Source organism: Cololabis saira, chromosome 2, assembly GCF_033807715.1.
Source record: "Cololabis saira isolate AMF1-May2022 chromosome 2, fColSai1.1, whole genome shotgun sequence".
NCBI classification, from domain to species: domain Eukaryota; kingdom Metazoa; phylum Chordata; class Actinopteri; order Beloniformes; family Belonidae; genus Cololabis; species Cololabis saira.
In genome coordinates, this window is record NC_084588.1 from 40,193,072 (window position 1) to 40,337,250 (window position 144,179).

Here is a 144,179-nt window from a genome sequence, read left to right on the forward strand (position 1 = left end):
TCTGTAGACATTTGCTCAAAGCTTTTCTTCCTTTGTTATATTTGAAACATTACATTATTGCATACCTATATTGGTATAAATAGTTATTTACTTAAAAAGTACATGTTTATGGATAATATAGAATATTTTAATGGTAAGACATTCAACGTAACAAATGCACACATATAGTGCATGAATTAACAGTTAAAATGACTTTTATTCATTTAGCTTATCAGTCTTTCTTGATACACCAGATTTGCTGCCCTAACAACCACTCATTAACCCTCCTTCTGAGCTTTATCTTTTTATAATTACCCTAAATGCTGGATTAAGTTGACACATACAGTATGTTTGATGTTTCTTTTCAGCTTTTGCTGCAAAGCACAGACTGATCATGTCCTACAAGAGAAATATGACGGTAAACTATAGTCCTCCAGCGTGGAAACATACTGTAGCTTTAGCCCTCCAAACTACAGTTAGACTGACCACACTGGATAACTATATAATTGATGTAGTGTCATTCAAATAAGTCATAGACCAATGTGACAAAGATCAACTGTTCAAAAATAAATCTCATTGCTTGATACTTTCACAAAGCTTATTTCATAAGACAGAAGCTACCGGTACCTAAAGTGCTGCTTTGATGTGTTTTGTTCTGTGCTATGAGCAGCAACAGCTGTGGTTGCTGGAAGTGATGGGACAAAGCTGTGAAACACTGTCCACACTTTATCCTTGTATGGATGTTGGCTGTATGGGTTTTCCTAACTTGCTTGTTGTATTGCCAGCTACAGAGAAGCTATCGCACCCTAGATGCTAAGCTACTGTCTAATTAAAGACCGGCAGAAAAGTGGATGCAAGATGCGAGGCGTTGCCTGCAATACGAGAGGATGCTGACGCAGCTCATCCAGACTGCTGCTGGAAATGTGTAACACTGCTCATACACACACACACACATGTTCACACAGCCCAGATCTTGATACTGAACATATGACCCCCCCCCCCTCCTTACTCCCTCAGTATCTAATTAGTAGCTGTGGTTATGACATTGCCTTTGTCCCTGCGTGTCCACTTCAGCTCGCCAGCTGGCCAGCTGCTCCTCTTCAGCCAACCTCTCATTAGAGTCAGCATCGATTTTGAAGCTGGGCTTGTTTGTCAGTAAAAGCAGTCCCTCTTTCAGCCTCCATTGAATCTCTCATGGCTACTGTTCAACCATGATGCAGTATTGTGCTGTGGCTACCTGCTGGCTAGTTGTTCTGCTGGATGTCTGTGCATTTTAGGTAGCATTTCAAGCAAGCGTGCTGCTGCAGAGGATCCCTGCATTAGCGCAGCACACTCTCCACTCACCGCCCCTCCCTGTTCTCCTTATGCTCTCTCTCTCACTCTCTCTCTCTCTCTGTGTTGCCCCTCCTTCCCATGTGCAGACAAGGCAGCGGGCTGCGTTTGTGTGTGTGTGTGTGTGTGTGTGTGTGTGCATGCGCAGGGTAGATGGGGATGCTGAATGCTGAAGCAGAGAGCTGCAAGGTGACTGAGGGAATGGAGAGGGATACAGAGCTGTGACGATGCACTTCCCTCTTCCTGAGCATCTTCCTGCCTTTTCCATCCATCTTTCGGTCTTCTCTCTCCTTTTTTGTCTTTCCAGACTGAGGTGGACCGCTTGCCTTGCTTGCAGCGCTTCTTTCTCAGCTGCAACAACATCATCAGGTAAGAGCCTGTGCTGCTTAACTCCCTCCTTCCCACTGGGCAGGGGCAGGGATGGTGGCCGGACAGAGCCACGTCTCCTGGCCTAGTTCTTGGCAGCTCCTGACACAATAGGAGGTGGTCAACACATGCAAACACTCACATCAACACAGACGGGTTTGCTGTTTTCTGCAGTTTCTGTAACCTAGAAACCACTGGACTGTGTCTTTATTTTCCAAATGTAAGGTGCTGTTATCTATGATGTGGGAGTGATCATTGTTGAAAGTTATTTCAGGCAGTGGTGCTGTTTTTGAAAAAAATATATTAATCTTAACTTAAAACATTTAATTCATGGGCTGCACAGCATGGTAAGTGTGTGCTCATTTTCTGTACAAGTATCAGATTACTTTACACACTCTTTTCCTTAATCTGTTATTTATTTTTCAGTGTTGTTTTATTCAGTCAGTGTAGCAGTCTTAGACTTAACTTATTAAAGAAACAGAGCAAAGATTCGTGTAGGATTTAGGGTGGGCCTTTCCCCTCGCCCATGATCACCTTGTACTGTGATAGATGTGACCTGACATGTCATGCCAGCCCTGCTGCTCAAGTGTCTGTTTGTTTCAGCATCTGATGCACCAACACGCAGAGCATAGTGACAAAATAAAAGGCCAGAAATAATTAATGTATGTTTTTAAATTCATAACTTCAGAGTATAATGTTTATTTAATTTATTGTCATGTATTTATAAATGTGTCAGTCAGTGTTAACTTTTTTCCTGTGTTTATTTTCCTTAAAACTGATCAACTCAATGTTTTCATATAACAGGAGTTCAGAACCTTTAAGCAGGTTTTTAAAAGTGCTGATAGGATATCAGTTGTGCTCTGTTGCTGGGTAGAGAGTCAGGGCATGCTTGTCTGTGGCCACCTTACCCAGTAGAGAGACTTGGAACTAATGGCTGAATAAATGGCTGAAAATAGTAGTTTATCAAATTAGTGTTTAGATAGTCATAACTCACACATAATAAGAAAATAGAATGGATGGATGAACAATGTTAGACACTGGTTCTTCGGTATTTCCTAAAAGATAAGTATGCTTTGCGAGAGTCTGAAAACATACAATTCCTCAGTAATCTCAAATAAAAATTTGCTAAAATATTATTTTTTTCCCAATTAACTGTGTTCATTCTTGGTTGTATTTGCTTTATAAACTCATATAGGGTTACCATTTGACCCTCCGTAACATTCGAACACATCACAGACTGGGAGCAGACACAATGCTTTTAGGCTAATTATCCATCAAAGTTGTAATTGCAAGTTATCAGTCATGGCATCTTTACTGCCTTTCATACCACGACTCTGTTTTTTAATTTATGGTATTGTCTCAGAATGATAACAATGGAGCAGTGTTTTCTCAGGATGCCACACAGCCTGTTAAATTACCAGTTTTTCCTGTCTTCATCAAGCATAGCTTGGTTCTCTAATACATTTCTCTAACGCAGTGGTTCTCAAATGGGGGTACGTGTACCCCTGGGGGTACATGAAGGCACTCCAGGGGGTACGGGAGATTTTAAAATATACATATATTTAAAAAGTAGCATCCATGTAAAAAATCCTTTAAAAATAAATATTTCATAAATAATTGAGGAAAATATAATTCTAAATTCATAAAATTAATTTTATCTTCAGGAGTAGGCTATTCAACTTATTATCCTAAAACCCCAGAGTTTCCCCCACACCAGGATGGTTCCACCTAACCTAATCACCTGGCTTCACCTGTCAATCACTTGGACCAACGATGGAGTCGTGGTTGAAGCATAGCAGCAATATTTTTATGTTTAATAAATCAGTTACTGATGGCACAGTGCTCTGTTTTAGGTCTTTTTTTTTTTTACAACCAAAAGTGCTTTGCGCTGGTTAGGGGGTACTACTCACTGAAAAAAGGTTGAGGACCACTATTAGATATCTCTCTAATATGTTTTTCTAAGACAAAAACATAATCTTTGCTCATCTTTGCTCATCTTCTTTGAATTGCACAGCTTTAAGTCAAAAGTTCATTCAAAATGTTCTTTTCAATGTTTTCTAGATTTGATCAGCTAGCCTGCCTTGGAGAGTCGCCGTCCCTTTCTGAGCTAACCCTGGATGGGAATCCTGTAGCCCTGGAGACATGGTACAAGCAGGCCGTCCTGCGCTGTGTGCTTCACCTGAAACAGCTGGACATGAAGCGCATCACAGTAAGACTCACCCGCTTCTGCTTTTTAAAATAAATCTGTGATTACAAGACATAAACAGGTAAACTGGTAAATACAGTGAAAATTGGTTGCAGCAGGTATATTTTGAAATATGAGTTATGTCTTTATCAAGATAAGGCATTCTTGCTATATATGAATCATATACTTCTTGCAAACAATGTTCCATAACCTTTAAACTACATTATGAAAATATATTCCTGAGGCTGTTTTATGTTGCTGATGTTCTTTGGCCTATAGTCCAGAAACATACTTTACCTTGATATCACAGTTTACAACAAACCTTTTGTTAACCTCCAGTCTTCATAGTTATGAGTTTTTGCTGTCTCACATCGACGCAGGACTCATCGTGTTCACTTTATAGTCACCAAATCACTAAATTCTGACAGTATAATAGACATCTGGAGTATATACTATCTATGGATCTACAGTGATCGCATTCATAACACATGAAGTAATTGGATTAATACAGTGTGCCAGAAATGTGGTACATTGAAATAACTGAATGCTTTTAATAGCTGTCAAGCAGGGAGCATCCAGGTCTGAGCTTGTACTTTAGAGGAATCTGAGTACCACACACCTTGCCCTCAAAACATAGTTCTGATATAATAAAAAAAGAAGTAAAAAAAAAACTATAACTCCACTTTCAACAATTTTCATGTTTTCACTAGATATTTAAGGCACATATGATCAGGTTTCTTTTTTAGCAAGTTTCAGGGGTCTCCAGGGTCCATGTAACCTCAAGTATTCAACCCTGGAAACAAGAGTGCTGATTTCTGTGTCGTCTGCCTGTTAGACATCATCCGAATGTCCCGAACCCCTGCTGATTTGGAATAACATGCCCTCACTGCACTGTGCTGTCACTAAGCTGTTAAAACCTCAGATTTACTGTTGGAAGATTAGCTTTTACTTTGGGGAAGCAAAAATGTAGAAAAAAAACCCAAAAACATACAGACAGACTGAAATGTCTATTATTTAAAATACCCTCAGTTGTTGTTATTAGCTAGTCAAATATGTAACAATAATGCACTGTATGTAATTGATTTTCTACCTACAGTACAAATACAGTACAACTAGTGTGGCTTACAGAGCTTCTTCCTTAAAAGCAACTTCTCATCTTTTCACAAAAATTTAAATATGTTTGAATTCACAGTTCCACGTTTTACTAAATAATACAAGACTGGATCGTTGCAGAAAAAAGATCACCCTTTTGAACGAGCAACATGTTTATCAGTTTGAGAGAGCAGCATTTGCATGTTTTTACATTTTTTTCTTTATATACTGTAGCATCATTTATTTTTATTTTTAATTACAAATTCTGTCTTCATCGTTCAGGATGTGGCATCATTGACACCAGTTACTCCATTTTGCTTCTATTGTTCTGACAGAAGCATCGTCTCTGCTAGCTTGTCTCAAGCAGCTTAATATCCCCCTGCTCTCAGCCAGCACTCAGATTGTGTTGGCAGCATTGCATTCTGGGAGTTTTGTTTCCCCAACAGCTGGGCTCAGTTGATCTGAGACTGAAAATCAGATAGATAATCCAGTGATGCAGCTGGCTGGTGTTGAGAGTTTCTGTCAGGCTCATAGTAGACAGATTCTGCTGTAGTTAGGCGTCTTCCAGACAGCATCTTTTGTGGTTCCCCCTCTCTTTTGAATAATTCAGAACTCATGAATGGAGCGACAGTCTGATTGCACCAGCTATCCTTTTCAGGACGAGGATCGGCGCATGGCAGGTGTACAGACTCGAAAAGAGGAGGAGAAGAAGAAGGAGAGTCACAAACAGGCCATTCATAAGGTAAAACTATGCTCTGCTTTGCTTTTTTTGTCTTTATCGGACAGATTTTAGTGCATAGGACACATGACAAATGGCAACCACACATCACATCGCTGCTTACAGGTCAAATAAAAGAGGAACGAAGTGTTCACAGAAAGTGCCAGCTTCTTCTGACTGGAACTAAAACTTGTGTGGATTGCTGACTTTTTAATTTATTTTGAAAGATTCAAACTGGATGGAGCTTTGTTAACAGTAAACACTAACACGCATTTAAAACCTCAAAAAAGGAAATAACCTTTTTGTGCTGATTTTTTTAGGGGTATTGTTTTATTTTATTTTTCTATACTTTTGTTCAACATGCCCATCAAAACATATTTTAATGAAAAAGCTATAAAACATTATCTTGGGATTTTTTTCCAATGACCCCCTCACTTTGTCCCTTTTTTCTGTCTTCAAAGTTATGTGTCTTGACAGTGATGAGGCTGTGTTTTATTGGGTATTTACATGTTTGAATGTCTCATAGACTGAAGTTTTCTATGAGCTTATCATTTCTACAACACACAGCAGCTCTTCGGGGGTTGGTTGTTGGAGGGGGGTGGGGGTTCTCCACAGGGGCATTGTCCATGTAAATGTACCCATAGATTATTTTATTTTGTGATTGGTGATGTCTCGCATGTGCATCTGCTTTGCAATATGTTGAATCATCTCTGCTCCACAGCATCTGCTGTGTTTTTTTCTGAGAGATTAATTTTGTGCAGAGCTGACTGTTACTCTGTAACCTAACAACTGTTAATCTGTGGCTCTGCGCTGAAAAATTTTATATTGAATGACAGGGTCCTGAATTCACAAGGGAAAAGACTCACAATGCACTCATGCTGACTCACCACTGCTTCCATGAGCAAAACCACAGCTCGGCTTTGACAGAATTATTCAAATACACCAAATAAGAGAAACTGGTCTCTCCTGTAGACTGCTGTGGAAATGTCTGTTGCCTAAAGGGTGAACTACAATTAAATCAAGATTTCCTAACGTGATTACTCTCTCTTTTTCTCTCTCTCTCTCTCTGTATATGTGTGTTCTGTTTACCAAGGAGAAGCGGCGTCTAGCAATCCGTAATGCAGCACAGCAGTGGGAGGGTGTAATAGCCTGCTTGGAGCTCCCTGCAACAACTGGCTGTAAGGAGGATGTTAGTCCAGAGAACAGCCCGGCTCACAGTCCTGCACAGACCAATGGCCTTGCACAGGAGCCTTCTCCAGATGAACCAAGGTGCATGACATGTGACGTTAAAATCAGTGGTAGTTCTTCTAGTCTTTCCAGGTCTGATGTCATTGAGGGCTATATCATGTCTATTTTTTATGTCTTGTTTTCGAGGATCTGCTGGAGCTTATCACAGCTCTCTTTAGCTGAAATGCAGGAGTACACCCTTGTTACGGCCCCTAACAGGCTCAATAAAGAGGTCGAACATAATTACCAAAAGTCAAGTAGTTGCGTTATAAAAAAAATGAGTTTATTCATAAACAAACAAAAATGAACTCCAAACCACAAAACAACAATTCCTAACAAATGATGATGAGCCAGCAAAAGAAACAAAGGAAGGGAAAGAGACACAGACCAACCCACAAAGGGCCGTCAGATCTGGGCTCTTCCCTCTACCCTAACCAAGTAAACAACCAACTAAACCTATCAGAAACAAAAAGCCGGAAAAACATGACAACTGGACCCATCAGAATTAAAGTAGAAATTATAACAAACAACACAGGCTGCTGCTGCTGACGGATGGTGGAAGAGAGAGTGAACCAGGCTCCAACCTCCTCATTTTAAAGCCTCCCCCAATCAGCCTAACTGAGTTCACCTGTGGGGAAAAGAAACACACAGATTGTTAACATCACTTATGACCAGCAGGGGGGGGAGGATGTAACAACCCTCAACAGATCTCAAGGCCATCACAGCACCACATACAGCACAGACACTCACATTCACTCCTATGGGCAATTTAAAATCACAAATGATCCTGCAAAACATGTTTTTGGGCTGTGGGAGGAAGACGCAGTACCTAGAGAAAACCACTCAAGCACAGGGGTAACATCCAACACTAACATTTGTGCATGCAGGGGGATTACTTGGATCACTGTACTTGTCATTATGGCAACACTGCTATACCACCAGTTAGTTGATGGGTTGAGCATCAGTCTTCAGTTATCAGTCATGATAAGAATGTTTTAATTATAGCAGCTGATTCTGATCGACTGCATTATGATCAATGAGACGACCTGACAGACTGGAGAGTGGTGGAATGTGGTCTGTTCATTTATTGTACATCTGATTGAAAATCTCTGATCGTTATATGGAGAGAGACAAGCATGTGTGACTGTCGCGTCTTCATTTCTTTAATTATTTATTCAGTTGTTTTCAATTGTATAAATTAATCTATTTCGTTTTTCACCATCTGCAGCGGTTCTGAATATAATATTTATTATGTTTGTGACAGACGGATAAGCCCGGGTTCAGGACCTGAACGACCGCCAGGGGGGACAGAAAGCAGGCTACGAACCAACAGCCGACCGAACAGCCCTCGGGATCCCAAGTAAGACTAAACTCCTCCAACTCTGATAGATAAGAAGTTCTCCCTGAACCTGATAGAAGGTGCATGGTTCCACTGCCTCATGTTTGAAGTACCTTTGAGTGCTTTTTCTTAACAGCTCTGCTCATTCTTGTTTCTACAATATTTCCAGCATCTCCCATAACCCTCTACAAACTTCAATCAGAAAACATCTAATTTTTTCATGCAAAATGAAAAATAAAATAAAACAGATCCTGATTCTGACTGACTTTTATTTTTTCAACTTCATCAATTTGTTTTTTGTTTTATTTACTTAATTTTTTTATAGAGTAAAACCTTTCCTGCTGTGTTTTTGTCATTTCTTTTCACACCATTGAGGCTATCAAGCAACTATCTATTTCATGGTTATTTTTTCCCATTCTTCATGCAAGGATGTGGTTCATGCTACATTTTACATTTCAAAATTCTACATTTTCTGTAGGGAGGGGTCACATCAGGACTGCAAGTAGGCTGGTCCACTGTCTGTGCCGCATCTTCTTCCTCAGTCATGTAATGTTTGGTATTTAGGTTTGCAGTGTCTTGTTGAAACATACATGGACATTTATAACAAGTCAATGCAAGTTTAACACGGACTCTAGAAAAGATATCTTTCATTATGCCAAATAATAAATACAGTCATCTGTTGAGATAATTTGCAAGGTAAAGCAAGGGAAGGCAAGTTTATTTTTTTAGCACATTTCAGCAACAAGGCAATTCAAGGTGCTTTACATAATAAAGATATGAAGAGTGGGGAGGAGAAAAGGTGCAGTGGCAGAATAAATACAAGTTAGACTTAAACTAGAATTAACATTGTTCAAAGTTAAATCTAGAACAGTTTAGATAATTCAGTCAACGGCAGCTGTAAACAGCATTTGTTCCAGATCTGTGGAGCATAGAAGCTGAATGCTGCCTCCCATGCTTGGTTCTGATTCTGGGGACACAGAGCAGACCTGAACCAGGAGACCTGGGAGGGTTCATATGGCAGCAACAAGTCCCTCGTGTATTTTGGTCCTAAACAATTCAGTGATTTATGAACTGACAGAAGTGTTTTAAAGTATATTCTCTGAGATACAGGGAGCCAGTGTAAGGACCTCAGAACTGGAGTGATGTGGTCCACTTTCTTAGTTCTGGTGAGAACGCAGGTAGCAGCGTTCTGGATCAGCTGTCTGATGGACTTTCTAGAGGCAGATCTGTGAAGACACCGTTGCAGTAATCAACTCGACTGAAGATAAATGCATGGATGAGTTTTTCAAGGTCCTGTTGAGGCATTAGTCCTTTGATCCTGGAGATGTTCTTCAGGTGATAGAAGGCTGACTCTGTAATTGTATTAATGTGTCTCTGAAAGTTTGGCGCTGAAAGTCCATGACTACACCGATATTTCAGGGCTTATCAGTTGTTTGTAGGAAATAATATAATAATTATTTGATTATTTCTTATATTTCACCCTCTTTGAAGGAGTTCTATTAGGAACATCTAGGTTTGATAAGTCTCTACTACACAGCTGTGATACCGGTTTTGGTGAGTTATGAGAGGGTAGGCTGGGATGAAAATGAGGGCTGTGTCAAAGACTATTATTACATGTTTCAAAGACGGTCGTTCCTTCCTGCACCAGGATATGACCCTGAAGCCAAAATCCCTCAATGGAAAAAGCTTTGCGGGCTTTATTGTAACTTCAGCAATGTTGCTTAACAGGTTAAGGTGAAAATGAGCACTCACGCGATTGAGTCCAGTACGCTCTAATGATTTGCGAGTTGTATTACTTTGGCTTGTATTGTATAGGAAAATCCCCTGGGGAATAGTATCCAAACGTTGGCAGGTGAGCGAGTAGAAGCAAGATATTTGATTAAAATCAAAATGTCAAAGAGCAAAATTCTGAGAATGAAAAGTTGGTGAGAAATTTAAATATCGGTTTGTTGAGTTCAGTGTGGGTTTGTGGGGGAACTACATGTACAGTGTAGTCATTTCAGATGGTTGTTCAGGTATCTTCCTCCACGGAGAGCATGAAAGGCCAGATGATACACGAGTCTCTCACTGGAGTTTTGTGAATCATAATGCTCACATCACCTTTCCCTGGTAGAAAGAAAGTACATCATTTATTTAAGATCGTCTGTAACCTTGTCACCCTGAATTTCTTTTGGGGGGTTGTAGTAGCAGATTCTGTGTGTATGTGGTCCCCAGGGAACACTAGATCTTCTTGACTTGACTCTCAACTCCTGACTGCACTCCTCATTTCCTTCACAAAAAAAGTTAAACAGCTTAACAGTAGAATACAACAGTAAATGTTTGCATTTGTAGAGTTTAGACTCTGCTTCATAGAAATACTTAATTTGCAAATGACACACAGAGTCCTACTGCAATGATCAATTTTTATTTCATCTCTTTTCTTCATGTTAGCCTCTAGATTTGTGAAGTGCATGTTTGCTTTGCTTGACTTCCATCGTCGAAGATGTAGTGCTCAAAGATGGAGATGCAAATACTGATAATTATACTCTATATTTTTCAATGATATGCACATTTGCTACAATAAAGTAAAAACACTTTGTTACATGAGGATTAAAAAGTTGTTAGAGCAAAGTGTAGTTAACAACTTTGTACACAATACCCTGTGTGTTGCTTCAGAGCAAAGATGATGAAGAAAGGGGAAAAAGAGTTGATGTTCAACTAATTTAATCATATAACTGAATCCTGTTGCTATGTGGATCATAGGTCGTCGTAGCTTCAGCTTCTCCTCTTGAATGATCACTGATTATGAATATACTGAAAGGGAGTGACCATTTGTCTTAACTGAAAGAAACAGCTGTTAGTATTTTTTGTTCTTAAAATGTATGGATCCACAACTTGTGTCATTGGCAAAGTGCGATTCAAATGCTGACATTTCTTGAATCAATTTCCCTCGCAACCATTTGAAGATTTCACTTTTGAAGATCTCACTCCTAAAAATGGAAGAGGAAATGTACTGCAAAAGAAAATATGTGTATGTATATACAGTATATATGTATATATACTCAGAAATCATTGTGATGCAGTCGGCTTTGTAGTCTTTGTACTTTTATTTTGTAAAACTAATATCAAAAAGCCACAATCCCACATAGGTGACACCTACATACTGAAGAATGGCAGTAAAAGAAGGGTAGCATGATTCATTATTAAACTGTAAAATCCTAAAACCACACATGGTGAGTAATACTTCATATAAAATGTCTGCAGGACACTTTCTCTTTTTTAATGTGTAGTAAAGACAGCTTAGACAGTGTGGCTGCTCACATCATGTAGGGAATTATAGACGTGCAAAGCGTATGTTTTTGTGGGGATTAAGCTGTTGAGAGATGACAGCTGTACTTTCTAATTGTTCTGTGGGATTAAGTGAGGTAGCCTTAGTTGAGATAGATTCATAATCTGCTGTTGCCTGATCAAGATCCATGTAATTGTGATGGATTCCTCACCTCATCTTCCTTGCCCTCTTCTTTTCTTCTCTCAATAATTACTGGTAGGCTTGTAAAGGAGTTCAGGGCCATATACCTGGCAGCCTCTCAGCTCTGATTATGGAGGATTTGTCTGTGTGCAGACATTGATGATAGCAACACTTCTAGAAACGTAGAAGTTAGTCTTTGTGACTTTTCTGACTTCTCACCTCCTTCTCCTTTGACTTTGTCATCTTGGAGCCATAACACCTCCTAATGTTTAATCTGCCTCTCAGTCTCTGACAGGTTTCATATTTATGTCCATTTGTGTTTGAATGAGACACACTTGGACTTTGGACTTTAGAACTTAAAAGACTGTTTACTACCAGTTTCAGCTTAAATACATTAAATAAACTAGTAAATTAGTAGGCCATGCTTCTCTTTCAATGCATTTTGACATTTTACCTGTTTTACACACAAATCAGGCACCCCATTTCTGCAATATCCTGTTGTTGATCTTAAGAAACAATGCTTATCAACAGTTGTGTACTTCACAAAATAAAGAAAAAATATACAGAATGTCCATCTTTTATGGGATTAATATAGTCTGCAAGATTGAGGTAAATTACCTACTTGGAAAAGTGGCTAATCTTATTCAAAAAAAGAAAAAAAGGTAAATTCCTAAGTTGAGATTGGTTATAGTTCTCAGTGACCATCATAGGCTGGCAGAGTGGACCCCACCCTAACTCTAACCCAACCCAACCCCTTAACTAATTGCGTGAACTCACGTTGGTGATTTACAGCCGTTTATGTCAGTGGGTCGGCCAATATTTTCAACATAGCCACTTATTTTGAGAAGCACTCACAGGTGTTCCCCATATCAGTGACTACTTCACCGAAGGAGGCTCAGGCTGGTAACATAAATCTTTTGTCTGTTGTGCTTACTATCAAAGGTAAATGTGTTTTTTTGGCGCTATCGACCTTTATTTGACAGTTGGGTGATGCAGGAAAGTCAGGGGAGAAAGGGGTATGACTTACAGCAAAGACCACAGGTCAGGATTCAGACCTGAACCGGGTCAGCTGCTTCTGTAGATGGGCCGGATCATGGGCCGATTGAGTTAAAAGGCGTGCCAGTAAGTATAATGTGTAACTGAAGTTTTGCCTAACTTAAAGGGGACCTATTATGAAAAACACGTTTTCTCTAGCTTTATCATATATAAAGTGGTCTCCCCTCAGCCTGCCAACTCAGAGAAGGAGGAAAGCATCCAAATTCTGAAGTGTCTGTACAGCCGCCCGGATGAGCCGTCCAGTGTGATGTGGCTTCTACGAGCCGCAGATTATGCTCCGGTCGTTACGTAACAACGGGAGCGATTTACATCGGTTGGCCTACGATGAGTGAAACCACGCCCACAACTAACTCCACCGGCCGGAGCTTCTGCCATTTTTTTCGTAGCGGTGTATCGCGTCATTCAGGCAGCCAATCAGCACTGTGCCTAATTATCATAGCCCCGCCCACTCAGAATCCCGCATAGATAATGAGGTTAGAGAATGGGATGATAAAGACATGGCTCAGAGGCTGAATTTCTCATTTATTTAGCAAAAACAATCAAAAGCTTGTTTTTAAGACATTCAAGGCCTGTTTAAAATAGGTATTAGATGCCATAATAGGTCCCCTTTAACTATTACACTTCTACTTGTTACTATGTGACTGAACAAAATGGGGCAGACTAACATCTTAAAAGAGAAATTGACTTTTGTCTAGAAGAGAACACACAGGGATCCGCTTAAAGTAAACGAAGTTTCCCAAGAATCTAACTGTTTATGGTCTAACGGTGTCTGCGTTTTATCATCTCTTGAGGCACCTTGACCATTCACTGATCCTTTAGACAAAAATGAATGAGTTGGAGAAACTCTCAGGGTCATACCAGCACCCGTCTCCACATCACATGTAACTTGACCTGGTGTAATCTTCCGTTACTGGTAAGTGATTAAAACAGTCAATTGAATTCAATGTAGATTTCACATAGCTACTAGGATCAATTAGCTTTCTGTTTGAGAGGAAATTTCTCTACAGCACAGTGAGGTGTCATGTCTGGATATATGCCTGATCCAAACTCTGCTGTCCCCTGAATAGATGCTTTCAGCCAGGGAGATTATGTCTCCCTGGGCCTTGCCCAGATTCACTACTCTCACGACTCTCTTATCAGGAAAGGGCACTTCACCCATCTTGTAGGAGAATAGAGAGCATCAATTAAACGAGACAGGGGGAGTCTTCTCTACTGTTTTCCTTCTCCAGGCTCAATTCCCTGTATGCTCGGTTGATTTGGCTAAAAAACAGTCTTCAGGTTTCACGAGGTAACAAATTGTGTGCCTTCAGCACTGGCTTACAAGGTGTGTGTGTGTGTGTGTGTGTGCGTGTGTGTCTACTCTGCAGGCTTGTGGAGGCAGGGAGTGGCAGCGTTCAGAGTCTGTCCTTGTCTGACAGTCACCTGGCAGAGCTGGATGGAGATACCCTGCGTTTATTTGGACTCGGAGCCCTGGAGGCCCTGGAGAGGGGATGGGGTGTGCAGACTGCTGGTGCCGTCACTGTTATAACCTTTCGCTACATCAACTTTGATGCCATTGTACCTACACTGCCGAGAATAAGGGTCAAGTTCCCAAATCTGTCGGTGAGACTGCTTGGTATATGGACTGTGGTATATGGAGCGGGTATAGAGTTTATACAGACTTTAAACACCATATGTACAGCATAATATATAGGGAGTGGTCCAAATTAATAAAAAATACATCTTTTATTTAAACTACTTATGCTGCTCCAACTTGGACAGAGAGTTTCCCTTTATTAACTTTACTATTTTTTGTAGTAAGCAAAGAGTTATTAAATCAACACATTAACATTTGTGCATTTTTCCATAGTAATCTGGTTTCATTTGACCTTTTTAGATAGTTAAGGTGTAAAAGCGATCACTTACAGTGTCACTGTGTTTTTCTATAGCCACAGTTATGCTTTAATCTGTCTCTCTAAAGTAATGATCTCTTTCAATCGATGTTCCTCCGCCATTTACGGTTGGACTTTCACTTAGACTACATTTTTTTCTCCGTAGCACCTGATCTTCATGGAAACCAACATCAACCGTTTGCCGCAGCTAGCGGCCCTGGCTCAGGTGAGGCGTCTGGACCAGCTGACCGTCCTTCCAGAGGGGAACCCCGTGGTCAGTCTGGCTCTGTGGCGCTCGTTTGTCATCTACCGCCTCAACCATTTCAACCTTCAGAGGATCAACGGCCAGGAGGTGAGGACCAGCTGAGTTTCTAATTCAGTCACATGTAGTCATGAGTGGTAAGTTTGCAGGTCTGCAGTGTGGATGCTAATATTGTTGCTTGCATGTGTCCGATCAGTGTATGGATAGCTTCGTTCTGACTTCCTGACGGCTGCAGGTTATCTTACCTCGGCGTTATGACAAAAAAAGAAGCAAAAGTAACAAGGTCCTATAAGAATCACAGTATTCTTTACATTTAGTTTATTTAACCTATACGATACAGAAATGCGAAGAGGGCTGAGCTCTAGGAAATGACAACTGGTTTATTGCCATATATGCGCTAGGGCTGGGCGATTTTGGACAAAAATAAAATCCAGATTTTTTTCTCTGAAAACCCGATTTTCAATTTCGATTTCGATTTTTTTGGTAAAACTACAAAAGACAATGGAATAAATTGTTTCAAATATTTTATCTTTATTTTTAAAGAAAAATAGCAAACACATTTCCCTATTGGGAATGAAGTGCAATTGAAAGATACTGTAAATCCTCCTTGAGTTTAGTAAAGTGACAACATTTACAATTTTCTTGACCAAACAAAGATGACTAGACGGGCTCTGTCTGTAATGCAGCCAGCTGCAAAAAAGGAAAATCGATTTTGCGATTTTCCTTTTTTTTAAATCGATTGTGATTAATAAATCCGATTTAGATTTAAAATCGATTAATCGCACAGCCCTAATATGCGCTCTAGTTTCCCATCTAACTAGCCTTGAGAATGTGAAAAAGTGTAGTTCTGACTATGTCAAGCACTTCCTGTTCTGTTGCCAGCCTTGTATTATACCTCTGAGCCTCCTGGAATGTCCTCTCTGGGAATATTACCTTGACATTAGGGCATGAAAACTCAGCTTTAAATGAGTTTACACCTGCCACCTGCTCTTAGTGTCATGTCTTGTTTCTACTTGCGTCTGTTAAATCTCCTGGTACAGAAGTCCCAGTGAGACGTATTTGCAGCAAGTGTAACTCGTCCCGAGGCACAGTTGAAAAAGCCATTCATGGAGAAATATGTTGTGTTGGGCTGTGTGTACATGCGTTTCTGTGTGTGTTCATTGACCTCAGGTGACCATGAATGATGTGATCGCTGCAGAGCGAGTATTCGGGACCCTGGGTCATATAGCAGCCACTGAAACTCCACGTTGCCGGCTCCTCCTACTACTAGAGGAGTCCAGGTGAGACACTGACCTCAGATGCTTCACCACAACATTACTTTTAACTATAGACCAACTATTCAAATCTACAGTATCAAGAATGTGAATACCTAATTTTCTCCAGCTTGTGAATACATAAGCTTCTGTACATGTGTTTGCATGCCTGTGTGTGGATTTGTCTGTGTATAGATTAGTGTGTATGTGTGTGTAACCGTGAGACAGAGCCTGGCACCGAGGAGCCAGGGGAATTAGACTATGTGTCTCAGGCTACGGGTGGATACTTGGCACTTGGACACAAACATTCCTCTTTCTCCCCAGCCAGAAATCTCTGGAGATCTGTCACTCTGAGTTGATAGAAGAAAAACATCCTCCCAGAGCACAAAATCTGCTGAACCTGTCACACACAAGACAGGTTTTTGATGGTTCTGAGGAACCTGTGAATAAAAATCTAAGACACTGTATAATAAAAAGCAAAATCTGTTGACAAAGCTGTATACATGGTTCACAGATTTTTCCAGAAGCAAAAACTGTGTAACTTTCATTTAAAAATGTTTTTTGAAAAATATTTTTTTTATTTATTGATTTATTCAGATATTCAGATCTGCTGAGGGTGTAGAGACCATACACTGTTTACCGGTATAAAGGTAAACATTTGGGAAATAAAGTGCAATATGTGTTAAATAAATGTCTTTAAAGACTTAAAGAATTAGCATATTTAAGAAAGTGTTCAGAATGACCATGAAAATCAGCTGCAGTTGTAAAAAAAAACATCTTGTTTCAATAATATACAGTTCTGGTGATCATTTTCACATGATCACACAAGACCAAACTACTGTGATCTGCATCAAGAATCTCCTGTTCCACAATTTATTCACAAGATGTTAGCTTTGAGATCTTATTTCAGAAGGCCTTGCTACCGTCAGCCGGCTTTCACACGCAATAAATTGTATTCTGACCTGCATTGTTCAGTGGGTTGAAGCGCTGCTCAGGTGTCACGTTCCCTGCAGATGTCAGTGAGTCTGGGGGGGAGAAACATTCCCAGGATCACAGGATCCTTCCCCACTAGGAAACTACTTCTGCAGGGTGTCTTGGATGTTGTTTGATCTGCGCTTACAAATAAATTAGCATTACAGACATCCCTTTAGACAACACTACCAAATTAATTATGTACAAATTGAGTGTAAACAGAGTTCATTGTGGATTTTAGAGTTAAGAATAACTGACTCACTTTCTGTGAGACTGCACACCGCCCAGATGTGGGACAGCAGTTAGGCTCCGATTAATCAGGAACTTGCAGCTAATGGAATTGGTGCTAAATTTAGCTGATTTATATACTTAACCCCACTGGTGATAGTGCTGCTAAACTATCACGATAACTTCTGGCTCATAGCCAGAATATTGTCACATGTTTTCATCTGACATTACAGTTTTATACGAGTTAATTGCCCGAGCGAGACCTTGTTTGTCATAATTACTTTACACTTGGTTACATTCAATAAATCCAATTTTTTTTAATTCATTCTATCCGACAGTTGCAAACATGCAGAAAACACACACACACAAATCTTGGTCTTGTCTTGTTTAAAGATCTGGGACAATCTGCTATCGAGATTTACTTGCAACAGGAGAAAAACCAAGGATACATTTTCAGACTAGCATTTCCACATTTAAAAGATTGAGGACTTTGTTCTGTTGGTGTGAATCAGACCAACACGCAAGATGGAAAGAAACTGAGGAAAGAATGCCAGGGGAAATCCCAATTCAAGCAAGAGATAAGAGATTAATTAGAAATTTTATGGAAACAAAAAATAAATGGATCAATTCAGGTCTGAAAACTTGACCTGGACTTTACTCCCGGTGAATCAGATCTCTACGGGAAATGGGCTAAACAAGGTCTCTCTACCACATTTATCAGCAAGGCATCAGTGAATAACTTTGAGGTACCGGTAGTTGAGAGACAATACGGTCTGAACAATAGCGTTTTCTTTAGATTTCTTCAGGCATGTCATTATATAAGTAGTTTTATTCCTGAAAGCCAAAAGGTGTTTCAGAATGATTTGTTAAATGTTTTTATTTGTGCCTACAGGGCCAAACTCGGGCTTAGAACAAACTAAAGACTTTACAAGGGACTTCAAGGCGTTAGGAAGACTAGCAGTACTTACATTAATCTAAAATGGGAAAATGAAACTAACAGTTTTGTTACAGAGGACAGCTTAACAAAGTTCAACCTCTTGGAAAGTGTTTGGTTGTAAGAGTCTCAGCAGATATATTTTATTTTACCTGTTCAGCTGTCTCATCATTCAAATGTGGCTCTCAGAAAGCCAATCATTGGTTCTGGTCCAACCACACATGTTTTCTGGCAGAAGAGAGACATAGAATTACTGACAATATTTGGTTCAAAAGTTCTTTGTAATTGGGATGGACTTCTCTTTGGATTTCTGTAGTCAGCAGTCAAACTAAAAGTTTGGACACACCTTCTCATTCAAACAAATGGGCAAGTGTGTCCAAACTTTTGGTCTGTACTAGGAAGCAATTACAAAGAAATGGCCGAAGCACATCTACATTTATAGAAGACTGGTATGATGTAATTTATGAAATATATGTGATGGTAAAGAATTACATTCCTGGTCATTTCTTTTATTTTTAAACACTTTATGTGTGTGGGTAAATGTGGAAGACCTCTCATTTTTTCATTTGTTTGATTTTCTTTTCTTTTATTCTGTCAAACTCTAAGAGGGAAATAGTGCAAGTACTGTATGATTTTAACAAGTAATCAATACTGTGTGAATTGTTAATGTGATTCTAAAAAAATACATTTTAAAATAAAAAGAAAGATCTGGCTTCTTTAAGAGTTAAGCTTGTTAGTTAGTATGATAAGTGACCCCTACACGCTGATGTGTTTTGGCGTACTCACTCACACACTTTACAGACTATATCGTCTCATCTGGAATGTTTGCCTCCAGCTTGCTCTGAACGTTTCAGCATCCTGGCTCCGACCTGCCCAACATGTCGGTGCAAAAGCACATCACATGAGATTTATACTGACTGACAGCAACATTTGCTGTAGTTTTTAAATCACTGTTAAAAAACTCGTATAAGTGCAAACATCCTGCTGCTGTGTGCCAAACACAGAACCGGGTCTCTGACATTTATTCAGATCTATTTAAAAGTTGTTGACAGTAAAATCAGAGAGATCGCTGTGATTTATCTGCTCTCAGTTCTAGTGGAGTTTTCAGAACTGAGTCAGTGATTTACTTCTTAAAAATTATGTTTTATAGACTTAAGTTGGGTGTTTATTAATTTTACAGACATGAATACACCATTATTACACTAATTTAACCTACTGCTGCTGGTGTTTCTCCACGTTTCTCCGCGTCCTTACCCTCCTCTCTCTGTTTTCCCCCTGAAGGAAGCGGCAGCTGCAGTTCCTGTTGGAGGGGCGAGGCCGGCGGGCAGGCCTGAGTCCAGAGGAGCTGCGGGACAACGGCAAGCTCCTGGGCGAAGGCCTCAGCAGAGCGCTGTTCAACTACCCAAGCAGAGACTGCAGCGCTGAGAGCCCGGAGGTTAGTTCTCTTCTAACCACAAAAGGTTTCCCAACAACACGCTGCTTTCACAAACCTGACCTCAGGTTTTGTTATGGTGTGCAGTCTCACTTATAAAAGATTTCAAAACTCACAAATCATGTGGAAACGTGGAGCTTCTGATAGCATCATCTGCAGGAAAAACAAGGTTGCTAGGTTTGGACTTGTTTACTTCTGAGTTTTCTCCAACGTTGATTCCCAAACAAGAAATATAAGGAATGTGTCATAGCAGTGCACAAGTCTTAGGCACTCTGGGTCTTGTTAGCAGTCTCTTTAAGACACAAACAGATAAAAAAAAACTGTCTGAAATTTAAATCGACTGCAATCCAGCTTAAGCTCCTAAACTTAAAGCTGATTCCGGTTTTTGTGTCGTTGATTAACGGCTTAATGTCACAACCAATAAATTGATCTACCTCTAATTTTAGTTTTTTCTGTTTGCATTTTAATAAAGAGAGTAAATATAGAAAATGCCTAAGTAAGTAAGTACATTTTATTTCTATATCACCTTTCACAGACAACAGAATGTCACAAGGTACTTCACAAAAAAATAAAACAACATCAATAATAACACTACAATAAAAGTAGAAATACGGTAAAAACAAGACAATACCGATAAAAGCTCCTAGAATAAAAGTACATAAAATCAACATGGTGGTCATAAAACAACCGCCATACTACTGATGTTTAAAACCTCTGAGAAACGGGTGCGTTTTAAGTTTGTTCTTAAAAGCATCGATGGAGTCCAGAGAACGTGGAGACGGCAGGAGATCGGTCCAGAGCCTCGGTGCAACGGCCTGGAAAGAGCGATCTCCACGCGTCTTAAATCTCTTCCAAAGACTCTGGAAAGTACTGATCAGAAACTGATAAATCGTGTAACGGCTTTACTTGGAACTGCGCTTCATCTCATGAAGATGAAGGAGAGAGGATGATGAGATCATCCAAATCAATTGCCAGTTTTTGTTTTAACATGATCCTATTATTCTTCCTCCTGCTCAAGCAACTTCTTCTGCTTCTTTAAACTTTCACTCCTTATATTTAAACACTAAATCTGTACTTTCTACTGCTTACATTATCAAAAAAGGCTAGCTACTTTTTCCAACCTTCGTAGATAAAGATATGACATAAAACATTTTACTAACGAGAGAGGGAAATCAAGTGAGTGTACGGTTCATAATATAGAAGCTTTCCAGGGCGACATGGAGGAAGTAAGGGATGGAGGAAGTAAGGGATGGAGGAAGTAAGGGATCTAGGGAGTATTGTCAAGTCTGACAACGATGCAGCAGATTTTGAAAAAGCAAGACATTCCCCATCCACAGCCATATTGAGAACTGTTTGATGTTGTAGGCTCCAAGAATGATTCATGGTGAATTTTGTGTGTCTTTTAATAAAGAAATACAACTACTTGTGTGAATTAGTTACGCACAAATAGTTATCTTGATGTTGGCCGTAAGGAATATTTCTATTGGCTGGAAAAGGTGTGTGAATACAAGAAAAGTTAGCTCAATAACTGAAGAAATTTTAAATGATACCAAAAGTAACGGTATATCTGACAATACTGTGCATAAATGAATAATTTGACTTTTATAACATCTTTTCATGTTTTTTCTACTACTTTTAAATATTTATGGAATACACCAGATACGAAACTGCTGCTTTTTAAAGAAAGCATCACTGTATGTCTTTTAGTATTATACAAGGTGGGTAATACAATTGTGTGTGTGAGGTAAAGCTCCTAAAAACACCAGACATCCAAAGAATGTGAAACAAGCAGAAGCAGTTAAGAGGGTCGGTCCAGTTCTCCTTCTGAGGTTCCTACAGATACTGTATGGGGAGTTATGACATCCAGGTTACTGTCAAAGTTTAAATGTCCGATAGAGTTTACATAAACCTTCTAGCCGCTGTAGTTTTCCACCAGCATAAATAATCCAGCCCTCTCTTCACAGGAGGGCAACGTGGAGTCGTCGGAGCGCGCTGCCATGATAGCACAGTATCTCCAGGAGTTGGTCCAACGGGCGTCAGACACCAACCTGAAGGGCGAGGCTCTACACAAGCTGTGGCCTTCCATGTTCGCCGAGATGGTGAAAGACTGCGTGATGGAGATGAGCGATCAAGCAGCCTTCCGCCAAGTCAGTCTGGCGAAGCTCTCTGAGACCAAGTGAAACGGACCAAAGGTTCACTCCTCAACCACCAACACATGAACACACCTGAACATTTGCTTCTCACCACTATTTCCACTTCAAACTCCACTAACATGTCATCACCTAGTGATTTCTTTATTACTTTTTTTTTCAGATGGATGTAGACCCTTTCAAAGATGTCTGATGATTTGTCAAGACAGAAGCTTCTTGACTGAATGTAGAATTTCACTGAAAACACATAGTTTGATTCTTCAGAGCGTGGTATGGTTGAAGAAAGTTAGAGAATTGTTGATTTGTCCCTCTAGAGCATCCTCTGCACTTTAAAAGCCTTCTGAATGACTCCGTGTAATGTTGTGATCATCAGCTGAAAATGACCAGTGTCTCTTCTGGAGACTAGAATGACTTTTCTGTCTTTATAATCAGCCTTGTGCATTGTTTTCTCACTTCCTCCTGTCTGACATGAAATAAAGGACAAGGTCCTTTTTTGTTTACCTCTGATTTTCTGTATTGTATTTAGGATTAAAATATTCTGCATTAACTCTAAGCGTGTGTGCATAGTTTGAGTGATTGTTTGTGAAAGGAGTGGAGATGTCTTTTCATCAAGGATCCACTCAGATTCATTTAAATCTCAGGTTCCAGCGTTCTCCTGGGAATGAAACTACCTCTTCAAGCATGCTGTGTCTCTGAGGTGTTACCAGCGTTTCCCTGCAGACCACTGGTCTCCTGTGAGCGAGAGGCTGTGCATGCGTGTACTGAGGAGGTCCAACGTTTATGAAGAGTCCCTTTGGGGGTGGGAACTCTGAACACTGGAATGTCCCTGGAGGTGAAAGGCCTCACCTGTTCTTCATGCGTTTCTGCCATCTTCCCTAAAACCTTCCTGCAAACTTGTTTTTAACCCTCATTTAATCAGACAGGTCAGAAGAGAGCAGCATCAGCCTATAGGAGTAACTGCAGGGGGCCGGACGGTTGAGTAGCTCCACCCACCGAGGAGTCGACAGGCACTGCTGTCCCGCGTCATGCGCTTCACCGGAGATCAGTGCCTTGCTCAAAGGTATTTGACTTTGAGCAGAAAGGAGCATCAGCTATGTAGTTGATGAGTCTATTTTCTATATGACCAATAGTTTCAGATTGAGGCAGGGTAGAACCCGGACATGTCCCCAATCCACCACACGGCCACACCGAGAGAAAAGAGACAAAAAGCTTCACAGTCACGGCTGTGTAGGCTTTTGAGTCACTAATCATCCTATTGTGCACTTTTGTGGGCTGTGAAAGAAGCCAGCGACTTGGAGAGAGCCCATGTAGGCATAAAGAAAGCCTCCTGCAAGTCTTACACAGCTCTGATTTCAGAGCTGGGAGATAATTGTTTCTCCGAACATAATCCAGATTGGAAAAGTACGATTCAAATATATAGTATTGTGCAAAAATCTGAGACACTTGTAGTCTCGTTGTCTTATCGGTTATACATTGAGATCTTTGTACATGTACATGGACATCTAGATATTACTTTATACAATAGTCTACATATTATCTTGAGGTTTACTAGTACAGATGGTGGACACCAATTATATAAAATTAGGGGTTCCTGAGACTTCTGCTCAGTACTTTATTTTTCATTGCTTAAACTGAGTTGGAGCACATGCTGTATGGCAGGAGCTGCAGGTGAAGTTTTCTGATGAAATCCTGCTGTTTTGCTTTGATGGGCAAACCCAAAGCACAAACGTCTGCTGTCAGAATGCTTCAACTGGTTATTTTCCACAGTTCTGATGGCACCGTTGTTTGGTGCTGCCACATTTTGACATTTATGGGACTGTTGTTGCCAGTACTGCAAGAGAAACGGGGTCCCAAAGGGCTGACCCGGTTCCAAGACTAGTGACTTCATGCAAATAAAGAGGAGGAACGTCAACATCCGAACGGAGTGTTTCTAAACCGTGTAGCAGCTTTACATGAGGTTTTACCTAAACTCTATGATCTTACTTAAAAAAAAATACCGTATCTGAAAAGTAGGAAAACACAACCCGACAACATTGGCTTTTATTTAAATTCAATTCAGTTCAGTGATACTGTATTGATCGCCAATGGGAAATTATCGGTTTCAGTAACTTTAACTAATTAAGTCTCTTTTGACATTATGACATTTTCATCTCTAAATCCTTATAACTGAAAGATAGTTTACTTTTTTTTCCTTTTGATTATCAATAAATTATCAGGAAGTCCCCATATTTAAATTTTTAAAAACCTTAAGGACCCAAAATGGTTCAGCTGCTCAAACCAACGCAGTCATTTAGTTAAAAAATCTTGTGTTAAGAAGAAGAAAGAAGACTTGAAAAGTTTTATAATTTGTAGAAAAAACACTTAGTAGACCATCTCAAAGCAAATGTTTAAAATGCCTCGGAGTAAGAGCACCTAGCAGGCGTTAAAAACTGATTTTTCTTTGGGTGGGTATCACAAAATCTCTTAACCTTTCTGAAAACATATATGATGACTCTCACACAGACCAGATTTAAAAATACACAACGATCCTGTGATCTGCCGAGGCAAATACTGAGATAGATGGCTCTGCCTCCCGTCATCAATTAAATATTAAGATTATTTTCCAAAATTAAACTTTTATTTATTTATAATTGAGTACTATAAGTATTTTATGTGTGTGTTTTTGTTTTTTTTTATTATTCAAGTTACAAAACATTAAGGTCGTTTGGAGACGATGTCATTAACATGATATAACATGGTAAACTATTCTATCACAGCTGAAAGTAACAAGGCTAATAAAACCTTCATTTATTCCTTCTTTCTTTTTGGTGGCAACAGCACGGCAAGTTTCAGCCGATGGTGCACTGTCCCGCGTCCAAACAGGTCTCGAGTCATGAAAAGCAAAAAGGCTTCAGGCACCAGTGTAAATCAGTACTTACATTTTTATTGGACTCAAATTTATTCCCTCCTGTTCCTGTTAGTCAACATTTCCCGTGAGACCCTTTGGCCCGGGGGACACGTAGCTTAAGTTGTGAGCTGTCTAATTAATATTGTAATATAACAATATTTATTTACTTCATGAAAGACTAAATTAATACTAACAAAGTTAAAATGTAATAAGAGAGGACACAAAAATTATACCCTGCAAGCTCTCTCAGACTCTACAAGCGTGAATTAACAAGTAAAATGTTAAAGTTTATGAGAGTACAACTATAAAAACATTGAACAAGTATGGCTTGTCATGAAATCACTACACTGGCTTCCAGTGAGTCAAAGGATAGAGTTTAAAATCTTACTGCTGGTCTACAAAGCACTGAATGGTCTTGGACCAAAATACATGGTTGATCTGTTAGTTCCTCTGCTCCTCACCGGTGGAACAAACTTCCTGTAGACCTGAGGTAACATATGTTACGGTTAATGTAGAAAAACGGCTATTTTGCAAAATAGCCGGCTAATGTGCAAAATAACCGTCAGGGCGGCTAATGTAGAAAAACGGCAGTAGCCGGTTAATGCTGTGGATGTGTCAGACCCGACACTTTTTCGGGGAGTGTAACGTTAGGCTTCTTTAACAGCCATAAATAGCCTTGTCAACAACAAGCATGTGCAGCATATGGGCTTCTTCCATTGGCTGCTACGCACCAACTACACTGATTGGCGACTGTAAGTGACCGGTTTGAAGCACGAATTTCATCCATTCAACTGAACTGTAGGCTATTCTGTAGTGTAGTAACTGGACTCTATCTACCAAATGAATTACGTTTGCTTAGTTTGTTTTGTTTTCATCAATTTGTTCAAATGGAGGAGGAGGAGAGACCTCATCTCATCATGCGCGCGCTTCGGGTTTGTGTGATTCGGGTTTAGGAGCTTCACCTTCCATGAGAGAGACACAACAACTGTTTGTCTGTTTTGGAGGTGGCAAAGAGAAGGTGGGAATAGATCTTTCCTCACAAAGACTGTCACACTGGATATTTGCGAGTACATTTCCCAGACCTATAAGGCTGGTAGAGGTGTGCCCAAATTCAGAGTGCACTCCACTGCGCTTTGCCACCTCGGTGGCAACGCTCTATTCTGGGGTGCCAATGACGTGATCTGTAGTTTGCATTATTCGTTTTGGGATACTCAATTGAGGAATATACTGCATGGGATTTGGACTAAGAATATTTGCTATAATTGCCACGACATCGAGACTGGAGAGATGATTAAAAATGTGATGTCCGTGCACCATGAGCTTAAAAATGTATGTACTTTGCAAAATAGCCATTTTTCTACATAAGCCGCCCTGACGGTTATTTTGCACATTAGCCGGCTATTTTACACATTCACCGTTTGGCCGGCTATTTTACACATTCACCGCCCTGCCGGTTATTTTGCACATTAGCCGGCTATTTTGCAAAATAAACCGTAACATAGCCTATATATATACTGTATATATATATATATATATATATATATATATATATATATATATATATATATATATATATATAATGTGTGTTAAACTCTTGTTTATCATTATAAATACTGCATATATATATACAGTATTTATGTATACATATATGTGTATGCATATGTATATATGTATGTATATAAGTATATATGCATATGCATGTGTGTGTGTGTGTGTATATATATATATATATATACTGTCTGTATGTATATATATATATATATATACTGTCTGTATGTATATATATATATATATATATATATATATATATATATATATATATATATATATATATATATATATATATATATATATATGTGTGTGTGTGTGTAAAACTCTTGTTTATCTCTCTAAATACTGCCGCATTTGCTTGAAAGTAAAAAAAAATCCAAATCTACCAGTGTTGGATATCAAAGATCACTTACTGGAACTGGAATATATATTTTCTCTGCACCTCAACTCCTGAATAAAAAAATAACAAAAACAACCTGCCCCCACCTTTACCTTTCACACTCAGTCAGAGGAGGAGGAGGCTCCGTCTCCCGGCGGCCGCCAGGGGGCGCAGCGGAGCTCCCCGTCCGCGGCGTCGGCTGCTGGTCTGGGCTCAGTAGGATCCCCGGGATCACCATGACCAGCGCGGTCCCCACCGTCCACAATGCCCGAGTTTGACGCACCAGTCCGGGCACGGATTAGTCCATTCACATGGCTCAGCCCCGAGTCCCCAGAAGGAAGGTCCGCGTTTCCAGCTGGATCCAGGCTCCGGCCGTGAGGATACCTGCTCTGGGATAAAGACAACTGGGAACAAGTTCAGAGGCGCAGCAAGTACACCTCCATATCCAGATCAGCCACCTCCTGCGCGGGTAAGCGTGGGCTTATCTTTTTATTTGTCTTGATTATTAATTATTTCTGCTTTGGATAATACTGGATTTGTATTTTATCATACTTTATTTAACCAGGTGTGGGTCTCGTTGAGATTAAAATCTCCTTTTCAAGAGAGACCTGGCCAAGAAGGCAGCAATTAGTTCAAACAACATCAAATCATTTTTGATAATAATACATTATTTAATAATAATTAAATGTAATAATTAGTGTTTGCTGAGAAGTTGTTTTCTTAACCATCTTGATTCATTTAATTAATTTGATTTATTTTGAGTTATTTTGTTTTGAGTGAGAAAGACTTTCACTATCAGGACCTGCTGTCTAATAGGGTGGGGGGTGAGGGGGTGAGGGAGGGTGAGGGTTGGGGGGTCTCATTAGGAGCCTCGGAGGCCAGAGGTCAACTCACATGGTCAAGTAGGTTGAAGTCTTTTTCACTTTTTTTTTTTTTTGCTGTGGGATTTTCAGGCTCAGTAATTAGTAGCTAATGGTTCTTTATCAGTTTTGATGCAATCAATGTTTTGTAATTAAAAAAAAAAATGCTGTATCTGCTGTTTGTAAAAAAAAAACAACCAACAAAATAAGTCAAGTGCAACTTTTCTGTTGTTACAATCCAAGTGTTCGTTTCTGCGGATCACGTGACCATGCAGGCGGTCTGTCTCTGGATTGGCAGGTAATTAGATCATCTGTGCATTCTTTCACGGCTGCATTCAGACGTGTGTATATTCTTTATCTCTGACTTCACATAAATCTAATTTAGCGAGAGTTTGCATCAGCACATTTTACTCTCACCTTGGTAATTTATTAAAAAAATAACAACAAACAAACCACTTCTTTGTGCAGAGTTTCTGTTCTGCTGCTTCTGCTGCTCTGGTCAGAGCCACTCGAGAGCCAGCGCACAAACGACCACAGGAAGGTGAGCAGCAACCCTGCAGCAGACGATGCTGACGCAGAATGAATCTGTGTCCTGACATGTGTTGATATCCTCTCACTAATGATTGTACACCTACGATATCCCCGGGCATTTTTCTTTTTGTGTGTGTGTGTTTTTTTTATTTTGTTTTTTAAGTCTGATTGTACGGTTGGCACATGTTATCGTCTCAGAAGATGCTATGCAAGATTGTGTCTTTTCAGCATTAGCCAAGTGTCATCTTAAGCTGCAAATGAGAGCGTTCCCTGGGGGAACCTGACTGGGGCGTTAATCTGTGAAGTTCTGCTGCGGGAGGGTGAATGGTTTTGATGACTGCAGCTAAACAGAGAGGGCAGATGTAAGCCGTCAGAGAACCACCTCTTGAACCCCGAAGCCGCATGAGCCACACGGAAGAAGCCTGCAGATGGGACTGAGTGACAGATCAACAATCCTGTCGGTCCGAAGGGGGTCGCTGCGAGTCGCCTCCATGTGTTTCCATTTGGCGTCCGGCTGTGTGACCCGTTGCCGACCCGGAGATGAGAGTGGCATTGAGTTACAAAAACTGAGGCGGCGGAGGAGGCGGGTGGAGGGCCGAGGTCTCTCTGAATAGACGCCCAGGCTGACTGACAGCAGAGCCGCTCCCTGCCAACTCTCCCCACTGTTTCTGTATTCTCTTTCCATCCGCTAAAAGTCAACGGCAGCAGAGTTTTTTACTACGGCCGTGTGTTCGCCCGGAGAGGCCGCTGCGAGCGGAGACAAAGTGCCCCTTAAAAAGCAGGATTTCCGCGCCGCTCCGTGGATAAAGCCGGCTTGGCGCGAGGCTCCTGCTGGCAGGTTCCTCAAACAGAGAGCTCAGTGATTACCTCTAATATGTTCTGGTGCAGTTGCACAGAAGGGGAAAAAGTGAGAAATCCAGGTACCCAATGGGGTTAAAGCCCCTGACAGACACCCACTAATCAGCCGAATCGGAGCTTTATGAGCATCAACAGAGGTCTTTTTCATGGGAAGCGGCAGGGGGGGCGGAGGAGCGGGACAGTCATAGTGATGAGGTGAGGTCACTGATTTGAGCTTTTATCCGAGGCAATAATCTGAGGGGATTAAAGTCTTGTTGATGGAGACTTTCTATCAGTCCTTGGCATTCATGTCTAATTGCACTATCCCAGCTTCTCAGTACTCGGGGCTGCTTCTCCTCCGTACAGGTTCCTCAGCGGGCAGAGCATCAGCGGGAGTTCAGGGCTGAGCACGGAGACGTTCAGGGCTCCTGGGGCACCTGGGAATCCTGGTCATCCTGCTCTCTGACCTGTGGAACGGGAGTGCAAGAACAGACAAGGCCGTGCCTGCCCGCGTACACCCAACACCCCCCCAGAGGAGCTGGAGTTCATGTCATTTCAGCCCTGAAGCCTGCAGAGACACGACACGCCGACGGAGCCAGAGTCTTTAACGGCAGCGGCAGGGGGGAGCAGCAGACCAGGCCCGGACAGCGCAGGTAAGCTGTGGACAGAGGTGTTGACCTGAGCAGCGATCTTCTATTTACACATGAAAAAGACAAAAGATTTGTGAAAAGAATAAAAGGCTGAATAGAGGGTATGCATTGACGTCACTTTCCCACTGGACCACGCCCCACTCGCACTGAGTGGCAAAAATGGCTGCAACTAGTGGAGAAGACGGGATAACAGCTGATTATGAGCTTAAATTAAAGGCAGTCGGACTTGACAGTGACCCGTACAGTTACCCCAAGAACCAGTGGTCCATGGACATTAATATTTGGCCACGAATCGAGTTTCCTGATATTTATATGTACTTAATTTTCTATGCCGGGGAAATACACGAAGCAAAGCTTGAAGGCATACAAAAGTCTTGACGCTTGGTCGTACTTCAAGGCATAATGAGGACACCAGACTTTATGATTTGACCGTTTAACGTTAGCTACCCAAAAATCCAACATTACCTGATATAAAATGGGAACCACAAATACACGTTTCGTGCATGGACGCGCACACAGAGATGACACAGAGATGACGTCATGAGTTCAGAGGTCTTGTTTACAAACTGATTTATTTGTTACACACAGAGCCCCGGATGTAGACAACAGGTCCTGGAAGCAGATCTAGTGATTCATAAAAGAAATGAACTGAGTTTCGCGGCAATAATGTGTTATTTAGACGCTGCATCGTCTGTGCCCCCATTCGCTACCATTATATGGAGAAGCGGCTCGCACAAAACTCCTAATATCTTCCGAAGGACTCCAAATGACACCAAACACCTCTGGGTGAGTATACAACCATAAAAAATGCCAGAAATAAGGTCCAGGTTGTAAAAAACGGAACTTTCCCTTTAAGCTTATTTTTCGGCAATAAAACGATAACTCAGATTTTTTGCTAAATCTATGCGTACAGTCGATCGCACAACAGCTCTTTCCCATTTTTGATGTTTTCCAGTTGCTCAAACTGAAAGTTTATGCTGCCACTCAGTCTTTCTGCCACTCAGTGGGTGTAACTCGCTGTGAAGTCCCATCTGTGACGTCATGCACATTCCCTCTATAAAGAAGAGAATAAAAAGAAGGGAAGACGAGATGCCACGTCAGTCACTGAATGTTTGAAAATGAGATGGTCCGCTGTTTTAAATTGGGGAATATTTTCACACCACAAACAGACTAGAGGATGCCGCTCCAGCAACAGTGTGACTCGCTCGCCGGCGCTGTATTTACTCAGTGTCGAGTGTTACAGAGGAACATAAGTGTGTGATGTGGCCAAACTACGTCCCGTATTTCATCTTTTCTCACTGTGATGTACTGTGATGCTGAGGCCAAGTCATTCGCAACGTTCAAGTGTTTATGTGGCGACGTGGAAAAAGAGGTTTCAGTTGGATTCCACTTCAGTGAGTTTAGTCTGGACTCTGTTGACTTGGGAGCGTTGTGTTAAATTAATAACACCTGCAACATCATCCTCCGTTCTCTGTACTCTTAAGAGAAATAGAGTAAGAAGTCACAGTGCCAGCCCCCCCTACTGCACTTTTATCACTTTGTTTGGCTGTGATGATGTCCACTGAGGGAAATGCATTGTTTTCCAGTCTTTGGTGATGTCTGGCCCTCCGACTACCCCGCAACGGAGAGCCAGTCCTTTATAGCTGGAGTCAGAAGATTGGCTTGTTCTTGGCAGCGACGTGGCCTCCTTCCTGTTGTGTTTGCCATTGAACAAATAACACTGACAGCTAAGTGCAGGGGGCTGTTTGAGTTGGACTAGAAGTGGCCAAATATCAGGCAAAAAAAAGCTCCCAGGACTGAATAACTGGTGCTCAGATGTGGGGCCATTAAAGTGCCCCTTGTTAAATTACTACATGCAGCTTAAACATACCTAATAAAAAAGAGAAAGAAGTCTAAATATAGCCGACTCCCCCAGCTGTGCAACATGTGGCTGGATTCAGTGCTAGTTAGCAGTGCCACGTGTAGTCTAGGGGTGACGCTGGTGGCTAACGTGCCCGGCGAGTGTTCAATCAATCAATCAATCAATCAAATTTTATTTATATAGCACCTTTCGTCCAGGTACATGAAATACAAGGTGCTTTGACATTTTGATTGAAAAATAAGCATAATAAACAAATAAAAACTGGGAGACCAAAAAAATAAAAACTGGGAGACCAATGCACCCTGACATACAATATAAAATATATAAAATGTATAAAAAAGATAAAGGTTCAAGGATTAAGGCTAAAAATAAATAATCAGTCCACAACAATAAAAATAATAAAAACATTATAAGAGATAGATAAATAAATAAAACAGATACCTTTAAAAAATTTTAAACGGAATAAAACTAAAACTATAAAATGTGATGCTACATAAAAGCCAGACCAAAGAGATGAGTTTTTAGTCTACGTTTAAAAATGTCCACATTTCCAGCTCCTCTCAGATCCTCCGGCAGGCTGTTCCACAGTTTTGGAGCATAGTGGCTAAAAGCAGCATCACCAAATCTTTTAGTTCTACTCTGTGGAACAGCTAGAAAAGAAGAGCCAGAGGATCTGAGGGGCCTTCCTGGTTCATAGAATAAAAACATTTCTGAATGTTGACCTCAGCCTGCTCGTGCTTCCAGGAGGATCCCCCACATCCAGCCAGGGAGGTACGGCTACGGCAGAGGGCTGTACGTCGCTCCTCTGCAGACCCCGGAGACCCCTCACCTCCACAGGCAGCGCCGCTCTGCTGCCGCTGCGTCCCACCACCTCCCCGCAGGAGGCCACGACCTCCATCGCTTCAGCAGACCCTACACACACGACCGGGCCGAACCGGCCGGGAATAACCGGGTCTGGGCTCCTCTTTACCAGCCGAGCTCGGCGAGCCAGGGAGTCCAGCCGGGGCAACACTCGGACCCCCAGACCACCAGGCAGGAGAGGCATCCGGAGAGGCCCTACGACCCGCTGCCCTCCTCCTCCTGCGCCGGGGAGCACGCTCACTACCGCACCTGCAGCAGCCACGTAAGCCAGCCTCCTTAATCCATCAGCTCAAGTTGTGAATATTGATCTGTACTAATAACTAAGACCAGGATCATGTGCAGGTTTTGTAGTACAAACTATTAAATTCAGCTTTGACAACTTTATGTGCTGCAGGCATCTTTTTATTCAGCGTTCAGGGATGTTTACATTCCCATCCCACCAACTGAGTCGGAGACATCAGAGGCATAATGTCGACTCATTAAATGTCTCAGTGAACAAATAAATGCATTTTAGGAAAATGTATAGTCTTTTTTTAAAGAAAATTAGTCTGGCTTTGAGCGGGAACTATATTTACTAAAAACACTATATATAAGTCCCACAATTCATCTACATTCATTATTGATAGTATGTTGTTTAGATAGATAGATAGATAGATAGATAGATAGATAGATAATCGTGAGGGAAATTCAAGGGAAATAAGGAAATAATATACAATTACATCTAAATGCATTAGAGATCAATACATTTGTCTTTATAATACCATTGAAGTTTACCTTCTCTTCTCTCTATTCTCTACTGCGAGGCAGCTCTGCGTTGCCTCTGTGCGTCGTGGGTGCGAGCTGAAAGCTCCCACGTTAGGCTTGTCTGGGTTGAGCATATTTCATTTTGTCACTTTTCCAGTCTGAACTGGTCTGTGTCTGTGGGTGTTTGAGAGGCCTTTTCACTGCAAGCCAAGTGTACCTCTTTCTATAACCTGTGTGTTTTTAACCAGCGTGCTCTTCAGTATACACCCCCTGCACTTAATCATCCAGTTTAAAATAAAAAAACAACGCCTAAAAACACTGGTAATGTAAGCTGCCTTGAGCAGGACTTAACTCTGCAGATGTCTCTGGGAGGTTTCTGTTTTTGCCTGTAACACTGTCCTCCAGTCTGTTTCAGTCTGTTGAAACATTCAAATCCTTTTTAATTGTAAGAAAAACTTTTTGAGTACCATTGTCTTAATAATTTAATATCCAATCAAAGCCAACTTTACAGCTTCAGCTCACCTGTCTGGGTTACTCGGGTACTCGGCTGCTACGGTCCTATGATCACCGTAAACTTCAATCCTCCTGGTAAGAGGGGGGATATTTATTATTTAATGCTGGCAAGGAGAGTGGGAGGACTGTTCCTGAAGGCCTGTGAAAAGCAGACATGTTATTGGATAAAGGTCATTGAGTTAAAGAAATCTCAGTTTCAATATAATTTACAGCAGTCTACATGGCTCTTGCTTGATCCCGGGCACACAGATAGACGCTTGCACATGTGGCACAAATGCAATTTAAAAAAGAAATGCTGGTTTTGAATACTGACTAGATTTTGTCATCTTGATATTTTAGTATACAAATGATGCTAAAGCTCTTGAGTTACATAGAATTACAATTTAATCCCCCTTTTCACTTCAAAAGCATGTGGATGAGCTTTGTTTGTCAGAGCTAAGGTTTAACATCTAACCAGTGCTTTAAAGTTAAAGACCACTCCCTGTTGTTTTCATCTTCTTTAATATCGTCTCTGGTGAATAGTGACACTGGTATTTAAGCAAAGCAAACCAGAAGCTGCTTCATGCATCCTTAAAACATCAAGGAGTCAGTGGCAAAGTGATTTAGCCTTTCAGATCGACCGTGTGCAGCGTGGAGAGTAAAAGCCTGTGTTTGTGTTTCCCTGCTCCGTCCTCAGGCCTGTCCTCCTTCCAGCAGGAACCTCAGAGCGGTGCAGTGCTCCTCTTACAACAACCGGCCTTTCATGGGCAGACTGTACAAGTGGGAGCCTTTTAATGAGGGTAGGCTGCATTATCGTATTTACTTATGTCCAGTATTTGCATACGTAAAGTATATAAGAAGAACAACCACTGTATTTGTGAAAACAAGGAGCAATCCAAAGATTTAAGGTGAATTTCTTTTGTTATTGCTTAAAATTCAATCTCTGACAGCGGTACAGATCAATATACTGCAGAAAAAAGATTCTTCTATCTACCTGCATTGGTCTGCTTGCAATACAGTGTGTACAAGCATTATATAATGATGTGTTGCTGCTGTTGATCCGGTGATGGGTCTTGATTTGGGTTTTATGCTTAAGTTAAGAAAGTTTCACAGTGAGTCTCCAGCGGTCCGATCCACGAGCCATTAAAAAACGCTGAGATACCCCTTGCTTCCTACGGGGCTCCCTGGCGAAAGTGAATCTGTTTAAACCCCGTGAACCTGCTTACCTGAGGTATCCAGGCAACAGCTGAGACACCTGAAGATCTGAGATATTTCCAAAATGGAAAAAACAGCTGCCAAATTAATATCCTGTCTAACAGATGTGCATCGAGTGTTGCCTCGACGCCGCCGTCCCGACTGACGGGCTTCGCTGATATAAAGATTAAATCAGCCAAGACAAATGTGTGAGCTTGACGGTGGATCACCTGACACCCGTCTCGAACCGTGCTCAGCCGTTTGGGTTCGTAGTATTTCTAAGAGACAAACCATATGGTCAAAACCAAACGACCGGAGTGCCGTTGCCACTCAACGCCATGCATGCACACACTTGCACTGTAATTTGATGTTTTCATTCGGTTTTCAAGAACACTATCGTGACATTTGACTGTTTTCATTCATTAAAACCTGGATACTGATTATAATAATAACATGGGAATACAATGCTGCCCATTGTGTCGTTTTATGAATACATGAATTAGAATATTATGCCGACTACGCAGCAAACATAGCATTAAAAGACAAAAAGAAAAAACGTGTTTGGTGTTAAACAGGCCTTAAAATTCAGTAAATCTATCTTAGTAAGTAGGTAAAGTTTATTTATATAGCACCCTTCACAGACAAGGGAATGTCACAAGGTGCTTCACAAAGAATAAAAACAATACAATAAATGTAAAAATACAATAAAAACAAGACGATACAGATAAAAGATAATAGAGACATAGGAGCATATGACTCTTTTTCTTTTTTTTTTTTATTATTAATCAAAATCTAAGCCACAATTAAGAAGCACTGTGGAAAAAAACTATGTTCAGCTTTACTGTGCGCAATTTTTTGCGTTTTGCAGCTTTGGTGCACTCAAGCGTAGTCTGACGAAGTTCCCAGGAGAAAACAAAGGGAGGTGATCTTAGAGGAGCAGTTGTTGCTCCCCTTCAGTCTGGGAACGGTTTATAAGCTGACCGGCGTCCAGTGAGACGGATTATTTATCCATTCTTCTAGGGCTGCAGGGGGAAGATGTCCTCCCTTTAAACTCATGACAGCGTGATGTATGTTTTAGATCTGAACGACCCGCACGCCATCTGAGACCCAAGGACGCACGAGACCAAAGGGAAGACATGTTGGGCCGCGGTGCAAAGCATCACTTTTAGAGAAAACCTTACACTGCATGTCAGCGCTAAACACCTCATACCAGCTGTCAATCATCAGAGTGAATAGTTAATGATCTGGGGCCAGATTCACCAATATGTTCTTAAGAACAAACTTAAGAAATGTCTTAAGATCTAAAATTAAGAAGTTCATAAGAAAGTTCTTAAGTGAAATTCTTCAATATTTTCTTAAGAACTGTCTTAAGAACTGTCATTTCTTACGAATTTCTTATTTTTCCTACTTAAGAACTTCTTAAAATATGTCATTGCACGCGCCAACAAACAACATATATACAGGTAGTTTGCGTTTTAACCGTCAGTCACTCACTAAACATGGACAAGGAGAAAAAGAGATGCAGCAACTTTTCAAGGTTATGGTGGATGAGATTAATGTGCGAAAAAAATACTATTGAGGAAAATTAATAATAATTAACTACCACGCTAACTAACATGCTAACAAACAGTTAACAGGCTCTTTGTGTAATTAATTACAAAGTATATCCTCAAACTATGACCTACTAGTCTAAACTTGTCTAAAATGTGTTTAAAAAGGTGATATTAGAGGCTTACCTTTTCATAGAAGAAATTTTAAGACAGGTCAAGGTTGTCTTAAAGTTAAGAAAAAAGTCAAGAAAAAAAATTTGAGAACTTTTATTTCAAGAATCCCATTTATTCTTAAGTTTTTTCTTAAGAAGAAACTTAAGAAGAAAGTTGAGAAAATACTTAAGAACTTTTTTGGAGAATATGACTTCTTCTCTTTTTTCTTCTTAAGCCTGAACTTAAGAAAAAAATGACACTTAAGAAGATTTTTTTTCTTAAGAAAGTTTTGTGAATCCGGCCCCTGATCTCAAAGACTGATGACGTCACACAGTTATTGTTTAAAGTTACTGCTGACAAAGGTGGTCCTGCAAGTTATCGGGTTGGGTTTTCCCATAATGCTTCTGCATTGGTACAATATTTAATGTGTGCACGTTGATCTGAACTTTATTTTACGTAATTATTAGACCCGGTGAGGGTGTTTTTGTTTTGATATATACAACTTTTTAATCGAAAGAGGTTGTACTTTCTTGTACGTCTTTTGGATGCGTATTCACTGCTGTCCACAAAAGGAGTTCATATTTCCTGGTAATAATGGTATCCGTTTAAAAGTTTTGTTGAAAACTAAAAGTAAAGATGTAGACTCTTGTTTCCATGGTACTTTAGACTCGTACATGTCTCTCTTTTTTGTCATATCACGTTGATTGATCTCCTTTCAGTCCCCGGGGAGCAGCAGTGCGAGCTCCACTGCCGGGCCATCGGGTTCAGGTTCTACGTGCGTCAGTCGGAGAAGGTGACCGACGGGACACCGTGCGGACAGACCAACTCCTCCCTCTGCGTGGCTGGACGGTGCATGGTAGGCAACACCCGACCCAGTTTGAATAATCCAGGGGGGATGTTTAGTTTTCTTTATCATCATCATCATAGTCTGGTGATAACATGAGAACTTCATTGGTGCAGCTAAAATCCTCGATGACTGAACTGCTTCATGGAGGTTGGAAGAATGAGAAACTTCAGATTCATGGAGTTTGTCACAATGCACGTCACTCAAGGAAGCTTTATTCCTACTCTTGTTGTAATCTGCTCATGCACTGCTCTCAGGCAGCAGATTCAACAACTCATTTGTAATTAAACCAAAGTTGAATAAGCAGCAGAGCATCTCAGGTGCAGTAATGGCTGTGAGCAGCAGAGGGCAGCACAGCTCAATAGTGGCTCCCCCCTTTAATGATAATGGGAAGTGAGGGTCAAGGTGGGGTAGGGTTACCGTCTTGGCCTGAAGCAGGACGCCGCTGCTGTGTGGTCTTGATTAAAGCCAGCTTTGTATCTGAACCTCACTACTCTTTTGATCAGATGTGTGCTGAAGAAAGCGCTCAGTTCTTGTCGAGGACCTCAACCAGTCCGTCCTGTGAGCTTCACATGCACTGACATCCACCCCAAAGCCTCTGCAACACTAAGATTTAAGGCTCTCTGATCTCTGACCACACATCCTCAGCTACAAACCCACATCACGCCGCTCTTTCAGGTGGTTTAGGGATGAATTATCAGTGATGGAGACTAAATGGAGAATTATGAGTGTAAATCAAGCAGTTATGGGAAATTTATTGACCTGCAAGAGCTGAGCATTAGTTTTTTTAAGCATGCGTTTAATGTGTCTTTATTTAAAGGTTTGAATTCATGACTGGTTGTTCACGCGATGAGAGATTTGCAGTGCTTCCCCTCACTAAGATGACTGCGGCTTGTCCATGTGAATACGACTGTGACAAAACAAGATATACTGTGAAAGCGTAACTTAATCAGAACCCTTGTCAATATGGGAACCAAACATTCGCTGCTGGCTCTGCAGGTTCTGCTCGCGTTTCCAGAAAGTGGGAGCAGTCGGGAGTTACATACCATGACATGTGGAATATGCATTACGCCCGAAGCAGGAGATGTCATTGCGAGCGTAGTTAAGTGATAAAAAAGGCCGTAACAAAAGCAGCAAAGCCATTCATCAGCTACTCACAGCTGAAAGGAAGCACGAGGAAGAAATGGAGCTGGCTGCTCACACTGATGTGTTCGGCGTGACTGCTGTCTGTCTGGATACGCTGATGGTTGACTGCTTGGACGACCTCTTAACCATGTCATTTAATTAACTCATTTAGCTAATAACTTCACTAATTTGATTGACACTATTGCAGGGGGTAGTTGATTGTTTTGTGAAGGTAAGCTTGCTGTGGTGGTCGGGGTTAGCGTTGTTGTAGAAAGCATCCCAATCTGCAGATATCAGCCAATCAGTTCTGACTGATTGACTGCATTGATATCACTATTGATATTTAGTCATATATCACTATTAATATTTGTTTAGTAGCTATATTTGTACAAACGTTTATACCCAGATAACCAAAGGTGGTGTCGAGCATCAGGAAGGTGGATAGGCGTCAGAGGGCCGGTTGTACAGCGAATGCTAGACTATTAAAATATTTCAACTTAAAAAAAAATATATCATTTTACATAATTTCCTCTGAATTTAAGTATCAGTAAAAGACATAAATGTATTACTATTGTAGACGTGTAGCAGGGAGTTGACAGACTAATCTGTTCTCAGGCCATTAAAAACAAAGTTTACATTTCAATGGCAGGTAAAAACTCCCCTTTATGAGGGAAGAAACCTTGAGATGGACCTGGATCATGGGGGGGGGGCTACTGCTATGATCCAGGTCCTGCTCAAGGTTTCTTCCCTCATAAAGGGGAGTTTTACCTGCCACTGTTTGGCTGAAGGTTTTTTTCCCACTAGGGGAGTTTTTACTTGCCATTGTTTATGTAATAATTGCTTGAGGGGGGTCAGGTTCTGGGTCTCTGCAAAGCGCCTAGAGACAACTTGTAATAGATGCTATATAAATAAAATTGAATTGAATTGAAATTGAATTAAAGGCCAGCCGGGTAGAGCAGGAAAAGGAAGATCAGAAAAAGAGAATGAAGAATGGAAAGGAGACACAGAGGAACAAAAGACAAGATATATTAGTATTAATTATCCGTGAGTAGGATAACTAGGAGTTCTATGTACTTATTACTGATACATGGTTAGTTGGTGCACTACAGGGACCACTATATAAACACTGAGGTGGTCAGAAGGGGGGGAGTGCAGGTCAGGATGCAACTCCTGAAGCTCTGGCCTGCAAACATGCACAGAAGAGAAAAGGAGAAAGCCCGCCCTCCAGATATACATTTGGATAGTCTACAGGTGGAACTACGAGAAAACCTGCACTCTGAGAACGGAGCTCTGTTAGGAACATAAGGAATCAGGTCTTGCAAATATCGTGGAGGTTTTGGGCTTTATACGCAAGTAATCCAATTTTGAATTGCGTTCTGAGTTTTACGGGGACCAATGGAGTGAGGCCAACACTGGAGAGACGTGGTCTAGAGCCCTGACTGTTTTCTTTATCCAGCTCCCGGCGGCGCCCGGTGAATTTCTGACCATTACCGCCCGCACCCGCAACGTGTGTGTTACACTCCCGCCTGCTCACGCAGTGTTTATATCCAGTCCCGCCTGCACCTGCAAAACTCAGAGAATTCATGCCCGCACAATAATAGAGATGCATTGATTTAGTGTCTTCTCCCGTCCCCCAAGAGAAATGTCCAGACAAATCTATCTGATTTAATGTTAACATGATAATTGTGGAGCTTGATGGATAATAGACGGTTCATAGGCCGCCTGACAGAAAGTTAGATGCAAATCCATCATTGCCATCATTGAACAAGATTTTTCGCCTTTCGCGCACATATCAATTATGTGATTGAGGTAATAGCACCAAGAGTAGGCTGTGAGTGGCTCAAATAACACTAATAAATAACATAAAATAGACAACGTTAAGAAATGGAACGGATTAATTTAACAAATGAATTACTTGGCCATTATATTGCTGTGGAGGAAGAGAATGTTGCTGACCAACTGCGGTCCCAATTCTGTGCGTCTCCCTTCCTAGATGCGCAACAGACACTAAACGCTTTGTCTTTGTTTTGTAAAGACAAAAGGTTCTTTTCCACCTCATTGATTTCCATCTTGTCGCTAGGCTAAATCCCGATCCCGCAGTATTTTTTTTAGCCGCCCGTTCCCGCCCGCAACAAAGTTTAAACCGCCCGCTCCCGCGAGATTTGCCAATCCCAATGCAGTGGTCTCTAACGTGGTCTCTCTTGTTGATTCGTGTCAGGACTCGTGCTGCTGCTTGTTGGATCAGCTGAAGGATAATTAGCAAATTACTTGGACATCCTGCTAATAACACATTACAGTAATCTAGTTGGGAAGATACAAACGCGTGCATTCGTTTGTCAGCATCTCCCTGGGAGACGATGTTCCTACTCCTACTAAAACACTCTCTTATGATCCATACATTTTTCTAAAATACATCCTTGTCTTCTTGTGTTCCTCCAGGCCGGAAGAAATTAGGTGTTGGGCTGGATTTGGCTCCCGGGCCTCGAGTTTAACATGTCTGGTGTTTAGTATCGTCTTCAGGATAGAAATCTACTCATGGAAGAACAAAAGCTTAAACATTGGGGACGTTTAATCCACTTAAAACAGCATCACCCTGTTGACCAGAGCTCGTAGCTGCCTCTGTGATATCTTAGGTGGTCTTCTGCGAACAACTGTCTTTGTGCACAAAAAATAGTAAAGATGCACATGATGGTTGCATTTAAATGCACTAAACAGTTTTATCTTAAATCCCTGTAAAATAAAAGACACCTGTGACGTTTGGACCAGTGTTGGTCTCACACACAACGTCTTCACAAGCGGCCTCCTGAGCTCTGTAAAGTGATACTGAGGTATCTTAACTCAGAGCTTTACTGTAGACTCTGATTCATCTGATCTGGATCAGAGCCAGCCGCACAAAGCTTTCCAACCAATTATCCCAACCGAGCAATTCCAACAGGTTAGAGCGTGTCTTCACGCAGCTCAAAAATAGTACTGTGGTACATTTTTCAAGAAGGCCAGACCACACTGTTGACATTTACCAAGGAAGAGCTATTTATGCTAAGATCCTGTTTTTCTTTTGCCCCTTTGTTCAAGTTTCTTTAGAAAATCTTGTTTTAAAAGGAAATATTTAAAGCACTGAATTTAGCTCAAGTATGTTTGAACCAACAGCTCCTACTGCAGACAGCAGCAATGTTGTTTTAATTAGGGATTTATACGTGAAACACTGGACAGTTGTCACATGTTTGTAGGGAAACATTTCAGTTCCATCCACCCATCCATCCATCTAAACATCCATCCATCTATCCACCCATCCATCCATCCATCAACCCATCCATCATCCACCCATCCATCCATCCATCCATCCATCCATCCATCCATCCATCCATCCATCATCCACCCATCCATCCATCCATCCATCCACCCATCCATCATCCATCCATCCATCCATCATCCACCCACCCATCCACCCACCCACCCATCCATCCATCCATCCATCCGTGCATCCATCCATCCATCCATCCATCCATCCATCCATCCATCCATCCGTGCATCCATCCATCCATCCATCCATCTATCCACCCATCCATCCATCCATCAACCCATCCATCATCCACCCACCCATCCACCCACCCACCCATCCATCCATCCATCCGTGCATCCATCCATCCATCCATCCATCCATCCATCCATCCATCCACCCATCCATCATCCATCCATCCATCCACCCATCCATCCATCTAAACATCCATCCATCTATCCATCCATCCATCCATACATCCATCCATCCATCATCTATCCATCATCCATCCACCCATCCATCCACCCATCCATCCATCCATCAATCCATCCATCCATCCATCCATCCATCCACCCATCCATCCATCCATCAATCCATCCATCCATCCATCCGTGCATCCATCCATCATCCATCCATCATCCATCCATCCATCCATCCATCCATCCATCCATCCGTGCATCCATCCATCATCCATCCATCATCCATCCATCCATCCATCCATCCATCCATCCATCATCCATCCATCCATCCACCCATCCATCCACCCATCCATCATCCATCCATCCATCCATCATCCATCCATCCATCCACCCATCCATCCATCATCCACCCATCCACCCATCCATCCATCCATCCATCCATCAATCCATCCATCCATCCATCTAAACATCCATCCATCCATCATCCATCCATCCGTCCACCCACCCACCCATCCATCCATCCATCCATCCATCCACCCACCCATCCATCCATCCATCCATCCATCCATCCATCCATCATCCCCCCATCCATCCATCATCCATCCATCCATCCATCCATCATCCCCCCATCCATCCATCCATCCATCCATCCATCCATCCATCCATCCATCCATCCATCCATCCATCCATCCATCATCCCCCCATCCATCCATCCATCCATCATCCCCCCATCCATCCATCCATCCATCCATCCATCCATCCATCCATCCATCATCCCCCCATCCATCCATCCATCATCCCCCCATCCATCCATCCATCATCCCCCCATCCATCCATCCATCCATCCATCCATCCATCCATCCATCCATCATCCCCCCATCCATCCATCCACCCATCCATCCATCCATCCATCCATCATCCCCCCATCCATCCATCCATCCATCCATCCACCCCCATCCATCATCCCCCCATCCATCCATCCATCCATCCATCATCCCCCCACCCATCCATCCATCCATCCATCCACCCCCCATCCATCCATCCATCATCCATCCATCATCCCCCCATCCATCCATCCATCCATCCATCCATCCATCCATCCATCCATCCATCCATCATCCACCCATCCATCCATCCACCCATCCATCCATCCATCCATAATTCATCCATCCATCCATCCATCCATCCATCCATCCATCCATCCATCCATCCATAATTCATCCATCCATCCATCCATCCATCCATCCATCCATCCATCCATCCACCCATCCATCCATCCATCCATCCATCCATAATTCATCCATCCATCCATCCATCCATCCATCCATCCATCCATCCATCCATCCATCCATCCATCCATCCATAATTCATCCATCCATCCATCCATCATCCATCATCCATCCATCATCCATCATCCATCCATCATCCATCCATCCATCCACTCATCCACTCATCCACTCATCCATCCATCCATCCATCCATCCATCCATCCATCCATCCATCCATACCTGTCTATCCTAATGCAGGGTGAAGGACAGGGGTACATCGTAGGGCCTCTACTTTTTGAAGCCTTGAAGGGAAACTCCACACTCACCGCCACTTTCCCTGGTACACCTGGCAGACCTGACAGTGGGGAGAGGAACAGTGACTGTTAGCATTTACGTTTCTTCAACGAGTCATAATAGGTGCTTGTGGTTCTGGTCAGGAGGGGTCTCCTGTGGCCGTGTAGGTTCCAGCGAATCTGGCTGAAGACACTGTGCTGATGCAGAACAGAGCCAGCCGTCTTCATCAGTTTGTTCAGCTTTATTTATTTATTTATTTATTTTCAAGCCACTGGCTCTGATGCTGCTGCTCCGACAGATGGCTGCAGACCAAATTCCTCTCCCCACAGAAGGCTTATGGAGGATGAGCTTTCATCTGTATCGTCAACATTTGTTTGAATGTGTTTACTTTCTTAGTATAACTTAACAGTACCAAAGTGTGCAAGTTCACATTCCATCTTTGTTCTTTCACTATTTCAAATGGTGAAAATCCAGTGTTTGAGTCGTCATCACATGTACGAAGGGCAGTAGCAAAGCCAGAGCTCCTTTTGTGAGTTGCTTTGTCTTCGTTATGTTTGTTGTTAATCGCCACTGGGGCAATAAAAATGCATCCTATCAAAATAATTTTTTTAGGAGAGAGCTTCTGCGGCTGTCGTATGGACACGCTGCTGCTCACTGCAGAGGAAATGATTCCTCCGGGCACATAGCTCACAGTTTGCGTCATCCCTGATGATTCCCCTTGACAACTTTCATGCATGATTAACAGCTTACCTTTGCCCGTCTGACCTCTGGTGCCACGACAGGCCAAGATGTCAAGTTTCTGAATTTGATGATCTCAAATTGGCCTCTAAGAAAGAGGTCAGTGCCTAATACCTCTTCAAGGCTGCTATTTTGTTGCAGGCATGATGAACCTAAGATCGTTCATGTTTTGCTGTGTCAGCCCTGTGACACATGTCAGAAAAGTTAGGACCATAAAGATTTTACGGCTTTTCTTATATCGTGCAACAGTACAAGGTCATCTTCATTGTTCGTTTCAGTCAGAATTTTCCTCTCATCCTTAAGCGGGTAAACGTCCGTACAGCCATTCCCGTATACGTGCTGCCTTCCTCCCCAGTGGTGGCTCTGCCGTGTTTGGAGACGGCTGTTGTGCATTACAGTGCGCCTGGATTATGCCTGGGAAAGAAATTGTCTTCAGCAATGCATATGTCATTCTTAATGTTTTGTTACAAATTAGAGGTCTAAATTACCTTTGCCAAGGACACAGATGCAACCCAATACCACAACAGACCCTGTGGCAGACCCTCACTGCCTTCGGACCGTCTGGAAGGGGCTTTTCGTCTTTTGTCCAGGACACAGGGCGCTTATTTCTTCTGAAATAAAGAAATAAACATTAATGCTGCCTCTGGACAAGGCTAACATGTTTGTTTTTTTTCTCTTTGCACAGCTATTTAGCTTCAATTTTTCTGTTTTTAAATATTTCAGCGAAATCCTCATGATTTCTTGACAAACTGGAGATATATTTTGTTTTCTTTTTCTCATACAAAACTCAGCCTTTTTGCACTAAATCATGATTACGATAATTTGTAGAGTTATTGCAGTTAAAGTTATTGTTATCCAATTGGTTGGATGGAAGTATATTATCTTTGGGTCAGGGGATGAAAGCTTTTGTAGAGTTCCTCGTTTGTTTTCCCGCTAATCACCAACACTGTTGCCAGTGTGGCGGACAAATGAACACTGAATTCAACATACCTGCTTCAAAAGGATGTGCTTTTAGTCTTGGTTCACTCTGTTTTGTTTCAGATAAGTATAGAAATGCCCTTCTAAATGTTTCCTCTGTTGTTAACTTTATTCTGCTGTCTGCTTGGTAATGAGTCAAATGCAGTGGTCATCCACCCTGGTTAATGCTTTGGATGTTTCCCCGCTTCAACGCGACACACGAGCTGTGCAGACCATAACGATCGAGCTGATAACGATCATTAGTTAGAATCAGGTATGTTGACATAAGGACAGTAGATCTTGAGGACCAGGGTTGTCTAATATATGTTGTTATATATGAACCCTGAAAGAAAGAAATACACCTGTTTTTCTAAAATTGCCTTGATTTCAAAAAGCTAGTTGAGAAAATGAGGAATTGGGATCATTTATCATGATTAATGTGTGTATGCATAGATTAAAGAGAAGTCAGCTCTGATGCACAGAAGCAGTCTTGAAAGTGGTTTCTTGCATTTAACAGTGAAAAATCCCTTTTAATTCCCTTCCTTTTATGCCAAGGAAGAAGAGTGTGTACATTTTTCAAGAGTGATCACCGACCACACACTTCGCTGCTGTTGAAGGTGAGCCCTGCTAAGGGGGGCAAAATAAATCTACCTTTCTTGGACTGGTGCAGATCCAGTCGTGGGTTTGTTGTGCTCCTCGCTCCTCTTCTAAGACAGCTGCATCTGTTTTGTGCATTCCCTGCTGCGGTGGACAGGCAGACTTATTAAAAGAGGGATGAGTGGTTTGATATACAACCTGCCTGGTACAGACAGGTGGAGATAGCTCAATCTCTGCCATGACAAGCCCCAGCTGCAGGCTCGCAGGGCGTTCATCATCTCCCACTGCAGATGGTTATGTGTTCATGTAGCAGCAGAACTGGTACTCTGTTGAAGGACGCACAGAAATGGACGGTGGTCGATGTTTTCTTTCCTGTCAAGGCTTGTAATGTTGATTTAACATTAATGTAACATTAATGTTATGTAACATTAATTTGAATCCATATGCGAGTCTGGGCTCTTTGCACAAACTGAGGGTCATGTGACTAAAGGTCCCCAGCCCCCTGACATGTCTCCTTTTCTTTTTTTGTTTATAATTTTGTTTATTGTAAACAGGACAATGATAAAAACAATAACAAGAGCAACAAAGCGAGTAGAACATTACTATAAAAAAAATAAAGAAAAAAGACAAAAAAAGAGAACAATATATCGGAGTCTCTTGAGAAAGGAAAAGTAAACGGAAAGAAGAGGTGTGCTCCATCTTCACATCGAATCCTGTTTACATTATTTTTTTCCATTTTTATAGTGAGATTTTACCCACTCCCCCCACCCCCCACCCTCGCCCCTAGGTATGTTGAGCCACAAATAATAAAATGACGTTAAGTTAATAAAAATAAAATCACAAGTTAATTAAGGGGAAAAAGTGAATAAGTAAACTGGTTAAATAATAATAAAAAAAAAGGGGGAAAAGAAAAACAGCTTGACATGTCTCCTTAACATCTCTGCAGGAAGGCGAATGTCTCCATATAGATAAGGTTATGTACTCGACGTACGCTATCAGGCTCAGGAATGGGGAGTTAGATGCAAAGCATTGTGGGACTGTATGACAGAAGTAGTGGTGGAGTTTTATTTGTATTTTATTAATTTTTTTAGTTTAAAAAAGATGGGAAAAGTTGAACACATGCTGCCCTGACTGTTATCACTGATGGGAAGTGAAATAATGGAAGAAAAGCTGCATATATAACCGTTTTAGCGTGACGTCGTTTTTCATATTAAAGAGCAGACGCCGCTTTGACTGCTGCAGCCTACAGGAGCTGACGAGCCGCACGGCCGCCGTCTTGGGACGCTCGTTTAAAAGGAATAAAAATGAACACGACTCACTGCGTTCTCAATCAATTTTCTGGTGGTTTCTCTTTGTCGCAAAGCTCAGACATGTTGCTATGATATAGGATGCTCAGTCAGGTTGAAAACGCTTTTTTTTTCATAGTTTGCGCACGGATAGTCGGCTTAATAGTAATATAATATTCTGTGTCTGTGTCTACACGCGTAGAGAGAGGATTGGTCAGCTTTACCTAATTAAAAAAGAAGAAATAACATCTGATTCTATTGATATAATCATACATTTACAAAATGCAGTGTTTATTATCTAGCATTACTCTTAATGTTTTACACCGCTTAAAACCATAATGTTTCAGTTTAAACTAACACTAACACTTGATTTTGTATTTCTATGCATTTATAAAACATCAAGTTAAGAGTGATCTCTGTTACTAAAGGATCCAAAGTCATGTAAATATTCATATTTCTTTATTAGGGATGTTCTTAATGGTTGGAACGTGATGGATCCTGAGGGCAAAATCGTGGCTTTATTACATACCTGATGTCTGATCCAGGAACCGCCTCTTTCTCCTCCTGACTCTTTTATTCCAGCTGTTGGTTAATTTGTAAGTGAAGCCACACACACATAGTCACTTACCGGTAGTCACACGCATATACACACACACACATAGACATACACACTGGCTTGTTCACCTGCATGCTGGCTCTCTAGTTTTTGGGGTTAGGTAGCGGTAGCGGTAGCTTAGCTCAGACTGCAATCAGATCTCAAGATTTAGGTCGATTGCTGTTATTGTTTTGGTTGGCTCCGTGCCGGTTTCGTGCTTTGTTTGTGGTTTTTTGTTACAGATTTCCAGTGCTTGACGTGTGTTTCCTACTTTTGGTTTCTACCGTCATGGTATCAATCATTAATATGTGTGCAGACAAGGGGGAAAAAAAAAAAAAAAAAAGTAAGTGAAGCCGGTGCAGCGTTTAAATTGACACTGCCACTGCTGCTGATATGATTCTTCTCCGGTCAGCTGGGGCTAGGCAACATGTTGGAGCACATCCGTTTCAGCTCTGACATTTTAGCCAATCCTGTGTTGGATGGAAGACACTTTTAGACAAATAGATGTGAAGTCATGAGCATAAGGACGGATAGACGTCTACGTTTGGGCTCGACTTGCATCTAAATGATTGCTGGTGTCACAGCAACCGACTCCATCAGCCTTCAGTGGCCCAGTGTGACCGGCTTTACTCCAGCAGGATCAGGGGCTCCTCATTTGGGGGTCATACCCTTGTTCTGTACCCCTGCACCTCTGCTGAAGTGTCTGCATTTTATGTATAAAACCATGTATGGTAATATATGCACATTTATGACATGTTTCAGTCCTAATTAGTGGATATCTAATCAGACTGATCTAGCTTACGAAACCTAAATGAATATCAGGCACGCGACTGCTGCAGGTATGTTGCTAGATTGAGCGGGATAACCTGACGTGGTATCGTGTGTGACGATATGACGACAGGAAGTGAGTGAAATCCTATTTCCTGAGCATAATCTGGCGGCTCAGCTAAACAGCAGCTGGGCCACCTTTTAAATACTGCAGTCAGCACAAACACGTTTCCTCTCGTGCAGATACAGGAAGTTCGCCCCAAGACTAGTAAAAAGGGAGAGCATTGAAAAGTGGACTGTGATGAAGGGTGATATCCTCTTTGATGCATCTTTTTTTGTTTGTTTCATTAAAGGACATCTTGAATATGTAAGGCTCTCAGCCAGGATACTGATGGACAGAAAGTCAGATATGGGGATAGATGACCGATTTAGATGTTTTAAATAAATGTGTGTTTCCACTCCTACTTGTGTTTCTGTGTGCTCTACTTGTGTTATTGTGGAGCTAAGACTCCTGCTGCTTCGGGTCAGACCCCCGTTGTAAATTACTCCCTCTTCAGATGGATCCAAACAGCTTTATTAGTAAAATGGCTCCAGCAGGCACATAAAGTCATTAAACACCAAGATAAATGAGTTACCGCCGAATGTGTGTGACTCGTCACTACCGGTTCCAGTTTCTCAAAAACCTCTAGATGATGTGTAGATGGTTTACGGAGGGATGAATTGAGCATTTTAAACCATAAATGTGGGGAAACTGACTGTGTAAAATATCATCAAAAATATGTGCAACAATGAGAGCCTCCATTTCTTTCTTTTTTCTTTCTCAAAAGGTTTTCATTGTAATTTAGTTCAGGACTTTATGGACCTCTCCGCTACATTTCTCTTGGAGTATGTCTGCTCCTCAGGGCAAAATTGTTCCCTCTTCTTTATACTGGATGGTTTCCATTGTGAGAAAAGAAAAACTCTTAAAGCAGGGCTCAAGAGCTGACCGTATTAACCATAAAATCAGCGGCCCTTCCTTGAGATCACCAGTTTTCATCACCATAACACTGCCCCCGCCGTGCTTCAGTGTGGGAGGATATTTTCAGGTTGATAAAAGGTCTTGGGTCTTGGGTTTGCACCACCGGTAGTGTCCTTTCATCTGAATCATTATCGTTTAAATTACATCATGCAACAAAGTAGAAAAAACAAACGGATAATAATTTTCACGATATTGATCAAAACAACACAATCAAAAATGGAGGACTAAGGTTTGACATGCGCTACCTGCATGCTTGGATTAAGATGAGCTGTGGTGGGGGAGATGTCGGATACACAGAAAGTATTTTACACCTTCATTTGCTCCTTCAGCCACGCCTTGGCCCCTCCAGCCATGTCCCTCTCTTGAACTGCCTAAATACTTGTGTCAACTTTCTTTCACCCCTCTCCTCCCTTATTCCATCAAACACATTGTTTGAAGGGTTAGAAACAAGACAAAAGTAAGAGCTACTCGTCTGTTCTTGCTGAGTTAGAAGGGGTGTAGGATGTTTTGGCTGGGTGGGAATGAATGGATGTCAGATTTTTCAGTTTTTTCTTTCTTTCTTTCTTTCTTTCTTTCTTTCTTTCTTTCTTTCTTTCTTTCTTTCTTTCTTTCTTTCTTTCTTTCTTTCTTTCTTTCTTTCTTTCTTTCTTTCTTTCTTTCTTTCTTTCTTTCTTTCTTTCTTTCTTTCTTTCTTTCTTTCTTTCTTTCTTTCTTTCTTTCTTTCTTTCTTTCTTTCTTTCTTTTTAAGAGCAAGCTAAAGACTCAGCTCTTCAAGGAGAATTTCTGCATTTAGTTTAAATTCTCTGCTCATCAGGATGAGTTAGGAGATTTGTCCAGTTCTTTGCAGGACTCTGAGAAAGCTGCACTCATGCCAAGATGATGATATGTTGGTGAATTTAAGACATAGTTTTGCTGAATAAAGGGACTGTTGGGTGGGAAGAGCACTAGCATGGCAGCACCTGTGTCCACCTGGACCACAGCAGTCTGACCAGCACTGATCCATGCTGTAGTCATTAGTACTAGAAGAGTATGAAGGCAGGTAATAAGTAATGGCTTCCAGGCTGAGTGTTTCTTACTGAAATGAATGCAGTCATAGTTTTGTTTCAACCCTGGACCTGGACGTGGATGAACTGGGCACGTGGTTGCTCCAGGACTCACCCACTCCGGTCGGCCCGACTCTGCCTGGCATACAGTCGGGTGTCCGTGATGAGATCCAGACTGTATCGGGAGATGATGTCAGCATGATGAATGTGCTGCTGAAGGTGCTGCCTTGCCCTTCTGCTCTTCTGCAGCTGTGTTTGACAGAGGACGTTGTCGTTACGGAGCTGCTTACTCTGCATGCTGCCTGTTGTGTGTGAATGAAAGCTTGTGTGTGCGTGGGCTCGTTCTTCCAGCAGAAGCCCGGCCAGATGCATGTGTGGACATCCTTCACTGCCACTCCTCGCTCTGTGAAACAGCTTTGCAGAACATTAGCAAAAAGGAGGAAAGGTTTGATTTATCAAGAAATTTGCTAACATGCATATCATTACCCAGGAAATATTCGGCCATCTGTTTAGTTAACGCATCACCTGCAAGTGCGCACATAAATTTTAAGAACCGAGGTTTACAGGAACTCATAATTTTACTGGGAGCAGCTGAGCAAATTTGTGCTCTGCCTCCATTCCTCACATTTCTTAGGGAAATATTGGGCGCTTTCTCCTCCACAGCATTTATTTGACAGCTTCAGCTACTAGTTTTATGATGAAGATTTTCCACAAAGTATTATGTAACAAGCTTTTACAGTAATATTACGGCAAGGTGAGAGGGATAAGCCTTCGTGGCTCCTGGTTTCTGAGTGGATAAATAAGTAAGCAAGCAATTAAAGTAAGGTATGTTTACATCGGTGTGATCCTCCGGGTGGAGCTCTGTTAACCTTCGTCTTTCAGCCACAGGATCCACAGAGGAAAAGATCCTCAGTCGCCCCGTCACCACTTCCTGTGGCTGATGAGCTCATCACCTGCCCTGCAGTGGTTGCAAGCTTACTCAGTTTAGTGTATCCATAAAAATGTGTCATTTCCTTTGGTTTTTTTGCTCAGCGATTGTTACAGGAAGAGCGAGGCCCCTGTGTTTATGTATGTGAGGGTTTTATTGTATTTTATTTATTCATAAACACTAGGTAAGAGGGGTAAGAGGGTTGATGGTTCTTACCTCAGGTCATTTGTTTGGGTTTCTTTTGTATTATGTTTCTTATTTGTCTAAAACCTGCAAAAACCCTTTGACTGGCCTCAAGGTAACTGTATTTAAGTATCTATCTGTAATCTGCATATTTATTTAATACATTCCTTATTTAAGGACTCGTATTCACTCGTATGGTCTCAGCTATTTAAAACACCTTTAAAGTGCATTTAGTCCTAGACACAGACCTGTGAAATAGATGTTTATAACTTAAGAAGAGTCCTTCTAAAATCAATTTTCAACCTAAAATGATCTAATTTCTCAACAGAAATCAAGATAGGGAAAAAAATGCATATTTTTTCTCCCATTATTTATCTTCAACCATTTTTGGAACCATGAAACAATCGTTTATGTTGAACAACTGTTTATACTTTTACTCCAGGGACGACTAACTGTAGTTTATGCAGGTCTGATTGCGGTAAACGTGCAGGATGATGTGGAATTTTAATTCATGACCTGCAGGTGCTGCAGATGCAGGTGTGATATTTGAAAATTCCTGTTGAACAGTCAAGCAGTTATTGTGCTTGAATAATAATGAGAGTTACCTTTAATTTAATATGACATGAAACACAAGATACATTTTTAATTACTGTTTCATGTGAATAATGTCATTTTTCTCACATATTAATCCAGCATTCATTCTTAGAAATGCCTTTTCTTGGGCTCCTGCTTTGTTTTGTGCATCCATCAGAGTTTAACAGTTTTACTGCAGCAGGATGCATGTTGTGGTCTCGGCTCGCCGCTTCAGAAAGTTAACAAAAACCATACTTTATGTTTATTCCATGTCTGAATCTGCAAAGGTCTGTTTGTGCAGAAACAGGCCCCGCAACGATATCCTTAGAGTCCTCACTATGCCTATGTCACGTAAACCAAGGGTACTCAATAACTCAGCATGACTTGCTGAATTAGGATTTAATGTTGTGGAAACAATAGTGGAACGCTGTATGATGAGTCGGGTTTTTCTGTCTGCAGCAGTGGTTTCAGTCCCGTTGCCTTGTTTTGCTCGCATGGGGGAAAATCTTTCGTTATTTTACTCTGATCATATGATTCGGAGTTATTTGTAAACCAATATGTCTTGCTTTTTAATAAAATGTATAGTTACACGTAATGTTTTAGCACTAGAATCTGTTTTTAGTGGTTTGCTCTGTTGTGTTGGGGTTTGTTGGTTTGTTGTGCTAAAATTCATAGATTACAGCCCTTATAGTTCCCTTTTTCCCTTTAACTCACATTCAGGAGTGGGGTGGCGGGGTCCCCCAAACTTCCTCCTGACTTCCAATTCATTGCCTATTGTACTGCCACCCTTTAGTCTCCCCTTCCCTTCCTCCAATTCATTTTTCTACCTCTCACTCTCCCTCCTCTTTAAAGAAAAAAAAAGCTCCTCTTCTCCCCCAGCTGCACCTCCCCCAACTCGGTTTACAAGGGGGAGCTCGTAGAGACCACTCCTGGAGCGAGAGGTTCTTTGGGTTTCTCGGAGCTGCAGAGGCTGACGAGAGCAGTCACCAGACCGGCGTGGGAGCCTCAGTGACCGCTTGAGCATTTCTGTGCCCGTATGAGAGAATGCTGTCGGGGCTGGCTCTGCTGCTGCTCGTCTGCCTCCACGTGCGAGCGCAGGGGAAGCCACGGCCACAGGTAGGACCGTCCCTGCCGGCTCTTGGAGGAACCTGGGGGGATAGTAGGGATTCCCACTGATGCTAAAAAGCTGTGCCCGGTGCTCTGTCCTCTCTTTGCAGCGGGGTGCATGCCACCAAGAGTAATATATCGTTCTCACTTAGGCTGGGAATAAAAGTTTTAGTCTGCTAAAGACATCCACAGATACAGAGATTTCCTTTCCATTTCTTGTGGTTGCGAGCTGCGCTGGACACTGTCACAATATAACTTGGACTGTTAGTGATCCTGCGGTTTATCTACTGAGTGGAATAATTTACTGTGATGCTGATTTCATTTTGGCTCTGCGTGTTTTTTCTGAGCTGTTTATTTTTCCACAGCACATTCACTGGCAGCTTGTGGGACCATATATCTGTCCTATTGAAAGGCTCGTATCACACCAGTGAATAAATGCTGTTGCGGGGCCGTAAAAAGATGCACTTGGAAGTGTGCTTGGAGTATTCTCTGATCCCTTTAGCCTGTCGCTGCTTGTGGCTCAGCTGAGCTTCAGGAGACCTGTGTTGGCTGAGGATGAATCGCACTGATGCGAGCCGGTGCCTCAGGTTGTTCCAGTGATGCCTGTGCAGGTTTTAGGTTATTTTTAACTACGCTCGCATCAAATTTGTATAAATATACAACCGAGAGGATGAATGAGTGAGTGAAAAAGAGCAGACTTTATAAGAGCGTTTCTATATTTGGGAAAATACAGTTTTTATGGAGAACTTTATGATGTCACAGGCTTTACTTATTCACTTCTCAGGGTTTTACATACTGCACTGCTACACAAGTCAAACTATTATCTGTAAAATCAACCAAATACTGACTTAAGAAAAAACATCTAGTTTTTATAGCACCTGTATGTGCTCAACCTGCAGAAATCTTGCAGAATTGCAATAAGCGCAGCCGCTGTCATCAGTGAGGCCCCTGTGGTCCAGGGGCCCCGCAGAGCGTGCTCCATCATTCTTCTGTTTCTGATCCCAAAAGAGCCCATCGAAATCAGAGTAACGACATCAGGAGATACACTCAGCACACACACACGCGGTTATTTCCGAGCATGAGGACAGCTTTTGGTTTGGATAAGGACTTGCTTTGCAGTTGGGATCATAGGTCTTTTTAATTTTGCCATCATCTCTTATGAAGCTGTAAATGCTTACGTTTGTATCTTTAAATGGACCTTGTAGAAAACTGCTTACCTAAACTAAATTAAAGGGTCATATCATGATTATTTGGATATCTGATGCGTCTCCGAATAGAAAATACTTATATATATGTCTGAACTGAGACTGTTTATGTCTGAAGATATGTCATTCAAAGAGGTGTTTGGGTGTCTGCAGGATACTGCGATATCAGAGAGCGATACTGAAGTGGAAATATCTGGCTTCAGCACCTTTATTTCCACCCTTGTTCAGATCCCGCTGCTTTTTCTGCTGTAACAACGATTTCAAAAGAGACCACCGGGGTAAAGTTAAGTGTCTGACTGCAGAAGCTAAAACTCGCCGGTATGAACAGAACTGAAGTGTTTATGTCTTTAAAAAGGCAAAAAAAATATCTTATCTTCAGTTCATCTCCTGTGTAACAGCGAATACCTTCAGCTTGTTTGTGTTTCTGTTGGGGTTTATCATGTTTTGCTGTTGATTTTAAGCAGCGATCTGTGGAGACGGGGAAATCTGAGGGGTTCTTATCCAAAACACCAGAACCTGGCTTTCTAATTGTGGTTGTGGACCACAGACAGTTTTCCCAAAACGCTGGAGCCAGGAGTGAAATCTGAGGAAAAGGAACAAATTCAATAAATCAGATTTTTGAGATATTGATGATGTTGCAGGCTGCACGTTGCATGTGGATTTTGTTTCCTTCTGGAAACACGAGCATTTATACCTTTTAGATTATCTTTATCAACATTTTTCGTTTTTTAATTTCAAAGTGTCCAGCTCAAATAGTGACGGGTTAAAAGACATCTGTCCTATTTCTCATAAATTTAGCATCAGTGTTATCTTTCTTTGACCCATTTTAGAATAATGTAAGCAAATGGGTAATATAGTTTTCTATTGCAGAAAAAAACTAATTAAAGAAAAATAATATCAGACTGTTAGTTTGTCTGAACCCTGTTGTATTAAAGGGATTTTTTTGATGACGTCACATCTGTTAATATTGGAAATAAAACATGGAGAGCATGTTAGAGCTCAGGTAGATTTGCTTACACTGCCGTCAAAGCACGATCCCTTTTTTCCGTATCTTCAGTAAGCAGAAAGCTACATATCGGACTGGAATAAAGGAGTGGGTGTGGCCTCGTGGGTGATTCAGCCACTCGATTGGTCAGAATGCCCCATGTGTAACTGGTTGACACCTCTGCCTCTGCAGACGCCGATGCGTTCAAAGTGCTGACTTAAGTAAAAGCGGTGCTGAAAGCCACTGCTCATTAAAATTTGTTAGAGTTATGTAGCATCCCTGAAAATGGGAAGCAAGAAGATTCTGGTAGCCATGGTAACCGCAGTGTGAACAGATCTTATTTCGTTCTAACCTAAGATGCTGTTGCCAAGTTTTTACAACAAGGGAATTATGCTCTTTCCTCATATGTAAGTGTAAGTGCCCTTGGAGGACGTTCTGTTGTAAAGTGGAGCTTTTCAAATACATTTAAGTTGAAAATAAATTATATTATTCGTAGCATTTTTTTTGTGTCTAAATGACTGTAAAATGTGAGTAATGTCATTTCCAGACCCAGCATCACATCTCAAGGTTACTTCCACTGTAAATTCTTTGTCGTTGGGATGATGCAGTCTCTGTATTCTTATTCTGGGAGCCAAGTTATGCCGGTATCACAATTCCAGATGAGCCTGACTGTCACAGCTGCCAAATCATGATTACTTCATTGGCCTCTCGCCAATCGACTTTACAACCTTTCTATGTATAAAAAGCTTTAGAAATCCCTAACATCCACATCAAATATCCTCTTTAACCTTTTGCTCATAAATAGGTTTTAAAATGCCCTACTTCTTCTTCTATCCCAGTATCTTTTTTTCTTTTTTCTTTTTTGCATTGGTTGTGAAAATCATATTCATGCCTTTCCCATAGTTTTACCCTAAGAACCAACCTGAATGAGATTAAATTCATTTTATTTACAAATGTCTCGGTTAATTCGCAAACGAGAAAACAGGAAAAGCATTTTTGGGTGAGTCAGCAGTCCGTGACTTTTTTTGAATTTTTTGTTGTTGTTGTTGTGAGTTTGGAGAAAAGCTGAGCAGGAAGCTGCCAAAATACTGGTTATGATGTTCTGGTGGGAGTCCAGCGTGGATTCATGTGGCTTAAGACTTGGGAGGAGGGCTCCACCACTGCACCATCTCCAGACTAAGAAAACATCCCTTTATTCATAACTTCCTCTGCTTCATTGTTTTCTCTTCCACAGCGTTGGCTCAGCAGCGCGTAGCCGTGGGAGTTATCTGTGGTGAGACAGTCGGGCCTGAGAAACGGGGTTTGTAAGTCAAACCACCATCAGAAACCTCGTCTAGGTCGACATCCCGCTGCGTCTTCAGCGCTTCCAGCTTAACCCCTACACGCTGTAGGTGTTAAACTCACGCAACATCTGCTGAACCTTTGACAAGGGAATGAAATAAATAAATACTGTATTTTTTTAAATCTGGCAGTCCAACTCCTTAAGAGGCTTCAATGCTCTGAGTCTCTTACTGAAGCCTTTAAATCCTTTTCTGAAGTTTTGTGGATTGTTGTTGTTCCTCAGAGTGACAGATATATCATGTCTGCCGACCTTCGGACCTCTGTTGTGGTGTGACTGCGCACATCTCTCAATTCACCCACTACGAGCAAAATATGAGTGAATCAACGTTGACATATGGTTAGGCAGAAATATTGAATCCCTGTTGAAGCTTGGTCCACAAATAACAGAATACAGTAATCCCTCGTTTTTCGTTACGTTCCAAAAATAACCCGTGATAGGTGAAATCCGTGAAGAAGTAACCTTTATTTTTTTTTTACAATTATTATACAAGGCTTCAAATTGCAGAGATCAGCACCGCCCCACTGCGACCCGAGTCATTGGATTTGAACGGGAGAATCGATGCTGAACGTTTTGTCGACATTATGGGTTTTGGAGAAAATTTGCAAACTTAAATTTGGCGAGGTGTTTTACGTACATGTACAGTACATATTAAACCGTAACGTTATTGACACACAGGAAGTGAAGAAGCGGGGAGACTGCCAATCAGAATGGAGAACACAATGCACAATGCAAATCCGTGAAACGGCGAGACGTGAAAGGTGAACCGCGTTATAGCGAGGGATTACTGTACGTTTATTCAACATTGATTAGGTGTTGGCATTAGAATTGGATGATTGATTTTTGGTTGATCCACCATCAATCATTGACATTAACCAAAAATCAACCTTTTTGACCATAATCCAACATTGATTTAACATCTTTTGCTATCTGGGTTAGTCCTTCAGACCTAACCCCATCAGACAACAGGAACTTCAGTGTGACCGCACCAGAATGGACCCCTCCGATCCAGGATCTGGCCAGCCCCGCTACAGAGTTGGTTGGAGCTGACGCAGCTCTTCTGTCGTGCGCGGTTCTGTGTACTCCTGAATCTCAGCATGGAGAAACTCTCTAGGGCAGGGGTGTCAAACTCATTTTGCTTGGCGGGCCGGATTTGACCAATTTTTTTCTCGCGGGCCGCACGCTCAAAATAACAAAAACGGTGCGGAAAATCTTTTATCTAATTCTTTTTTTTTACTATTGTTATCTAATCCAATATCAGTTAATTTTAAAGGAAATATGCACTTTACACTCTACGTAGTGTAAAATATATTTCTTCAGGATCTTTTTATTGAAATTTCTAGTTTTTTTTTCAAATTATGTAAGATACTTTTAATATCATTTTACAAAGATAGACAGAAACAAGTATGTTTTTTTTATATTTCGCTTTTTTATAGGAAATTTAATTAAAAGCAAAATCTTTCTTATTACATCCGAGAGTGTTTCTTTGTGATTTAGAGATTTTTCCAGTACAATTAAGTGTATTTATTTTTTTAAATTGGCGTGGATATTTACGCCAGTGTGCCGAAAAAGTCAGCAGTTCTCTTTTAACTGTTTTACTTTGTCACTATCCTCGTATTCAAAACTGAAATTCTCCAAATAAATATCTTCTATCATCTTTTTTAGCAGTGATATTTTTCCTGCGAAAATATATAATAGTAGTCATTTAATAAAAATAAACGACCATCTACAAATACATAAAATCTGCAAATGCATTCTAGAAAACTAAAAAAAATTCAAAAACTGCTCTCTTTGTGGAATAACAATGGATTTGTAGAAGAAATATATTATCGGATATGCTGCGTTCATGGCAATTATTTATGCCTTCCTTTTTAGTAAATTAACATTTCAGTTTTTTGCGTTGGAAACTTCTCGCGGGCCGCATGAAAATCTCGGGCCGCACATTTGACACCCCTGCTCTAGGGTGTCCATCTCTGCTGTCTTCTGCGAGAGCGGTACTCTACACAGCGTGCCGGACCGTTATGTCATACCAGTGCAGGCAATGAGGCTTTCTTTGTATCCGCCTCGGAGTCAACTTCGATATTCTTCAGCGGCTTGTGGTAATTTCCGGTATATGGTGACATGTATCCTTAAGATGTACCGTGGTGAGAAGGTTTGACAGTCCCGCAGAGGGACAGCTCTTGATCCACTTCTGCTGGTGCTGATGTTGGATGGATGCAGTGGATAGATCAGCTCGGGGCAACGAAAGCGTGACTTTAGGAGCTTGTCAAATGCATGTCGCTGTGTTGGCCTCCCTGGAAACTCCACATATATCCTTACAAGCTGACACAGCGGTGCATCCACTTCACTGCGGTTTGTTATAAACCTCCACAAGTACGTGACAAAATAAAAAGGCAGTGGACACCGTCTTTGTCAGTTGACATATGGTGCATCACTTCTTCGTTGGCTGGATCCAGACCATCAGATCAAATGTGCAACATGTGCTGCTGATACTTGGTGTATGTGGCATTTATCAAAGTTGAGACTCCGGCTGAAACTCTAGGGGCTCTATCATCCTTCACATTTATAGTTCTGCAGTGCCCTGGAGCGTTTGATTTATTTTACGTTGGAAGACCTCTGGCAACGCGGGAGACCGAAGGGAAGCCCCCAGACATCCGTCACGATCAATTGGTGTCTTGATGGTGGCGAGGGAGGAAAACGCCTTATCTCGCTTCGTCTGAGGGAAGAGGGTCACAGACTTGGCAGCCACTTCCTCTATCGTTTATTATTGTCTCTTTATGACTTTATTCAAGTCATTGTGGTCTATACAGATCTCGCCATTATACACCGTGCAACCACAAAGCTCATGCGATGCAGTTTTGTCTGAAAGCAGCTGGCTGGCAGCAAACATGATCTATGTCACGTTTTATTGATTCCTCACCTGGCCAGGTCCCGGTGGTGTGTGAAAAGTCCTAGAAATCATTCAGTTCAATAGTTACAGCCCGTGTTGGAGCAACATCACCAAGTTTGTTTGGAGTATTTTCCCCAACAGCGTTTTTCAGGGTTGAGATGCAACAGTTAGCGCCACGCATATGCTGCAGCACCACAGAGAGCAATCTTCATCACTTCATCACAAGATCAAACACAGGGACAGGTTTTAGTTTGTGGTTTAGCCTGAATTGTATCGTCTGGGGACAGAATTTCTGTAACTGGTGAACTTATAAAGTATTTCAAAGGGAGCCATTAGACGGAAAACATGACGTGACACTCAAATGGTACAAATGTGACGTGGAATAATTCAAACACCCGATACAGATCAATGTTTGGGTGATCAAAGGGTTAGGACGCCATATTTGATCATTTCTGTTTTTCTGTGGCTTCTGAAACCGTATATTACACACCAGATGACACTCGTGCCTACGTTGGAGCCGCAGCGACAGCTTTATCGTTCTCAGGCGCAGTTGAACAAACGAAGCGTCACAGCTAGCAGGGCCGACAGCCGCTGGTGGACGATGATACTGTACAATACGCTTTTGATTTTAGCTCCAAGAAAGAAAACCCATATGAATTTATTAGTCACTTGCGCTTGTGAACATTTGATGAAAAGACACAAATCTGTTTCAAGGATGAAATAAGTTCAGTTTTTTGCACCATCGGAGTGATTCCTGAGCCGTGACACTGGGAAGTGATGAACGTCAGTCGCACAGCAAGAAAGCGTCGGAGAGATGCATATCTTGATGTTGTGGCTCCGTTCTGTGTTCTGGATTATATAGCTTGTTTAAATGGGCTGGAACAGCTGTCCACATCTGGTTATTGCAGATGTAGCGTGTGCGGTGCGCTGAAGCGGCTGCCACTGTAAATACATCTTTTGGACGCGTCTGTCAGCCGTAGATTATCCTGCCTGAGAACATACACGCGTTAGCAGCCGCTGCCTTCACTCTCCAGACTGTTTTGCTTGGTAATTTTTTAAATGGTGGAGGCTTCAAGTCGGCGGAAAGCCACTTCTCCCGCCAAATTCACCAGGACGGCTTCACCACACCACAATCTAACTCCATTTACTGCAGTAAAACGTAATTAAAAGCCTGTCTGCTGCATCTACCACTGTTAATTTAAGCAGAATGTCATTAACCTTAATCGTTTTGTTCCTGTTAACATTCCTGACTTGTGGCCATAAACCAGGCCTCCCGTGTGGATAAAACCTCTGTTATTGCAAGCTGTGGCATCATGCCAGTGCTGTTGGGGAGATGTTTAGCTTCTTTGTAACTCTATATCCTGAAATTATATAAATGTTAAAGCAATAGAAGATCACACATGTCTCTCATATCCAGTTATACGCGAGGAGCATCTGCACACATGGTAATCATTTCTGCCCTAATACTGTAACTATAAAATCATCACTTTTTGTACATTTTACTGCAAAATGCTGACTTGAATGCAGAATGTGGGAGGATTTAGTGGTGAGAAAGTATTCTCGACTGCTGTATAATTGAGTCTTTCATCAGCCCGGTTTTACAGCGGCACTAATCAAGCGTTTTAGTTTAACGGCGGCACGCAGGAGGACTCGGGAGCTCCCTTCAGATCCACGGTGCTCATACTCTGGTAGCACTTTACTCATTTCCAGACGGTTCTGAGTAAAACGCTGCTCTGACTCCTGCATTCGGAGCAAGCGCCGGCGTACCTGAGGCAGGTTTATCCACAAAGAGCTCTCCGGTCAGCTGAAACAGGACTTCTAATTAACACCGTTGTTCCCTGCTAAACGTTTCCTGTAATTAATTACCTGAATGGGGTTGGGTGATTTTAATTTCTAGAAGTGAAACAAACATAGTGGAAGCCTCATGTGTCTAAATTAGTATTTTTATGTGTTCCAGTTAACCTTTGACCTTCAGCTAGAGTTCAGATGACGGCCGTTAACCGCAACACTGAGCAGTACGGGTTCAGGTGCCAAGGTCTCCGTCCTGCTTTATTTTTAACCATATTCAACTGCAGATAAACATGTAGCTCCAAAAGAACGAGACGCAGATTCGCCCTTGAAGTGAGTTTATTTGTAAGTGTGTTGTGTTTTCGTGGAGATAAAAACCTCCAGTGACAAGTGCTTTTGGCTCAACCATGTGCGGGTTCAGCTCTTTGTACAGAAACTGAATTTAACTCATCTGAACTGCCGGTTAAAATACCATCAGATGTTTGGACGGTTCATAGCTTGACTGGAAGACGACTCCATCATCGCGGCTCTTAAGCACTTCCAGATGAGTTTTAAAAATCCTGTTTTATTTCTACTGAAAACGGGGCAATTTCCCTCGCCACACGGCTCAAGCCACCCAAAGAGAGAGGGAGGGGGAGGAAAAGTCATCGATGTGGTCTCGAGGTGAGGAAACTTGACCAAGACTGTAGATCTGCCTTCATCAGCCTCTCTTAATTTACTTTTTGAAGTCCTCTGGGAAGATCTGGCAACCCTGAGTGAGATTTAGCCGTATGTGCCTGTGACACCTCATTTCGCTGGGTTTACAGGTCATGTGATGTGTTGAAAAGGGCCTGAAAGGCAGATGTGAGTATCTGTGACTATCTTTACGGTCTGGTTGTTTTTCTAAAGCAGCATCCCATATCACTAGTAGTCCTTTAATTCTCCGTATTTCCTGCACTTTAAGACAAAATCTCTTGGCTCTTCCTTTCTCATGAAACTGAAAATCCTTTTTTTTTTTTTTGCTTCATCATCATCTCAAACTTTGAGCCAAAATTGCACTTTCTTCTTTCCACTTCTACATTAAAACGTTTTAAATTCAGACATCTTCCAATCGAAATGGCCATAAACAAGCTCACACCATGTCAAACCCTGTTTTATACGGGGGAACATTTTCCCTTTTAAGGTAAATACTGCCTGGTTTCCACAATTATGTTGTTTTTGGTTGGAGGAATTTATGGTGAAAGTGGATACGCAGGAGGAGATACTCGTTTATTGGTAGTCGTGCCCACAAGCAGCTCGCCTAGAATGCCTTTTTATTTGTTTTTAAGAGAAAACTGGAGCCTCTTCAGATGTCTTTTACCTTATGCATTACTTCTTGGACCGTGGCCTCTTGGTTGCTTCATATTCACCGATATGTAGCGTGAAATGACGACATGCAGCAGTGTTATTGTATTATACTAAGAGCCTGTGATCCCGGCTTTGAGCGGCTCCGACCTCGCTGCAGTTTAATTCAACGGCGACCACAAAAGCTCTCGGCTGTTTCATTCATTTATTTATATATTTTCAGCACTCAGTTCACTGTTCTCTTATTCCATCACTTACTGTTTCCTGTGTGGAAGGAGGCACTCCGTGTTTGTTTTGGCCGAGAACGGAGCGAGTGCTCTGGGTGGGAGAAAGCCAGACTCTCCTCGCCAGATCTGCCTCTCTGCCTCCACCTTTTTTTTTTCTCTCCCTTTTTATTTATTTTTTATCCCTGTCCTATACCTTTCTCCACCTGTTTATCCTCTTATTGGTGTCCGCCTTGCCGGGTTTCTGGAGCAGATTTACGGCTCCTTGAGAACTTGCAAAGTCTGTTGAGATGGCCAGATTTTTTTATGAGTTATTATCCACATCCTGTAAATTTGATTATGTCAGTCGTCTCTAGAATTAGGCTGTGCGCCTCATGACTGAGGTGAAACACTCAGCACTGGACTGGGCTGTTCAAATATTCGCTATTTTCTTTTTAATGCTGGTAGCCGTCGCCAACATTAGCGCTGAGCGGCAAAACGACCCAAATCAGAAACAACTGGGACAAATATGTAAAATGCTGAAAAAGAAGAGTCAAATTTCCTTTGACATCTTCTTTTTCTTGGCAGATGTTTTATATTGTTTCTTGTCGACTTAGCTTGTTTATATACACTGATTTGGGGATTTCAGGCCTTAAACAAATTCCCCCCAAAAAGTTTGTCGGGGGCCCTTTTTGGTGCGAGTAAGGAAGTGAAAGAAAAATACAGTATAATGATGTTTACTCAGACGGGGTGACTTGATACAAAGGAACTATTCAGAAAAATGATTTTGAGGTGCAAAGATGGCACAGAATCACTGAAATGTTTGAAAACAATATCAATCCCTAAAATTATGGCAAGCAGATCCTATAATATAATTAAATAAGTCAATTAATCTTGAGCTATGTCGATGTGTGAAGGAAGAGGGAGCAAGACTAAACTGGACACCTTCTGATTCTGGAACGACCGGACTCAGGAAGACCAGCCATCTGCCTGGACCGGTTGGGGGTTGAGAGGACGGAAACGAGGGGAGGACGGCAGAAATAACGAAAGATCGGGGGGGCTGTTTCACAAATCTGTTTCAAAAAACTTTCAAAAAAGTTTCAGGAAAGGTGTTCAGAGTTGATTCAGTCAACACTGAATCTGGTGACTCGTTACCACGACTACAAAAGATACCGTGATTCACCGTGGCAACACAGCAAGTGGAAGTGATTTTCCTATTTCACCTCCCTGAAAGGAACATAATAGTGCAACATATCATAGATACAAGCACATATGCAGACAAAAGTGCAACACAGCTCCCGCAGCGAAGGAAAGAGGGTTGACGGGTTTAATATGTGAATCAAAGGAGAGATTTTGGTCCACAGAGAACTGTGAGATGAAAAGTGCAAGTAGCCTGCAGCGTCGTTGACATGCTTAAGACCTGCTTCCAGTAAACGAGGCTGGGAAAATTTGCAAGAATGAGATGAAATTTGAATTCATACCACCAAAGATGTTTAGCCTCCACCAAAGCCTGCACCTCCAGAACCACATAAACTCATGAATGTGCACCACCAGCTATTTATTGCGTTCATTGAGTGTTGTCTGAGTGACGAGGCAACAAACCACCTCAACCATTTGAAATGTGTGAAAAGTAACTTCACAGTTATCTGTCTAACAAAAATATGGGCAAAGTAGCATCGCTTCTCAGTCCCGCACGTTCCCTCAGATGTCACAGTTGGCTAAATACCACAGCAGCGTTTACTCTTGTCCTGCTCTTTGCAGCATTTCCAGCATTTATTTATCTATTTTTGGTTCTACCTGTCTCAATACAGGCTTTCATTTTTGATCCACACCAGTTTTCGGGTTGTTATCAGCTATTAAGTTCAGTTACTTGGTCAAAGGAACTTGTTGAAAACTAACGGCAGCTCCACCTCTGTGTTCTTGCCTATAAAACCGGTCCAGCATCCAGAGTACCCATGAGAGGAGAGCACATAACTACCACTATTATTTATCTCAGTAAGTGTAGAAATACTTTGAACCTACCGAGGTAAAAATTGTTCCCTGAACTTGAAACTAGTGCCTACTCCACATTTAGGTACCGTGAGAAGGGATGGCAACATTATATTGTGGTAAAAGTTTTAATATCTCACCTTGGTGTCGGGAAGTACTGTATATTAATACATGAAATCACCAGATGTATGTTGGGCATCCTGTACTGAACACTGAACGTACAGTACTAACTTTCAGAATCCCTGTGTTTTTGTTGTTTTCATGTGACTTTGACGAATCTTTCTAAGGTTTAGTAAATTCACATGTTGGGAAGACTTGAGATGTATGCTTGTGTAATTCAAGCTTAAGGAAAATGTAAGCCTCCACGAGAGCTTTGAAATGAAAGCCAGGTGAGAGTAAACGTGGTTTGTTTTGGACTTGGCAGCGTGATGGCGTCTGCACACCGGGCTGGACTGTATGGTTGCTCACTACAACCCTTTTTTGGGTCCTGAGGCACTTTTTTTTTCAGTGCGTGCTGCTTTTATTGCAGGTTTTAGTGAATTTATGGACTGCTGGTGTTAACTGATCTATTTTCAATGCGGCCAGGTTTCCTGTAATTTGTTACCTCAAACGTGACACAGAAAACTCGCACCCTGGATGACGAGGAAGGAAAATTTGGGATCCTGACATGTGTGTTTTTTCTTTCTGTAATTGCAGTTAACAACTTGGATTTATGGAGTTAGTTTTGCACATAAAAACTGGCTATACGTTAAAAGACTAAAGGCATTAAAACCTCATTAGTTTTTTTTTCCTGTAAAAATAATAATGATGTAAAATAATGATTTTTGAATTATTAAACTGAGGTCTTTTTCAGATTATGCTTATAGATGATTGTGGCAGGGAAATATTGCATCTGCATACCATGCATGTGTTGTGAACATGTGCTAGCCAAACAAATCAGACTTTAGAAGCCAATCATGCTCGAGCATGGTGCAGATTTACAAATGCTGAAGTGACTTAATGAGGACTCTAAAGACCTCAGTCCGCATGTTATATGTCAACGGTCGTGATAGTTTTGGAAGTGAAGTCAGAAAGTCTCTTTACATCATTTTTTACTTGGGTTTTCTTTTTTTTTCTTCTTTTTTTAAGATCTTTACTTTTTGTCTATCCTTATTTTTATATGCCCAGTTAATTATTTCATACACACTATGTCTATTTTATTGTATTGTTTATCTAGTCTTGTTTTGTATTATCGTTATTTGTTCTTAAAAAATATGTAAATTTAAATTCTCTGATGCATACAACCATGTTCATTGCTGTCACCAATGTGCCCTGGCGTATGTAAGTGCCTTTGTTACTTTTGCATCAATAAAAAAACAAGAAACAGAAAGTCTCTTTACATCTAAACTCACAAGGTCTGAACAACCACAAGACTTTTGGAAAAATGTTCCTTGAATGGATGAGACCATTGTGGAGATGTTGTGGCCATAGTGCCCAGTGGCACATTTTGGTAAAAACAAACAAAAATCACCAGAAATTCAGCACAAACACCTCATAAATGATTGGGGATGATTTTGAGCTTTGTTTTGAAGCCTCGTGACCTCTGTGTCTTCCACTTATCAATAAGTGAACTGTCAATGCCTTTGAATACCAAAGTACTTTAGAGGCAGAAGCTGATTTGAGGCAAACTGGAGTTTAAGAGCTGAGAGAGCACGCAATGCCATCAAGTATAGCTGGAACTGAGTCTTGCAACATGAAGACAAGAGGAGAACGAGGGTGAAGGATCTCTATCTGAACCTGTTTCAAATGTTAAAGGACCTGAAGAAAGCCGTGCATGAACAAACGTCTGGTCTAAGACTAATTATGTCATGCAGAAAACAAATTAGTTTATCTAGTTGTCTCGAAACTATGCAATCGTGCTATACTTAGTTTTTCACACACACTTTCTGCATTTTAGTTTTTGTTTCTGTAATATGTGCCATTTTAAAACCTTGTGAGAAATAAAAACCCTCCTCCTTCTCTTCTCTGTTCCACAGAGTCTGGGCTGCGATGACTACCTGGGAACCGGGAAACTGGTGGACAAGTGTGGCGTTTGTGGCGGTGACGACACGAGCTGCAGGCTGGTCTCAGGCGTGTTCAAACACAGCTTACCCAACATCGGCTATCACAAGATCGTGGAGATCCCGGAGGGAGCCACCAAGATCAACGTGACAGAGATGATGAAGAGCAGAAACTACCTCGGTGGGCTGTAAAAACACTCCTTCGTTCTGCAGGGAAACATTTATACAGCTGGATTTTAAGTCTTGTTCCTATTTTACGTCACAGCCACACCCTTGTTATTTTTGGGGGGTCAGGCTCTGGTCTTTCTTTTATTCTGCAACACGCCTTAAAGCTTCGTTATTAGCTGCGACAGGTCGGTTATTTCAGAGGCGCCTTTCCCACCTGTAAACTTGGGACACGGGGTTGTCCAGGTAGGAGCTATTCCCTGACAGGATGTGCTTGGATTTCCCCTGACTGCAGAGCTTACATGGTGCACGGCAGTGTCTGATGTGTTATGCAGGAGTGCTGGAGGAAAACAAAACTGGATCCCTTCACGACAACTGCATCCGTTTTTACCCCCCAGGATACTTGCTGTTATAAACTGTGGAGGTGTACTTTTTTTTTTTTTTACAATATGTTTATTGTTTTTTTATTGAGAGAACATACAGTAACAAGGACAGTAACATCCCTCCTCCCCCCACCCTCAACGGCACAAACACTCAAAGTTGAATGCCAGCTTCCACCAGCGTTTTAATCATTAATCACAGTCCGATCACTTTCCAGGAACTGCGTAAAAGTGTCCCATATCTCTGTGAACTTGTTTAGTTTCCCTTTGGCAACATAAGTTCATTTCTCCAGTACCAAGCATGACGCCATCTCCCGTTACCACATTCCCTGTGTGAGTCCATACTTTTCCACTTCAATGCAATCACTCTCCTAGCCTGAAGTAACTTTTAGTTCTCGACACCGGTCTTGGTCTCCAGAACACTTTTTTGTGGTCTTGGTCTTGTATCGGTCTTTGACTCGGATAATTGAGATGCCATTGTACACCAAGGTGACAGAATCTTGTGATCACCAGCTCTTCAGTGTAATTTGATTACTTTAATGGTAAATAATGTAATTTCAAGTTGGTAATTGTATCTTTAATATTTAAAATTCAGGCTTCATCTCCAAATTAAGTCCAATTTAAATCAGTAACATTTACTATTCATTACTTTTCTGAGGTGGAGGGGGGTGTTGGAGGCTGGTTATTCTGCTAGATGACTTTGGGACTAGTTAGTCGTGTCAATCCATAAAAGCACTGGAGTCAATCCTCCAATAGTGCAGAAATAGCAGTAGTGCAGTCGCCACACATATCTGATCTCAGCTGATTGATGAAAACATTTATAGTGAGTTCAACATCATCATCCACTTCTCTGTGTTATTGTGCTGCAGTTGAAAACAACCTCATATGGAAACTAGCTGAACAAGGATGGAGCTGATGTTCTATAACTCACACAAGATGATGAAATAACTAGGATTGTTTTTGGTCTGGAGCTGAACTAGTCTTGGTCTCGGTTTAGGCGGTCTTGACTACATGTCTAGCCTGAAGTAAGGAAAGATCAATCAAGAGGTATTTTGCGACCTGGTACATAGTAATCAGGATAAATACCTGATATCCAGAGCATTCTCTCAAGTGGAACCACCGTATTAGTCATGAAATCATGTCAGTTACATCTATCCAAAATGACACATGCAGTGCAGCAGAGTGCCAAAACAATCATTACATTTTATGCAGCTACCAGGAATGTTGGGATTGTAGTGATGTAGTTTTACAGGTGTCACATAACTTCTGAATAGCCACTTGTATTGTTTTAGTGCCGAGTTTCTAGTCTTTGTTTGTGCCTTTAGACAAGCTTCTTCCCACTCGTTTTGTAAGTGAAGGTGTACATTTGATCTCATCGCAGTCTCTCCACCGAGCTTCACTGGTGTCGCACCTGAGCTGGATGAGTTTAAGTCGTCGGTGCTTGCACGAGTTTCCCCTTTTGTTGCAGGCAGCTTTTATTTTTGATTAAATTAGTTGGTTTTCTTCGTAGATCAGCTTGAACAACACGAGTTGAGTTGATCAGATGTGACGGCAGTTTGCTCGTGTTTGAGTTCTTGCTCCAACGTTACCCGTCATAGGCTCAGGAATGACTGTGTGTGTCCAGACGTTTGAACACTTCTGTTGGTTTGATTCCCGGCAGTGTTTTGGAGAACCTGTCCCTTCAAACACCAGGTTTTTCTGCATCTGTGTAAATGGAGCATTTTATTTTCCATCCTACCGTAGTTCAGTTCTAGTGAAGCTGTAGCCGGCCTCGACGCTCTGCTTTACTTTCAGACTCACACATGCTTCGAGAAAACCCCAACTCTGGAGTATTAAGTTCCTGATTGAATGCAAAAGGAAACCTCATGAGAAGTCCTGAAGGAGTGTATTAAATAATGAATTTCAGAAGTGTTTGTTATGCGAAACGTTGACATGTGGCTGGGCATTCAGCCGCGTTTGTGCGTTTGAACGGCAGAACTGTGAAGGCTGATGCCTGTTTTTTTCAGGATTTCTTTCATGTGCAGACGACACCACTACTCATTACCGCGAGCCGCCGAGGGCACGCACCAAATGAATAATTGGTGTGTTTATGGAGGTTCAACAATGGGACACAGTGGGTTATTTTTTGAAAGTGGCTGTTGGAATGTCAGACACGGCTTAATGAGAGTCACGTCCCAACTCGGCTGCAGATTCATTGTGCGAGGGATGACCCTGATTCCCCCCACCCCCCGCCTGCGTTCCTCCACGAAGGTGCACGAACATGCTTTCATTAGAGGACCCTGGTGTCAAACCTATCCTTTTTCATTAACAAAAAAAACAAATTACAAACAGCAGGATCACTCAGTAATTTACCTCCCGAAATCCTGAGCTACAACAAAGCCAAGTATGTTTTGCAAAGTTTATTTAAACTGACAACTTCACACACGTTGACATAAACCCGCTGCAGCATTCCTCCTCCCAGTTTTACGTGTTCACACATCCAGACACGGTGAAAAGGCCCCTGAAACCGTGAAACGCCCCCGAGAATAAAATAAGCAGAGCTTATTTGAAATTGCAAATGAAGAGGTTACAGCATTCCAGGCAGCAATATCTCGCAGCATGGGAACGTGATACGTGGACAGGAATCCAGCAGGAGCTGCTACGGCGTCCTCTATGTCCCAGATTTTTTTTTGTTTTTCTCTCAATAGGCTTCTGTTCTACGCAGCGCGAGTCTAATAGTGCTTTTAGTTGTCAAAACACTCTTTTACAAGCCAGTCTAACGTTACAGCTCTAATGCTTTTCTAATGGCCTGTTGCATTTAATCCATGAAATCAGTGGAAAACATCTTGGAAGATTTTGTTTCAGGATTTGCATGAAGGAGTTTCCAGCACAAACATTTTGTCACGCTGGTAAAAGACAGTGCTTCGAAAGTGCATGTGAGAGCATGAGGCTGGCTGCGACGGAGAGCAGAGCTTCAATCCTCTCGCTTCCTCTTTCCTCAGAGGTCGTTTCACTGACGTGGATGCACATCAAACTTTATTGAAGAGGTTGAGTTCATCGGTTGCTGGTAGTGATTTTGTGGTCATTCCTTCCATCTCGTCCAGCTCTGCGAACCCGATCGGGGCGATCCATTATCAATGGGAACTGGGCGATTGACCGTCCAGGAAGGTACGAGGGCGGGGGGACCATGTTCACGTACCGGAGACCCAACGAGATCAGCAGCACGGCCGGAGAATCCTTCATCGCTGAAGGGCCCACTAACGAAATCCTGGACGTGTATGTGAGTAAAAGAAAAAGAAAAGACAAAAGAAGGTCATTGTGGACCGCAAACCACTTCAACACATCCATTTCTTTTTCTTTCTTTGACCAAAAAGCCTAAATTTGAGTCTCATCCACTTTCCCGTAGATGATCTTCCAGCAGCAAAATCCTGGTGTTCACTATGAATTCATCATTCGTTCAGACGAAACCGTCAGACCAGAAGGTGAATTAAACCCCACTTTTATTGAAGAAGACAAACCATTAATAAAATCATCCTCCCACATGTCCAACTATTCAAACAAACACCTAATCAACCAAACCCTTAAGAGTATTGAGATTCATGCGTTTAATGAAAACTTAACTGACAAAACGGTATATTTCTACTGTGTTTTTTGGGGAAGTTGTGAATGGACAGGATGGATACGATCGCCATGGCAACACCAACCAGGAAAACTTCAACTCAGCAGACGGGGGGAGGTTTCCTCCTCGTCTCCCGGACAACCAGGTACCTGCCGTACAACCTCCCAGACGTGAGAGGGAGCACAACTGGAGACTGGCCGGCGCCACCGAATGCAGCGCCTCGTGTGGGAAAGGTTAGAAACGTGTGAAACATCCTCCGTTAACACAAAATTTGAGTCATTTTACGTCAGGATTGAATTCAGAGACTAAGGTCACCCAGCAGTTTGTGTCTTCTCCTACTTCATGAATGGCCAGTTTACATTAAATCCATGTACATGAAGTCTTAATATTTGCCTTTTTTCAGGTTTCAGATATTCGGTCTTTCATTGCGTCCACCGGCTGACCGGGGTGAAGGTGTCGGAGACGTTGTGTGACGGCAGCAGCCGACCGTCTCCGCAGGAGGAGGCCTGCGGCCTGCAGCCCTGCCCAGCGTTGTGAGACATCACTGTTCTACTCACTCATTACTGCTAATAATATAGACAGTTCCTTCTTGTAATTATCTCCTTCTTTAACCTTCAACATTTAAACCATTAGTGGAAGTTGATGAGGGACAATAATTCTTGCATTTACGTGGCGGCCTCATGTCGTGTTTTTCTTTTAAACAGCATCCTCTTGAGATTTTCTACTGAGGGTTTTGTTGGGTTTTTTTTTTCTGGGAAAAACGTGACTTTAGACATGTTTTCTTTGCTGGTTTGTAGCTGTGCTGCTTAAAGGATTTATGCTGGTAATTCTGGCATCTTTTAGCAGCTGCTGTGATGGGTAACCATGACAGCGGGGCGTTTGTGTGCATGTTAGTCCAGCTCATTGAGCTTTCCAAAGCTCAGTTAATGCTGGAATAAGCTGTTGAAGACGTGCAGCAGGAGAGAAGCTGTATATTTTCTCACAAATTGAACAGCAACAATACGATTTCCATTTTAATAAAGTATTGCACAATTCAACTAACATAATATATTTCACGTCCTGTCACTGTTATTTAATTTAGCCCGTCTGCTTCTTTAGAGAATAAAATAATCCTGTTATCTCAAGGATTTTCACTGTGTGAAGGGTGAGGGTGCATAAGGTGGACCTGCTCAGACCCGAGAGCACAGAACCATCACTCACCAGTAGCTGATACGCCCTCATGGGGGGGAGACTCTGTGAAAACCGTACCTTATGGACTTGCATTCATAAAGCCCCCATAAAACTTCTCTCTTCGTTTTCGTTACTCCTGATTTCTCCCCCACAGATAAATCTGGAGAATTTTAAACCAAAATATGGGTGACATACGTCCGATCTAGGTGACATGCATCCAGTCTAGGTGACCGATCTATGTCTGAAACTCTGTGGGACAGTAAATATGTCACTAGTTGTAATTCCCACTTATACACTTATGGCACTTTTCCACTAGCACCTACTCGGCTCTACTCATCTCAGCTCGGCTCCACTCAACTTGGCCATGTTTCTTTTCCATAACAATTCAGCACCTGGAGCAGAAGTAGGAGGGTTGGAGTGAAGCTGCTGTGACGTATTTGATTGTGTGATCTAAATGAAGAAGACAACAACACTAAAGATGTAGAACCTGGAGGAGATGATAGATGTGCTGCTGGGTCTGTGACTTGTGTTCGATATCAAGTTAAAAAATGAGAGTGAGAGAAGCTTCAAGCGGCGACGCTTTTTAGTTTTTTTTTAGTTTCCCTTTTTAATTCTCTCCTCAGCCACCAGGTTTATGAACATCTGCACCTCAGAGTTGGATCACCAAACAGACTTTTACGCTGCCATTGCCTGTCGAATAAAATGAACAAGAAGCTGTCAGAGTCGCTCTTTTGCTGATGTCACATCCAGACTCAGCCGTCTGACTCCAACCCCCCGACCAATCGGTGGCCTGTAATGTGATGACGTCAGATACAGCCGACTCAGCCGCTTAGAACCTCGGCAGAGTAGTTACAGAAAAAGTATCTACTCTGCACGTTAGACCTCTAGTGGAAAAGTGGCAAACTGAGGCGAGCGGAGTAGGTACTAGAGGAAAAGCGCCATTAGACTATCTGCCCTTTTCCAAGGCCACTGATACAGATACAACCTCGCACCGACCTCTCAGTCTTCGGCAGCATTCGTTCCAAAACAGATTTTGAATACTTTCCACTGCGAGGCCCAGGGGTGTCAACGAAACCTCCGGACAGACTTTACATAGGCTTCTTTTGTTCACAGAAAAGATTTCAGCAGCATTTCTGATCCTAACTCCATAATGTCGGGGTGGACACAGGATCGGCTTTTACTGCTGAGATTCCTCAGGATTCCTGAAGTCCTTCAGTGATGTTCATATTTCTCCTCTGTAGAGGAGAAATATGAAAATCCCTTCTTATGTTTATGAGGCACTTTTCCTTTTAAACATGTCAAGGAATTTCTCGTATATTTGTTCCATCACTCCATCATAGCTTCTCAAAGACCTCATAGATGCTGCTTTTGTACCAAATAATCATTATACAGTAATCACCTGTTTGAAATGACTTTTTTTATTCTTAGCCCTAAATTGCTACGAATAGGTCTATTTTCACGTCTGAAATGAAGATGGTGAAACAAATACGAAATACCTCGGGTTGTTCTGGTCTGCAGAGAAACAAGAGTCATGCATCTTGCACAACAGCAACCTGTGTGGGTTTAACCGAACAATAGAACGAGTGTCTGCAGTCGCAATATGTCCCGGTCTGTTATGTGTTTGTATGCTTTCATTGTGTAATGCTCAGTCCTTGGTCATGTTTTTATGTGCATAACTCAGGGATTTGCAATTAATTCATGTCATGTTATCCTCACAGAAGGTCAGACCACATTTCCAAGACTCAAATGACTTTTTTTTAAAAAGGAACAAAGAGCGAGTGACATTCCTAACGGCGGTTCTCCCTCCATCAGCTGGGATATCGGAGAATGGTCAGAGTGCAGCAAGACCTGCGGCCTGGGCATGCAGCACCGCCAGGTCCTGTGCCGGCAGATTTACGCCAACCGCACCCTGAACGTCCACACGAGCCGCTGCCAGCACCTGGAGCGACCCGAGACGGCCAGTTCCTGCCAGCTGAAGATCTGCAGTGAGTGGCAGATCCGCTCCGAGTGGACCGCTGTGAGTGGCAGCTGTCAGCCGTGTTTCCACATGCGCCGACTTCTGCAGAACATTAACCGCCGAGAGGCGCGTGTCTCCGCAGTGCTCGGTGCCGTGTGGCCTGGGTCAGAGGTCCAGAGAGGTGCGCTGCCTCAGCAATGTGGGCGACTTTGTGACTGACGAGGAGTGCAACATGAATCTGCGGCCCGCCGACGTGGAGAACTGCGACATGGGAGCCTGCGCCAGGAGCTGGTTCTACACCGGGTGGGGCAGCAGGGTAGGTGCCGCTGTGAGACAGTAGCTTCATTCATGTAGTAGCTGCTATAACCAACATTAAAGCTGCAAGTAGCGATGAACGGGCCCTCGCACCCTTGTGCACGTTCAGGCGTGCCCTATTGGAAGCGCTTGTATGACTTGCATGTAGATTCTTCAGGCCTGGACATTTAGCGGATGACACCACCCACGACTCTCTATCAAACCATCCAAAAGTTTCAAATATCGACCAATCAGAAGAAGGGGCGGGGCTAATTTGCACCAATTTTGTTCAAGGACTCAAAACCGAGTCCGAGGACATCACCCACAAGTCTTTATGTCAAAACCATTCAAAAGTTATGGCAGAAAGTAGGAACTATCAAATAGTGACCGATCTGATGAAGGGTGGGGGGGTGCTTTTCGGCGTCTAGCGTCGCCACGGTAACGCTTTTGACCGAGAAAAGTAATGCGCGTCATCGCAGGATGGAGACGCACATTTTGATGTATAACACACCTCACCTTACGGTTCGGGCCGCATTCACGGCCGAAGAAGTGGCATAAATTGCGCCAAAATTACATGATTAATTCAAAATGGCCGACTTCCTGTTCAGTTTCGGCCATGGCGCCAAGAGACTTTTCTTTAAGTTGCGACATAATACAGGTGTGTACCGATTTTCGTGCATGTACGTCAAACCGTATTGTGGGGCTTGAGGCACAAAGTTTTCTAGGGGGCGCTGTTGAGCCATTTTGCCACGCCCATTAATGCAAACCATTAAATATCAAATTTTTCGCCAGGCCTGGCTTGCGTGCAAAATTTGGTGACTTTTGGGGCATGTTTAGGGGGGCAAAAAGGCCCTAATTTCGTCGGAAAAAAAAAAAGAAAGAAAGAAAAAAATAATTCCTACAGATACAATAGGGCCTTCGCACTGTAAGTGCTCGGGCCCAAACAAAGACCCTTTCTAATCTCGGATGAAGAAAAAGAAGAAGCTAAAATATTGATTAAGGGAACTGAAATCCTTCAAGTATCACACACAAAATTTCTGGGTGTTGTTTTGGATGAAGGTCTAATTTGGAATAATCATATTAATCAAGTTTACAAAAGATAAATGAAAATGCTTGGCATACTGAAAAAGGTTTGTCCCTTGATCCATCCCTCTGCTCACTTGACTCTATTATAATTCCTATTTCCATATATGAATTACTGCAATATCGTCTGGTCTGCAACTTATCCAACCTTTTTCAACAAATTACTGATAAACCAAAAAAGATTCTCTCAGTCTCCCATCTGCACCTCTTTTTATGAAATATTCACTATTATCCATTCATAAACTCAATGTTTTTCACTCATGCTTGTTTGTGCATAAGTTTATCAATAGAAAACAAAATCTTCCTGTCACTTTCCAACAGTTTTTTACTTTTTCATCTGATTTTAATTCATATACAACTAGACACAATGGCAATCTTCATTTACCCTTCTGTCGAACATCTGGTCATCGATCCAAAACTCTGGAATGACATGTGTCGCTGAAGTCAACATTATCTTTTACCTCCTTCAGAAAGTTATTAAAAAAAAACATCTTAATTGTGTCTTAATGTTCAATGTCTTTATCTTTTTTTAATTTATTTTTTTATATTTTTTAGCCCCGATTTTTTCCAATTATATCACCCCGTGCTCCTACCTAAGTAACAGTCCTGGGCATTGCCATCCTCTACCAACCCCGGGAGGTCCTGCACTGAGCTCAGGTCTCCTCCTTAACCTGAGGAGTGAGCAGGCCGCTTCTTTTCACCAGACAGGGTGGGGTTCCTCTGGCCGGACATAGCGTGTGGAAGGATCACGTTATTCCGGCCGGATCCTCCCCACCCCATCTGGCGCCCCGGCTGGCCAGAGGGGGCATGTATAGCCCAGGACTGCTGCATGTTTTTGTGAGGGTAGCTTACATTAGCTACCCAAGGGAAAAACGGGGAGAACATGCAAACACCCACGGTGTGGGTGCTGAAGTCATGGGGGAACTAACACGCACTTCAGCGCCCACAGCGTCCCCGGCTGGAATCAAACCCAGGACCTTCTTGCTGTGAGACGGCTGCACTACCAGCTGCGCAACCGTGCCCCCAATGTCTTTATCTTTAATGTATTCCAGACCTTGTTTCCATGTTCTCTTTTACATTTATATTTATAATTTTTTTAATTTGTTGTACATTATCATTCATTAATTTATTCTTTATTTCATTCAAAAAATAAAACAATTCAACACAAATACAAATGTTCTTAAATTGTGAATGAAAAGGGAGCTGAAAGAAGAAGAATCTTATCTGATCTGCCCCTTTTTCCAAGAAATAACTTCACAAATAACATAAATTAAAAATAAAAAAACAACAACAACTAAGTGAATAAAAAACTAAAATAAAATAAAATTACCACCGTCTATGGGTATGTCAATCAAACTTAACTAACATATTTCATTATATTTACTTAACATACAGGCTTTAATTGTTCTTTTAAATTATCTATCTGTTAATTCATCACAGTTGTTGATGGGAGTGGAACTCTGTACAAGCCCTTCGGGCTTCATTCCCTCCATGTACTGTTTTAAAAAAAAATTGTGCTAAATAAATAAATGAAATGAAAAGGTTATAGACATGGAAAAGGGTTACACTTATTCAGAAAAGACTGAATTAGGACTTTTAAAGTGTTATAGCAAGAAACCGAACGAGGGAGGCTGGCTTATTGCTTTAGGATCCTGTAACTTAAGAGGACTGTGGTCGTCAGCCGAACAGATCTGACTAGAAAAAGGCCTGGAAGTTACTGGAGGGACAGAAGAACCTGACAGAAATGAAACTGAAGACTAAATGGAAGAAAAATGGAAATAATTCACACTAATTTCCCCAAATCCACTTCAGATGTGATTTATATGAAGGAAACCACGAAGGGAGCGTGGATTTGAATTGAAGATAAAAAGGTTTCCCTAAAGCATTTGCTCCATAAATCGAACTAAATCAAGTGTTGTGAGTTTCCTGTTTGAACAGATTACCTCTCATTTGTCCATAAAAACTAAAAGGGGACAAATGTGGTTTTGTAAAAAGGCAGAAACACGTGTTGACCAGCGGCTAACGCCAGTAAAACTTGATTGCAGTGCTCTGCCGACTGTGGGATGGGCGTCCGGACCCGGGGAGTCCTCTGCCTCAGCAACCACATCAGCAGCCTCCCTCTGGAGGGATGCGGGAACGAGCGGCCGGCGGACTCTCAGGTCTGCAACAACGGCCCCTGCGACAGTCGCATCGAGTGGTTCACGGGTCCCTGGAGCCAGGTACGAGCGCAGCAGCAAGCCCACACCGCTGACACCGGGCTGCAGGGAGAGGTCGCCCATTCCCGGGGATTTTGAAGTGCAATTTAGCTTTTTTTCCCTTTTCTTTTCTTTTTTTTTTTTTTTACCTTGTCTGCATATGTATTAATTGTTAATGCCAAGTTTGGTAAAACTTTAAATTTCTAAGGGTGCTTTCACACCTACTCGTTTGGAGCAGTTGTTCCGAAACAGGGAGAGTTTGCCCCCTAAAGATCGGTTCGTTTGGTATATCTGGACACAGCAATCACGCTCGGATGCGGGACAAAACAAGCGAGCCGAGATCGCCTAGGAGAGCTGGTCTCGGCTCGCTTCCATTCCAGACCTGGAGCGGTTAGTTTGCAGTGAGAACATAATCGACACAGCAACCGACTCAACTCACTCATACCCAGTACTGGAGTTGAGGGGGGATGAGGGGGATGGCATCCCCCCTGAAATAAAAACGGTCTAAATCATCCCCCCTGTAAAACTGCCATCCCCCCTTTCCTCCCCTTATGTCATTTCATCAATTAATGTGGTTTTACTGCTATTTCAACATTTAGAGTCATCACCAGAAAAATAACTTATTTGACAATTCTCACCTGTTTCAAGTACATTTTCACTTGAAATAAGTAGGAAAATCTGCCAATGGGACAAGATTTATCTTCTCATTACAAGCAAAAAAATGTTGCTCCACTGGCAGATTTTTATACTTATTTTAAGTGAAAATCTACTTGAAACAGGTGAAAATTGTTTTTTTTTTCAGTGATGAGTCTTGTTTTAGGTGTAATTAGATTTTTTTTACTAAAATGAGACATTTTAACTAGAAATAGGACAAATATTTTTGTTAAGATTTTGAGTTTTTGCAGTGATCTATTTTACTTATCCTGTGAAGGACAGAATCATATTGATAGGTTCAGAAAACTGTTTTTTATTTTTGTGTTTTGATGTATTTGATGTAAGCCCAGTGGATATTTAAAGCTTACAGAAGGCTGCATTTAACTGCTGCTATGTCATTCCTGCAGTATTTCTGCAGGTGCTTTGGTCACTGCTATTATTTGTAATATATTATATTATTTGTAATCAGCACAAATTATCTGTCCCCATATGATAAAATCCACCATCCCCCCTGATTATTTTTTACAACTCGAGTACTGCTCATAACCATTGTTGTTTTTCCTGGGGTACGGAAGAGGAAACTCCTTCCGCGTTCATTTCTGACCATTGAGAGAACAGTTGGTTCGCGCATGGCATTTGTTAACAGCTTTGAACCACTACAGGCGCTTGCCTTGTGAACACAAACTCCACATACGAAAAACGAAACAACTGTATCGATTTAGCCCCTGAATCGGAACAAAACAAACGGGCCACAGGTCTGAAAGCACCTTTATAATCTCTTCAATCTTTTAATTTAGCCTGTTATGACGTCATCCAGTTGCTCTTTCTGTCGTGACCCAGTGCTCTGCAGAGTGCGGCGCCGGCAGCCAGCAGAGGTTGGTGGTGTGCCTGATGAAGTCAGATGAAGGATTCGCCGTCATGCCGCCGTACGAGTGCTCGTCGCTGGACCGGCCGCTCGGCCAGCAGAGCTGCAACATCAGGGCCTGCGGACCCAAGTGGTACCACACCGACTGGAGCGCTGTGAGTGAGATACGAGATATGCTGTCAGTGTTCAGATGGCTGGAATGTGTCCAGCGGTCTCTCGTGTAGATGTTCAGGCAGTAAAAAAAGACAACATCTCCATCCGACCCGTCTCCTCCCAGTGCTCGAAGACGTGCGAGCGAGGTTTCCGCGTGCGGGAGGTGCGGTGCCTGTCTGACAACATGCTGTCCAGCGAGGCCTGCGAGGAGCAGCTGAGACCCGCCGAGAGGGAGGACTGCAACCCAGAGCCCTGCATACCTCACATAGGTCAGCCAGCGTTTAACACATATGGAATAGTACTGACCAGCCCGTGTGATCCGGCCGTAGCTGCTGTATAAGCGCATGCGATTAAACCGTATTTTCGTTTCAGATGAGAACTGCAGAGACAAGTACTTAAACTGCAACGTGGTGGTCCAGGCCCGCCTCTGCGTGTATGATTACTACAAGACGACATGTTGTGCATCCTGCTCGCGAGTGGCCCACAGACAGACGACGCACCGGGGCCGCAGCTAGCGCTCTCTGCCAGGCCGCCTCGGCGCCATGTTGGGCCACGCTTGGTGGACACTGAAGGCCCTCCGGCTCTGGACCGGCCCGTAGAACCAGACTGGCCTACGACGGATCCTTGCTTAGGTTTCCAAGGATGAAAACTGAAGAAGGAACCTTTTTAATTGTGTCGGCTCATTTAGAGGCAGCTGTCGGAGGGGGGTAGATGGTAATAACGGCAGCGACTCTCGAGTGACGGGAATCCACCCGACGGAGGAAATCAGCAGCACACCACAGGATCCCAAATACTTCTCGGCTTCTCTGAGTTCCCTTTGCTTCAGGGAACAGTTTGCAGCTACTCTCACCAATAAAGGCTCTACTGGATGAAGAGGAGAGCGCCAGTAAACCATCCGCTGACCCTGCCTACACAGCGTATACCGTAACGTCGTCCTTCAGACCACAACACCCCGACTTCTGCATTGATTTCATATAAAGTTGAGACTGTTTGACCAAAAAAAAATCACTTTTAATCAAAGATATCTGACTTGAACTGAAAATACGTTAGCACAGTCACACCTTGTTTTGTTTTTCCTGCATGAAGCAAACGCTGCGTATCAAACCCTCCATTGGGATGATGATGTATTCTTTATTCATTACGGACTCACAAAAAAACAAAAAAAACTAAAAACATTTGAATCCTTCATGGCCAGATGATGTCTGTTTGGCGAGCTGCCTTCCTGCAGAGCCATAAAGCTCTCTTTATTTATGTGTGTGGCTCCCCAGGGTGGACGTTGGTTTATTGGCGGTTCCTTCGTGGCCGAGCCACCTCTCAGCCAATCACAACCTCTGAACCGAATGTAGGCATACCACAGACCGCTGGATAGCAGAAGCAGATGCTAAAAAAGCCTCATGTTTTTTTTTTTTTTTTTTTTACCTATCCATAATTATGCGTAAAATATTAATATTTAACTGTAATATCAGTATTGATTTGTTTTGAACTGCCTGAGGTTTACATTTATAGTAAACCCTTGTTTTTGAACCATTCTTTTAGCCTCTTTAAGTTCGCCACGAAACGTCACGCAATACCTCTCACATCTTCAGTATTTGCTGCATTATAGCTGTTGTTCATACTCGTTACGCACCACGAACTTACCTCTGATCCACAAGTACTGTATACGTATCATTGTTCGAGTCCAGAAGCTGTGTGATCACAGTCAGCCGCTACGGGGGGGTCTGAGGGAGAAGTCTGAAACACAAGAGGAACCAGCTCATTTCAGTAATGACCAAAGCAGTCGAGATCAGCCTCCAGTCACTAACAAGCCTGTCGACAATCAGGAGCCTGTAACGTACCGATGACACGGGGGGGTCACAGCAGCGGGAACATGAGCACCTCAAAGACTTGAGACGGGAAACTCTTATGTTGTATGGAAAGATCAGTCCTGGTCCTTATCGCTGCCTGTCAGTATCAGTAGTGAATATAAGCATCAAAAATGTAATACCAAAACACTTAATCTGACACTGCTTGTCTAAAAGAAGCATCTAAAATCAATCAGGAAGGGGGGGGGGACTGAAACCTCTGGATTTGTCAATATTTAAAATACGACTGAAACTAATAAAAGTTTGTATTTTCCTTTCAAGGCCTCGGTTCATTTGTTTTTCCAGGAGGAGTCTCAGAGATTCAGTGAATTAAACAACTAAATCCAACTCGCCCACAAGCTGATCCTTGTAAAAACACTCATCGGTGCCTTGATGTATCGTATACTGTATATATCAAAAACTGAACCCAGCTAAAGAAATGAATGTAAATATTTGGCCTTATTTGTTTATTGACATTCGTAGCTTATGTTGTTTTGGATAGTTTTTCTTAATAAATGCATAAATATTTTATAAAACTGTTGTTAATTTCAGCTGTATGTCCCTGGTTTGAATCCCAGCCGGGGTCTTTTGTGTGGAAGTTGCACCAGTTTCCTCCTACAATCCAAGAACATGAAAGTTGGGATAAGTGAGGTGGCGAGAGTGTGGTTGTTTGTCTCTACGTGGCCTTGTGACCTGATGAGGGTTCACCTTTTGCCTCGAGGCAGCTGGGAAAGGCTCCAGCAGACCCCGTGATCCTGAGTAATATAATAATATAGCTCACTCCAATTAGCGTTATTAGAAGTTGGTACAGCACCACGATACGACTGACGTTTACGTCGTTGTAATACCTCAAACGGCCATGTGGTGGAGGCAGAGTTCAAACCATTGACGGCTTCAAACAAACTCTTCCTGCAAGTTTCTAGTCTGTTGTTCCTAAATAACACAATCCAGTAACATCACTTACAACTGAAATATCTGGAGAGGTGACATTTCATGAACCTTATCTTGCAGATGCAGCATCCAACAAAGTTGAAGTCAATGTCCTCTCCAGAACAAACGATTGCAACTGGAGGAGACTTGGATTTACAGTACGTCCGACTCCATCAAGTACGATGTGGCCAAATACTTTCACGCTCTATTAAAACTTAGCTTTATTTACGTTCCCACTACGCATGTTGACGCTTGAACTCTGAACCAAGTGGTCACGTAAGAGACACGATCAATAAGAGGCCCTCAGGCTCTCAGAGATCTGTCAAAATCCGTAGATTCAGATTCAGATTTCTTTATTAGCCGTTTGTGTAAAACACACAGGAATTTGTTACGGTGGTAACAGAGTGCGCATTCCATATGTTTTCACAGTTTGAGTAGCAGTAGCAGTTGTTTAAAGGTTCTCACTTCCTCTACAGTTATCTTTTACTCTACATGTATATAGAGCACTAAGTGAAATGCTTCGAATATTATAAAATTCAGCCTTCCAGGATTATCGGATAATTGTCCGGCCAACCAAAGCTACTCAGTGGGTCTGGTACCGCTCTCAGTTACAGCCATTTACACCGGTACAGAACGTACCGGCGGGTTAAAGGTGTTTTTTGTTGACACTCGTCTGGTTGTCGCTCTGCCTGAGTCACAAGCTTTGATCGTCTGGTTGGTTGTCAGCCGATCAGTGCCGTCCAGATGCCAGTTCTTCTGCAAATCAAAATTGACCAATTTCTTTCTTCCTTTTTTGTTGTTGTCATTTTTCACAAAAATGTCACTTGTATGTATGTCTGTTAAAGTTACAGAGTACAGTTACAGTGCCAAAAAGCTTAAAGCCGCTCTATTTAGCAATATCACTCTTGACCACGTGGGGGGAGCATATCACAAGAAGGTTCATGCGTCTGGTGTATTGTACATCAGAATGAAGTGCAACCTCTAAAACAAAAAAGGCGGCTCTTTTGTTGACACATTAGACCTGTATGCCCCCATGTGGTCAGCAGTGATATTGTTTAAAAGAGTGGCTTTTTTTAAATAGATTTTTAATCTCTATGCATTCAGTTACTTAAAGAATTTGCATGATGTCAACTGCATCATATCCAATATATGCTTTTCTTAGATGTTTACACTTCTCTTTATATATGTTGTACTTACAAAGGGACGCGTTTGTTTAGTTTCAGGAATCTATTACATGAGATGCATCACAGACGCGAGTGCAGGAGTGTTATTTACAAAGAAAAGGGTTGATCAAAATTCAACATTCAGGAACAGTTAGGAAGCTTGATGCACACCAGGGCTGGGATAAACGATTATTTTCAAAACGATTAATCAGGTGATTATTTTATCGATTAGTCGACTAATCTAACAAGTAATTGGACTATTATCCTAACGATTATTTTTCTGTTGTTCGATTAATAAAAACCATAATGTATCAAATAAATATAAAAAATCTTTAATAATATAGTTTATTAAACACAGTTTTACATAGCAAAATATAACTATAGAATAAACTTATACCAAATAAAAAGGTTCACCTTCTTTTGGACTCCATATTATCCAAATGTGTGAAAAATAACACATTAAAATAACATATATGGATAAAACAGGGCACTGTTTCACACTAAGTTTCATATTTAAAAAAAAATCACGAAAGGAACCTTTCAATACGGAGCCCTGGAGGTGACATGGAAATTATTATTTTTATCTCGTGCGCACGACTTTTTATGTCGTGCGCACGACTTTTTATCTCGTGCGCACCACTTTTTATGTCGTGCGCACCACTTTTTATGTCGTGCGCACGACTTACTGAAAAGTGGTGCGCACGAGATAAAAAGTCGTGCGCACGACTTTTTATCTCGTGCGCACCACTTTTTAGTCAGTGAGAACAGAACACTGGATTGAATAGGAAGGAAGGCCAAAAGGAAACCCCCAAAAGTGACATATCCGCTCACTTCAACATATACAGCTATTGATGCCAAGCATTTATCTAGTCGTCGAAGTCCGATCTCGGGAAACTGGCTTCACAAACGACGTTTTAAAAGTGGAACTATTTCCAGAGGCGGAGTTGTCACAAAGTGCTTCGACATTGTCACGTGAGCGTGCTGGACCAATCAGAGTGGCCGCTGGTCCAAGATCGCTGCCTACAGTGCTGATTTTATTTGTAGAAATAAGCTTTAAATTGCACTAAAATGACTACAAACAATGTTATATGTAAACGAAAATTAATCTGAATTATAAACCTAAGAGACCTGCTGAAACAGTGATAATTCTGTCATTAGACAAAACATTAGACAGTGATGATTCTGTCATTAGACAGAACATTAGACAGTGATGATTCTGTCATTAGAAATAGGGGGTTCTCCCTAATGATGGGAATATAATACCCATATGCTCAAAACCTATGTTAAACCTGCAATAATATGTTTTCTATTTTCTATTTTATTATTATTTTATTATTATTTTATTATATTATTATTATATATCTATTATATTATTTTATTATTTTCTGTCTATTATTACTATCTATTATTTTTAATAGAAAATAGAAAACATGTTATTATTTTTTATTAAAATAGAAAATAATAAAATAATATAATAGATATATAATAATAATATAATAAAATAATAATAAAATAGAAAATAGAAAAAATGTTATTAATAACATGTTTTCTATTTTCTATTAAAATAGAAAATAGAAAACATGTTATTATTTTTTATTAAAATAGAAAATAATAAAATAATATAATAGATATATAATCATAATATAATAAAATAATAATAAAATAGAAAATAATAAAAAATAATAACATGTTTTCTATTTTCTATTTTAATAGAAAATAGAAAACATGTTATTATTAACATGTTTTCTATTTTCTATTTTAATAGAAAATAGAAAACATGTTATTATTGCAGGTTTAACATAGGTTTTGAGCATGGGTATTATATTCCCATCATTTGGGAGAACCCCCTATTTCTAATGACAGAATCATCACTGTCTAATGTTCTGTCTAATGACAGAATCATCACTGTCTAATGTTCTGTCTAATGACAGAATTATCACTGTTTCATCAGCTCTCTTAGGTTTATAATTCAGATTAATTTTCGTTTACATATAACATTGTTTGTAGTCATTTTAGTGCAATTTAAAGCTTATTTCTACAAATAAAATCAGCACTGTAGGCAGCGATCTTGGACCAGCGGCCACTCTGATTGGTCCAGCACGCTCACGTGACAATGTCGAAGCACTTTGTGACAACTCCGCCTCTGGAAATAGTTCCACTTTTAAAACGTCGTTTGTGAAGCCAGTTTCCCGAGATCGGACTTCGACGACTAGATAAATGCTTGGCATCAATAGCTGTATATGTTGAAGTGAGCGGATATGTCACTTTTGGGGGTTTCCTTTTGGCCTTCCTTCCTATTCAATCCAGTGTTCTGTTCTCACTGACTAAAAAGTGGTGCGCACGAGATAAAAAGTCGTGCGCACGACTTTTTATCTCGTGCGCACCACTTTTCAGTAAGTCGTGCGCACGACATAAAAAGTGGTGCGCACGACATAAAAAGTGGTGCGCACGAGATAAAAAGTCGTGCGCACGACATAAAAAGTCGTGCGCACGAGATAAAAATAATAATTTCCATGTCACCTCCAGGGCTCCGTATTTCTATGGTGGAAAGGAAAAAAAAAAAAGTTGTTTTCGGTAGAAATGATTTTCTGGTGGCACTTTAACTTAGTTTTTATGCCGGCAAACGGAGTTATGAAAACATTAATTGTAGGAGCTGATGCAGACCATAATTTGATCATGTGATGTTCGTTTTTGCAGTTATTTTTCTTATTATATTTTGCATATTGTCTCGTCCACGAGAAACAAGGGTGGGGGGGGGGGCTCCATACTTTTGATGACTCTTTTTGGGGGGCTTTTTGCAGGACTTTGTTGGGCCTGCTAGAGGTAGATCGCCATCGCAGAAGGTTTTAAAGGATTCTCACAAGCTTGAATTCTTTCTTCTTTCCTTAAAAAAATTAAAATGGAGGGAAACTGAGGGGATTGAAAGCTAAAAAGAATGCACAGATTGATTTTTAATGTTTTTTTTTCACGGTGAGAGGTGGGGGTGTTTACGTCCCGTCATAGTTGTCATATAATGCTACCAGAGGGAACAGCTTCAATGCTCGGCGTTCAGTGTTTTCCAAAGACTGACGATGCAGAGATTGCATCTGCACGGATCGTGTGACTGCTGACAACAACGACTCCTGGCTTCATCTTTGAATCTGACCTCCTGTGAAAAGCCCGGTAAGAAGGTCCTGGGAACGGCTCGTCTTCCAGGCTGCTGGACCTGATCCAGTTTGATAAACACGTTATCCTTCATACATCCACAACTAAAGTACCGGTACAGTATTGTTGGCTCATTTCTATTGAAAATGAATCACATAACTATTGATAAGATTTTGTTTTTAACAGCAAAGCAAAAAACAAAAAATAAAGTAAAGAGTAAAATTCACGACACACCTCTACACAAGACCGTTTCAGAACCGCTGAAAAACGGAGAGAGTCAGTTAGGAGGATGAGAAAAAGATTTATGTACAGACTTTAACCTTCCTCTTGTGTTGGGGTTGACAGTGACCCGTTTCAGTTTTAAAATGCATAAAAGAATCACTTCAAATGTGTTTATTGCATCAAGGCTTTTTGACTTTGTCAAGAACCTTCATTTCAACAAAATTATAAATTAATAATTAGAGCCAACATGGAAATCATAAGTGCAGCCAACACAAACCACCTCCTCTCCCAGTCATGTGAGCTTCATGCGATGCTCATTGCTCCACTAGAGGTGCAAAAAACTAAATATCTTTGGAGAAAATGAAGGAGAAGACACAGATCAGCATAGCGATGAAGAGGAACCAGATTCTGAGGTCGAGGAAAAGGTGGAATACCAGCCAGAAGACACATCTGAGTCTGACGAGGAGGTGACTGGTGCTGAAGCTGCATCTACTCCAGAAGATGAAGGCAGATGTTACTGTTGCCCCCCGGAGGAAAACACGAGGGATTACAGAACAATCAGACCTGAGTAACAAAAACACACAACTGTCTGGACGAACAGAGACAAACATTCTCGTGTTCATTTGAAAACAAGTCATCGTTCAACGAATCATCGTTTAACTGAGCATCGTTTCACTGATTAGTCTCGCTGAGGCTTCTTAAAGTTAATTTGAGAAGCAACAATATCCCTAATAGAGAATGCTCTTTAACAATTTAACTAATTACAGTTCATGAAGATACAATCTTCAAAAAATTTCATTGCCTGCAATTTTTGCTCATTAGGTAGTATCTCAAAATCACAATAAAAGATAATCCTCAATTATACTCTAATTTGGTTTCCGTCCATAGCAAATTAAATCAAGCGTATCAGACGGAATACGTACCATCACTGTCTCCACAGATAACGATAATCAGGTGTTTTACCTTTCTCTGACTCATACTGCTTTTCACTGGTGAGATGATATGATCAGAAGGCTGAACTGACACGACTCTGTAATGACAAACATGGAAATCAGGATGAGAAAACTTAATTCAGAACATGGTGTGAATGACATTTCTACAAACAGAAGTCAATTTCTATGTTGTTTGCTCTTAAATCAGCACAACAAATGACACAACGCTGACTATAATCTTCAGAAACACGCTGTTGGAGGGGAAAAAGTCCTTCTTGTGTTGAAGAGTGAACACGGCGCATTGATACCAGCCTCATTTCTGCACGAGAAACATGTCATGAGGTGCTTTTAACATTTTTAATATCTGTAAAAGCTATAAAGTTTATATTCACATATCTTCATTTATGTGATTAATGTAAAAAGATCATTTTTTATGGTGGGCAGGGCAAGAAAGAAACTGGAGTTTGAACTTGATGGTCGTGCAGAGGAAATAGAAAGAATCATGTTGATCAACAAGAACTTGGACTTAAACAGAGCTGGACTGAGAGAGCAACTCCAGCAGCTGCAGGAGGAGAATAAAGCCCTCCAAGGGAAAAACTAAAAACTGGAAGAGTACAACATGGAGATCCATCTCCAGCAGAAGCAGGAACAGGAAAAATCCTGGTTCTGGGTGGAGGAGGCTCTAGCAAAACTGACAAGTGAAAGGCAACGGTTCGAGGTAAGAGGGGTCGAGGACCTCGACCCCTCTTTCCTCAAATGGTTGCAAATGAGAAAATGATCCTGGAAGAGCTCAAAAGACAGACTGAAGAACTAAAGACTGAAGAACTAAAACAAGAATACCACAAGGAAAAGAGGGATCTGAAAGAGCAGAAGGAAAGCTTGCAAAGAGAAGAAAAGATACTGATGGGGGGCAAGAAAAACCATGAGATGGAGATGGAAGTGTTGCAAGCAGCAATGCTTGATCTGGAGGAGAAGAGGACAGACCTGCAACTGTTGCAGTGCAACATGGATGTGGAGAAAGCTGAGATGAAGCAAATGAAGGTACGAGAAGAGGAACATGCTGTAAACCTGCAGAATGACAAGAAGAAGCTGTAGAGAGAGATCGAGATTTTAATGGAGATCTAGAAAGAAGTGGAAACGGGTCGGAAGGACCTGGAAATGGAAAAGACACAAATCTGTGATACCAAACTGAAAACAGACAAAGACTGTGCAGGACTCAAGAGAGAGGTGGAAAGTGTGGAGGAAAAGGAAGATGAAGCAGCAAAGAAGAAAGAATTGGAAAAGCCTGCCGTGCCTCCCGCTGTCACCGTCACCAGCTTCTCACTCCAGCAGTATTGTAGTGAAAAACTGCCTTAAAATCTGGAACCAGTTCAAGCGACACTTTGGACTTAAGGAAATACCTGTCTTGTTACCAATTAATTCTAATCCTCTGTTCACTCCATCTGTTATTGACAGGGCTTTTTTGATCTGGAAAGATCTAGGGATTGTTTCATTAAAACAGCTTTACATTAGTGGCACATTTGCTTCCTTCGACCAGCTAACTGAGGCTTTCAATTTGCGTCGCACCCATTTCTTTAGGTATTTGCAAGTCTGAGATTTTGTTCGCATTCATTTTCCTGGCTTCCCTGCTCTCCCTCCTTCTACTCTTGTTGATACACTATTTGATATTAAGCCCAGCTGCAAAGGTTCAATTTCAATATTGTACAGTACTATTCTCAATAGTCGGACTGTAGCCTCTGACACCTTTCGCAATGCTTGGTCCGTAGAACTTGGTGAAGATATAGATCCTGCCACCTGGGAGCAGGCTCTGAGTAGGGTCCACTCCTCGTCTATCTGTGCTCGCCATGGAGTTGTACAGTGTAAAGTGGTGCATAGAGTTCACTGGTCTAAGACTAAGCTGGCTCATATATACCCTGACATCGACCCAAACTGTGACAAATGTCATCTAGGTCCAGCCCATCTCAGGCACATGTTCTGGTATTGCCCCACCCTTGCTCCGTTCTGGGATTGCGTTTTTAGCTCCCTCTCAGCCATCACATCTGCCAACATCCGACCCTCGCCCCTGCTCGCCCTGTTTGGTGTCCTAATAACTGGCCTTTCACTGCCGCCCCACTTTGCTGAGCTTGTTGCCTTTCTCACATTGTTAGCAAGACGTGCCATTCTGATGCGGTGGAAACGCCCTCACCCTCACCCTCCCTCTCATTCTCAATGGATTAAAGACGCCCTGCATTTTATGAGACTGGAAAATATTAAATACTCTCTTCGTTTCTCTGAATGGAAGTTCCATAAAATATGGCAACCCTAGATCATGTCAGATCTCTCCATGTCATGTCAGATCTCTCCAATTAGAGGTTGACCTTGACATCTAGACAACCTAGTCTTGCTGGAGACACCATTAGAAGAGAAAGAGAGAATCCTGGAGGAGGAGAAGATTGTTAAAGAGGAGAAAAAGAAGAGATGTTTCTTAAAGATCTTCAAGAAACAAAAGGGAGATGAGAGAAGAGATGAAAAAGTACAGAAAGAATTGAATGACATCAAAGAAAAAGATGAAGAACATCTTAAAGAAATGGAAAGAGGAGAGAACAAAAAGAAAGAAAAGGTGGTGAAGAAGAAATTTTGGTTCAGCCGGATTTTCAAAAAGTCCAGCAGAGAGAAGGCTGCTGGGAACCAGTAGCTCAGCGACTTCACCTCCTCTCCACCAAACTGTTCTCCCCAACATCTCTTCTGTTCCCGTCTTCATCCTCTCTTTTCCAGAGCATCTCGGCTGCAGGAGGAGAGCAAAGAGCAAGTGTGTTTAAGAGAAGCACGGAGTGGCTTCAGTGGATAAGAGACAGGCAAGAAAATAAAGAAATGTCTGCAAAAAAATAAAAAATGTAAAAAACAAAAATGGTGTGAATGACCATATTGTTATATATGTATTATATGAATCTTAAAGCTGCCTTGCATTGTTTTTCTAGTGCAGGAACACCAATTACATTCACATACATTATATCAGGCAGTATTTAAAAAAAAAAACTCCACTATGTATAGTCATAAAAAACAAATCCCACTCCAGGGACAAAAGGAACAAAACTCTGAAATTAATTTGTCCACAGGTATTGTTGGAGTCGCAATAAAAGTGCTCTACACTAAATATGCAAGGTGATGGTGATGGTGCCTAACATACAGTAGCAAGAAAAATATGTCAAACGTTTGGAATGAACTGGTTTTCTTCACTAATTTATCTTAAAATGTAATCTGTTTTTCATCTGAGTCCCAATATTAGGCAATCACAATGTGCATGAGATGATAGCGCACAAAAACAATTGAGCACACTTGTTAAACATTCACAGTGCTGTTAGAAAAAGTAAGCGGACCCTTGGGGGCAGCAACCTGTGGTCATCTGCACAGCAGTAACAGGGAAAAAAACTAAACGCATTAACCTATATTCTTTATCTATTTCATTTAAATCAGCTATCAATTCCATTTCTTTGCTGTACAAATAGTTGGCTTGAAAGCAAACATGTTCATTGATGGAAACCTCTGCACTGCAGTTGCAGGATCAGCTGAGAGAGAAGCTTTTCTTTTCTCTTTCTTCTCTCTTTGTACGGCCCCTGACAGCGAGGCCTTGCCTGGCAGGAGCTGCTCCATCAGCCCGTCTCTCCTCCTGAGCTGCTCGCTGTTGTCCAGCACTTGTTTTTCAAGCTGTATCGATGGGTGTTTGACTGAAGTAAACAGACTTTTTGTGGACACACTCTTTACGAAAAGGGGAATTTTCATGGCTGTCTAGAACAGTGGTTCTCCACCTTTTCAGGGTCTTGGACTCCCTGCAAAGTTTTGATACATTTGCTACGTTCAGAACAAGCTGTCTTTTTTTATATGTATGGGCGATCAATGTCATACTCATACTTTGAAGAAGATGCAGATTGTGTTACGTTTGCATTAACAGTCATGAAGTAACTTCAAGAATGCACACGGGTGCAAGATTTCCTATGAAACTACAATAAAATACACTTGTCAAAGAGAAAAAGGGGGTCATGTAGTTTTAGGTATAAAGGTCTCAGTCACATTTGAGTAAAGTAACAATGTTTTTCTATAAATGTCAGTGAATCTTAAAAAAAACCCACTGGTCTAAAAGGCCTGGGCCCGTCTTCTAGTTGTTTCTCCTCGTCTTTACAAAGTCGTCATCTCCGAATTTGGAGAAAGTGACGAGCTGTTTGACAGCAGCAATTCTGCAAATTTCAGTGGTCCCAGAGCTGCCTGGGGGTCCTGGCGGTACCACTCCCGGATCTGAAGGGCCGGCTCTGATGGTGTTGTGGACCTCTGGGATGTCGGTGTTAAAATGTTGGAGTTCAATCTTGTTCGATTGTATTTTTCATGTCAGGGCAATGCACCCCCACTGAAGATGTTTTTCATCAGCCTAAATGATGTTGGCCAACCAGCAATGTCCCAGCTAACTATTTATGGTGGCCAAAATGTTCTGGAAAGATTCGTTTCTGGTTCCCCGAAGTTTCCTGAAGGTTAGGTTTTGGTTCCACAGGAAAGTGTGTCTAATATTCTGGGAACATTAGCTTTTGGTTGTTTTTGCATATCAATACAAGTTCAAGTCTTCATCTTAACCAAACAACACAAACATATATATGCTGTAATTGTTTGACTGAATTACTTTTTAAAATAAATAGATTGCACTCATATAGTTTATTTCTTTAGCCTCCTATAGGCTCTGCAAAGCGATTTAACGTATTTCCTATTCACAGGCTGTCATTTATTATTTTATTATTATTTATTAAACCTTTATTTCATCAGGCAAGCAATTTAAGAAAAGGTTCCTACTTACAAATAGAGCAAAGGCTCTTTGAGGAGGAAAGGGAGAGGAGGGTCCTACAACATACAATACGTTACAATAATAGACAATTAAAAGTAAATACAATACAATAAAACTTTTTAAGGCACTCTGCGTAGCATATGGAGAATAATATCACAAAACTACACTGATTAACATGTCGGAGTGACACTGACAGGCTGCAGAAATAAGGCCCCGTTTACACGTAGCCGGGTATTTACAAAAACGGAGGCGTTTTCATGCGTTTTGGCCGTTCGTTTACACGGAAACGGAGGTCAAAGTCACCAAAAACGATCATTTCTGAAAACTCCGGCCAAAGTGGAGATTTTCAAAAACTCCGTTTTCCCGTTTGCGTCTAAACGGAGGAAAACGGAGGAAAACGGAGATTTAAGCTTCAGAACGTCACATTATGCACCAGAAACTCACCAGCGTCATGTGTGCGACCTGTGTTTACAATTAGTTTGGCCACCGTCAATATTTTCTTGTATTTTACCTGTTTAATATTCTAAAGTCACACTTAAAAGTAACTCCCCCCCCCCCGTCCAGCCTCCTGCTCATTCAAGCCTGTGAGCGCGTCAGCCAGCAGCATGAAGCCTGAATTATGGTTCCGCGTTAAATCGACGGCGTAGGGTACGCGGCGACGCGCAAGGTACGTGCGCGTCGCCGCGTACCCTACGCCGTAGGCTCTGCGTTAATGTAACGCGGAACCATAAATCAGCCTTAACTGGAAGTTACACACGTGTCATTTGTTGATGTTTTTCCAGGATTCTGATTGGCTGGCATGACGTTAAGAGCGTTTTCATGCGGGTCCGTGTAAACGAGGATTTTTTTGAAAACGTAGAGGGGAAAATATCCGTTTTTGTAAATACCCGGCTACGTGTAAACGTGGCCTAAGTCTGTTGTGAAGCCGACCATGCCGCCATGAGGCCAGCAGAGGGCGCTGTTTCTGCATGTGGGAACCTGCGTGGGGAAGCCGAGACACTGGAGGCTCAGTGGGCCCATCAAAACCTTCCTGCTGCAAGTGTCATTTACAGTACAAGGATGTGATGCAACGCTTGTGCTTCATGCAGCTGTCCAGCCACCAGGCAATTAGTAGGTTGGTCCAATGATTGATGTGCAAACAGGTTTGGGATTTTGGATAAAGTTCTGTCAAGTTCAGTGAAGTAACCACAAGTATGAGCCATGTTCAGTATGAGCCTTATGATCCAGGATGCTCCAGGTTTCTTCCCTCCTAAAGGGGAGTTTTTCTTGCCGCTGTTTGGCTGAAGGTTTTTCTCCCACTAGTAGAGTTTTTACCTGACAGTGTTTGTTATGTTTATGTAATATTTGCTCGGGGGGGCATGTTCTGGGTCTCTGGAAAGATCCTAGAGACAACTTCTGTTGTAATAGACGCTATATAAATTGAATTGAATTGAGAGTGAACACAACAATGGCGTTAAAGAGATTCTGTCACTCCAAATGATGGACAGTTTCTCTGTTACCGTTGACCAGAAGCCGTGAACAGGTGGGCAAGATTTAAGGCATTCGATAAAATATTACTTTTAATTCTTGAGTAAAAAAATGCTTGAATTTTTTAATGACATTATGTAAAGATAATACACGTGTAAAACGTTTTACCCCATTCCCATCCTTTACAGTTTTAAAAGGACCAGAAAGACACTTGGCTCTACACAAAAGTTTATTTTATTTAATATTGACCACTACTTAGTACCGCCCACGTGGCCAGTGTCACAAGTAAATTTTCCTTGAAATGTTGAAATGTTGAAAATGTTACTTATTTTATTTTTTTGCAATTGAATGGAAACACCCATCCAGTAACACGTGAAAGCAAAAACATACATGTTACGTGGTAATTCCTTTCGAATATTAGTGGTAATCTCCTGATTTGAGTAGGAGATATCAGCCTGAAGAGGTGGGCGAACCGTAGCCCAGTTTTGTTTACAAAAACAGTCGCGACACAAGAAGTTTAGAGAGAATCAGCCTTGTAACTGATCGGCCAGGTGGAGAAATCCTGGTTCCTGGCCATAGTTCTGCTGATAAGATAAAGAAAACAGGACATATCTCTTTTATACTCCGTCTGTATCAAAGGTTAATCCATCACCATCACCTCGCTGCTTTTATAGCTCCAGGAGTTTTGTATCGTTCACTGTTGGCTGAGTTCATAGGTTTACCGGTACATGAGTGGAGGTAGAGTAGATCTACCTCACGCTGGGAGGTAATGCTGTGTTATTGACTAAAATAGACTGCAGCCCAAACACTCCCATAATAGTTCAGGACTCAGAGAAATACCTGAAGCATGTAAGAGTGACGGTTTATTGCAGATAACGGTAACTACATTCTGGCGTTGGTAGAGTTGTCACACTATCTGCTAATGTGGCATTATGATGCTTTTAAGTCTTCAGGAAATGTAAACTTTGAGCCCAAATTAAATCACAGCCCCCCGTGAGGTTGGCATCTGTCAAAGAAACAAACAAATAAGAAACAATCATATCAGTTAAAAAGTTTCAGAATAAAGCAGAACGAACAGAAGAAAAAAGTCCCATCTTATTATATAAACATGCAGTTTTTTAACTGAATTGTAAATGTGGGTCTTTAAAGAAATAATTCAATATTTTCTTAGTTTGTTTCCTAAATGTAACCCCTGAGAAATTCTATTCATCAATAATTACTTTTATTTAGTTAATAAGTTTAGTATTTAGTGCGTGACCATCAGCCAGATACAAATATGAATCTCAACCCAGAGGAGGCCTCTCTCTCCGACCTGCTGGATGAGCGTCAACGTTTAATAAAAGCAAAAAAAGAATTAAATGTGAATAAGAAGAGATCTTAAGAGTTTACTTTTAGGATGAAAAAGAGTAAATAACCAAACCAACATCCAATTGCCTGGGAGGAGAGAGAGAGAGAACTGCTTTCTAGGACCTCTTTTCTAGCCCAGACATTAGGGAGAGTAAACAGGGGGAGTGAAATCAAGTGTGGCTTATTCTCCTCAGCTGTGGAACAGGAAAATAAAAAGTTAGTAACAACCACAGTGCCACCAACAGCAGGGGAGCAGTTGTCACAAACTGTAACAAAACTCAATCTACCCAAAACAAACTGTAACTGATATGAGGGATTAGGCTATTTTTAATTGTTTATTGATTTTAATCACTTTCACAGTTTTATTTTGTGTTGTTTGAAAGTGTTTTGTATACTATAGTATTTATCCATTTGTTTTTAGCACTGACTGCTATTCAAATGAATTTCATTGTTATATAACAATGACTAATAAAGATGTAATCTAATCTAATAGTTCATATTTCATTGTTTTTATATCAGACCTCAGCACACTGAAAAGAAATGCTGCCCTTCCTTTATTTTAAAGATATTCTGGCATTTAGGATATTGGGATTGTGAAATATTTCAGTTATTTTGTCTCATTCTTGCTGCAAGAACATCTTCCTGTAAGGTAAGGAACCTTTCAATACTATGAAATATTAATTTTGCATTAATAAACCACAGTTAAAACATCTTATTCATTTATATATTTAAGTCTGAAACAATCTTTGTCTTCATGGATGAATTAAATGCAGTGTTGTGAAATATTGATTAACTGTAAAACAAGAAATGTACATTTTGAAACGCCTGAGGGTCGAGCACTAATCACTCTTTCAACATTTCAGCGATATTCCCTCTGAATAGCTGCTGTCAGTCATGTGCCGCGGTTCAGGGAGATCAGCCTCCCCATCAGTAAACTGTCGGCAATGTGGGTCATCGGCGCTTTGATGTCATGCACCCAACATCCAACATCAGTACGTTTTAATGAATTGGAAAGAGTCCAATTGAGGCGCGCTACTGAAAACACTGACGGCAGAATCATTTCTTTGATGAGATCTTTTGGCTAGATTGCCCGTCGTCATGGTGATGTAGATTGACACACAACCAGAGCCGGGGCGGTGCGGGTCAGGGGTTGAAACTGGGAAGCTGAGAAGCTCTTACGCTTCCAGCAGCGATTTAAAATAATTCACAAACATCTGTTTTCTCATAATACCGGATCGTTTTTCTCGTGAGACTGAACGAAACGTAAACATTTCTTGTTGTTCATTGCAAAATCTAATTTCCAAGAAAGAAAATAAGATCTTTTCTGATGTTCTTTCCCCCATGGACAAAGATGTGTTTCTGCTTAAAATAAGACATCTTTTACTAGATTTATGGGATATTAAGCTTATTTCTAGAGAAGCTGTTTTTGCTCAGTCTGGACATTTCAGAATCAAAATCAGAATCAGAAAAAGCTTTATTGCCAAGTACGTTACTGGACATGCAAAGAATTTGTTTTGGTGTAGTTGAAGCAACACATTTTTCTAAATATTGGAGATATGGAACAGGGATATTTTTAGCAGTATAGACAATATAAAAACAAGTAATGGGATTAGCAGTATATGAGTTACTGAGTTAGTCTCAGACATACTGCACGTTTTCTTGTCGTTTTTTGGTGTTTACTTTCCCTCTGCTGTGACTTTCAGCTCCACTTTTACGTTAGATACAGTATACGTTCCTGACAGCGTGCATCCATCTGATCATCTATTCCACGTCCTTGACGTCAGACCTCTGTTTTGACAGTCTGCGTTTGCACGTCATGTGCTGCTAATACTTTGCACACAAGGTCTAAAGTCATTTGTGTAACTAAATTTGATCACAGGGACCTCTGAAATTTGCTTCTATCTAAAATGATTGGCTGCTGTGAACAGATGTGTAAAGACGCAGTTGTACAGGGAGCTGTGCTACTCTACATGCGCCACTGAAACCTCTGAAACTGCATTTCGCTCGCCAGTATTCGGGGACCAAAGGCTGCATGGCCTCAGAGGTAGCTGAATGATGACCTGCTGCTCTTGTTTTACTTCATTACAATGTTTTGAAGACTCGTGGGCTGTTTCAAAGGGGAGATTTACGCTGTGGAAAGACCTCTTTTAATAGAAAACCTGCAGCGTCTGCATCACAAGACGTCGATTGTGACCTTATCAAGGAGCCAACAGATTCATAACATATATCCTGTATGAGAACTATCTTAACCATTCATGCTGGAGGTTTAATAAGACCTGTAGTTGTTTTACAAGTGTTTATTACCTCTAGGGAAACTTCATCCCAGTATGTTTTTGGGACAATGTTAATGATTTTCTTCTGGGCGACTCGTCATCCACGAAAAGGTGGACTTGTTTTATACATTAATAATAGACTAACATATTGTAAGACACAGTTTATTATTGTCTTTTATATTTTCGGGATGAGTCAAAGCTCTAAAAGGTTGGAGAACTACTTATTGGATTCACTTTGGGCATAGCCGCAAAGACATAGAGATGATGAGGAACGTGATGCAGCTTCAGCTCGGTGCGAAGCCCTCTAACCTCTGCACTGCTGCTTGCAGTTAAAAACTCACTTTACCTTATTTCCTGCTAAAATCCTTTCATCAATCAAGACATCTTAACCCGAGTAAAGATATCTAACTGATGTTTAAACTCAAAGTGATGATAACGATTTACTCTTTTACTACTAATCCTCAGAAACTGCACTTCAGGCCCCAGACACGTGGATGCAAAGCGTGAGATGCTGTTTGTAAAACAATCCATTTTCAACGCCACCATTAAGAGAGGAGACATTACTATTCTGAAGGATTTGATAAATGAAACACAAGGTTTGCACATTTACTATATTCTCTTTGCCTTAAACTCTACATATTTTAAGTTTTCAGTTTGAAATGCTAATTTGCAAAAATGCTGGTGGATGATTAAACTGTGACACTTCAGAAGATACAATATCTGGATCCAGATGTTAGCCAAATTATAACAACTCAACTCAATTCATATGTACAACAACCAATAACCGTTGGTTAAATGTCTGTAATTTAGAGCTTGATTTAATTATTTTTTAAATTCTCCCACGTGCATGCAGAGGCCCACTATAATGCAATTCTCAAAATCACCACTAGATGGAGACAGATTCAAAACTATAGATTTTTGAGATTTTTTTTTGGAAGGTTTTGTGAGAATAAAAAACATGCACCCTGCAGATGTAAGTCCTCCAGTATGTGAAACATGAAACTGAATGAAAACAAACTGATACAATATTGTGAAACTCGGTGACTACCTGTCTTTTCCCTTGTTTTGTTAGTTTCTTCTTGACCCAACTAAACTTGAGGAGTTTCATAGTTTTAGAGAACAATTCAATGATACAGCCCTCAGGTACTTGTTCATTTCATGTTTTTCACTTCATATATTCGTGATGAAATATCTGTGTCACACACACACACTCACTCACTCACTCACTCACTCACTCACTCACTCACTCACTCACTCACTCACTCACTTTAAATCACAGTGATAATAAAACAATGAATTTAGAAGTTTCTTATTGCTAACTTATGCTTTTAATGAAACAAGAAAATTAAGAGTTTTACAAAGGAAAACCCACATTAGCCTTTCTGACACCACTTCTTTGTCTGAAGGTACAAATGAGAAGAACTGAAGACACTAAAGAGCTCTAAGGTAATGTGATGGTTTATTAATTAAACTCAGAGGTTTAATTATCCATTCATTTCTGATTATCTGTGTTCAGGTCAGGGGAAGGCGCCAGTAGCAGACAGACAGAACACTCCCTCTTCCCAGCCACCTTTTCCAGATCTTCTGAGAGAATACTGAACTGATTCAGGTGAGCAAAGATCATATCTCTGCTTTTGGGCTTCCTGCCAATTCGACATCTCCAAGACACCAGGATGCATCTCGATCAAACGCCCAATCTACCTCAGATTCTCTCTTTGGAAGACCAGAAACTCTCAACTGAAAGTCCAGACGTCTCATCCTGGTACTAAGGAGACCTGAGTCATCTTGAGTCTCCTGCTCAGTCCAGCTCCACGATGACCGCTGTCGGTCTGCTGGTGTGTGACGTAGCGCCATAAAAGGATCCTCCGTTATCACAAGAAGTGACTTTTGGGTGTTTTTTGCAAACAGTTGGGACGGAAACCGTGGGAGCTTTTTAAAACAACACTTTTTAAAAAGTATTCAAATGCTCCTTTAAAAGAAAGTGAAATGCATATGTCAACATGAAAATTTACAGCACAACTTTGTGAGTGGAAATGTTTCTTTTAATGAGATTAATTTTATTTTTAAGAATACATGTTGAACAGAAATATGTAAAAATTAACCATTTAAAAAAATATAGAATTAATTTTCTGAGAAAGCATAAAAAAAATTGGTTGAATCATTATTTTAGTCTCCAAATGAGAATCTTTAATCATCACGGAAGAGGCCGCATGTGAACCTTTGTATCTAACTGTAATCCCAATCCTGTATCCGTTTCCCTCATGAATAAACCGTTGCCGCTGATGGCTGAGAGGAGACCGCGGCGCCCGGCTCAGCCGTCACCGACATTCATCGTTCAGGCTTTCTCGACGACGGGGCTGAACGGTTTTGCAGACTCGGACATGAAAGCCTCGATCTCCTCCACTGTGCGAGGGACGCAGGTCAGCAGCTCCATGCCGTCTGCTGTCACGGCGATGTCGTCCTCAATGCGAACCTGCACACAGCAACGACACGCCGCGCCGTGAGACACTTGGGACTCAAAAACAGCAGGCTTTCAAAGGAAATCTCAGCAAATGCAAAAAGAAAAGTACACAAATGTTCCTGTTGAAATGCTGACGTTGAGTGGTTTTATTTTTCATCTTAGGCCATCAATTTATACAGACTTCCCTTTTAAAAAGTGGTAAATCATTCCCCATGTCTGAGAACTAGTTCAAAAAAGTTGTTTCATTTCATTGATCCTACAGTGCGTTACTCTCACTTAACCATGTTTAAAGAAGCTTTTTAAAGAAAAGGTTTTACTGTAAAATCACAGTTTATTCTTTTTATTTTTAATAGCAGTTTTAAGGCCACAGGGAGCTTTTTCTGTTGAGCAAGTCAGTTTTTACCCTGCGAGCTCTGCATTTGCTGGATCTGCACGTCTGTGTTATTAATCAATATTTATCTCCGTATCATTTGTTCATTTTATTTTCAAAGTGAAATGAAAAAAAAAAAGTTGTTTCCTTATTCATTTTCAAAACCAAAATGAAAACGGGATAAGTGATGGTTCTCCGATATCCCATTTCACGAGCAAATCAATACACATGCAGCACAATGTCTTTATTTTGTTTATCCATCCGTCCCCTCCATATAGCTGCTTCCTCCAATTCAGCATCGTAAGAGCCTGGACTCTGTTGCCGGGTGAGAGACCTCACCGGGACACGGAGGGACGAGCAGTGTGGACAATTTATCAATATTGTGTTTATCGCTCGTGAAATGGAAGATGTGATCTGATCTGAAAATGCAGCTACGAAGGCAGATTGGTTGTCATCTGCTTGATTAACTGATGAATTTATGCTGGTTTGTGTTCGGAGGACCAAGTCCAACCACGCGTTGTGGAACTGTTATGAACACGATGACGATAAAAACAAAAGCCCGACCAAATTACCAACTGATGAGCCGAGCCTCGGGCTTCAAGAAGTGGATGCACGCGGCCCGGATAGGTCACATGGTTGAGAGGACGCATCACATACGGAGGCTATCGCCAAGATCCTGTGGCTTTTTAATTCACCCCCCCCAGATGACACATCTCGTCTCAGATGACGACACAAAAATAAATCTGACTGCTCTTTAGCCCCCCTCCCCCTTTTGAGCTAAGATTGTGTCTAAACAAGACATGGAAAAACTTATTCATGCATTCATTTTCAGTAGGTTGGATTATTGCAATGGCATCTTTACAGGCCTTAACAAGAAATCAATCAGGCAGCTGCAGCTGATCCAGAACGCTGCCGCCAGAGTCCTTACAAACACCAGGAAACTGGACCACATTACACCAGTCATGAAATCACTACACTGGCTTCCAGTGAGTCAAAGGATAGAGTTTAAAATCTTACTGCTGGTCTACAAAGACCTGAATGGTCCAATGGACCAAAATAAATGCTTGATCTGTTAGTTCCTATGAAGCTCCCAGAACCCTGAGGTTCATCTGGATCTGGTTTGTTGTGTGTCCCAAGAACCAGAACCAAGCAAGGTGAGGCAGCGTTCAGTTATTCTGCTCCTCACCGGTGGAACAAACTTCCTGTAGACCTGAGGTCTGCTCCAACTGTCAGCTCCTTCAAATCAGGACTAAAAACATTACCGTACTGTTTACTGAAGCATACTCTTAAATTAAATACTTACCTGCTGGACTCTCCTGCCCTTATTTTTAACAGCTTGTGCTTTTTATTATTTTACTTCTTTTCTTATCATCTTATTCATAATTTTATTCAATCTTATTTGTTATTTACTGTCTAATTATGTCTTGCCGCTTTTAATGTCAATGTAAAGCACTTTGAATTACCTTCTGTTGAATTGTGCTATATAAATAAACTTGCCTTGCCTTGCCTAAGGGAGATTAAGATCCACAAATAGTTTTGTTTTAAATTCTTATTTCTTTTTTAACCGCTTTGGAAAGACATTTTAGTTTTTTTATGTGTTTTTTTTTCCATTTTGAAAATAGCGTATATGCTGAACTGGTCAATATTATCCTCAGTGATGAAATCTAATCCAGGAACACTGACCCCTCCGAAGCCGCGGAAGCGCGCCAGGACTTGGTTGTTGATGAAGCAGCTCTGGGCCGGGTCCTTCAGCGCCTGGTCCAGCAGGTGGTTGATGAAGTAGATTCCAGGCTCCACGGTGAGCACCATCCGCTCCTGGACCAGGCGGCCCATGCGAAGACTCCTCAGTCCGGGCTCATCAATGCGCTCCACTCCCTTGAACACATCATACGAGTTGTTCTTTTAATCACAATAAAACATCTAATAATAACTCTTTACAGTTTAAGGTCTGTTTCCATCATCAACGTCAAACCGGGAGCAGAAATAATCACTTTTAAACCCCCTTCTGTAGCTTCCTCCTGATCTTTAGCATTCACCTGATCCCCTGGAAATATTGTGGATTAATTTCCTCTGTGTTCTTGTCAAAACTGCAAAAGAGTGAAAAACTCCTCCACCGCAGCATGAAACCATCAGCGTTTCCTCTTCCCCTTTCCCAGGCCCTCACAGTAAACGTCTTCATGCAGCTTGACCTCTTTATGTCCCCCTCTGACTTCTGCACCGACAGCCTCTGGATTATTGATGATGCATCAATATTTAAGGAGGAGGAATGCATTTCCATCTTCTACTTGTCTCAAGACTTTCCCTTTTGCATCCCTAACTGCAGGCTGCTGGCGAGTTCTCCTCTCACCTCGGGGTAACCCCCCACATCGTGCACGTCGATGCCCAGGAGATGTCCCAGGCCGTGGGGCATGAAGACGGAGCCCAGGTGGACCTTCATCATCTCATCCACGTTGCCCTGCAGGATGCCGATCTTCACAAGTTCTTCCAGGTGAGTCTTGTCAGCAAGGCGATGCATCTCGGACCACACCGCTCCTGTAAAACAAAAACAAGCAAATTAATGACCAGTTCAAACTAAAGTTGCTTTCGTCAACGAATATTATGACTAAATATCGTCGTCAACGAACCTTTATCACCTGAGGAAAACGAGACGAGACGCAACGAAAATGCTGGTCATGTGACGATAACGATAATTAAATATATAATGCAACATCGTAGACAAATAAAAACGAGACTAAAATGTAGATTACAAAATAAAAACTCTGCTAAAATGTGTCTTCATTTTCATTGACCAAAACGAGATGAAATGTTCTAACAAAGATCTTAATCTCCATGTTTTCAGTAGTTCCTCTGGTTTAGTTCTGCTGCTGGGTGACGTCACGTCCTCCATCGGGGAATCAGATCCAGAAGATGCAGCTGCAGAGTTAGAGGCCAATGCCGTTAACGCAGAGCTCTAGGTTCACGTCAATTTAAAAATAAGTTCCATAGAGAAACGCAGGGATCTTCTCTGGGGCTGGGAGAAGAAGAGACCATCTTTGGATACACTTTCCTACTTAGACGTGGAAAAGAAAACCCAATGTGTCGTGGAAAAAGAAAAAGATGGGGAGAAATGCGGAAAAATAAATATGTTGTAAACTCAAATTAGAGTCTTCTGTATCTGGAATGAATGTATAATAAGAATGTCTATAAGGTAACAATAATATAATAATAATAAGATAACCTTGTTTGAATTGTAAAATGGGCGACTGAAACTTGACACGACTAAAAGGAGAATGAACGGGACTAAAACTAATAAAAACTAAGATGATAGCTTGACCTAAAACTAGACTAAAACTAAAATTGAAACAAGCTGAGAAAAACAACACTAGTTCAAACACTGCAGAAGAACGAGGAACCAAACTCAGACATAACACTAATCATCTGGCCCACGGTAAAACATGCATCATATCTTATGTTTGACACCGTAAAAGGTGTCACCTTTTACGCTGATAACTTGCATCTTCTCTCAAACAACAATGCACTTACCAAATGCAGCTTGTTAAAGTGGTAATTAGCTGAGCCTCTTCCCTCCATCACGTGTTTGAGACCATTAGCGGTGCTATCTCAGGGTACCATCGATATACTTTTGACCTTATGAACCCTTATTATCTTAAGAACTGCTCGACTCGGCGAAGTAAAACCAAAGTCCATCATTTCTTTATGACATGATAGTCAGCTGATGAAAGCTTTTAATATCTTCAAGTGAAGCTGCAAACCTTTCAGATGCTAAGATGAATCTGGTTTTTAATCAAAGCTCCTCCAGGACAGGAACACCGGCTACAGAGGATAAGTTCTTTAACTTGCTGCATCTATTAGAGACTGATCACCTCTGACGGTTCACTTAATGTTACAGCTTTTAAATAATGGTAAAAAAGCCTGATTTAAACTATTACTAACCTCACTTTAATCAAACCAATGTCTACGTTTGTTAGTGATAAGGGCTTTTAAACCCTAGTCGGTTCCAAGATCAAAACTAGACAGTTTCACAGTATTTTTTTAAATCTTTTTACATGAATCCAGCTAGCTGTGTAACACAGGCATTGATTACCGGTAGCTGATGAAAAGCTCACTCTTGATCCTGACGTTTTAGTTGACGACAGACTGATATCTAACCTTCCTTTTTAAATCTCAAAACTTTAAAGAGCTAATTTAAAAAAAAAAAGAACTGGAATAACAGTCTTCATCAAGGCCTTCAGAATAAATCACAGCATTAAAGTTAAATGTTACATTTCTGCCTTTAATAAAAGTCATATTTGAACAAAAGCTCAGTATGGAACCAGATGAACTGCTTTGGTCTGGGTTCAACATTTTTTGTCCAGTTTTTTAGCTGTGGTGCTCCGCAGGCTTCTAGACCGAGATCAGTTCTTGTACATGAGGAAATACGACATACTTGACCGTTATTCTGCTGGAAGAGCTTTGATTTTTACACTCATACCCCGAGATCAACACTGAGGGGCAATAACCAATGACACGTCAGGGTTCGATCAGCTGACCCTGCGGTTGGTGGAGGGCTGGCCGCACCCACTGATCCATGGCTGCCTGTGTGTGTGCTCTCTCTCCTCTTTTTCACCTCACGGTACATTTTAGTGTGCTTAGTACTTAGTTAAAAGTGAAAATGATAACCTGGTCTGATGGCGGAAAAGACTTTGCGGGAGGATTTCAGGACGGCCTCGTAGATGGCCCTCTGGTCTGCGGTGAACCTGCCGTTGGCTGGAAAGGAGCAGGTGATGTCTGAGGAGTAGCAGTAGTACTCTCCACCCATGTCAAACAGACTGCAGGGGACAAATGCTGTTTTTGAGTTTCTTGTGCAGCAAACAGACATTTTTACTACTTTTATTACAACAATGGTGACAGAATAGTATAAATGTCACTGAGTTATTCATCATGATTAAAAAGAAACAAACAAAACTGCAGGAGCTTTTGATTCACAAGCCGAATCCATAACGTGCTGACAATATTCACATGAGTGAATGTTACACACCACATGTCTCCGTCTGCAATCAACTTGTCATTCGGAGCGCCGGCATGACCGTAGTGGAGGATCGAGCCATTATTGCCTCTGGTGAGAAAACAATGTATAGTTTAGATATGAATGAATGACAACCGACCTGCAACATAGCAACAAAACTGAAGAACGACGCTGATAACAAGTTTGAGCAGAAATATAACCGACCAGAATCCCACTAAGAGGACGTCATACCTTTACTCTACAGGCCAGCGGTGATTAGCAAATATAACTCTCATGCACGATGATTCAGTTTAATTCAGCAAATATTCATGTATGTCAGATATTAAACAGGCCAATGATTGATTAATTATTATCTCTTACGTTCCACAGATGCAGGTGTAGGACATGTGGCGCATCCCTCCTTTGGCGTAGCAGTAGTGCTGGAACAAGCTGAGGAAAAACAAAACACGTTTAGTTTTTTTTTTTTTTTAAAGGGGGAAACTAAGCAATTTCAACTCAGTAAAGCTCAACTAAAACATTTATTAATTGAAAGACCTGTGCCCTCTGCCTGACTCTCTGCTTTTTAAGAATTCATTCAGAACTCATTCTTTCATGCTTTGATCAGGATGTGGTCAAACACACCGATCACTTTCATGGATATCGACAGCATTGCGAGGCTAAACGGCCGAATCCCAATTCCTACGGAGGAAATGTAAATGAGCTGGACGGACAGCTGCTTTGATACAAAAAGAAAAGAAAAAAAAAGCCATAAATCTACTAAAAAAAAGAAGCTTAAAATAATAATTAGTGATTTGATTTAGACTCTGAAGCCTGAATTTTTTTGTTTTACCGGGAGTATTTTGTTCATCAGAAAACATCCCGACTGCAACCAGCTGAAATTAAATATTAGAATTAAATATTGTAACTGACCCTTGACCAACATGACCTCTTCATTGTGTCTATTACTAATTATCATTATTAAATATTACAATTTATTCATTATTATAATCATTTTATTGTGTTCTCTTTTGGTTACATCTGAATCAGAGAGATAGAACCTAAACCGTTGATCATTTAAGGCCGTAAGAGTATCTTACTAAATATGAGTTAATCATTGCGGTGACGGCATCTGTAAAATACCGAGGTAATCTAAAGTTTCTATTTGTCTTAAAAGTCTGATGATATGAGTCTGTTTGAATATCTATCAATTAAAGTGAAAACTACTTTATATCCACATAAAGTTTGGATGTAAACATATGTACAACTTACCTCTCCATTTCATATTCTGTCTGTCCAGGTTTCACATTCTTCATGATCTACAAAAAAAATAAAAAATAAATAATGATAATGAAAGCTGCAAGCAGCGATGAACGGGCCCTCACACCCTTGTGCACGTTCAGGCGTGCTGCAGTGGAAGCGCTTGTATGACTTGCATGTAGATTCTTCAGGCCTGGACATTTAGCGGATGACACCACCCACGACTCTATATCAAACCATTCAAAAGTTATGGCAGAAAGTAGGAACTATCAAATATGGACCAATCAGATGAAGGGGGGGCGCGCTTTTTGGCATCTATTGTCGCCACGGTAATGCTTTTGACTGAGAAAAGTAATGCGCATCGTCGCAGGATGGAGACGCACATTTTGATGTATAACACACCTGGGTGCACGTTACGGTTCGGGCGAAGAAGCGGCCGAAGAAATGGCATAAATTGCGCCAAAATTACACAATTAATTCAAAATGGCCGACTTCCTGTTCGGTTTCGGCCATGGCGCCAAGAGACTTTTCTTTAAGTTGCGACATGATACAGGTGTGTAGCGATTTTCGTGCATGTACGTTGAACCGTATTGTGGGGCTTGAAGCACAAAGTTTTCTAGGGGGCGCTGTTGAGCCATTAGGCCACGCCCATTAATGCAAACCATTAAATATCAACCAGGCCTGGCTTGCACGCAAAATTTGGTGACTTTTGGGGCACGTTTAGGGGGGCAAAAAGGCCCTAATTTCGTCGGAAGAAGGAAAAAAAACGAGAAAAAAAAAATTCCTACAGATACAATAGGGCCTTCGCACTGTCAGTGCTCGCGCCCTAATTGATGCAACTACCAAACTAAAAGGCAAACCTGCGAACTGTTCATTTGAAGTTAAAGTCATCATCCACTGTATTTAAATAAGCACCAAATCCTCAGATGGTTTCCTTAATCTTTCCAAAACGATTATGTTATTTTTCTGTGTAAAACCTTAAAGCAAATCAAAGGACTATTTTTTGTTAAAATATCAGTTTCAATTTAATTAACGTATTTTCAGGAAGCGGTCTCCCATCCCTGCTAACGGGAACACCAGTCAAAGCACCTTTGCACTCCATCACTGGTTGTCTGTTGCAGCAGCTCCATGTTGCTCGCAGCACTGCGTCACTCATCAGCAACGATGAAACTAGCTCAGAGCTGCAGCGGATGTCGAATAAGAGACTCAAAGTAATGATGGAAGGAAACTTGAGAGCAGAACCGAGAAACCAGGCAACATACCCTCCGTGCCGGGGGGTCGGGTGGATCGCTGAGCTAAAAATAACAAAAGAATCCTCCGTGCTGCTGCAACCGTTGCTGTACAGGTGTCTGTCGCTCTGAGAAGGATCTTACCATCTTGTGGGCTTCACTGGAAATCCTGTTGGTGTAACGCAGCACCTCCAGCTCCATATCCGTCTTTGCGAGACGACTGCAACCACAGAAAGAACAAGCGGCTGTTGATATGGTTGCTTGGTGCGCCTATCATCTTTTAGAAAAAGAAACACGGTTCTTATATTGTATTTGTACACTGTCGCAGTGACAGATGTAGAAACCAAATGCTGAGCAGCTTTTGGAAAAGTATTCAGAAGAATTCTGGATATAAAATTACATATTGCTTTTGTTTTGTTGAACTCAAGCAAGACATTTTCAATCTACTGCTGCAAAATGGCTGAAATCGTTTCATTCAAAGACAGAATTAGACAGTTTTTTTTTTATTTAAACCCGAAGCTTTTTTAGGATAATGGCTCCTTCCTCTCCATCCCATTTCATCTGACAGCCCCGGAGACGGCTCGGAACTGCACAGAATTAACAATATCTACATAAATAACACAAGGCCAGGGTAACCGGCAGAAACACTAATCCACATTTTTAAGGGAAAGGAGAAGCCCATTAAAAGAGAGCCTTGTTAGCTCCTGCAACAAGAGGGGGCAGAGGGTTCAATCAAACTCTGCTCCCCAGGAGGTGTGCCTGAAAAGCATTCCTCCTCATTTCAGGAAGCGGCGGCTCATCTGCACGGAGAAAACTAATACCAAAGACAACCAGGCAGGCACGAAGTCCATTATAACCATGCGGAGGGATTTCTGGCTCTAAACAAACTTAACGCACAATCACAAGAGCAGTGCCCATTTCTCATTACACACACGCAATTACTACACATGGCAGGTCTGATTGTCCAGGTTTACAGGAATTTGAATTTGAAGACATTTCATCTCAATATTAGATCAAAACTTTTAGTCTCTTACCATTCCACGATGACTGGATGTAAAAGAGTGTTGTTAACCTGGAAGCTGATAAAAAGGGGAAGAGGAAAAGGTAGCATTTTATAGATGAAAGGCAACGCAATGTAAATGTGATAAAGCTGCTACATCTTTGGATATAAAACTATTCCAGACCTCCCCAACAAAGTTATAATAAACTGAGGTCAAATAAATTTACCGACTAATTCCTTCAAAGGAGGCTTCACGGCAGATGCTCCCACTATCTGTGTTCAGCCCTTTCTGCAGGAAGAAAAGTTGATCACAAATAAAAAAAAACATCTTAAAAAAAGTGAACACAAATAAGTATTAAATGTTTGTTGCATTAAACAGTGAAATATAGTCAGTGACGTTTCAAATTTCCTTACCGATCAACATACAATAAAGTTGGTTAGTAAGTACATTTTTTGGGCAGTATTTAACAGTATAATGAATAAACCGAGAAGAATTTGTACTTTTTAACATGAGTACCTGAAGCACGCAAAAAAAAAAACAACCAAAAAAAACATTGATGTGATCAGAGTAGGGCTGGGCGAAAATATCGATATGGCAATATATTGCGATACTTTGCTATCTGATTCGATATCGATATTCAAAATTTGAATATCGATTTTAGAAAATGTCTTTTTTCAAATAAATCTTGTTTCAGATGGGTTGTAAATCCAGTATACATTAACTTAATTTAAGCCCATGTATACTTTATTGTATACATAGGCTTAAATAATATTGTTATTGTTAATTTCATATTATGTAAATAATATGAAAAACATATGCAAATATGTTGTAACTTTAGCTGGTATAGTTACAATAAAACGGCATGGATCATTTGAATTACATTGTTTTGACTCAGTTTGTCCTATGAATTATCACGATAATTGATGTTCGCGTAACTTGGATTTTAAGATGCATAATGCCTTTTACAGTTTTCAGTGAACTATGCATAACATTGTAAGATATGGATATCGCATTATCATATCGTAACTCAGGTATCGCAATGTGTATCGTATCAGAGGTTAGCTGAACCTTTCAAATTACACCCTAACTTGAGGAACTGGTCATAAGATCACTCTTCCAACCTTCACTAAACTTAATCAACTTAATCCAGGTGTAACTGAGCGATTGTTACCAATGTTAGGAGAACCGCAGGTTTCAGGTTGGACAGGACATCGGCCACCTGCAGGGATGCAGACAGGAATAATTAGAAACGAGCTGCAGAGATGAGAATCAGTGTTACTTCCTTTTTGAGTCAGCAGAATAAAACTCACTTTGGCAGCCGGCACTGTTTATTCCCCAGAAATAAGCAGCACAATGAATGACAAAACCCAAGAGATTCTACTTTGCCAGCACTCTAAATGTCACAAAACAAATCCTTGGCTCGACTGGAGGCTAATTTCAGCCTTATTAATGTTGCTAAAAATTCCTTAAACATTCTGTGTGACAAACATTTCGTCTCACACACAGACGCAAGGAAATCCTGATAAAACTGAATGATTTATTGTTGAGAATACCACAGCCTAAAGGGTAAGACTATTCTGAGGGACAGCGCTTAACTGGGACAATAGAGTTTTTTTCTGAAATCATCTTTACATGAAATGTAAATGTGAAAATTGTATTGAAATGAATTATTCTGCATTGATACAATGACAAAACCTACTAAAGCATACGTAGGCTACACAAACTTTAAAGTTTATTAGAGTTAATTGTGATTTTCTACGCTTGGCCGAGTTATATTACACTGCGCTTAATAGTGAAAATATGTAGCTTCATATAAGTCTGAATATTGAAATCACTAAATAATGAGGTATAGAGAAGCAAAAGTGGAGGAAGTTGACATGAAGAGTTCATATTGATCCGACAGCTTGTATTTACCCATGCAAAAGTAACTTAAAGCAGTGATATAGTTTATAATTTTATGGTTCATTACACCGGGTTGTGAATCTCTAACAGGTGAACTGAATCTAATTGCAAAATCAGTAAATAATAAATTTCCAATACTCAACAATTTGAATGAAACTGTTGGCATGTTGAGCAGCGCAGCATTAAGGAGACCTGCTTTTGCTGAAAGGAAGAACTGGCTGAAGATGTATATCTTAAAAAGTGACCAAAAAATGCCAATATGCATCTGAATATTTAGTGATGCATAACATGCAGATATGGAAATAAAAGTGAAGTTAATTGATTGTTTCAAAAGCAAACTTCTTATTCATTTCCAGGCTGATGAACGCTCCTCTACATACATCTGAATACATTTTCAATTTTGTCAACAGGTACTTCTCCAAGTAATGTCCGGAGCTGTCAGTTGGCAGTCAGTTAAACCTGAGCGGGGGTGTATTTTTCAGTATTGGCATAAAAGTTAAAAATTAACTTCGATATTACTATGCAAGTTAATTTTCCATATTTTTTTGATGATTGCACTCATATAATCTAGGATTACAGCAATTTCTGCCAAGAACTGCATATCAACGACTCTTATCTTTCGACTTTAAAACATAATATAAAGGCCCTAAAGTTATTTCATCACGATTAAATGTGTCAACATAAAGGTTCAATTACTGCACAGAAAATGTCCCATCATGGCCACTCCACGGACCAACACAGTCGCACTTACGTCACAGCTGTACTGCACCTCATCGACAGCATATTTGGACTTGAAATGCTCTCTCGGAAAGATCCTGTCAACAGAGACAAGCCGTAGGATTTGTAAAGCTGAGTGTAATAAATCCACATGCACATCATATGATTTTACACAAAAACTCTGGATGACTTGGCTCCATCCTGGTTCTCTGATAAAAGTGTGTTTGTGTGTGTGTTTGTGTGTGTGTGTGTGTGTGTGTGTGTGTGTGTGTGTGGGGATGATACAACATCTGTCTGTGATACGCTGGTTAAGTTCTGCTCAGCACTCCCGTCCCCTCATGTTTTTACGCCCAACCATCACTTCCTCCTCATTATAAAAACCTCCCATACCGTGTCCGTGCAAATAAGATGAGTGTTGATGAAACACCTCGCTGTCATCACAGAACCTGTGATCACATGACGTCACCTAAAGTCCTCGGTCTAACCTCATTAGGTTGCTGCACTGAGGTAGATACACCCCACTTCTGAAGCTGTGTACAGCGGAGATTCAGGCAACACATCAGGCAGAACCCGACGATTCTGTCTCGAGCAAATGTGTGAACCAGCGATGGCTGAGCCGCATCCAACCTGTAATCGTGTGCAGGCAGTGTGGTTTGGCTACGACACTTCCCTAATCAAGCCCAAGGTGTGGCTGTACTCCACATACCTCTAGGATAAAAATACCTGAGGCCACGTTTACACATATTTACAAAAACTGATATTTCCCCCTCTAAGTTTTGAAAAATACCATTATTTGCTTGAGATCGTTTTCAAAATCTCTTCATTTACACAAATCCGCATAAATACGCTGTTAAAGGTTGCTATGAGCAGCCAAACCTACAGGCAGTGTAACGAGAAGAATAAAGTCATGCTAGCCAATTGGAATCCTGGAAAAAAACATCAACAAATGACACAAGTAACTACAGTGGCCAAACAAATTGTAAACACAGGTCGCACACATGATGTTTCTGTTGCATATTGTGAGGTTCTGAAGCCTAAATGTCCGTTTCCCTCTGTTTACAAGCAAACATGAAGATGGGAGTTTTTGCAAATCTCCACTTCATTTTTGGTGACTTTGAGCTTCGTTTTCGTGCAAACGATGCATGAAAACACCAGTGTTTTTCCTCCGTGTAAACAGGGGCCTGAACTCCAAGTCCTCTGGAGCCTCCGTCCTGCCTGTTTGAGCCGTTTCTCTGCTCCAACACACCTGATTCAGATGGATGCATCACCATCGGCTTGTCACCAGGGTGCAAGTATGTTAATGACCCGTCGATTTCAATCAGGTGTGTTGGAGGACAGTGAAAAGTCAGCGACTTCTGGAGGAAAATGTACAACATTCAAAATCCACCTTTCCTGGGTCAGGCCTGGAGGGCCGTCTGGAGATGGCTTACATGAGAAACCGAGCTTGAGGGCTTCCCCCTCTCAGTGAGGTGATCAGCTTTACTAGAGAGATGCTTCAGGATGCTGAAACTGACCTGTCGCCTGGGGAAAGGCAATAAGTCAATGAAAGGTTCACCAGTGGGGGCTCAACTAGCCTCGGGTCACCCATCTCTTGTATTTCTGCCTTGAAGCACTTCCTGGTAAGAAGTTTAACTGGGCTTGGCCAGTAATGCCTCATTTCTCTCATACAACCAGTGAACTGGCATCACATTAGCAGGTTTTATTGTGTTAGTGTAGTAAAAAAAAAAAAAATCACTGTGATGATTGGGCGATGGCAAAAATACATCTAAAATGAGTCTTGGCTACATTTTCACTAAACTAAATACAAAAGCTGGAGAACACGGCTGCTAAATTCACTGCTCACAACTGTGGACGAGCTGGTGAGGAGTGTTGGCAGCGTGCACAGCTCTTCTGAGGATTAGTGTGACTTACTCTCCCATCCAAGTTGCGTAGCTTTCAGGCAGTTTAGGAACAAAAAGAATTGATTTCCCAGAGTCCACATCAATGGCACCGTAGCAGTCAGCTTCAGTCACTCCGAAAGCCCAGTGGAAGAAAGACTCCTGCGCAAGAATCAGACGCCGCATTAGAGAGGCTCATAGGATTGATTGGACCATTTGGGGAAATTGTGAATGCAGAGATTAACATCTACACAAAACCTTGAATATGCCGAGTTATTTTTGTACAAAACCAATTATAGTCCTAAGCTTACGTGGTAATGTCAGAAAAACAAAGAAATTGAGCAGTTTGTACGCTGCCCGATGGCTGTTTTTTATATTTGTAATAGAGTGAAGAAATCAAGACTGCCATAAGGGCCTGAAATTGGATGTTGGACAGTTTCAGTTTTTGCAGACTTTGATCAAATGTCTGCTGGTCATTTGTCCAAAGTGACCGGGCACAACACACATGAGGGAAATCTGGCCCAGAGCGAGCAGAAGGGACAAAAAGTCCCAGCTTAATGGGCAGATAAATGCAAACCCACAGATTACATACCTGCCTGAAGACGACATCTGTATCTGTGCAGTACCTCTGCTTCTGCTCTCCGCCCTGCAGCACCACCACCGACTTTGGCAGCACATCAGCATTGGCTTTCAGGCCCTGGCACAACCTTTGACGGTTCTCAGCAAAAAGGGCAGCCGATACCCTGAGGGTGTCATTACCCAGCCAATAGACGGGTCTGAAAAGACGGGAACAAAACACGTCTTAGGGGCACATGGAGGAGCAGAGGCTGGGGACAGTTAATTGGTGACCTTCTACTTAGCTTATGACAGAGATGTCACAAAGAGCACCAGCTCAAAACATCACAAGTAATTACTTCATTTTCTTTACATTTAGATTTCTTTACATTTATTGGGTCGGAAGGACATTTTCTTTACTTGAGAGCACATAACTGGCTGTGACACATCTAAAGAAAAGAAAGAAAGAAACAAAGACCTGACAATGCTTTTCTAGCATGCTGTCTATTTCATACCAACTGGCTCAAAAATCTAATTTTTGGTTATTATTTTCTTTTTGTTTTCACTGTATTTTTTATGGAATGCATCAGGAGCACAGGACCAGAAAAATGATTACAGTTCTTATTAAGAAACAGTTATTATTATTATTATTATTATTAAGCCTATAATGCCGGATGCATCATATTTAATCGCATGCATGTCTGGGACCTCTGACCTCATAATCAAAAAAGAAAAACAAACCAAATATGAACCAATTATAAAAACACGAATCTATTCTAATCTATTCATAATAATAGGAGAAATAATTATTGAAACATTTTTAAAAACACAAAACTGAAAGTATTCATCTCAAAATATAATCAACACTTCAAATAAAAAAAAATGTTTTGGGGACATTTCATATCTTAGGCATTAAAGGGTTAACCTTTAAAAACCTAACCTTAAACAGGTGAATGGACTTGAACTCCAAATTTGACTAAAAAGTTTTGACTTTTCTACACAGTGTAACTTTCAATCTTTTCAATCAATCAACCTTTATGATTATAGCACTTTATGTCCAATAAAATGCAGCACAAAGTGCTGAACAAAGTCGATGATCCAACTCATCCACCAATCCTAATCCCTATTGATGATAAAACACAATCAAAGATTAAAAGAAGTAATAAACACGGGAAAATAATTGCTGGGCACAAAAGAACCAGCGAGGAATCACAATCACACGATCGCAGAGGGCCGTGTGCACCAGGAAGCAGCTGCTGCATCCACCACGGGCCAGGCTTTTAACATGACTCAGTTCAGTGTGATACTCACTACAAGACCGTGGCTAAAAGAGGAATAAATCAACTGTCCATGTTCAAACTGAATTTTTATCTTCAAAAATTAAATCCATACTTTTCCCCATCGCTGCTAAAAATATTCCATGAGCCACTGGATCCTTACCAGATAATGAAAAAAAAACAACCATAATGCACATTTTCCATAATAATAACGAGACATCGTTTCTGTCTTTTCTCAGCCTCCATTGTCCAAAAGGGAGAGAAACTCTGTAATTTTTTTTAGGCCCGACTAGAAGTAATCTTCCTGATGTGGCCACCAGATATCAGCCCGAAGAGGGGGATGAACCACAGCTCAGCCTCTCTGAAGAAACACTTAAGACATAAGATACTGAGATAGTCAGCCTTGTAACTGAGAGGCCAGGTGGAGAAATCCTGGTTTCTGGCCATAGTTCTGCTGATAAGATAAAGAAAACAGGACATATCTCTTTCCACTTTGTCTGTATCAAAGGTTAATCCATCACCTCGCAGGGTTTTGCAGCTCGAGGACTTTTGTATCATCCACTTTTGGCTGAGTTTATAGGTTTACCGGTACATATATGTGGAGGTATATATCTACCTCATGCTGCGTTTGGCACGTTATGGCGCAATAATACACAGCAGTCCAAACACTCTACCCCATAATATTCAGGACTCGTAAAACATAATTATACCCATGACACCAAGTTACTGATTTAACCGTGGTAGTTTTGGTGTAGTTGATAATTTAACATGCTGACAGCTGATATTTTGTGATAGACACAGCTGGTACTTTGATTTTTCAAATATAACAACAAGAAATTAATTATTTCATTATTCTAAGAGATTATTTCAATGAGATGTTTAGACGTTAGAGGTAAGGAAGGGGTGTATGAGTTATCTGAGGTTGAGATTTAGTTCCCCCACAGTCTCCTGACACATCACGTGACCAAGAATGACCACAATTGATATTTTCATCACATCCTGACTCATTGAAATTTGAGATATGCCACGTAGACCGTAGTTCATTTTAATAACTGATACTTCACATTTTTATAACAAATAAAAAACAGATTATATGAAACAGAAACGTACAAGAGGGTTTGCAAGAATTACTGAGGCAACAGATGAGCGTCATTAAAATGGGGATAATAACGTGTGGTTGACATCTGAACTGGTTTAGATTTGACCTTTGGTGCTCTTTGTTTTGACTTTTATTCGTAAAGAGATTCGAGGATTCGATTAGAGCGCAATATTTACATTTTACGAAACTACACATCAAGTTAACGGTTTTAACCAACTTAAACGGGGAAATGCTTAGCAAATACTATTTACAGACGGCAGTTGGAAGACCGTTAGGATTAATTCCGCCCTCATCGATTACCTGGCGCAGCCCTAGTGTGGTTTTAGTGAGAGGAAAGGTGTCTAAAGAGGGAGAAATCAACTCACTGCGGTGCTGCAGCCATGACGAGGTGAAGCTCCAGACTGTCAGCAGCGGGGGCGAGTCACGTGACCGGCGCGGAGTCAGCTGATGCGGCGCGGTGCTGCGTTCAGGTCCGCAGGAAATACCAGCGTCCTGGCTAAATGAACGTAAATACGCGTTTGAGTTTACTTTCTTTTTGTTTTGCGGTGGTTTATTTGTTTGTAAGTTTTTACATTAATTGCGTAAAACTGTATTTACAGTTTTTTTTTGTAAATACTTACGGGGATTATTTATGGGACTTTTTTGTGTGAAGTGACTGCAAACTCAAAAACTCTATGATTGGACAATTTTGTTAGTTTGCTTGGGATAATGTAAATCTGGAAACACGTCATCAAGTCAGCAGTAGATATTTGCAGAGCAATTATCCAGCATCCCCATCTTTTTTTATCCCAGTTTTTTATTTCTTGCAGTTTCAGCAGAGGTAAGTCTTGCATGAGAAGTGAATGAGGTGGAGTTGAGATGCTCCACCAATTTGGGATTGCTACTCCCTTACACTGGTATGTAGCCTACAGAACTGAAAATGGTGCTTTAGTAAAGTATCACTGTGGTGTTTTGAGTGAAACAACTGACAAACATTTTATTAAGACCTGAGTCAGCTTTTGGAAAAAGTGGCATAAGAAGTCTCGATAATTGTTTCTTCTAGTTGTTTACAAAATTAAAATAGCAGTCTAAAAAACATGTAATTTTTATAATACAAAAGGTACAAGAGGAAGCTCACTAAACACGAAATGCAGCATTCAATTCAGTGATAAAATGTAAGAATTCGGTGCAATAATTAGCTATTGCAAACACTCAAAACTAAAATAAAAGACATTCTGATATGTATGTTTCATCTATTTTGGTCCCTGGGGCAAGATAACGTTTTTGTTGGGTTTTTTTCCATTTGAAAATCCTACTATTGTCAAAATTAAATAAGATATGAGACTTCATAAGACCACATGAAGCCAATGAGGAGTCGAGTAAAGGCCCCTTCAAATTGACTGGTGCATTTACAGTTGAAACAGTAGGGGGAGATGCAACTCCCTTCTTTCACAATACTAAGGGATAAATAATTACAATCCCTGCCTGGAGGTGCATGAGGCAGGATTCTCCAAATGATGTGTCACAAAAGACAACATCCAGGCCTTGATGACAGACTTTAAGATGCAGCGTCGTCTCATGATCCACGAACAACTTTCACTGAGATGAGAGGTAGATAAAGGTAACAAGACATTATCACTCTCGACCATTCTTTTGTTTTGAAATGAAAAATGTAACAGCTCTTTAAACATTTATAGATTAAAATGAAGAATGGATGAATTTTCTATAAATTCTTGTTCAAAGCGTCTCGACTCAGTTCTTGAATACGGACCAGAAATTAATTATTTTCTAAAGTCATATTTTTGTATCAAAACTCCTTTTTAAAATACGGATTCATTATTTGGTCTCTGGAAAAATAAGCACTGAACACCTATGTGGGTTGGTTGATGTAATTAGTACGAGTGATAACCTCTCCACCGGTCTCTGAACTCTCGGTAAGTTCTGCTCAATTTGAGTTTTACACAGCTGTAATTTTACTCATACGGAGCACTTAGCAGTTTTTAAAAGGGCAAAGCATAATCACATTTTAGTTTTTCTTCAAAAATAAATTCACGTCTGATGATTTTCCAGTCAGCAACTAGTTTTTTCTTTAGTATAACTTCATGTCCCCCAAAAATGTTAGAGGAAAAAAAAAAGTTTTTCTGTTCGAAGTATAAAAGAACCATCGAGGACTGAGGACCAACTGGCCTGCATCCTAAAATACATCTCTGCAACATGGTTGTGCTGCTCAGCTTTAAACTTAAAACTTTTTGCCTTCCAGGCTTTGTACATCTGCACTCAAAATACGGGTTGTGCATGAAATGCTTTTAAATCGTTAAACTAAGATTGATTGCGGGCAGCTCACAGAGGCATAACTGTGCATTCCTACTTTCCCTGTCACTCCAGACTGAAGTGAATTAATCCAAACGACTCTTAACAGCCACTTCTAAGAGCGGAGGGGCTTCAGAACGTGATCCTACAGAAAATACACAATTATTCTCTCACGAAATGCTTCAGGTCGATTCAGTATTTCTGAATAGTGACAGCAGACAATATTGACTCAGATTATTAACTCTCTTCAGATGATCAGAAGGTTTTAATCAAAGCAAAGAAAACTGCCTGCGGGAGGCTGGATGTGGCTCAGTGGCTTCTTGTTGTCTGTGCAGACGTGTTCCCTGGAAGATCTGAGGCCATCCGCCATCAGCAGATCCAGATCTAGACTGAAGAAAATAAACATGTGGATGCAAGTGTTTGACATTGTATATATGCACAGGTATATCGTTTTCTAAGCAATTAACGTGGATCATGACATAATTAGCTGTGGATATTAAAAGGAGTGACATGAAATGAAGAAGGTGTAAGTCACAATTAATATGTTTCCTTCTCATTTCTCTTTTTTTATTTTTTTCATGTGCAACAAATTCACCCTCAAGCCAATTTTATTTATTCATTGACAAGTTTAGTCACACTCGCTATCTCTGAGCGTTATTTAGTGCATGACCATCAGCCAGTTGCAAATATGACTTGCAGCGCGGAGGAAGTGTTTTTTTTTATCCAAGCTGCTGGATAACAGTGTAAAAGATTTCACGTATCAAAGAGCTGCGGGCATAAAAGCAGGAACGAATATGAATGTGATCGGGAGGAGAGTCGGAGAACAAATACACAAAAGTTTACTTTCAAGATGAAATAGCTGTTGGTGGAGGGACTTTGGTTTTAAATTAACGTAAACCTGAGTTTGTTCCATCATTGAACTGTAATCTAATTAAATTCTGCTTTATTGGGAGATTTCATTTAGCTAATTAGAATTGAACCATTTAAACAAAAGATATTTGGTGCGAAATGAAAAACACTTCACTTCAATGTTTGACCTTTTGTGTATATTAAGCTATAAAGCATTTAGAAAACACTAATCACATTCAGGCTCGACATATTTCAATCAAATAAAGCAGTTTCCTGCCTTCTTTCATCCCACAGTTCCAGCTGCAGCATGAATATGCTCGCTGAACATCGCACAACCAGCCATGTCAGTCTTCTGAGCAACAGCCGTCGATGCTCATCATTCTGAAAGTAAATCTACAAAACTGCACGCTGACAGATAAATAAAGGTTTACAGCGTAGGGTGAAGAAAAATAGAAGAGGTCAAGTCTAATTGCCGAGCTTCAGTTTTTAAAATATGCTGCTTGTATAGCGCCGTTCACTGATTTCATGGAGATTAAAGTGTTTGCGTTTATACATAAATCGAACTCAGGGTTCATGGAAATCAGTTGATTATAATATGAACAAACACACAAAGGGCTGTGTTAGCAACAGAAGAGTAAAACTGTTGCCGAGGCTCCCTCAGTAGGGAGCCTGTTAGGTAAAGCTGTGCTGATTAGAGGCTCCTGAGTAAGTTGACTTATAAACTAATTACTGCAGCACCTCCTCAACAGTGAGAACTACAAACAAAGTTGTTTATGAGAAACGGGGAAACAGGGGGTGGAAAGCTGGACTCTTCCCTCACAGCAAAAGCACACGGCTCGTGTTATATTTACTTCTGGCCTGCCAGGCCCAGCCCAGGCGTGCTAGTAGAATATTTGACAAGGTCCAGCGATAACAAAGGGGCCCAACCACCGTTGCTGGCGTCGTACCAGCATCTTTAATTGTGGGCGACAAGGCGGCACCTCCCTCACTGTCGGCATCCTCTGAGACGGGACTGGAAAACGGGTCGTGTGTGTGGGTCGTAATGCTAATGCAGCTGCCAGCTGACGTTTCCAATTGTGACAGGAAATGTTTGTGTGAATATCTCGCTCTGAAAATTTAAAAGGAAAATAAGAAAACTAATAATAGGCAATATTTGTTTTCACGGGGATGACCCACGCTACTCTGCCTCTGATTGGCCCACCTGTCCTCATGCTTCAACTAGGGCTGGGCGATTTTGGACAAAAATAAAATCCCGATTTTTTTCTCTGAAAACCAGATTTTCGATTTCGATTTCGATTTTTTTTTGTAAAACTACAAAAGACAATGGAATAAATTGTTTCAAATATTTTATCTTTATTTTTAAAGAAAAATAGCAAACAAATTTGCCTATTGGGAATGAAGTGCAATTGAAAGATACTGTAAATCCTCCTTGAGTTTAGTAAAGTGACAACATTTACAATTTTCTTGACCAAACAAAGATGACTAGACGAGCTCTGTCTGTAATGCAGCCAGCTCTCTTCTTCTTTTCCAGATGAAAAAGAGAGAGGAAAATCGATTTTCCGATTTTCCTTTTTTTAACATCCTCTTGATTAATAAATCCGATTTAGATTTAAAATCGATTCATCGCACAGCCCTAGCTTCAACCAATCTAACCAAAAAAGGCAACAGGTACTACAACAAAACATGCATCATGCAGAAGAAAAAAAACATATATAAATTGCACTGGACTATAATACGGAAGAGGATGAGGGCCATTGAAGAAATGGCCCTCATGGGCCTCAATCGCCCTGACATTTTCAGAAACCTAAAACAAAACAAAAATAGGGAGGATTTTTGTTTCCATGTATAAAGAAAAAAAGTCAGAATTCTGACATGTTTCAAAGGGGAGTTTGGGACTTTATTTTGACCATAGTATGCTCATATCTCAGGGTATTGTGTCATCTTATGAAATAATGAAAACATAAGGTATTTCTGGTATTGTATGTATATGTTTAACATTTGAAAAGCATGCTCACACTGTCTTTATGAGCCACTATGGCTTTGGTGGATTTGCATGTGTGAAACCAGAGAAAAGCGAACAGAGAGGAGACAAGCAGGTTGAAATATATGAGAAAATCACCACGGTGCCACGGTCAAACTCGGCTCGGCCACTTGGCAGTGCACGTGTTGCATCCATCTACCATCCCAGCCCGTCTTCTGATGAGGCCCGAAGCTTGAAAAAAGTAAAGTAGAAACACCATTCATTGCATCTTTAGAATTGGGTAACTTGTTGTAAAGATGGAAACAGAAGTGGAATTCAAGGTTCTGTTTTTATGCACACTCCGTATAGATGCTCACCACTTAAGTACTGGGTGTACCTCATAAAAGGGGCGATGAGAGTAGTGCTGAAAGGGCCGTCCTTGTGTTTGTGGTGAATGACAGCGTCTGGTCTTCGTGCTGAATGTAGATGTGATCTGGTTTCCCTACTACATTATAAATGCGTTTAGAGATCCTGCAGAACAAATGTATAAATAAAAAAAAAAACAACAACATATAGTTTAGATCTCAAGGCATTAATCAATTCCTGTAGAATGATTAAATGTTATATCAAACATTAATCACAGTCTGGATACAGTTTTTGTCTGTTGGTCATCAAATCATGACATGATTCTGCACTGATTACTGATAAAAAAAATAATCTCATCTTTGTGACTGACTCGGCTACAACTCACGCTAACGTAGGATTCATTAATGAACGGACACAACATATTTGGAGCTTAAAAGCCATTCATTTCAACTTGATGAAAGCAGCCTTTGTGATGGGAAGCAATCGTTTGTTGCCACTTGTATGACGGCCTGAATCAATCTTGTTCCGTCTGAGAAGAATTGATCTACTGAGAGAACACGCACGCTGTTCCAAGGTCAGCGCATTTTTACTTTAATTTACCAACGCAGGCAAACCTGCCTTTATCGTGTCTTCAGTGCATTTATGTGGTTTCATGCATCCAAGCCACAATTTTTCTCAAATTTAAAAGACTGTGCATTTAAAAATGCATAATAATAACTATTACTGTGGCTTGGCAGCAAAAACACATTAGCACAGACAAAGTTAATGGGATGTGTTTTCTGAAATGTAGATATTAGTACTTGAAGAGCATGTTTCTGGTTAAACACTTTCCTCTTTGCAACAAGCTTTCCGTCCTTCAGAGTTTGACTGTCACTTCATTTGTATACTCAGGGGTGCAGTGGTGGTACAAGCACCATGCGCCAATACCTTTCCATCTGCTGAGATGCCATAGCGAGAGATGAATGGTCCCGTAGAATCAGCTCTGCTTGTTTCCATCTTGTTAATATGCCTCTGAGAGTCATGCTGTAGTCACAAGACTGACTAGGGGCTGATCTCTGCAGAGATGAACAAGGCCATAGAAGGATGTGACAACCTTCACAGTAGCAAGAATGACCTCTTAAGAGGCAGAGGACAATTTGTTTAAGGTCCCCTTTTTGCACAATTCACACTACTTAAGCAGCAGCTCGACAAAGAGTCTGCAGAACAAATCATGTTCTATCCAATTAAATAGTAATACAATTAAATAGTAATACTTGAACCGGTCAGTGAGGAGTTTGATGCACAATATTTGGTTTTATTGAATTATGGTAATGAGCTGCAAGTAGCTGAAAGCTGCATATTTATGCAAAAGGGATTTGTGTTGAAAAGTTGCTCCAACACTCGGCAGACACACATTAAAATGAATTTCATTCCACGGTAATGAAAAATAATGGTTAATGCAAATTTAAAATTCAGTCTGGTTCAGAGTTAGAGTTGTGGTAGAAAATGCATGCTGGTGGTTTTACACCCAGGGACTGGCCAGTAATCAGAGCGTCGGAGCCGGACAGACCTCCTCAGTGTCACAGCCTTACAAAGAGTTTGAAGTGCTTGCATATCTTTGCTTTAACGTGATGTAATAACTGCTGTTTTCACGCTAGTGTCCCTTTGGGTTTTATAATGTTTGAATCAAGGTTATTTTACACACGATTTAAGTTGTACTATAAAAAATAGTAATTAGAAATACCAGATGGAAAAAGGGTTCAGCAGTTTGTAATTCCAGATTCAAGCTGCTGACGCTGTGCATACGTTCGCCTTGATCATGGTCCAACTGTCTCCACACAGCTCGGTTCTTACATATAAATCTGATCTGAGAATTTATCAGGAATTTATATAAAGCGCCTGTAACTCCACATACATCGTTTTATTTAACTGCAAATAGTGTGAGCGGTGATGTTTTGTGGGATAAATACTCAAGCTGCATTTCTCTTTATCTGTACATGGATCCCGGGGACACTTAGAAGGTTCGTTTCGTTGCTATTATATTTATTAATTCTTGTCTACTTTGTTTACAATGGTACATTTATTACTTAATCATTATTATTGTTCTTTTTTATGTTATTGATTTATTGTCCTGCTGTTTTATTTATTTTTTTGAATTTTTTTTGTGCCTATGTTTGAAATAAAAGCTGTCAATCAATCAATCAATCAATCAAAGAAAGCCCTGGACCCTTCAGGATGAAGCTCATGTGTGATCCACTGCCGACCTGAACTCTCCTCAGTCCAGTAAAAGTTTAAAGGCATCACTCAGATGACAGTTTATATGGGTGATCTAGATTTTGAAAGTTACTTCATCTTTATGTTCACAATCAAGGTTCACATGAAAAGCGAACCCTTAATCCTGCTGATTTTCGCAGAAAAGGAACTCACACCCCACCTGAATACTGTTAATTGTATTTATGAGCATCACAAAAAAACGCAAGCAAGAGACTATGGAAATACAGAGTAGGACATTATATAAGGCAATTCCACTGGGAAGGCTTTAGTTCAATAGCAGGATTATGTCATCTGAAAATAAAATATGAGAAACGGAGTTATGAAATGTTTGTTGCTGCATGAGTGACGAATGCATACGGCAGTGCAGTATCCATTTTCTTTATATTGTCTATGTAAATTCATACTGCAGGGTGTTTAGGGAGATCCCAGCCTTGACTTTCACACATGTAAACACCTCATCAGACCAAATTAATTAGCTCAAATAGCAAAGCTATGTCCCTGCAGGAAGAATGCACGGGCATACATTACACCAGTCTGTAACTGGAAAGAGAAGTGAATGCTGCACTCAGCGACATTTGTGGATGAAATCGAGAATATCTGCAAGGTTATGTGCATTTAATCAAGTGGTTTTGAGGTTATTTATTTATTTATTTAAATATCCTTTAAGAACACAAGTTATATAGATTTGACAGATGGGGTGGGGGGATCAGGTTAGGGTAGACAGAGCCAAATCAGGATCAAAGGCTGCTCTCTCTACAGGTTAAGCAACAGTCACATCCATAACTCAGCACAGCTGTTTATCATCGGGGCAGATTAGGGACAGCACACATATTTCATCAGGATTTGTCCTAGTCATATTTTAAAACTGGATTGCTCTAAAGCAATCCAGCTTTAGCTGCTAAATAATTTCAATTATTATGCAACTTCTGTTCGGTGGAGGTCAGCTGCAGCAGCACGCCAGACGTTCGGCGGAGCAGCTATTATTACCTTCAAATGTCCTCCAGGTTTCACTGAACATGGCAGACATGATGGACGTCCATGGTTTTCATTTCAAAATGACACAAATGCTTTTCCTGGCACCCTTGGCAGAGCGGTGCAACTATACACCAAGTCTACGCTGCTTTTATAATCAAACGCTTTTGTAATACTTTTACAATCGAATTCCACGAAATAGCTTTTATCCATCAGGGGCCCGTCGCAGCTCCCACTTCACTGCCATCGTCTGTTGTCCATGTCACATGACAAATAAAACAAGTCGTCTTCTTCTTCTTATCCTTGGATGAAATATAATTCTTCCATGAGGCTAAACCATATTAAATAAATAAATATCCATTATTTTAACACTAGTAATATGAAATCGTAATGTAATTTCTACCGACAGATAGATGGATTTTTAATGGATTTTTAACCATTTTTAACCATAACCGTTGTATATCGTCAGACTGATCCCCAATATGTGTGTGTGTGTGTGTGTTTGTGTATACACACACATCTTTGTAGACCAGTGCTCTGTATCTCAGAAGCTACTACGTCATTTACCTGCAGCACTATTCGCAGAAGCAGAGTACCAGCTCTCACCTGCCTCCCACCATCTGCCAGAATGTTCTCATTATAGCAACTTTTTTTGACGACTGATTCATATAATTTCTCTCCTGATGAACCAGATATCCGAAGGCTTATTGTGAGTCATTCAGCAATGGTCTAATATTAAAATTTCATCATTTTAATCTATAATTAATACTTTTTAATTTCTAATTTTTGTCAGAAGCGCAGTGTCATAGAAGTGCCATGACATTTTATCATCTCAAAAAAGCTTTCAAGCCAGAAGTGAAAGTGGATGTAAATGACTGGATCTTTAGAGAGTTAAGGTTCCCTGAATTTAAATACCAACTATTCTACTGTACACATTCTTTCCTCTCCATTTTGGATCACACACACACCATGACAATCTATATTGCTCAACTAGAAACATTCAAAACTGCCATTTAGATTTCCCCTTGCTCTAGAAATTATGTAGAGGACTGAATTAAGCAGGTCTGAAGCCAGTTAGGTTGCATTGACCTCAAAAAAGGGAGAGAATAAAACATCAAAAGAAGCTGCTTTTTCATCAAACATCCTTTTTGGTTTGGAAGATAAACTGAATAGTTGTGAGGTTGCATAAGATTTGAGTTTTTGATGTGATAGATGGCTCGGAAAATTACAGTACTCTAAAAATATAAGTGAACTAGGTGTCAAAACTACAAAAGGTCAGGAGGGAAACTTTTCTGACTGCTTTGTTCATTAATTGACATGGTTTTCAGACTATAAAATCAAATGACGGGTGGATGGTTGGGGACTTATTACAAATGCATTGTGATAAACTTATGCAACAACTCTTGACATCCATTGTGCCATGAGTAAAAAGGTTATGAGACAAAGTGTCGGTATGAGGTCACAAATACCAATTTAGTGCAGATAGTTATAGTCGGGAAAGATTGACCAGTTAATGACCCTAAAGAAGATTGTTTGCGAGCTATTGTAATAAGTTAATTATATGACTAACCTTGTACAGCAAGCTCAGCTGAGGGAAAGCATGCCACATAAATGTAATTTATGTACTGGAAGGGAATGAAGGGTAGAAGTTAATTGTGGATATATTGGTCTTTATATTCATACAGTAATGTCTTTTTGTTCTCAGATCTATTCTGTGAAATCCAAAATACATTTAGCGATGATACCCCATCACTACAAAATAATTGCCTCTCTTGCCAAATGTGAGATTAGAATATCAATATAGTTTAGAGGATAATGCATGCAGAGGCTGTCCTTCTTCTTTTCCATCGCCATGATCTTGTCTCTCAAAAGAGGTACTTTTAGTTTCACATGAACCAATGGCATAATGTCAGAAAAGGAAGAAGTTACCCAGGTCTGTTGATTGGACGCTCCATTCATCCATCCATTATCTAAACTATGTTATCTATGTTCAAGATCTCTGACGTTACAGGGATCTATCCCAACTCTCCTCCAGCAAAAGGCAAAGATCAGAATCAGAATCAGGTTTATTTGGCCAAGTCAGGTCAAACAAGACAGGGAATTTGACTCGCTCACTGTACAGTAAATAGACAAATGACAGCTCTTATTAACATATATACAATTTTAAAAAAAAGTGAAAGATTCAGCACTGTGAGGTAGACATTGTTATTGAAAGGTGCTTTGTTACAGCATATGATTGTGGTTATTACACAGATACACACTGGACAAGTCATCAGTCCAGGCAGGGCAAACAAACCCAACAAACACGGTTTGGTCATTCTGAACTGCACAGTTCGGAATCACCAATTAACCTGACATACATGTTTCTGGACAGTGGGAGGAAGATGGAGAAAATCAGCACAACCACAGGGAGAACATGCAAACTCCATAGATGTTATGGTGGCATGTTATGTGTTGAGGTCACATGCCAAAACCTTGGGGGAAAAATTGCACAGGGGAAGAATTGTATTCTCCCTCCAGCAGAGTTTTACAAGGGACGGTGGCAGACCAGATGATACCAGACATTAATTGATTTTATTTTAGGAAGCAAAAAATCCTGGAGCATGACTTGAGCAACCAAGGAAGGGAGAAGTACGGGTTTCCATGCCGGAAGCTCAAAATGTTAACACATCAGTGTTCATTCGTGAATGAATTGACAAAACAAGTTACCACAAGCTCAAATAATTTTTTCTTAAATGATTCTGTCCTTCTGTGATGGTCTGGTGATGTGTCCGGGGTAACCCCTGCTTTTTGCCCACAGTGCACTGGGATAGGCTCTGACAGACCCTGTCACCCTGCGAATGGACATAGGAAATGGATAAATGTATATACTGTGGTTTTATTTTCTTTTGCACGGTTCTGCACTTTTGCATGGTTCAGACATTTTTGCATATCAACTTCCTGCTAGAATATAGAGTACCTAGGATCAAAATAGTGTATTCACACACTCCACCACACTGTGATTGTCAGCTACACTGTGTGTTGCCCTGTCCTGCTCGATTGTGTCACACTACTGTATTGTATTGTTTGCTGTCGTGTCACCAAAGTGTTGCACTTTCTTTTTCTTTTTGGGCCTGTGCTAGCCGAGGGGTCCTGTCTTCACGGTGTAGTCTTGTGTTGTGTTCTTCTGTGCTGCTTCATTAAGGTCCTGGAGGTTCACTGTGGTCTGTGTATATGGTTGAAATGACACTAAAATATTTGTTTAATAGCCAGAAAAAATGTAATTCAATATGATGAATATGGGAGATGCTCATGACTGAGAGATTTGTGGTTGAGTCTTTGCCCGTGTGATCTCTCAAGCGGAAGTCCATAAGAGTTACATAGGATTACCCTCCTTTAGACCAACCACCCATGGATTGGGTGGCAAGATTAGGCAAAAGTATTGGTGATCCAATCCCTGAGTGTTAGAACGGCCTTTAGGCACATCAAATACATTTTTATGAGTGGGGAGGAAAGCCCCAGCTTGTGCAAGAAGTTGAAAGATATCAACTGGATGCAGCATGAGCTTATTTCAATGTGCAACATGGCTTCAAAATCAACCGAGCTTTATTTTAGTCAAAGGTTGCTTGGTGTGAGAGACGCTGAGCAGGGAAGGCATTACTTGTGCTCTTTACATGGTGTTTTCCCCAGTTCCCTTGTGACAGTTCAAAGTACCTTTCCTGGAGTCTCTGGGTCAGGGTTGTGGGAAGTGTATTGCTTGAGGACTCCAGTGGTTCGTCGGGGAAGTTCAACACCGACGATATGAGCATGAAACCTGGAATGATAAGGAAGAATGGCGTGTCCTATCTGAACCTGTGTTACACTGATGGCCTGATGTTAGTCAAGTCTGGATTAGTGGGTAGAGTAGGTTTTCCACTAGCAAGAGGGTTGGTGGATCAAGTCATGTGTTGAAGTGTCTTTGGGCAGAAGAATGAACCCCACATTGTCTCCTGATACGATCATTGGGGTATGACTGTAGATTAAAGTAGTACTCACCATATACAGAATGTATATACAGGACTGTCTCAGAAAATTAGAATATTGTGATAAAGTCCTTTATTTTCTGTAATGCAAAAATGTCATACATTCTGGATTCATTACAAATCAACTGAAATATTGCAAGCCTTTAATTATTTTAATATTGCGGATCATGGCTTACAGTTTAAGAAAACTCAAATATCCTATCTCAAAAAATTTGAATATTCTGGGAATCTTAATCTTAAACTGTAAGCCATAATCAGCATAATTAAAATAATAAAAGGCTTGCAATATTTCAGTTGATTTGTAATGAATCCAGAATGTATGACATTTTTGTTTTTTTAATTGCATTACAGAAAATAAAGAACTTTATCACAATATTCTAATTTTCTGAGACAGTCCTGTATACATCTTTTCGAATCAGTCTCTTCTCAGAATTGAATCTGACAGGCCCTGGTCCATGGTCATGGGCTCTGGGTATTGACAAAAAAACATGAGAACTGAATTATGAGTACCTGAAATTAACTTTTATCTTAAGGGTCATTGGCACCAATTTGACACTAAGATTATATCTTATCTGGCTTGGGAACACCTCAGAGTCCCCTGGAAGAGCTGGTTCAGGTACTGGGGGAGAAAAACGTCTCTGTTTGGTGTTTTGTCCCCATGAATAAACAGCAGGAGATGGGTGTCAAGAAATCACTGGCTAAAGGAGCGTACACTCATTTTAGATCTTAAAAGTGAAACTTTATAGCCCACGTATATATATGGGAGAAGAAAAAAATTGTAATTTCATTTTTTCTTTACTAACTACTACTTACTTCCCCATAGTGACTTTACAATAACAGCACAAAGTGTTAGTCTAATTTAATTTGGTAGGAAATGTGGCATTGATTTGATTTGACCACAGCTACAAAACTTAAAACATTCATGTCAGAAACTACTTTGCTATGGCTCAAATTATGCGTTTGAGGAACATATATGAGGAAGAATATATTGGACCTTCTCTTTGGTAAGAGGACGGCACAAAACAAAGAAAGTCCACATGAACTTTTTGAACAAAAAATCACTAATTCTGAATATCCTGCAATTCAGTAGAATACATAACTTCAACCGATTTTTTGCCTTCAAAGTTTATAAATACCCACGACCTTTCTTGGCTGACGGAGACAATCTGAGGGACTCATGGGAAAGATTATGACCGTGGCAGAAGAAACTTTAAAACCATGAAACTACTTTTTTTCTTCCATAACTAATTTGAGATAAGACTCTCATTTGTAATCATCTTTATACAATTCTGGGGAAAAGGAAAGACATCAGATTTCTTAAACCTTTTCCTAAAATGCTTTGAAGTCAGGATGGATGCAAGTGTACAGTATATACCCCATGGAGAGATCTTATGTAATGGTTTATGCATTATGAGGCTGCTTACTGCATTTTGAGGACATCTCAAAGTGAAAAAGTATCTAATCAGTGAAGTTAAGTCAAAGGGAGGCACTTTAGTTGACATAAAAAGAATGTGTGGGTGGAAATCCTTCAGCAATGCAATGTAGAACATGATTTACTTCATTAGTTCACACAGAGCAGCACATGAACACAACCTCTGCTGACCCGTGTGTGTGTGTGTGTGTGTGTGTGTGTGTGTGTGTGTGTGTGTGTGTGTGTACAATGTAAACAGTTATAGGTTATAGCCTGGAAACCATCATTAATATTTATTCATACATTTCTAATGCCATCTAACGTGTCCTAAGGGACTACTGATCTTTTTCTTCAGTTCAAAGCTGCGAAAGACAGTTGGAAATTACTTTGAAGCACACCCGCCTCCTCTTACCCTTTGGAGTTGTTCGTAAAACTCCTCCAGAGTTTTCTCCTGGAAGGCAGGGCACTCTAAAGCAGACGACGGAAACTGATCCTCACTTATGGGCTGGGAATCAGCCAGGATAGAAAATGCGTGCAGCCTAACTTATCTAGCCTCCCACTCGCATCATTACAGGCTCTGTTGCTGAAGATTTTCATTGCCCAAAAGTGCAATGCTACACTGATCAAACCGTTAACATGCTCTTCCTGGCTGCAAACCAATATAGTAAATGCTCTGGCATGTCACAAATCAAAAGAAAGCCACGGCTTGTTATCTTGTTGCAGCTTTTCTCTGGCCTTTTCCGGGAAGCCATATCTCTAGCTTTGAAGTCGCAGCCACTGGCAATGTCTCAAACCATCAAGTGAGTGCCTCTTCATTAAATCCTTGAGCTGCCTCTAATTATGAGCTGTATCAGGAAGTCCTTGGTGCTGGGCACTGGGGCAGAAAACAATGTGCACGACGCAAACGCAACAAAATCACAGGAGAACCAAAGAACACAACACTCGGCAGACAAGACAAACTGCCAATATCTCAGCATTTGCTCCGTCAATATTTCTTTTCTTTTTGTTTTCTGTGATACAAACTGAAATGAAGAGGTTCTCTCTATATCTCTAATAAAGAGGTGTTCTTACAGAGATGCTTTAACTGATGCAGCATACTCTGGCTGCGCTTTTTTCTTTCTTTTTTCTTCTTCTTCTTCTTGTTCCTAAGTTCCCAGATCTGCAGCAATGGATTGTGGGGTAGATGTCATCTGTGCCTTTCATCCTTACACTCTCAGGTCCCTCGTCACTTACACTTCTGCTCTATTTTTAACTTGTAACCATAACAACAGGTTTTTTTTCCCTCTCTCTTTGCCAAACAAAAAGAATTCCTGTCACTAGGTGTCTTTGTGTTCAGATAAAAAGAATGTCATTGTGCGCCGAAACTTTCATCAGTGCAGTCGGAGCCGATGATGCTCTCACACGTCGACGGTGATATATCTGCAGCACGGATTATCTTGATTAGAGAACATCTACATGAAATCATTGGCTTTACAGCTCCATGTGCAAATCTGCAACACTTTCTTTTTTCTGCTTAATAAATGAATTGTCAGCGCTGTAAAGATTAATAAGACATTGAAAAAAGCGAATGGTTATAGTCTTCTGGAAAGTTGCTTCAATTTGCATCAGTTTGACAGATCAGATCAGAACTACAACACTGCCTTACGTCAGGAGTCTGGTGAAAAAGGAAAGAAAGGCATGTCAGATGCATGTTAAAGCGCTTGATCAATGAACTGTCACATTGTGGTTTAAGGGTGAAAAGATTTTAACAAAGCACAGTGTTTTTAAAACTCCTCCCAAATGAGGCCGTGAAGCAGATACTGAAAAGAGCCTGAAATCCCTCCCAGCGATGGCGCATGCAGGCAGTGCTACAGACACAGAAACTCAAAAACAAAAGCAGTGTACACCCTCAGGATTTGAGGGTAACAGGCGTTCATCTGATGAGGGGTGAAGCCATTGTTTGACATCGCGCAGCTCCAACCATCCCAGAACCTTTAGTGGAGACTAATTGCTCTCAGAGGGACCAATCCTGTAGTTGCACCAAAATGAACCTGACCAAAGTGCACTTTATAGGGGCGAGGTTGTCTCCGCTGTGTAACACCGGATTCTGACTGGCATCCAGGATCCCTGTCACAGATCCCAGATCAACCCACAAACATGGACTTCTGAGCGAGGGGGGGGGGGGTTAATCCCTGCAGAGAGAAGAAACCCAAACTGTTTACTTGAAACGGCACCGATGAAAAATGAATCAACAACACAATTTGTCTGGTGGTGTAGAGGGGAGGCAGGGGATTAAAAATGATTATTGGAATCTTGTTATTGCTAAAAGTGCTCTGACCTTGTTTGTAATGTAATTTAGAGAGCCTTAAAAGATTACGACGACACGAGTCACGTTCTAGTTCAAATTAAGGAACAGAGTGATCAGCTGAGGGACCGGCATGAACGCTGCCTTATAAATAATGATTCAGTTCATTTCAGTGCCAACACAAGGTCGAACTGTAAGATGGCTTATCTGCCCTTCAGAAAAAATTAAATCCTCAGCTAACTCTGTATTTAATGCAATGTGGCCACATTTCAGAAACATCTGCTATGAAAATCCTGATTTTATGGCTGCGGCATCATCTGTCAAAATCACCACCTAAATAAGTCAAACATCTGTGCAGCGGTTTTGGACACACACGTGCACAGTGGGGATCTCAAACATCATAGAGAAGGTTGTAGGCAACATGTTCTTGCAAATGTTTTCCCTAAATTCATGTCATGGAAACGAACACGAAAGCTTTCACTTGTCAAGGTTTTTTTTTTGTTCCGAACAAAAACCATCATGTTTTCGTTACCTTTACCATGTTTGCTTTTAACTGAGCACTCTTTAACTTGTAAGATAGAGACAGAACAGCCTCTGAAAGTGCAACAAAACAGCTTTACTCTAAAACTGCTGTCAGTCAAATGAGACTCAGACTCAGATCTCCCTGCTGGGCAGCTGTGCGTGCAGCTCCAACCCCTCTAACCTCAACAACAGGGACTTTTCCAATCCTTTTTGTGAGTATTTCTCAAAATCCAGTGACAAATATCCCTCTTTGTAGTTATTTTTGTGTCTAGCGAGAATACAAATGTGAGAAGGGTGTCTGCGAAAAACAAATCAATGAATTAATTTCATGCTTTGCTGTAAGGCTGGCTTGTTTTCTCACACAGTCAGTCTCCTAATGACGAGGACAATTGTGTGTACGTCCAAGCAGCACAAAACCTGCTGTATCTGACAAAGAGGAGCAGAAGAAAAGACAGGTTTCCCTGCAGAAGACCTCACTCCTCTCTGGCAGGATCGGAGATGCTTGCTCTCAAGCACAAGATTTCATATTAATCACTGATTTGAAAGTTAAAAAAGTCCCTAAGGGATGTTTGAAAAGTATCGAAATCTGGACCCACTGGTTGTGTCGCTCTCCTCCATTGATGCTTCGATGGAGTTGTATACGAAAAGTGTGAAGGACTTGAAACCATAATTCTATTTCTGTACTTTGCATCCACAACAATTTAAGCATGAACGCAGCGCAAAGGAACTTCTCTCCTTTTTTGAATTCTGAGTCTCCGATACGGTGGAGATTAAGTTGCTTTTGCAACACTAAGGTTTACTTTTGTTTGGCCTTTTGCTTGGTTAGTCACAAATGTTATTCTGTAATTACTTTCGTGAGTCGGTGGCCTTGGCTGTGATGTCCACCGCGGCTCCGTGAGCTTCATCCCCACTGATGCGTGGCATCGTGCCGTGAAACGATATGCAGCTGTTCCCCGAGATGGAAATGCAAAGTTAGTTTGGCTGATTTTTTGCTGATTTGTTGCTTTAAGAAAGACAATCTAAACCCCTTATCTTAAGTTTTCAGCAGTTTCGTGCATGCTACATTTACGTGCAGGAATTTTAAAAGGGAGGTTCACTAAACACAGAAAAAAAACTATTAAGAGCAAATGCTCAGTGAGGTGACATTTCTGGTGGTGGATTAAGATCATCTGCTGGGCTCCTGATCTCCTCGACTCAAAAACAGTCCATTTCTTGGAACAGACTCAAAGGACAGGTTGAATTGAGTTTGCATGCGGCTAAATTTGCTAGACTTTAGACTTTAGTATACCCCAAAACCACGAGCATGCTTGAAGATGGAAATGGGTTAGGGTCACAACAAACTCAGATTTAGCTGATTCTCAGTTAAACTGTCTGGAAACTGGAAGTATGCATAAAAATGTTCTTCTTATTTGACAGATCTGGATTCTTGCATCAGCTACCAGAGTGGAAGCTACAAATCAGAGAATAATACCAGAGTTGTGAGGTATATTTCGAGATTTAGCTTCTCTGGAGTTTATTTGGTCTGCATGAAGTTAACTGTTTGATTTGTGGTTCACAGATTTTCCGTGACAGCGTTGGTCTAAATGAGGGTAAACGTTTACATAATTAGGGTGAGATATATGACTCATTTTGTTATGGAAAGTACTTCTGCTCTTATTAAACCCTACCTGTATTGGGTAGTCCCAGCCTGCAGCCCTTTGCTGCATGTCATCCCCATGCTCTCTATCTGCCCCTTCCTGTCTACACTTTGAATTAAGGCCACTAGAGCCCCAAAAAATCTTTAAAAAAAACATACCTGTATCAGGTAAACACTAAAACAGTATCAGGTAAACGCTAAAACAGTGGCGTAGCAGTAGATACTGAGCTGCAGGTTAAACCAGGAGCACCAACTACTTAATAGTGGAAGTATAACTCTCAGCTGATCTAAGGGTTGAACCCATTCCACACTTCAACAGTTCGACACAATGGCTTGACTGCGCTCTGTTTCTCTAATTTAGATTGTAAAAGGTTTGAAAATTTCAAAACATTCATTAAAACTTAACAAACTAAAAGCACCTGAGATTTCCTCCCTGCGAACCCAGCTCTGCTTTTACTCCTGTAAAAACACCATTATGAAACTATTTCATCACTACCGTGCTCCCGTTTCTGAAAATGTACCTATTAATATACTGGGGAAGATGTACTTATTTGGCATCCTAGTGCACTGAAAAATTACCCGTTGTCTCTTTTCTTTTCTATAAAACTCAAACTGGAACCGGCTGCCTAAATAAATAAAATAAATGACACAAACAAAAACACAGCAGCAGTGATGGGAGAAGCAACTATTTCTAGAGGAGCTACATTCAACACTAAGATTTTAGGTTTACATATGCAACGGATCTTAAATTATTTAATTATATTAGATTAAAAAGTACACACATAATTCCAGATAGGAGAAATGTTGGGACAGTAAACCTTTAACTGCGTTACACACCCACTTAAAAAACGGTACGGCCCTGAACTACAGACAAACCGAAATTTTTCAGTTGTTATTTTGTCCCATTCTTCCTGAAAACAGTGGAAAGCTCACGGCGTTGTCATTGTGACATATTTTTCTGGTTTCTAAATTCTCCACACACTCCCACGTGAGACCGGGTCGGGCTGCAGGGGGAGAGTTGCTGCACACTCGTCTCCTTCAGTCGTGCAGCACGCGGGACGCAGTTTTACTTTGCTGAAACAACCAGGAAGAACGATGCGGTCTTGAAGTCAGCATATCGCTCTAAAATCTCTAGTGTACTCTTCTGCTTTAATGTCATCGTCACAGAAGTGTAAACGACCTTTGCCAAGGGCACACATATAACCCACATCATCACGATTGTGAATGTACCTTTGTATTGTGTTGCTTGCCAAAGGTTTCTCAGACTGATCCCTTTCCTGTGAGGATTTCTGCGGGCTGGTGTCGGGCCAGATGAGGGATCAGAGATAGTGTCGGGCCCGGGCTTGCTCCCTTGCCCTCTGCAGCCTGATATTTTTAGGTGTCTCTGATGGATTCATCAAATTGTTTCGTCTTTAGGATAAAAAAACAGTTCAGTATTTTCTTTTCACAAATTTGCTGAGAAAGAGGACGTCTTTCCATCTTTGCTCCACAAAGATACCGCGTTGTACTGAATCACAAAATCATTAATACGATAATCTCTTGACATCACTGGTGTGAAATTTGAATTTTTTTATTTTCAACCTTTTAACAAGGGAGATAAACTTCTGCTATTTAAAATATCCTTTCAAGCGTGTCAAATCCAAGATATACATATTTACATCCTTGCTCGACTAAATTGTCTCCAATTTCTTTTGTTGTTAAATCAGAATTGCAAAGATGGAAATATGTTAACAAGGAAAAATTGATTTGATAAGAAAAATAAACATAAAAATGTTCTTTCTCTTTTGCATGCTAACATTGTGCCAACTCTGTCTTATTTTTTTTAAACTTTTTTTCTCCCACTGTAACAACATTGCCATGAACAGGCTCTGGTGCCCCCCCTCCCATTCTCAGTCCCATTCTCTCGTCACATGCTTGTGTCAGATTGGTCGTAAGACTCTCCAGTGGCGCCTATAGACAGCATCCATTGGTAATGCCCCCTGGAAATAAAACCCAAACCCTGAAAAAAAAAAACATATTCTTTGTTTTATGAAGGAAAAGTGGTAGGATAGCTGGCCAGGCTTCACAAGATTCATGTTTCAGCTAAAAAAGGTTTGAAAAGGGTTGAATTTATGACCAAAAAAGGTGCCCAATAAGTCCTCCTGAGCCATTTTGCCATTGTTGGGAGTGACCACACATAAAAGAAAGAGATCAAAAAGGAGCAGGGGGATAAAATACTGATTAAATATTTATCATGGTCTCGGTATTTGTTGTCTTTGAGGGATTTTACAGTATTGTGGCCCATAACAGATGCTCATGCACAATAAGGTGACTCCATCATACACGGAAATGTGAGGATGTTACTGTTCCCCTGTTAGTTATGGACAAAGAATTAAGGAGCACCGTCCTCCTTTTTCCCCCCTTCTTCTTTTGTGAAGCTTTTCAGTTTACATAAATCAGCTGGTTACTCCATTGTTTACACTTGTGGAAGGAGATAGGATTTGAAAACAAATATGTTCTCTACATGCTAATGAGACATGAAAAAAATAATCGTAATCTGCATTGAATTAAGCTTTTTAAGTAAATAGACTATTTCTGGGGAAAATGAACTGGGAGGAGTGCAGCTGAGACATCCGCTCCATCCTCTTATCTAAGAGCTCTTTGTTTCCTGCAGGTAAATAAATTAACTTTAAAATTGTATTAACTTTAAATGAAGCAGTTTCCCCCCAAAATAATTCTCCCTTTTCCTTCCCGTTTTCATTTCAGTCCTCTCAACAGTTTGAAATGGCTTCAGGAATAAGCACACAAAGCTACATAAACAGGATTACTTAGTGTGGGCATGCTCAGAATCAATTCATTACTGTTTCCATTGTTGAAGCAGGGAAGCGTGATTTATTCTCCCCAAGAGCTGTGCATATTGTACATAAGCCCCCAAAGAAAGAAAGAAAGAAGAAAGACAATTGGCAAGCTGACATATCTCGGCAAGTTGGTTGACATGCAAAGTCTGTTTTATGGTAAGCACATATAGTTCCAAGTTTTCTTCCAGCAAACTGTGTATTTATTGTTCCAATGTAATACAGTATACAACTTCCTCAAATACCTGATACCTGTCCGTAGAATCTCCTAAATTATTGTTTCACCATACCAACACTGAGCTGAACTGATATCTTGGATTTATTTTGGGTTATTATCAGGCTGCTGATAATGAACGAGAAGATTCACAACCCTGCTATAAAAAAGTCTTACATAAGACAGATGTGCAATATTAGTTGGGTTACTGAGGTCTCAGCAAATATGAAAAGTGCTGTTTCCATAGTGATACCCCAATTTAACCAATGTTTTTTTTCCCTCCGTTTCGTGTCCAACAGAGGAGCAAACTTGTTTTGTGCAGTGAAGTGTTGTGTTTACCGTGTTCATAAGTGGACCCAGAGCGAAAGGTTAGGGTTTTTGGAGATAGAGAAATAATAAATCTGTCCACTTAGCGACAGTAACATTTTGAAAAGCGTGATTAAATATTTCAATGGAAACATATTAAAGTAAAAAAAAAAAAGGATGTGTTCACATCGTATCCTATTTTTCTTCAACACATCATTAAAAAGATGTCATTTTAAATTGTAGGTGACTCGAAAAGGCTAATTTCATTCTGATTATCGAGTGCATCCACTGTGGCACAAAAGGGTTGCTATGGCATCGGCTGCCTTTATATTCAAGGAAGTAAATGAGCTCACAGACTTACTTATCTCATAATAATGGATCATTCAGGTGTCACTTTTTTTTTCTTCATATTTTAACAGCAAAAAACAAATTCCCCAGCATCCTTTACGGCCGGTGAATCATCCAGTCCTTCAAAGATTTTATTATTATATTAGGTAAGCACACTGACAGTATCTAAAGGAAAAAAAAACTTGGGAATGAGCGCAGACTGAATACTGAGACCAAAGCTGAGAAATACTTATTTCTATGCTGTTATTAAAGAAAAATAATCCCATGGTCGATGGTTTGTTTTCGTCAGGATTCTTTGTCTGTTCCTGTGTCTGGTGGGCGGGACAGATGGTGGTGACCCGGTTACTCATCATCTGCACCTGTGTCTATGCTGCATCTCATCTACTTAGACTCCAGTCTTTGTTTGGAAACAAACTGGCGATGAAACAGCCAGTCTGCTCCACCACTGCTTCTGACACAATGTCCCTCGTTGAAGGAGTTTCTTAAAAACTGATCTCAAGCATCTTCCTCATAACTTACCACTCAGTGCACCCAGTTTTGGAAAATCCAGTCACAAACAAGCCTCCCCTCGCTCAGAGACATCAGTTGCTTGCTCCCTTTTTTTTATCCTAAACCACTACTTTTACTTACCTGTCCTCAGTTTATTGGTCTTGCTGAAGTTCAGTGGTAACTTTAACATTTGGCATTTGTAGATTAGACCCTGTATCGGTATATGTAGGAGCTGTAAGAAATTGATTATAAAAGGGTAGGCGTAATAAGCTAAGCTTCAGCCTACACCTTTTCTGTCTTGTTTTGTTTATATATTTTTGGTCTAATGCAATGTTAGCATTAACCTCATTGTTATTTGTTGTTTTCTTTTCTTCTTTTGTATTTGAATTCTTAATTTGGAAATGACCGAAACAAACAAATAAACAAACAAACCCTGTTATTATGCCTGGATGAAGATCCCTTATTTAACGCACGCTGGACCGAGTAAATGAAAGGCGTGTTATTTGCCTCCCCGGTGCCTGGAGCCGAGTTGAAGGGAGGGAAGATGACTTGGGAGGCGTTGTCGAGTGCTACAGTGTAACATGGCGGTCCGCTGTCTGCTTGGTTCGCCTCGTTGGCTCCATCAACGTCAGAAGAGTCAGCTGATGCAGGAGATGGAGCGGCTGATGGATTTGTGCTGAACAGCAACAGGGATTTGCGTAGTGACTTCCCCCAAGTCGTGTTGCAGAAATATGGCCGGCAGCCTCCCTCTGCAACTCCTGCCGCTGCGCTCGTCGACCGCAAATAACTCCTCAGTTTGTTAATGACCTGAATTTAGTCTGTCATGTTAGTGGCGCGTTGCAGATTACTGTTCTGAAATATGCCGATTCATGTCATATGGCGTGGAGCTCAGGTGGTCTGCCCATTACCGTTTAAAAACAGCAACCAAGAGATGCAGGAGTCTGACAGGTCGGGGTGAAGGGACCATGAGGACACTGATAATCACAGAGGCCAATCCAGCACTGTCTGTATGATGCAGCATGGAGAGGAAAGATAAACTACATGTCTTGAGTGGAGCTGACACACTGGGACTTGATGTCCTCTCACCATCTTAGACGATAACCATCATCTGAGCACTTGCTGTGATGCTGAAACAGAACTTTTCCTGCCTTGTACTTCAGTGCAGTTATAAGCAGTGATTTTTCATTCTAGGCCTTTTTTTTTTTAACTGTAGTTTTCAATATAGCTCGGCCAAATGTGGACATAAAAATGTTGCCGTAGATAGAATCACTGACACTTTGAAGGCTTCTAAAACAAACAGTTTAGGACGGTTCAATCATAAAAGCTTCAGCTTTTTAGCTTTTTGGCATCAGTTACATGTTGCAGTTGGGGTGTTCAGGGACGACAGCGTGTACAAGCTTAAGGCTTGTAAAAAAGTATTGATCTCATATCTTCCAAAAAGCTAGCAGTGCCTAGCTCTCTATGCATATGCATAGAAATACTATGCATATGATTTTCATGAGGTTATTAGGTGGATTTCCATTTCCATTACACTTTTTGCAAAATAGCAGCAACAATTGTGAGATTGAGACGAGGAGCGTCTTTGATGATCGCAATTCTCCTAGAATCTCATCCTGCACGACTCAAAGATCTCAACTTTGAACAAAATGGATGGAAACATCTTTTGTTTTGGACACATTCCTGTAACTGTTGCTACTGCTGTTGTGAGGAGCCAACAGAAGACAAAGGCAGTGGATATTCAAACAGTTAAATGGTCTGGTCATATGACTGATTACATCACATCCAGTGATGCTGGACACATGCAAATATTAAAAAGTGTTTTCATTACACTTTTATTGTCAAGAGGCCCTTTTACACTAGTAAATACTGTGTGAGGGGTTTGTTGATCACATAACCTGAGAACAGCTCACCAGGCATGTTTTTTTTTAGTTTTTTTAATGATTGTTTTATGAAATAAAGGAGCTGATGAGAGTAACGGCAGCAGCAGGTTGTCACAGGTAGGATCTATATTTGTAAGATGAGTGACTGGGGAGACGAGGAGATCCACGAGCCATAAACCGGTGCATGTCCTGAACCACAAAGGATGGTCCATTGTTGTTTTTATATTCCTTTGTCTCCTTTTTTTACCTTTACCTTTTGGATTTGTGCCTCATTATGCAAATGAGGAGGGCGTATGGGAGTATTATTGTTCCAATATTATTTGTGTGTGCGTATCTCCAGCTGTGTGTGTAATAAGATTTGTGTGTCTGTATTCACATTTGTATGTGTGTAAAAAGATTTGTTTTGGGAGGCAAATGCGAATACAGACACACAAATCTTATTACACACACACAGATTGAGATACGCACACACAAATAATATTGGAACAATAATACCCCCATAAGGGCGGGCCTTCTTGGTGCAGCTCCTCTACTGTTGGTCAATAAACAGGAAGAAGCAGAATAAGGTCAAAATTAAGACCAACCGGCGGTGGTACCCAGGGACAAACATACATACCTCTGACATTCTTGAAGTGTAGTATAATGCTGCTCAAACTATCTTGTTGTTTACACCATCAGCCTCACTGAAGACTGAATATTGTCTTATGGGTGAATTTCTAAAATGATCTGTTAATGTTATGTACAGTAGTTTAGGGGGGTCAAAGGGACCAAAAAACCAACAAAGCAGCTAGTGTTTATGACTTATAAATCTGGACGTTAATTTTATTAGTTTTAGTCTTGAATAAAATAGAGAATAGAATCGAGATGAATATAATTCAATAGTGAGGACATTTATCAACTACATTGCCAGAAACGGAAAAAAGCACTCATTAGTTCTGTCTTTTCTTCTGTTTGTAAGCGCAAGAAACACTAAAGTTAAATAATTTGTTTTTAATCTTAATTATTTCGATTTTGTGAGCCGTCATCTACAAGGAAATGTAAAAACAACAAATGCATGTACAAGGAAAAGTAAAAACACAAAATATAAATATATACTTCTGCTTTTATCTTTAATTATGTCACTTTTGGTCTTCCATATTCACGGAGCTGTAAAGGCAAAACAGACTTCTACAGCTGAATAACCTCCTGACACTAAATGACTGTTTTGATGTCTTCCAGTCAGGTTTAAATACAAGTAAACCTTCTACACAGCTATCAGGGATATAGGCCGATAAGAAATCCTCCTAAATATAAACAGGGATGGCTATTCTCTTTGAAAAAATACACAATTATGCACAACAACTATAAAATTATTTTTACATTTAATCACAGTATACAAATCTTTTTTTCTGTCACGGGCAGAAAAATAACTGCAACTTGAATGATCGCTGGCCTGAGAGTCTGTTGATGTTGCCATGATTTTCACAAAACTTGCCAAATCAACAATAATAGCTGATTCTTTGTTACTGCTCAATAAATGGCAGTTCCTACTGCACATAAACAGGGACGTTTTCAGCAGCAAACTGTCAGTACTGGAGGCAAGGGCATCAAATTCCATCTTTCCAAAATCACCCTCCAAACAGCATGAATGAATAATTACTTTCAGAGTAATTACATTTTCCTGCATTGTTGACTGAGGAGACCCTCACTGTGATCACTCAGTGCAACAAAACTCATTAATGAAATCACCAAACGCTCTCTAATCTTGACGTATTGAATTCCCATGGGTCATAAATATCCTACACGTTTTCTTTCCCTATTGTCACAGCAGAATCGAAGAACATATTGTACTGCTTGCTCGGTGCACTTCTGGATTTATTGGTTTGAGCGTTGGTCTGAGCCCATCAGAGCTTAAAAAGTTAATGCAGTTGTGGAGCTCCAACTTGCATTTTAAAGAGCGTCAGAGCTCCAGTGCATCGAACAGTTGTAAGCTCTTCAGGCAGTGTTTAACTCCATTGAATGCCAAATATGTTTACCAAAATCCAAGATTTATGTTGAGGTGCAGAAGAGCTTCCCACCCTCATCCCAAGTAAGAGTCTGTGGAGTCACTTTGTTCAATTCATGAGTTCATGCTGTTTTTCAACTAGTTTAATCGTGTTGGGCATTTGTTTATACACAAACAAAATGATTTGAAGCAATAAATGTGTAGAGATCATTTTTATTTGGGCTGTTGGCTGAGCAGAATCATATGAGACAGCAGGTGCATCTAATAAACTGTGTGCTGAGCAGAGCAGGACCCTGACAGTGTTGGGTCACTGGTTTTTTCCTCGTGTCGCGTGTGCTATCCCTCAAGAGTGAGCACATGGCTGCCTCATGACCTTTTCACAGAGCGTCACAGTCCCTCTGTGTCCACAGCCCTCCTCCTTCACCTCTACTGCGTCTTCAACATGCTGCCTGCTTTCTAATTAGTACAAAGTCATTAGAGGCCTGGTGCAATATCTTAGCGGAGCAGATGAGGGATTAAGAACACATTTCTGGCAGTGGGCCTTTTCTTCTATAATCATTGGTGATGAATCGCCAAGGGATCACAAGCAAAAATTAGAGAGAGTCAAGCCGGAGCCCAGGTTCAATCCCATTTGATCATGCTCCGAAACACAAACAAGACAAGCGGAACGCATCAAAGAACAATGTCAGCGGAGACCACGGGGTGATACATGCAGCACCGAGCCATATCCGTGGTCAGTAGCTGCAGTTCCAACGCAGCAGACGGTAACAGATCAGCTAAGACAATTACCCAGACGTGCATGCAGCATTTGCTCTGGTGTCATCCTCTCAATGGGAACACAATTCCGTGAAAAAATATTCTCTTTGCTTCATTGAAAAAGCAAAAGAAATCCCGGTAAGCTTAGCGGTGTCAGGATAAATATACTGCACAACAAACAGGCGCATCAATAAGGAACATAATTTTGTTTCAGTGGATAAAGGGTAGTCCACACTTAATCCTATTCTCCGGCTACAATACCTCAGAGCAGCTATTTTCATCCA

At 41.0% G+C, this 144,179-nt stretch overlaps 3 protein-coding genes across 5 annotated transcripts; 2 read left to right on the forward strand and 1 right to left on the reverse strand.

Annotated features, from left to right (window-relative positions):
• Window positions 1-1,417: 1,417 nt before the first annotated feature.
• Window positions 1,418-22,381, forward strand: LOC133421448 (leucine-rich repeat-containing protein 49-like). Of its 3 annotated transcripts, XM_061711067.1 has the most exons (12): window positions 1,418-1,500; window positions 1,619-1,680; window positions 3,739-3,886; window positions 5,613-5,696; window positions 6,766-6,941; window positions 8,164-8,259; window positions 14,110-14,344; window positions 14,780-14,965; window positions 16,046-16,155; window positions 19,544-19,697; window positions 21,659-21,886; window positions 22,008-22,381. In XM_061711067.1, the coding sequence occupies exons 1-11, from the start codon at window positions 1,465-1,467 to the stop codon at window positions 21,872-21,874; spliced, it is 1,503 nt and encodes a 500-aa protein (XP_061567051.1). In that variant the 5' UTR covers window positions 1,418-1,464; the 3' UTR covers window positions 21,875-21,886; window positions 22,008-22,381. The 3 variants fall into 3 exon arrangements, with proteins under 3 accessions (XP_061567051.1, XP_061567042.1, XP_061567059.1); XM_061711058.1 differs by having other exon boundaries at window positions 21,659-22,381; XM_061711075.1 differs by lacking the exons at window positions 1,418-1,500; window positions 1,619-1,680 and adding an exon at window positions 1,996-2,024 and having other exon boundaries at window positions 21,659-22,381.
• A 4,497-nt stretch (window positions 22,382-26,878) lies between these two features.
• LOC133463790 (thrombospondin type-1 domain-containing protein 4-like) lies at window positions 26,879-82,008 on the forward strand. Its single transcript, XM_061745513.1, has 18 exons — window positions 26,879-27,130; window positions 27,765-27,819; window positions 27,990-28,062; window positions 29,256-29,542; window positions 32,145-32,523; window positions 34,195-34,297; window positions 37,114-37,250; window positions 67,152-67,356; window positions 70,804-70,979; window positions 71,106-71,181; window positions 71,360-71,551; window positions 71,722-71,851; window positions 74,301-74,505; window positions 74,588-74,761; window positions 77,868-78,041; window positions 79,512-79,691; window positions 79,814-79,958; window positions 80,062-82,008. Exons 2-18 carry the CDS (start codon window positions 27,791-27,793, stop codon window positions 80,202-80,204), a joined length of 2,808 nt encoding a protein of 935 aa, XP_061601497.1. The 5' UTR covers window positions 26,879-27,130; window positions 27,765-27,790; the 3' UTR covers window positions 80,205-82,008.
• Window positions 82,009-99,832: 17,824 nt separating this feature from the next.
• pepd (peptidase D) lies at window positions 99,833-117,001 on the reverse strand. The gene is made up of 15 exons (XM_061745524.1): window positions 116,907-117,001; window positions 114,203-114,386; window positions 113,645-113,772; window positions 111,768-111,831; window positions 110,286-110,333; window positions 109,341-109,402; window positions 109,148-109,192; window positions 108,258-108,333; window positions 106,897-106,943; window positions 106,009-106,077; window positions 105,661-105,738; window positions 105,303-105,451; window positions 102,991-103,175; window positions 102,327-102,518; window positions 99,833-100,285 (listed from the first exon to the last, which is right to left on the reverse strand). Exons 1-15 carry the CDS (start codon window positions 116,921-116,923, stop codon window positions 100,148-100,150), a joined length of 1,482 nt encoding a protein of 493 aa, XP_061601508.1. The 5' UTR covers window positions 116,924-117,001; the 3' UTR covers window positions 99,833-100,147.
• Between the last annotated feature and the right edge of the window lie 27,178 nt (window positions 117,002-144,179).

Bases quoted from the DNA above. Each gene is read 5' to 3' on its own strand.
- LOC133421448 (XM_061711058.1), top strand. From the start codon at position 1,465: ATGGGGATGCTGAATGCTGAAGCAGAGAGCTGCAAG. The intron at 14,345-14,779 runs GTGAGACTGCTT...TTTTCTCCGTAG, and splicing joins TCAAGTTCCCAAATCTGTCG to CACCTGATCTTCATGGAAAC. The intron at 14,966-16,045 runs GTGAGGACCAGC...CATTGACCTCAG, and splicing joins AGAGGATCAACGGCCAGGAG to GTGACCATGAATGATGTGAT.
- LOC133463790 (XM_061745513.1), top strand. From the start codon at position 27,791: ATGCAGGCGGTCTGTCTCTGGATTGGCAG. The intron at 71,552-71,721 runs GTTAGAAACGTG...GCCTTTTTTCAG, and splicing joins CAGCGCCTCGTGTGGGAAAG to GTTTCAGATATTCGGTCTTT. The intron at 78,042-79,511 runs GTACGAGCGCAG...GTCGTGACCCAG, and splicing joins TCACGGGTCCCTGGAGCCAG to TGCTCTGCAGAGTGCGGCGC.
- pepd (XM_061745524.1), bottom strand. The intron at 108,334-109,147 runs GTAAGAGACTAA...CTGTGGTTGCAG, and splicing joins CATCCAGTCATCGTGGAATG to TCGTCTCGCAAAGACGGATA. The intron at 100,286-102,326 runs GTCAGTGTTCCT...TGCTGTGTGCAG, and splicing joins GCTTCCGCGGCTTCGGAGGG to GTTCGCATTGAGGACGACAT.